General features: G+C 44.5%; 1 protein-coding gene and 1 long non-coding RNA gene across 4 annotated transcripts; both read left to right on the top strand.

The window, feature by feature from the left end:
- Positions 1 to 38,516: 38,516 nt before the first annotated feature.
- Positions 38,517 to 138,107, top strand: MFHAS1 (multifunctional ROCO family signaling regulator 1). 3 transcript variants are annotated; one of them, XR_014306747.1, is made up of 4 exons: positions 38,537 to 41,680; positions 124,906 to 125,032; positions 130,845 to 130,955; positions 135,410 to 138,107. XR_014306747.1 is itself a non-coding variant. In XM_082715534.1 (3 exons), the coding sequence occupies exons 1-3, from the start codon at positions 38,683 to 38,685 to the stop codon at positions 135,441 to 135,443; spliced, it is 3,159 nt and encodes a 1,052-aa protein (XP_082571660.1). In that variant the 5' UTR covers positions 38,517 to 38,682; the 3' UTR covers positions 135,444 to 138,107. The 3 variants fall into 3 exon arrangements, 2 of the variants coding, with proteins under 2 accessions (XP_082571660.1, XP_082571661.1); XM_082715534.1 differs by lacking the exon at positions 130,845 to 130,955 and having other exon boundaries at positions 38,517 to 41,680; XM_082715535.1 differs by lacking the exons at positions 124,906 to 125,032; positions 130,845 to 130,955; positions 135,410 to 138,107 and adding an exon at positions 60,679 to 61,696.
- Positions 50,865 to 54,368, top strand: LOC309855352. Its single transcript, XR_014306748.1, has 2 exons — positions 50,865 to 52,879; positions 53,099 to 54,368. It is a non-coding gene; the product is annotated as an uncharacterized lncRNA (long non-coding RNA).
- Positions 138,108 to 143,701: the final 5,594 nt, after the last annotated feature.

Here is a 143,701-nt window from a genome sequence, read left to right as displayed (position 1 = left end):
CGCCTTCCCTTATGGTTCTCCACTCAGTGAGAACTTTGGAAAAGAAAATGGAAGATCAGGCTTGAAAAATGAGATGTCAACTTGGCCACATTCCATTGGCTAGAACTCGGTCATGTGGCCACACATGACTGGAAGGGAGCTAGGAAATGTTATTGCGCTGTATGGCCAGAAAAAATGGTGAATGTTTAACTAGTTCTTGCCGGCTGCAGTGGGAGCTAAATGTTCTGTAGTTCGTATCCAATGAGAAAACAGAGCAGCTCAGCCCCTGTCTTACAAGCATAAGACTGAGATTCACTTTGCTTGGCTTGCTGAGTCACAGGCACATCCCTGAGCAGATGAACTGACCGAAGGATTGCCACGGGCTGGTGGCCTTCAGCCCACCTGAGCCCACCTCTTGAGCTGTGAGTCAGGTCCACTTTCCTGAAATTTCAGGACTTCACAGAAAATAGGAAATATCAGAAAGACAATATAAGACAATATAAGTACTATTAGGAAATGAGAATAAGTTGGTGCTTCCACCAATGCCCACCAAGGGTCCTAGCTCCAGGAAAACTGGGAATATCAAAAGGAGATGCCCAGAGAGTTCAAGGATCTAGAGAAAGCTATGGGAGAGATGTGTGACCTGAGGACCAAATCTGTGCTTGGGGGGCACCTGGGTGGCTCAGTGGGTTAAAGCCTCTGCCTTTGACTCAGGTCATGATCCCAGGGTCCTGGGATTGAGCCCCCACATCAGGCTCTCTGCTCAGCAGGGAGCCTGCTTCCCCCTCCTCTCTGCCTGCCTCTGCCTAATTGTGATCTCTGTTGGTCAAATGAATAAAGTCTTAAAAAAAAAAAAAAAAGAAAGAAATCTGTGTGACTCCATAGGGAAGGGTGATTCCCACATGGCTGGAAATGAGAAAGCGGATGGTGGAAAATATGCCATGCCACTATCTTTCATGAATCGCATAGGGATTTATTCAAGGAAATGGGTTTACCAATTTTTTTGCACTACCACCACCAAAACTCTACACATTATTTGGGGTTGATAGATTTTAAACCTGTGGTTTCTTCTGCTGGTACTTTCAGTCTGTTTATTATTTCTAGAGAATGTCTCTAAAAACAAATGAACTAATTATGCATTTGAACCCCTCTAAACGCAACATATTCACTATCCATTCTACCACGTACGGATAGAAACAGAACCTTATTTCTAGAGCCCCATGCTCCTTGATCTTGTGAAATTTCTATTCACTTTTAATATTCTTTGTTTTTCAAATTCACCACAGCTTAGTGTACTCAAGACCTTCAGATTGCCAGCCGTCTTTCAAGTTTTAGGTTTGGGACTTTGCCGTCCTTGATTCAGAGAATGAATGTCCAGGAAACTTCCCCCTCTTAAGTTAAAAAGTGCTTTGAAACCTAGAGCACATTCCTGAAAGACCAACTTGTGCTCTGGCCAAACCTGGTTAGTGAGGTTTGCCATCCTTCACTAAGAGCTAGGCCAGGTGTTGACAGCTGGGGGAAGTGGGAGGGAAGAAGGCTCTACAGGAGAAGGACCGGGGAGGAACCAAAGAGTGAGGCTTTGTTCTCTCTGGCACAACTCCAGCCAGGGCTATCTTCAAAGTAGAGATCACCATCTTTTAACTCTGTCAAATCGGGAGACTATGCAGCTCAGAACAATGCACCAATTCGACAAACATTCCTTTAGGGCTTATCATACTCTGGGCTCTGCTCTGTAAAGCGTCCCCCATTCAAAGTGTGGAAATGATTTAAATATCTTTCATTAAGAATATAATGAATATTGGGACAACCACAAAGTTGTTATTTTACAAGGTCAACTAGGATCATATGTATTGACAGGGAAGGGTACCCAAGTTACGCAGTTGAGTGGAAACAAGTTTGCAGAAGAGTCTGTAAATTACAGTCCCTGTTTATATTGTTTTTAAAAATATAAATAATGACCAGAGTTAGATTTACAGTGAAGCTAACAAAGTTTATGGCTCAGGAGCTCTCGCTTACACAAATCTCTTTCAAGACCCTGAAATTAATTTTTTATTTTTTGTAATCATGTTCTCCAAAACAACATAAGCGTGAGGTGCAAAACCTGAATAATTCCCTAATATTTATATACGACAAACATGGCCAACCATGGTTGTTTTGGACTGTTGGAGGGCGGAGACTCTATAATTTGCTATTATCCAAGAGAACCTACTAGTCCTTTATAGCCATCCTTTCCCTCACCCATAATCAGGGCAACCCCTGCATTTCTACACATTTTCTCTGACTGAGATTGTTCATGGGCTTTGTAAACAGAAATCCATTATTCAAGTAGTAGACTTTTATGCCAGCCAGCCGATAGGACACACTCTACCATTATCTTCCTCCAAGTTCTACTCTTCCCACTCTTCCTACTGACTAGGGTCATGATCTTTCAGTTCTTTCCCTTTACGTTATATTCCCTTAGTTACCATGCTCTGTTTCTCTCCTACTCTGCTAATTTTCCAACAATAAGCAAAGACGAAAAAATGTGTTTCTAGGACGAGACTTTATTTCTTACTAGTGATGAAAATTGTCTAGCACAATAAATGTGCTGTTTAAAACTTAAGACAAATAAAAATAGCTCATAAAATCTATAAAACCAATAGTGGTGCTTTTATCTTAAATAGATTATGGTGCTTTTTTGCCTAGCTTTTCCTTAGGAGTAATCTTTGGTGCCCAGAGAAGCTTAGGGCTATTGACTACTATCTAAAATTGACTTTCGATCAGCTATTTTTTTTAAAGGTTTTATTTACTTATTTGACAGAGATCACAAGTAGGTACAGAGGCAGGCACAGAGAGAGGAGGAAGTAGGCTCCCACCGAGCAGAGAGCCCAATGCAGGGCTTGATCCCAGGACCCTGAGATCATGACCTGAGTCGAATGTGAAGGCTTTAACCCACTGAGCCCCCTAGGTGCCCCTCAGCTACTCTTTCTTAAGCATCTTAACCTTTCTTTTATTCTTCACTATAAATCAAAATACAACATTTAGTCAGCAGTCCAGTATAATTAGTAGGCAATAAATTATTTGATAATAATGGAATCAGTGCATTACTTATCTGTGATTAAATCTCATGCATGTGAATTGAATATGAGAGAAACATAATTTGGGGCGCCTGGGTGGTGTAGATGGTCAAGCATCAAGCTTGGTTTCAGTGTCCTGACATCGAGCCTGCATGGGGCTCTGGGCTCAGTATGGCGTCTGCTTGAGATTCTCTCTCCCTGTCCCTCTGCCCCTCCACTCATGCTCTCTCTCTCTTTAAAATAAATAAATCTTGAAAGAGAGAAAGAAAAAAAAGGAAGGAAAGAAGGAAGGAGTGAGTATAATTTAATTATATCTTATATCAGTTCAAATTGGGTTCAGTTATGGGCACCTGGGTGACTCAGTTGGTTTAGCATCTGACCCTTGATTTCAGCTCAGGTCATGATCTCAGGTTTGTGAAATCAAGCCTTGCGTCAGGCTCACATGCTAAACATGGGGCCTGCTTAAGATTCTCTCCCTCTTCCTCTGCCCCTCCCCCTAAAAATGTTTTTAAAAATTAGGTTCAGCTAATGTAACAGTTTATATCTAGCATATAACAATGGCCACTTTCTCTTGCAAAGGGATTTTATAAGTAGGCAGTTTGGGGTTGGTGTAGCAAAGTGCTCCAAATTCATGAAGGACTTAGTCTCCTTCTGGCTGTCAGGTCTACTGTCTCTAAGGTGTGGCCCCTGTACTAATGGTCTAAAAAAGTAACTGCTGCTCCTGCCATCTCATCTGCATTCCAGGCTGGCAACAGATGAGGACAAATAAACACATTAACACTTTATTTATAAGGAGATTCCCTCAGAAGTACATCTCTATGGTAACTATCAGTCACCTGACACAGTCAACTACAAATGAGACTAGAAATTATCATTTTTTTTAACTGGACTTCAATGTACCAACTGTTACTGAAGAGAAAGGAGAGATTCGACTGGAGGAAGAAATTTATATTCTCTGCCATTTGTTAATAGAAATAACATCATGATGATGTAAGGATGCACTCTCTTTTCATGATATTTTGAATTCTATTTAAAGTTAAAGCACATAAAAATCTGATGAAGAAAAGAGTAAAACCTGTTTCGATCAGTATAGCATACCATAAGAGCTTAAATGGATTCATAGTATCAGCAGTGCACAGATGGGCTATATTTATGGAGAGGGTGCTTGGAAGAAGGATGCAGAATCTTCAAGAAGCAACCACTCTTCCCTGTCTGAACCATTTTGTGTACTGATATCTGAAAAATGCATATCAGCTCTGTGTGTCTGACTGCAGAATTCAGTGCCGGGGGATAGAGAGAACAGAAGGTTCTTGCCCCCCAAAGTCATTTCCATTTGGCCTTAGGAATAAGTTAAATAGATCCTTCAAATTTTCATGTATTCACTATATACAAGAATTCTCGATATAATGAAAGAAGACCATCCACAAGTCAGCGTGTGATTTTTTTTTTTTCACAACCAGTGGCACAGAACAGAAGTGTTATAACTGACCGCCTATGGTTTTAGTGATGGGCAGTAAGCGTGTAACTAAAGGAAGAAAGGGTTTCAAGAAGAGTGGGTAAGGAAATCCAGACGGCAGTTTGGGGAGCTAACATTTATTGAATGCTGCTATGGGTCAGGCGCTTTACCAAGTGCTTCCTATAAACTACAGGATAAATCCTGCTATCCCATTTTCAGATAAGGAAGGTGAAATTCTGATAAATACCTTCCCAGGGTTGAACAGGCAGCCAGGAGCGGGGAGCAGAATTTGAATGCAGGTCTGTCCCCAAATCTATGCCCGTTTCAGTACAGAATTGTCCATGAAGGGTGGTGTGACTGCTGCATTGCAATCCCAGCCTCACCAGCTGGGAGCTTCTGGACGAGGTCCCATTGATATATTCGGCTTTCACTAGCTCTAAGTCCCTACTACCCATCTAAACATTCTATCCTGTCAGTCTGCACTGCTGCCTTCTCTGGCCTTTTCCACCGGGGAAAACTCAACTCCACTGACCTTGACAGTGCTAGACAGACCCATCTTCCCCCTCCACCATGATCCCCTTAGTCCTGACAGTTCAGCAGCCTCCTTCACTGTCCGAAGACAGCTCCCCTCTTTCTAGATCATGCTCCGTTGGTCTAGGGCCACAGATTTGGAAGTGATCTGGTGACCTAGCAGGGTTGGTTGGTATATGTGTTTCATTAGCTCGAGTATTTATCGAGGGCCTCTGTAAGAAGGAGAGGGGAGCATGAGCTATGAACCTGGCTCTTACAGAGAAGGCACTGTTGGTTTAGTGAGAGGAGGCAGACAATAAGCATGATAATTGCTAATTGTGGCAAATGCTATTAAGAAAATTAAACCGAGCACTGTGATAGGAAATAATGACAGGTAATGGGAAAGGAGGTGGCTGGGATTTTTGCATTCAAGTGTTAGAACTTCTAATAAGATAGCTATTTCTTTTCACGAAAACAGCTTTTGGTTTTCTTTTTTTTTTTTTTTAAGCTCCCCAGAGCAATCACTCACATCAGCGTAGCTGGGCAGGTAGAAAGTGGAGGCGTAGTCATGATGCCTTCCCTGACACCATTATTCCCCTCTAATGGCCACACATGGAGTCCACTTTCATCTAGTCATTTCTCTCATCCCTCCAGATCAGTGGCTCTGAAACCACGTTATCAGGATCACTAGATTTTAAGAATGCACATGCCTCGCCCCTGCCTCTAAGGACTAGAGTGAATGGATTTGGGCTGGGTCTCAGTCATGGTTTTTTAAAGCTCTCAGATGTTTCTTGTATGGGGGTGGGGGCACATCTCGTTTCTCTAGAGCGGTGGTCCTCAAGCTTAAGCACGCACCAGAATTGTCTAGCAGGATTGGTCGTGGCTCTGCAGGCTGCTTCCCATTGCCTTGCCCAAGTAAGGGGCCCAAGTAAGAGGCCTGGTTGTTTCAGTAAACTCACTGTGGCTCCTGATTTTATTACCTATGCTTCTCCTATGTAGGGCTGCGCTGCTCAGACTTTAATGGGCATATGAATCATGCGGGGATCCTGTGAAAATGCAGATTCTGGGTGGTTGCCAGAGGGAAACAGGGAGATGTTGTTTTAATAGGTGTAGTGTTTTAGTTTTGCAAGAAGAAAAAAGAGTTTTGGAGATAGGTTGCATAACAACTTGAAGGCATTTAACACTACTGAAAGGCACAGTTAAAAATAGTGAAGATGGTTAAAAAAAAAAAAAGTGAAGATGGTAAATTTTGTGCTATGAGTATTTTAGCACCCCCCCCCCTTTTTTTAAATGTAGATTCAGTAGGTCTGGCAGGGCCTGAAGTTCTGCATTTCTTAAAAGTTTCCGAGTAATGCCAATGGTGCTTCCCAGGGCCTGCTTCCAAAGAAGCAAGGGTTCAAAGAGCATCAGGATCACCTGGAGAACTTGATTTAATGTCGCTTCTCCATGCCCATTTCAGAGATCTTGATTCAATGTGTCTGAGATGGGGCTCAGGGGTAGCTGTTCAGAATTCCCCACGTTAAGAGATAATGTAGAGATAACCCTCCATGGGCTTCACCTCCAAAACGAAGAAAGATAATGTACAGGTACAAAACTGATTCTGGCATTTTATTTCAGGTCCGAAACAAAAGTTTCTGTGTTTTACAGCTCTAGAAAATGCAGCGGCCTTTCCTAGTTCAGTGAGCTGGGAATGGAAAAGAGTTTCCTCTTCCACTGGAAGAGGGAGTGGAGCCTCCCGAATCATATCAGCCAGCATCCCCTTTGGCAGGCTGGTTGTCCTGGAGCTCTTGGAAAATGGCAGACCTCGCCAATCACAGCTCAGGATTCCGTGTTGTGCCATACCTGACCGAGGATCCCCCCGCCTCCTGTCCCATGCCTACAATCCCCCACCCAGCCCACACCATCTCCAGTTCAGAGCCAGACCCAGTAACCCTCCAATCCACACCCACTCCCATGAAGTGGAAGGGGCCCAGGAGGCATGCGCACACATAGAATAGTTACTACTTCTGTGCACCTGCTGTCCAACAGCCTTCAGCCCATCATTTCATTTAATGCTCTTACCAATTCCTGAGGACTCTGATGCTGTTATCACTATTTTATGAGTGAGAAAATAGAAGCTTGGGTAGTTTAACAACTTACTCCAAATCATAGAGCCAGGATGTGACAGAGCCAGGATTGAAAACTAGCTTTGTCTGGCAAGGATGCCCAGGCTCTTTACACTACAGAGGCTGGCTTTGCCTGGGCCAGGAATCGGGGCCAAGAGTGGTTTAATGCTCAAGGAGCACTAATTAGCATTGGAGCTGTGGCTCGGTTACCAGACAGGAGCCTTCCCATTCAAAGTGCGCTTCTCCACTGCTCTCTGTAAGAGGATTTTTATTTTGAGTAAATGGCACTTAGCCTCCCTAGCAAGTAACAAGGATTTTAAACAATAACTTGTTAACCTAAATGGGTCCACAGTTGATAGAAAGTACAAGAGAAATTCATGGAATAGGGTGTTGGGTGGGATGTTGAGGGAATTTCCTTAGATAAGATTTTGAGACTGAAAGGAATTCTGGATCATCTGGTCCCATTTTACAAACATGGTTTACTATAAATTCCTCCCTGTCAGTTTACAACACTTTTTTTGTTTGTTGGTTTTTTGTTTTTTTTTGTTTTTTCTTTTTCATTTAAAGCCCTCTTCCCCCACCATGTTCTAAACAGGAACTGAATATGAGGTTATTGAAACACAGGTCTAAGTATGTGTTCGGGATTTATTGAACACTCCTTTGCCGGATTCTGGGCTTGAAATAAATAAATAAATAAATATAAATAAAATGCATGACCCCAAGGAACCCAGTGTCCTGGGTATATTATTTTCTTGAGTGCTAGGCAGCTCTGAGGAGGAAGAAGTACAGAGCCCGGAAGAGACATTGTAGCTGATTCTTGAAGGATGGCAGGTGCACGCGTTTACCATGCCGACAGACAGGGCAAGAACCTTCTAGACAGAGAGAGCCAGGGAAGCGTAACTGCCGCCCACGGCAAATCATCTTCCAGGAGCTAAGGGTAGTGGGGGAAAGCAGCAGGATATACACTGAGAGCAGCAGGCAGGGTCAGAGAGGTTTTAGGGATGGACGAAAGCACGAGGGACTTGAGTGGAGGTGTGCTCACCAGACTAGCCAAGCTGCTTGGAGGGTTGACTGGGCCCCCCGGGCTGGGGCTGGGTCGGTGAGTGGCAGAGGAGGAGGGGTGGGAAGGGAAGGCCCGGTGGCTCTGAGGCTTGGGAGACCTGGCGCTGGCTTTCACTCACGCAGCTCTCACAGCAGTGCTTGGTAGGAGTTGATGCACCAGCCTGGGTCTCAGATTCAACAGCCAGTCTGGAGAAATACCGAAGGAAGACCTAAGTAACTGCTGGAATCTGAAAGGAATCTTAATGCCTTAACAGCAAGTGGAAGTATTGCAGTTAATTGTTTTTAAGTCTCAATGAAGGGGAAGCGAAGTTCACTTAAGTTAATGGGATTCTTGCCCTCCCTGAGTCATTCTACTGGCTCATCAAGGGATTTCTGAAAGCGCTAATACTGACCATAAGGCAGGTGTTAACTCGGCACCCCCTCGCCCCTTTACAGCTTTACCTCGCCCCTTTACTGCTCTGCTCTCTGCTCTGCCAAATGTGCTGTCTCAGCAGCCCTGGACGGACTTTGCAGGCTTCCTGGCAGTCTCTGTGGGACCACGAGGTCAGGGTGGCCTGATTCCTGTTTGCCCAAACACAGGAGAGCGTTGTGGGGTTTTTTTTTTGTTTTTTTTTTTTTTTTTTTTTTTTCAATCTGTTTTCAACTGCTGATGGGGAGAGAAGTGGAAATCTCTCTTCTCACCCACCCCTCCACCCATACCCACCCCCACACAAATGCAGTGCCCTAGAAGTAACACAAGATTTAGAAGCCTTTTCTTGGTCAGTTGGCCCCCCAAAAGATTACTGCGTCCGGTGAGGAAAGGCCTTTGCTCCATACAGAGCCACAAATTGTTCGTTAGATTGAACTTCTGAATTGAAGAAACTAAAGCTCAAACAGGGTAAGTAACTTAGATCTGGTCATACAGCTAGTTAGTGGCAAATCTGAAACCATAAATCAATTCTAACTCTTGGCCAGGACTTGTCTGATAGCAGAAAAGTCCCTCTCAGGTCATTAAAAAAAAAAAAAAAGAAATATCTAGAGAAACAAAATGAGCCCCGGAGAGCTAACCATTTAATGATCAATCACATTGGCCCCTTAATTAATGATGCAAGTATTCCCTTGCAACATCTCATAGGGAAAGTTTTTACTGAACTATATTAGTTTCATAGATATTTATTTCTCCTATGACTCTTACAGCCCTCCCTAAAGAAAGGGCCCAGAGGAAAGCAGAATTTCAATTCAAAAAAGAGTCTTTTAGGCAGAGAGAACTCTTGCCAATCTAAGCATTTAAGCCTCCAAAAATGGCATTGGATAATAGAGAGTAAAAGCATTTATATTCAGGAGTCTAGGAATCTGCATATACTTTATAAATATTAAGATAATATTTCCAGAAAATTAGAACAGAACCTGAAGTATATATTTTCATATTTTATATATGTACGGCACAGAATTCAGCTCCCTAACTTTAACCTAAAATCTGTGTAGCAAATCATCCTTTACCAAAATTATTTTGCTCTGAATCTGGAAAAAAAAAAAAAAAAGTAGAACTGGAATTTTTAAAAAAAGGTGCCTGAATTCTTGATGGGAAGAAATTTATCCTCGAAAAATGAGGTCTCTTGTAAACAGAGGCTGCTAAAACTGGACAAGAAGGTTCCCAGGTCACGGTCTTGGCATTTCATTCTTATCCTGCCACATTCCACAAAGGATTTGTAGCGACTGGAAGTCATGTTCCAGGATCGGAGGAAATTTAATTATTTGAAAATTATGCTGATGTGGTTTTATATGTGCTAAGTTGTTATTGTCGCCAGGATTAGATTTAGTTTTTTAATTCATCTGAATTGCGGTGCATCATAATTAACTTGTTTTTTGGTTTTGAAGTTGTTTTTTTTTTTTTTTTTCTGGACTAAGAAGATGTACATCATTTAAAGAAGAATGTTCCAACTACTTGGATCCAGTTATTCTGCTTCCAGGAATTCATCCTAAGGAAATATTTCAAAAGGGAAAAATGTTAATCATGCAGATATGTTTATAATCAACTTTATTTATGACGGCGAGGAAGCAAGAATGAGTAACAACTGGACAACGGTTAAATAAACTATGACAGTAATTCAGTGAGAATAGTATGTGGTCATTAAAACTGATACCCGGGAAAGCATATAAGAGGCAATCACATGTGAGCATTATATCCCATAACTTTATACTTCAGAGTTTACAAATTGTGTTACTGTTACATTACCTCATTTATTCTTCACAATAACCTTGTGAAATAGAAGCGATCCCCTCCATTTGCTGATAAGAAAACAGACGAATGAAACTGAAGTGGTTTGTCTGAGGTCACTCATGAAATATTCAACCTAACGAGCACAATGGCTTAAAAACTATACGTACATAGATCAAGACTGGAAAGACTTTAACAAGTTGCCAATAGTTGTTCTCTTTAAACACTGAATACTTCCAGGATTATTTATCCTAATCATTGAAGCTATGTTCTTCAGCTTCTTTATGAAACATCAAAATCTTGAGATTACCTCTGACATAGGGTCTCTGCTTTTTGCAAATATACACAAACCATATTTATGTCCCGCATTCCCATGTGCAGACAGGAAAATTCTCCAGGATGGCCAAACAGTTGTCTTTCACATCTGCTTGCCTATTATTCCTTCTTCCTTCTATTTCTTTCTTTCTTTCTTCCTTCCTTTCTTTCTTTCTTTCTTTCTTTCCTTCCTTCCTTCCTTCCTTCCTTCTTTCTTTCTTTCTTCCTTTCTTTCTTTCTTTCTTTCTTTCTTTCTTTCTTTCTTTCTTTCTTTCTTTCTTTCTCTTTCTTTCATTTTAAGTAGGCTCCAAACCCAGCATGGAGCCCCACACGGGACTTGAACTCATAACCCCATGATCAAGACCTGAGCTGAGATCAGGAGTCTCAGACACTTCGAGAACAGTCACCCAGGAGTCCCATAAGCCCACTATTTCAACACTGCTGTGGCCTCATGGGAGCCTTTCCCCACTCAGTCTGGCTTGAAGCATTTACTTATATACCCACTAAAGGGATTCCTCTCTGAAAATTAAGGCCTCAAGTCCTTCATGTTTCGAAGTTCTCAGAGGTGCTTTTGAAGAGAGGTGCCCTGTAGCAGCCAGAGCAATTTGATAGAAAATATGTGCTAAGCTTTCAGTCTGTGCTGCTTCTTTAATATGACAAGTATCTCATCCCCAATATTTTGTTCGCACTGTTTCTCTTTGTCCTCACAGTCTTTCCTAGAATATAAGCATTCTCCATTGGGAACATTCATTCTGATTCAAACATCTCCAAAGCTGGAATAAGCAGCCTATGGCTGGATCATGGGGCGCCTGGGTGGCTCAGTGGGTTAAGGCCACTGCCTTTGTCTCGGGTCATGATCCTGGTGTCCTGGGATTGAGCCCTGCTTCGGGCTTCCTGCTCAGCAGGGAGCCTGCTTTCTCCTCTCTCTCTGCCTGCCTCTCTGCCTACTTGTGATCTCTGCGGTCAAATAAATAAATAAATAAATAAACATCTTTAAAAAAAAAAAAAAAGACTGGATCATGACCCTCCTTGTCCACACAGAAACAGATGTTCACTGCCATGGACATCATCCCTTCTCTCATCAGGCACGAATACTTTCTGTTCAAAACGTATCTTTGAAGGGTTCCTGACTGGCTGCAACTTGGTTATGAACGCAGGTATCACCAGAGGAACTGAAATCCTCAAACAGTTTTCATTTATAATCGGGCATCCAGCGGATATGGTGTATGGGGGTTAATACTCTCAGATCTTAGGGACCAAGAGTACTCCCAGCAATCCCAGTTTGAAAAGCATTGCTCTAACTCCATAACTTTTTGGCTGGGGCCTTCTTTTTCTCCTCCCCTTCAGAATCAACCTTTTTGAAAGAATTGTCCACATGTATTGTCTTCCCTTCTTTCTCTGAAGCTTTCTGGTTTCAACCCCTAGCCCTCCATGAAGACCAGCAGTCCTTCCAGCAACATCTTGGGAGAAATCAGCGGGGCGGGGTTCAGTACCTACAGCAACACTGTGCCTCTTTTCGACTCTTTTGACCTTTCCTTGCTCCTCTCTAGTCTTCCTGACCTAATAGATAGTGCTCCTCCTAAAACCGCACGCCTTTGCATCCTCACGTACAGTGTCCCTGGACCAGTCTTCTGTCAATGACAGCTAGGAATTGGTGATAAAGACTAACTCCCCACATCTCAAGTGGGACTGCTCAAGTGCATACACTTCACCGTTGCTAAGAGTTCTCCCAACAGATTAAACCTCAGTTGTCCGTAAGGGTGACTTGCTTGATGGTACACCCTTCTGTCTGTTTTCTTCTCTTCCATGTTTCTCCCTCTCACTTCCATGCCACTATTTCTTGGGATCATCTTCCAAATAAATTACTTGCATTCAAGTCCTTTTTCAAGATGTGCTTTTGGAAGAACCCAGAAAAAGACACCATATTTCTTCTGGGAAGTAGTTATCTCTTTGGGATTCTGGAGATGTGGGGTCACTAGTCTTTCCGTTGGCTGAACATACCCAGTAGTCAGGGAACCGAGATGACACAGTACAAGGTATTTCACATAAGTGAAATCATACAATATTTGTCCTTCTGTGTTTGTGGTTTATTTTACTTAGTATAAGGTCTTTAAGGTTTATCCCTGTTGGAGCATGCATCAGAATTTCATCCCTCTTTAAGGCTGAATACTATTCTTTTTTTTATATATAGCACATTTGTTTGGCCATCATCTGCTAATGGACACTTCAGTTGTTCCAGCTTTTGGTTATTATGAATAATGCTGCTATGAACATTGGTGTACAAATATCTGAGTCCCTGTGAATTATTTTAAATATTTTAAAAGATTTTATTGATTTATTTATTTGAGAGAGAGAGGGAGGGAGGGAATGAGCATGTGTGAGCCGGGGGAGGAGCAGAGGGAGTGGAAGGGAAAGAATTTTTTTTTTTTAAGATTTTATTTATTAATTTGACAGAGAGAGACAGTGAGAGAGGGAACACAAGCAGAGGGAGTGGGAGAGGGAGAAGCAGGCTTCCCACTGAGCAGGAAGCCTGATGCGGGGCTGGATCCTAGGACCCTGGGCCAAAGGCAGATGTTTAGTGACTGAGCCACCCAGGTGCCCCAAGGAGAAAGAATCTTAAACAGGCTTCCACGCTGAGCATGGAACCCTGTGTGAGGCTTGATCCCACGATCTTGAGATCATGACCTGAGCCAAAACCAAGAGTCAGACTCTTAACAAACTATGCTACACAGGTACCCCAAATTTTATTTTATTTTATTTTTTAAGATTTATTTATTTGACAGACAGAGATCACAAGTAGGCAGAGAGGCAGGCAGAGAGAGAGGAGGACGCAGGCTCTCTGAGGAGCAGAGAGCCCAATGCGGGGTTTATTCCCAGAACCCTGGGATCATGACCTAAGCCGAAGGCAGAGGCTTTAACCCACTGAGCCACCCAGGTAACCCCCAAATTTTATTTTTAATAGAAATTTCATTTCTAGCCCATATACATGTGTGATGTGTATTTAAACTCTATTGAAAGGCTTTCCTTTTGAGAGGTTAGAACCCCAAAGATGCCACAGAGTAATCATACAGATGAATTATTTTTATGATTTTTGAAATATAGATAGAAAATAGGTATAAACAAGGGGAGGGGCTTAACACAAAGGAAATAAAGGTGCAGCTTAATGATAGAATATAATTATCAAATACCACCAGCCCTGACCTATAGCCTGCATTTCTGTTTTTATAGGTATTTGTCTTAGTTTTCTGGAACTGAACATAAATAGGTGAAAACTTGAAAGGCTAGGTTACAGTGTTCTTAGAATATGTAACAAAAAACTTCTAATTTAATACTGTTTAAACTCTTCAACCTTATTCTATAAGTTTAAGGAAACCCAATTTTCTTACTTAAAGGTGGACTTTTAAAATTTTATTGATTTATTTTTAATCTATGTCTTCACAGAGCTGCCATTCCTGGCATCTAGGAACTTTAAAGAGATTTTGTTTTGGCTTCAAATGCTGTCAGATGTTATTCACACCATGAGTGGTTTCCTATAAACACAGAAAGCACATTCACCCTGTCAGAAGGTGAGACAGGACAAATAAAACAGATGGTCCGTTGTGCACCAGCCCATGTTACCCCAAAAGCTGTTTCTTGTTTTGAAAACCATGTAGACACAATGTTTAGTGGAGCAAGTCTGTAACTCAGCGAAGTTTTCCACTCTAAGTCACTGGCACTACTCCTTTTAGCACTGGCTCTAGCTGTTGCTAGGTAACCATTCTGAAATGGACACCGAGCAAACTACTAACTGCCATCTTCCTTTTCTGATCCATCATTCTTTGAACAGGCTTATAGTTCCCAAATCCAGTGGAATATCAAAGTCCAAGGGAAAGAGGGGAGAGAGAGATCTTAGACTCTTACTGCCTAACCTTTCGTTTTTAAAGGTGACATTTCTTGGCATTTCTCCCCCAATTCAGGAAGTATGTACATTTGATATAAAGGAAACAAGAGCTCAATGTATACTGTTTGGCCATTTAAATAACTCTTTTGTGAGGATGACGAGTTAATACAAATTATGCTTCTGACGATTGTTATTATTCCATGCAAGGGCACAGACTTTTTGGGAGCAAGAGTCCACTTTAGGCATCCCTTTCGTCGGCTGGGACAGGCGCTTACTGATACTGCAGAATGGCTTACAAGGGAGTTATACCCTGAAAAGTTACGCATCCTCGTTTTTTTTTTTTTAGGGATCCAGGAATTGGTGAAATGTTAAAAGGCAGGGAGGAAAAAGTACAAGTAAAATCTATATTAGTTGGGATTAGATTCATCTGTGACAGAAAATTCAAATTAAGAATGAGTTGGACAGGAGCGCCTGGGTGGCTCAGTCGGTTAAGTGTCTGTCTTTGGCTGAGGTCATGATCCCAGGGTTCTGGAATCAAGCCCTGCGTCAGGCTCCTTGCTCACTGGGGAGCCTGCTTCTCCCTCTCTCCCTGGCATCCCGCTGCTCATGCTCTCTGTCTCTCAAATAAATAAAAAAGATCTTAAAAAAAAAAAAGAGTGTGTTAAACAAGGTGGAAGTTTCTTTTTCATTCTACATAAATTCAGCTGGCATGGTGACTCCATAATCATGAAAAAAAGATACGCTTCTTCTGTCTTCTTGTCCCTCCTCAACGCTTGTCTTCCACCTCATGTCCAAGACGGATGTTCCCCCTGGGCCACGAGGACTATTCTACCCAGTAGGAAAGGAAAAAAGAGAGGAGAAGGGCACTACAGGAAGTTTCGCATTTCGCTTCCATCTAGAGCGGAGTGTGAACATACACTTTCTTTTGCCTGTAGCCTGCCACACTCCATACATTTCCAGAGTTACTTAGGTTGATGCTTTTTCCCCTCACCTCCCACCCTGGGTGTGAGGTTGTTTCATACAAGTGTGAGACGGTTTTGTCTCATTCTGCATTCCATCCTGGGATCCCTCGACTTCCTAAAGGATTTGTAAATTTGCATGCATTAAGTTTCTCTCTTTGTGCTAAAAAATTCTACAGGGTTTGTCACACATCATTTTAAATATTAATAAAATACACCATTTTGATATTATTTTAAGGAATTATATTTAATATTTTATTATCATTTTAATATAAATGGCAGCAAATGATTTACTTAGGGTTGCACAGCTACTCTGTGGCAGAGCTAGGATTCAAACCCAGATGATCAAACCTCCAAAGCCCCATTCCTATGCGTCATTTTCTTTTTTCAAGAATCTTAATCTCTGAATCTTCGCATGTGATAGGGAAAACTTCAGATTTCCTTGTGTAGAGTTGCTTGTTCTTTCCCATATGTTGGCATAACAGTGCCTAGATATCAAGTCACGTTTGGAGAGTGGGTATGGAAGGGTTTGTTCTAGAACTGCCAACTGCCACTGGATGAAAATAGCACATTGACAACTAATTTTTTAAAAAATATTTTATTTATTTATTTGACAAGAGAGAGTCAAGGAGAGAGAGGGCACACAAGCAGGGGGAGTGGGAGAGGAAGAAGCAGGCTCCTAGCAGAGCAGGGAGCCCAACATGGGACTTGATCTCAGGACACCAGGATCACGATCTGAGTCGAAAGCAGTTGCTTAAGGACTGAGCCACCCAGGCGCCCCACAACAGACTTGATAATAGATCAATGAAGGGGCACAGCTTAGTCAAAGTTGTGGATGGGGCCTCACTAACCGTCATTTGGAAAAGCCATTCCATCACCTATATTTCTTTCTCCTTGTCATAGGGTCAGTCAGCACCCATTTGCAAACTCTGCTGCCTTTGCCACCGGGCAACCAGGGGATACTTCCATTTATCCATCCCTCACCATCCCATTGTCCCTGCTGTGCCCTTTTACATCTCCCTTTATAATGTGCTCAATAGGGTTGCTCTTCTTACATCTGTTAGCGATGGCTGATGGCCGTGGAAGCCGAAAGAAGATGGAGCTGGTGTTGTGGCCAAGGAAGGAAATGAGCATTGGGTCAAAAGGTTGCAGTCTGTAGAAGAAAACAATCGATTTTGTCATACAAACTCAGCCAAAATTCAACATAAGCCTGCTGTATTTTTCTCTTTTGTGACCTGTCACTTCAATGCATTGTATGGTGGAGACCATTGTGTTCCCTTATTGATTCTCCTGTTCTCCCCTAGTAACAGAACTGCTGTATGATACCAGGCCTATGGCCATCCAGAAAAATGTCTTCCAGACTCTGGAAAACTTGTATAATATCACTTGTATGATAAAGTTGCCTTCCAGACTCTCTGGAAAACTTGTTGATAAAGATACATGTTAACAATTTGGGTACTGCTGTACATGTGTACTGAAATTGAATAATTAAATAAATGGATGGGGGATGGTAGGAGTCCAGTGTCTCCCTGTTGGAGCAAAGGGAGGTGACTAGAGTGATCCATGTGGTAATAGATTGAAGTCGGAGACCGCTTTATGAACTCATGTTTGGCTTAATATAGATACAAATAGTTACATATAGAAATAGTCATGCAGGGGCGCCTGGGTGGCTCAGTGGGTTAAGCCTCTGCCTTCGGCTCAAGTCATGATCTCAGGGTCCTGGGATCAAGCCCCACATCAGGCTCTCTGCTCGGAGGGGAGCCTGCTTCTTCCTCTCTCTCTGCCTGCCTCTCTGCCTATTTGTGATCTCTCTCTGTCAAATAAATAAAATCTTAAAAAAAGAAAAAAGAAAGTCATGTATATGTGCAAATCTCTGGTTTAGTATATGCACATATAGTCCCTTTCCCTTTCACCGGAGAAACAAAGAAACTGCAATAACAATGAGCATACCTAGCATCCGGATCCTGATGTCTAATACCATTCTCTAGTAAAAGGAACCAGGGTTCCATAAGGAAATAATTGGTTCTAGGACTGGGATATGAAATATACAAGATGAACCGGGAACATCTTATAGACCCAGAAATTAAGGAAATGCTTCAAAAAACACAAACACACACACACGCACACACACATACACACCCCACAGTGAAGAAGCATGTTAAAGGGACGAGAAACCAAATAAAAGAGCTCCCCGTGGGCAAAGCTGGAAAAATTTGATCAAGAAAATAAATAAACAAGGATTTGGGGCACTATAACTCAAAGTAGTATTTTAAAAAGCCTTGAGTCCATTCTGATATAAATAAACGACTGAATTAATAGGAAGTTCAAATAATTTGTGCAGATACTCTGCCCTCAAACAGGTGGACCATAACTTTCTACTCTTTAAGTATAAGCCACGCTTAGTGACTTCCTTCCAAAGAATATAGAATAAAAGGGGGAAGAAGAAGAGTTACTTGAAAGTTACTTGAAAGGTGTGGTGGAGAAATCATGACTAATACTACCTTGGCCAGGTGATCAAAGTTAACATCAACAATATAAATCATGTAGATAGCATACACCCTTGACATCATGTTTTGCAAATGTCATTCTATCTCTATGGTCTTCCTCTCAAACACATTTAACCCCAATCTGATGAGAAGAAGATTAGACAAATCACAGTTAAGGGATGTTCAGCAAAATATCTGTCCAGTAATCCTCAAAACTGTTAAGTTTATTAGGGGAAAAAAAAAAAGGCTGAGAGTCTGTCATAGTCATGAAGAGCCTGAGAAGATATATGATCATTAAATGTAATGTTGCATTAGGGTTAGGATCTTGGAACGGAAAAAGGGCAATAGGTAAAAACTAAGGAAATAAAAATAAAGCAGAAATATTAGTTAATAATGTATCAGTTGATGAATCATTGATTTATTATCATCAATATATTATTATATTAATGTAACAAATATATCACACTTACATAAGATGCTAATAATAGGGAAGACTAGGTATGGGATATATGGAAATTCTACTGTCTGTAATTTTTCTGTAAACTGCCATTTTTTAAGAACCCTAAAATAAACCTTATTTTAGAACAACGATATGTAAAAAGGGCTCTGCATGGTAATATTCATTATGAGTGCGTTCACCTGAACTAGTTGTATTATCAGTACAATTTCCCCAAATGAGGGAGCAAATGGCTTCCCTGCCCTGGCAATTCTGCATAGTGAGCTAGCACTCTGGGAATTTCTCCAAATTCCTGTGGAGTTAGTTCCACTCCCGCGAGGGAGTATAGAACATGTTTTAAGAATGAAAACAAACAGACTTTTTTTTTTTTTTTTAAACATCTAGAGTCTGGAACAAATATAGACTTGAACATCAGAGGGTAGGGAGTGACATGGGAGCACAAAGCTCATGTTGAAACTGACTCACTTCACAGAAGATAGAGATGCAGTGAGCTGACTAATTAGTCACACCGCCCTGCTTTAATTGTGATTACAAAAGCCAAACTTTTTATGGGCAACACCCAATGAGCCAGACTAAACAGGAGGAATTAGGTGTGTGATTATACTGGGAGTGCTGAACGATGACATTGCTTCAGAGAACCTACACCAAACGGGAAAGCCAGACAGCCTGGAGCAAAGGAGGGAAAAACAACTCTTTAAAGGGCTTAACTAATGAAGTGACAGATCGTCAAAACCCCATAGCCTGTGAGGGAGGCAGGCAGGGGAACAAGGTTCCAGGAGTGCCCAATAAGAGGCCAACGGACAAGCCCCTGATCAAGGAAGGTTTCTACTTCTTGCTCTTACATAGCTGAGTTCCTGAGCTTTTTCCTGCTGATTTTTCCCCATTTTTTTTTTTTTAAAGTAGGCTCCAAACCCATCATGGAGCTCTATGTGGTGCTTGAACTCATGACCCTAAGATCAAGACCTGAGCTGAGACCAAGTCAGATGCTTAACTCGCTGACCTGTCCAGTCACCCCTCTTGCTGATTTAAAATAAATAAATAAATAAATAAATAAATAAATTCTTTTTCAGTAATTCTTTCCTCATTTGTTGCTATTTTTTCTATGTCACCTTTGCTACCAATCACAACTAAGCAAGCAAGCAAACCACAGAAGTTCCAAGGGTAAGAACTTGATGGAAAACAAATGAAAACCATCTATGGGTCTGACTCTTCATAATGGTTTTGCTGTGGTTACGGGAAAGTAGTGGGTTACAACAGGGTTCTGGTTTCCTTTACGCTATAGGTTTTAGAGTTGGTAAAACTTCCAGACAGGCATAAAATACTAAATTCACTATCTTCTAAGTGCAAGTAATTGATGATGAAGGCACAAAGTCTCCCCAATAAACATGGTTGAACATATTTTGAATGAATTTTGTTTATTACTAAGAACTATTTTGAAGGCATTTTATAATAGACACATTTATAATATATAAATGGCCTTTGGTTCTGTATGGCTTATGTAGTGTGTCAGCAGTTGGAAGAACATTAATTGTATCAAACATTTGTATAGCTTGCTATATTTTAATATTTTAAATTATTTTATTATATATTATATATTTTATTATATATTTCTTTTCTTTTTTTTTTTAAAAGATTTTATTTATTTATTTGACAGAGAGAAATCACAAGTAGATGGAGAGGCAGGCAGAGAGAGAGAGAGGGAAGCAGGCTCTCTGCCGAGCAGAGAGCCCGATGCGGGACCCGATCCCAGGACCCTGAGATCATGACCTCAGCGGAAGGCAGCGGCTTAAACCACTGAGCCACCCAGGCGCCCCTTATATATTTCTAAATATTTTAATATTTCAAGGAGTATTTTTAATATACATTATTCCAGTTGTTGTCATAAAATCCTTTTCATCTTAACCCAATTTAACTTAAGTCTTAGATAGTTGGGGAATAGGGTTGGTGCAGTCAGTTACGCAGCCAACTCTTGATTTTGGCTCAGGTCATGATCTCAGCATTGTGTGACTGAGGCTGTCATGGGGCTCCACAGTCAGCGTGGAGCCTGCTTGAAATTCTCTCTCCCTCTCCCTCAGCACCTCCCACTTATGCTCTCTCTCTCTGTAAAAATACCTAAATCTTTAAAAAAACATATATCTTAGTAAAACCAGATCCAAGAAATAACCTCAGAGTGAAGAATGCAATAAGATACTAAAGATAATACAATAGTTTAAAATATCTGGAATTATAGACAAATCTAGAAAGCGTTATATTCACAGTTCTCTAGCTTTGCTTCTTTCCTGGATTTCATTCTTGGGTCATGTCAGGAAATCCACAAAAGTCTCCATCTTGGCTATACTTCAGAAGCTTTTAAGAATCATAATGCCCAGATCGAGTAAATCAGTATCTCAGGGGGTGGAATCCAGGTATCAGTATTGGTAAATGTTTCAGATAATTTCAAAATGCAACCAAATTTGGGAACCACTGTCCCTATTTAAAAAGGGACTTCTGAATAAAAAAAAAACCAAAAAACAAAGTTTTGTGATCCTCTGGTATACTGAATTTTGGGGTCAAATCACCTGCAGTAATGTTTGAGGAATCAAAAGTAAAATTAGACTTGAGACAATCTTTTACTGATACCACATAGAGTTTCCCTAATGTTTGCAATAGATTTGGAGTGGTAGAATTCATTTAAAATTAAATGGGAGACAAGCACAATGAAACTAATTGGTTAATTACTTACAAACCATATGTTTCTGCTAAGACAGCACCCTACTTTGTGAATTACTTGATAGGGATTAAGGAACAAGTTCTTGAAAGAACATTTACAGTAACTGAGTCACTTGCTGTCACAACAAATCAGTTTCTTACCTGAGAGACTTTCAAATTCAGGAATAGTAAACGCTTTTAAATGAATTATAACAAGCACAAGCTATAGTTAAATGACTTTGGGAATCAGTTGTTCAAGACCAAATATCCAAAATTCTCTAAATCAAGCCCCCAAATTCTCTAAATCATGCATTGATCTTCAGGGATTTAATCTTCCCATCTATAAAACAGAGTACTTGCATCTATTTCATGGAGGAATTAAAAGGATTAATTCTTTATAAGGTGCAAGGAAAGTGAAAAATACATGTAATGAAATTCCGTAAGAGTTTCTATGGAGGTTGCTGAAGATATGACTGAAATTCATTGTTCTAGCTGCAAGTTATTCTCCGTAAGCATATGTTCATTTTCAACTCTTTGTCTATTCATTGATTCAACAAGTAGTCACTTGTGACCCAATATGTATCACCGCTAGATGATTAAAAAAAAAATTTCTTGTCCTCATGAAATTGTAGTCTTGTATGGGAAAGAGACAACAAACACACACACAAACAAACATATACCAGGTAGTGATAAGCGCTTAGGGAACAGATAGGAGGGGATAGGCAGAGGGATAGAGAGTTAAGCAGAGTGGTAGAGGGGATCCAGTTAAATGGGGGTGGTTATAGAGGGTCTCTAGGAGAGACTACAAGAAAAAGGGGAGAAGTTGTTCATGCAAACATTTTATTTTATAGATTTTATCTATTTATTTGACAGAGAAAGGCATAGCAAGAGGGGGAACACAAGCAGGGGGAGTGGGAGAGGGAGAAGGAGTCTTCCTGCATCGAGAGTCTGATGCCCTATTTGGGGCTCGATTCCAGGATCCTGGGACCATGACCCACACCGAAGGCAGATGCTTAACAACTGAGCCATCCAGGCACCCCTCATACAAACATTTTAGAAGAAAGATTTCTTTTTCCCTTCTCTGTTTCCCTTTCTTTCTTTCTTTCTCATGCCCTCTTTCTTTCTTTCCTTCTTTCTTTTCTTTCTTTCTTTCTTAGAAGAGAGATTTCTAAACAGAGGGAACCATAAGTGGAATGTGTTTAGGATCTTCAAGAAGAATACAAAGGCTACTGTATCTAGGTGAGGAGTGAGGTGGATTATTTTCAATTAATATTAGTATTAACCTGTCTAAGACCAAAATACCTAGATCAAAGGACCTACTATTCCAAGTAGAGGGTGATGGTTTCTAGGTCAGCACAGCAATTCCAAAAAGGGAGCCTTGAGCATTCCTAATCAAATATTTAATAGTTTCCATTATATTCTAGATTTTAAAAACCTGCAAATGTTGTTCTCTGAAAAGTATATACTTTTGAGAATATATGTATAATTTCACCCTCAGTTTGGATGAGCAAATTCAACCACGTTAATATTAAAATTGCATTTGGATTTAGGCAAATCTATGGTGATGCTACATCATTTATTTTTAAACTAGCAAAGTTACAAAGGAAAAATGACTCCTAAAAAATAATGACACTGCAATGAGACTCTAAAGAAATAATTTTTATTTTCTATATGCTCTCAAACATGTCACTACATTTATTGATTAAGCTGAAAGATCACTCAAAATAACACTGAATTCTTTCTAGAAGCTTAAATCTTACAAACTATCATACTGAAAAAAGAAAACATATTATGATATTTACAATCAAACTAGGAAGGAAAATTTTTAAACGTATTCAATATGGAAGGTAAACCAAAAAGTACAGAAAATAGTATAGTGGACAATGCACTTTGATAAAAAAATATAATCTACATTTTTATCTCATTTAGCAGATTAACAGCAATGCCTGCTTATAGCTTTGCTCTTTTCCTCCTCTTTCTTTTTAAATTTAATCAACACATGGCCAAAATTGTTTCATCTATGTCCAAATGACAGGTGACACACCATTTTATCTGTAAATATTTTATTATGTATCTTTAAAAGGTTATCCTTAGGGGCACCTGGTTGGCTTAGTGGGTTAAGCCTCTGCCTTCAACTTGGGTCATGATCTCAGGGTCCTGGGATCGAGCCCCGTATTGGGCTCTCTGCTCAGCGGGGAGCCTGCTTCCCCCCCCCCTCTCTGCCTGCCTCTCTGCCTACTTCAAATAAGTAAAATCTTTAAAAAAAAAGTTTGTCTTTAAAAAAAACCCGAATACTTCCTTTACTCAGTCAGAGTTCAGATACATAAAACATAAAAGTTTTAATTTTAATACCATTTTAATCATTTTCAAGTAGACAGCTCAGTGGCACATTCACACTGCAGTGCAACCATTTCCAGAACTTTCTCATTTTCCTAAATGGAAATTTTATACTCATTAAACAATAACCCCCAATGATTCCCCCTGTTCTTCCCCAGGAATATGACAACCCCCATTCTACTTCCTGTCTCTACGAATGTGACTACTCTGGACCCCTCCTAGAAGAAGACCCACGCAATATCTGTCTTTTGTGACTGGCTTCTTTCACTTAGCATGTCTTCAAGCTTCATCCATGCCGTAGCGTGTGTCAGAATCTCCTTCCTTTTGAAGGCTGAACGATATTTCATTGTATGTGTATGCCACATTTGTGTATTCAATTGTCTCATAATTCTTAACTGGTTGATTTCAGTCTTCATTTGCAAATTCACTGAATTTTTATGTGAAGCTCAAGTCATGAGCTTCACATAAAACGTGGCAGTGATATTTTTCGAAACCCAAAGAGACAAGAAATCTAAGAATCAAATGACAGAATTTAAACCTTTATAACACCTTCAAAGGAGGCGAGCTTGGGTGGCTCTGTTGGTTGGGCATCTGCCCCGTCGGCTCAGGTCATGGTCATGGAGTCCTGGGATCCAGCCCCGCATCAAGATCTCCGCTTGGTGGGGAGTGTGCTTCTCCCTCTCCCTCTGCCTGTCACTCGCCCTGCTTGGGCTCTCTTTTCTCTCTCTCTGTCAAATAAATAAATAAAATCTTTAAAAATAAAAAGAACTTCATAGGAGTTCAGGCAATTTCAAAGTTAACTACTTTGAAAATAAAAGTACTTTGAAAATAGGGGCACCTGGGTGGCTCAGTGGGTTAAAGCCTCTGCCTTCAGCTCAAGTTATGATCCCAGGGTCCTGGGATTGAGCCCCACATCAGGCATTCTGCTCAGCAGGGAGCCTGCTTCCCCCTCCTCTCTCTGCCTGCCTCTCTGCCTACTTGTGATCTCTGTCTGTCAGATAAATAAGATCTTAAAAAAAAAAAACCTACTTTGAAAATAAAACTCCACAGTTTGTGAAGCTGGCTACTTTTTTGTTTAGTGGGTATGATATCTGTCACATGATGAGACATCATTGCTGAGACTCCGCAACCAGCAAGGCTGGCTTTTCCTGCCCAGTTTGGTGGGTCGAGAAAAAGAACCAGGCTCTGGCATGTTGATTCAGCTCCCCTGGCAAAGATACAGCCTGTGTTCAATCCTAGACAGAATTTCCCAATACATCTGCGAGTCAGCTTGCTGAGCAAGGAGATGCCATGTGTCTGTACCACCACCAAGACACTTCCACTGTGGGCTCCTGAAAGAATAGAGAGCATCAGGGAAGCCGATGTGAATAGGTATTTTGCATTATTGATGTCAAGCAGGAAATTGAAACCTAGAGATCTGAATTCATTAACGTTAACTACATATTGATGGGCTTCGGGACTTAGAAATACAGTTCTATGACTTCTCCCAACTTTTTTCCAACCTATTCCTTAAAAATGTTATATATATATATATATATATATATATATATATATATATATATATATTTTAAAGATTTTATTTATTTATTTGATAGACAGATATCACAAGTAGGGAAAGAGGCAGGCAGAGAAAGAGGATGAAGCAGGCTCCCTGCTGAGCAAAGAGCCCAATGCGGGGCTCGATCCCAGCACTCTGGGATCATGACCTGAGCTGAAGGCAGAGGCTTTAACCCACTGAGCCACCCAGGAGCCCTTAAAAATGTTATATTAAGATTAGCATCAGGATTCTATAGAGATAATACAATATAAAATCGCTCTTAAGATCTATTAATTTTAGGGCGCCTGGGTGGCTCAGTGGGTTAAGCCGCTGCCTTCGGCTCAGGTCATGATCTCAGGGTCCTGGGATCGAGTCCCACATCGGGCTCTCTGCTCAGCGGGGAGCCTGCTTCCCGCTCTCTCTCTCTCTCTCTCTCTCTGCCTGCCTCTCCATCTACTTGTGATCTCTCTCTGTCAAATAAATAAATAAAATCTTTAAAAAAAAAAAAGATCTATTAATTTTAAAATATTTTAATTAATTAAACTACATTAGCAAATTGTGTCCAATTCCACGTAATTGCAGAGTTTCCGTCAGTGATGTGAAATATAATTGGTTAACTACTTTAATAAGTTTTTAACATTTTGTAGCTCTTAGCTCTGTGTACCTAAACAAATCTCTCCTGTAACAAAACTCCATGTACATGAGAGAGGAAAGAATAATATTTACCTTATATTCCAATATTTTAGTTGGAACACACGATAATATTCACCAACTTGAAGTGTCAGTAAACTGAACATAGTATAAAATACAGTTCTTTAATCACTAGTTAGTTCTCTAATGCCACTAAATAAAAGTGCTATCCAAAATATGCATAAATGGAGAATCATCAAATATAAACATTGAATGGAATTTTAAGATTATATAACTCAGGGGGCCATAATCACTTTGGATTCATGAAATGAGAATCTGAAAAAGTATGCATCTTTTCTCTCAAAAAATGCATATAGTTTTGCTTAAAATTTCATATGTTCCTGGACTGTCTGATGCCCTAATTAAGCATCTGAGTAATTCAATTCCTTCCTTTTATGGTTAATGGATCTGAGACTAGTTGCGGCTATGTGTCTCACTCACAGCTACAGAGTAAGGTAGGGTAGAGAACTCACTCTAGTTAAAAAGTGATTTTTTTTAAGTTTTTTTTTTTTAAGATTTTTATTTATTTATTTATTTAAAAAAATTTTTTAAAGATTTTATTTATTTATTTATTTGTCAGAGAGGAAGAGACGGAGAGACAGCACACAAACAGGCAGAGATGGAGGGAGAAGCAGGCTCCCTGCTGAGCAAGGAGCCCGATGTGGGACTCGATCCCAGGACCCTGGGATCATGACCTGAGCCGAAGGCAGCGGCTTAACCCACTGAGCCACCCAGGCATCCCTAAGATTTTTATTTATTTAATTGACAGAGATCATAAGCAGGCAGAGATGCAGGCAGAGAGAGAGAGAAGGAAGCAGAGAGCCTGATGTGGGGCTCGATCCCAGGACCTTGAGACCATGACCTGAGCCGAAGGCAGAGGCTTCAACCCACTGAGCCACCCAGGCGCCCCTACAAAGCGAATTTTGCTATCACTTGGTTATGAAATGTCTAAGCAAGAGTTCATCTAAACTTAAGCAATTGACAGGAGTGGCCCCATTGGCCTACAGGTCCTGACCTCGCCTCTGACAGGGCCTCTCACACGTGGTGTCTTCAGGTCGTGTGTTTGCATTACCATGGACATCGGGCACTGTCCTCAGTTCAAATGGCTGAAGGCAAATCTGATAAGGATCACTAGCCCAGACTCTCTTTCTCTCATGCTGAATTCATGCTTTGAGACTCTTGGCTTCCTTACAGGCTCCTGACCTTGCGTCTTGACATATTTGCCTACTTTGTCTGTGGAACAAGGAGGAGGCGCTGGAGAATGTACCTGTGGGGGGAGGCAGAAAACTCTTTTGGGGCGCCTGGGTGGCTCAGTGGGTTAAAGCCTCTGCCTTCGGCTCAGGTCATGATCCCAGGGTTCTGGGATCGAGTCCCGCATCGGGCGCTCTGCTCAGCAGGGAGCCTGCTTTCTCCCCTCTCTCTGCCTGCTTCTCTGCCTACTTGTGATCTCTGTCAAATGAATAGATGAAATCAAAAGAAAAAGAAAAAGAAAAAGAAAACTCTCTTTACCCAGATTAAAGTTAAGCAAGGGCAACATTTTCAAAAGCTTCCTGTGCTTCAGATATTATTTTGTAGCTAGAAGTGAGAGTTCTGGACATGTTTTATATTGTAATAGTGGGCAACCATATTCCCAATGCTATTGAAAGGTATTTTAAAATGCCCAGTTTTAAGAGTCGCACACAATTAACTTGGAGAAACTACACATGTTGCCTAACAGTTGTGTTAAGGCCAAGAAGGAAGCCTGGATTGATATTTCAGGTCAGAGGGGGATTTCCTTGTGAACATATTTGCTCTCAAATTATAAAATGAAATCTAGAAATATAACATAAACCCAACAAGTGCTTTTTCTGATTGCTTGAGCAAAACATATACTTTTTTGCATGACTTTCTTTTATTTTTATTTTTTGTTTAATTTTTTTAGAAAACTTTATTTGAGAGAGAGAGAGCAGGGGGGGGGAGGGGAGGGAGGAACAGAGGCAGAGGGACAAGCAGACTCCCCACTGAACCCAGTCTGCCAGGCTGATCCCGGGAACATGAGATCATGACCTGAGCCAAAGTCAGATGCCTCACAGACTGAGCCCCCCAGGCGCCCCTGCATGATTTTCTTTTAAAATATAACTTAATCTAATGCTACAGGTAATACCTGTTATAGGACATTTAGAAAACAGAAAAAGGAAGAAAATAAAGTTGTAATCCAGCAGGCGGAGATAACAGCTACTGAGAATTTGCTACATATATTTTAGGCCTTTTTCTATTAACATGTATTTACACACACATGTACATATTCATACATGTATGTACATCTGTTTACATCAAAGTCAGGTCATGCTTTAGATGAAGAACTTTATATCATTCTTTTCTTTTCTTTTGAAGGTTTTATTCATTTATTTGAGAGAGAGAACGTGTGCTGGAGAGAGGGAGAGCAGGAGCAGTGGGGAAGGGCGGAGCTGAGAGCGAGAAGCTGGAGAAGCAGGCTCCTGGCTGAGCAGGGAGCCAGGATTGATCGGCGACTCCATCCCAGGACACTAGGATGGGGAGCTGAGCTGAAGGCAGACCCTTAACCAACTGAGCCTCCCAGGCGCCCTATATCTTGGTATTTTCAACAAATGTAACAATGTAAGATTTTTAAAGTTGTTACATTTTCTTGGAGAACAATTTATTTCTTATTTCTTTATTTAGAGAGCGCCTGGGGTGAGTGAAAAGGATGGGGTAGAGGGAGAGAATCCTAAGCAGGCTCCGCGCCCAGGGCACAGTCCCATACTGCCTTGATCGAAGACCTTGAGAGATCATGACCTGAGTCAAATTAAAGAGTCAGTTGCTTAACCAGCTGAGCCACGCAGGCACCCCTTGGAAAACAATTTCTTTTTTTTGTTTTTAAGATTTTATTTTAATTTATTTATCAGAGAGAGAGGGGGGGAAAGAGCGAGCACAGGCAGACAGAATGGCAGGCAGAGGCAGAGGGAGAAGCAGGCTCCCTGCTGAGCAGGGAGCCCGATGTGGGACTCGATCCCAGGACGCTGGGATCATGACCTGAGCCACCTTAACCAACTGAGCCACCCACGCGTCCCTGGAAAACAATTTCTAATGGCTACATGGATTTTTATGAAATAGGCATACCAGCATTTACTTAATCATTTACTCTATTATTGGAAATCCAGGGTGTTTTCAATTTTCCTCACTGAATATTATTTTATGCGGATCTTTGGGTATATCTCTTTTAGAACAAATCCCAGGCAAAGAATATTTCTTTGGGATTTTGCTGCATATTATTACATACCCTACAAAAAGTTGTACCAATACACTCCCAGCTGTAAGTCAACCTGAGAAGTCTCTCTTCCCTTATTCTTTTATTTATATTGTTTGTTAAATTTTTTTCTTTTTATTGTATTTGTATGAGATGACAGATATTAACTAAACCTACAGCAATAATCACTTTATAATACATGTAAGTCAAGCCATTATGTAGTATACTTTAGGCTTACACAGTGATGTATGTAAATTATATCTCTAAAATATTGGGAAAAAATAAAGTTCAGTATATATATTAAAAAAATGTATGGCAGCTTGATAGGCTAAATATGGCCTTCTATTTTAATATTATTTTGATTGCAATCAAAATTAAACCATTTTTCCTATATTTGTTATCTATTTGTGTTTTCTCTAATGCAAGCTGTTTGTACTTTTAATTATGACATTTGTCATTTGCAAACTGATTTGTAAATTTGTAGGAATTCCCTATTTATCTTGAGTATAAACCCTATGTTTTATGTATTGAAAATATTTCCCATTTTTCATTTTCTTTAGCTTATGATGGCGCTTTTTTCCTCTAATGCGTCATGAAATGGCACCCGTAACTCCAGATTTGTTCGAGCTAAACTACTTTACAGTGGGGGCAGCCCTCATTGTATTTATCTGAGAGGACGAATGGAGGGGACACACGGAGGGTTTGAGGAGTTAAAGGTGAGGGTTTGGAAGTCTTCAGCACCTCTGGTTTCCCATGGCTATTTCCATACTAATTGCTGAGATTATACCTTTTTCTGGATCAACTCACAAATTATAGTTTCAAAAGCAATCATAACACAGAATCTGGTTGTATTGATCCATACATTGTCTGTGTAAGTGCTGTTCAGGCTGACGTTGAGCAGGCTAGGTGGCTGGCTACAGTAAGAAGGCCTTCTGGTTCATAATGGTATTCTTACTCTGCTTTGTTCCAGACGTCCTGGCCCAAAGCCTATCTCCTTGCTCTCATTGTACTTCCTTGAAAAGCTGCAAGAACTAAACACACTTTAACATATTCTCCTTGTTTCCAGACTATTCACTTCTTACTCCTTCAGCTTTGACATGACTATTTTCTTCAATGGTCTGTAACTGGCCCACTCACCTCCAGATACAAATTTCTAGGGTGAGACGAGAAAGCAATTCAAGGTGCTCTAGCACAAGCTGGGGATTTATTATAAATAAGCCTTTAAGGTAGGAAGGATAGCTAAGACTCATGAATACCAAGCAAGAAACCAAACTGTTGTTGGAAATTCAAGAAATTTTATCTTCTCTCTTGTATCTGCTATCATTTCGTGTCTGCCTTGTTCTTTCTTGACTGGCTTTTTTTTTCTAGACTGGCTTTCTTCTTCTCTCAAGTCCCTCCAATAGTCTAGGGATAGCTGCTCGTGGTTTCCAGTTTACGACAGGGGTCCATGAAAAGACTGACTTTCTTCCTTTCAGTCTTGAATATTTCACTCAAGCACAAGGTTTATTTTGAGCTGAAGGCAACTAAGAGGCAGATAGAAGAAAAGCTTGTATCTTCTCCCGTTTGCCTAAAAAGCAGGACTTGAATTTACAAAGGTATCCCACTCTACCAGACGTAATTGTTACTCCCCAGGGACAACTTTAGACCTTCGCCAATAGAGAAGGCTCACTGATTTAAATGTGCATATCCAATCCCACTGCCCCTCACTGGCCTTCCCCCACCTCTTTCTTTGCCTTCAGCTGAAGATGCGATCTAAACCATAATTCTAAGTCACCCCTTTGAATCACTCATTTCCCCCTGGGTATCTCCCATTTATACATGAGGTACACATGTTAATAAACTTCCGTTAGTTTTCTCTTGTCAATCAGTCTTTTTTTTTTTTTTAAGAATTTACTTATTTATTTGACACAGAGAGAGACAGCTAGAGAGAGAGAGAGAGAACACAAGCACAGGCAGAGGGAGAGGGAGAAGCAGGCCTCCCGCAGAGCAGGAAGCCCGAGGCGGAGCTCAATCCCAGGACCCTGGGATCATGACCTGAGTGGAAGGCAGACACTTAATGACTGAGCCCACCCAGGCACCCCCTCAATCTGTCTTTTACTACAGAGACCTCAGCCAATACCTCAGAAGGTTACAAGGAAAATTATTTTCCTCCCTTACAAGCCTAAACTCCTAGGATAAAGCTCCTCTAACTTTTCCAGTTAATCTTGAGCATGTATTATTATTTAATTTGTACATCATGTTAAACTTGTTTTTAAAAGGCTTTTTTAGAAAGTCAATGTAAAAAAAAAACAAACAGTAAATTTAATATTCTGTTCTAGAACAAACCCCAAACTCCTAACATATAAACTTCATATTCTTAGTTTTAAAAACGTAAATTAGATGTCAGTATCCTTGTACTCAAGAACCACAAAGACCAGGGAACAGTATTATCTTACAGAGGAAGGGAAAAGCTTCCTCAAATTGTTCTTTAACCTCTGAAGACTCACTGCTGTTTGGGAACAAAGGAACAAAAACTTAGGAGACTTCCCTCAAATCTGCTCTGAGAATTTTGAAAAGACACTAGCTTTTTAACTTCTCAGAGGACCACACTTTCGAAGGGTCTTGATCAACAGTAGACAATACTTGATTTTTTCCACCCTGATGAAGACAAGAGAGACCAAAGCCTTCTTAAGTGATCCTGTACTCAGGCACTCTGCACGGAGCCTTATGGAAATGTTTGTTGGGTGAATAATGAAGCCACAGCTAATGGCTTATGTTTGGACACACCGTAGTTCCTTATATTTACATGGCCCCATTCCAAGACCTTTCACCATCACCATTTCGTGGGATGAGGTACGGTAAGTAGGGAATCGACTTTCATTGTTCTATATTTTGGAAGAGGAAACAGAAACTCCTTTTTGCTACAGGAGTAATAAAATAGAAGAACATAAATGGTAACTTTGGCTTCCCTGTTTTTTAATAAATACATGGCTTTATTACAATAATCATCAAAACTCTAGTTCTCTGGGAAGACTTCCCATTTTTGATGGTGCGCTGTGCTGTATGAGACGTGTTCTACTGTGTCGTTGTAGATGACTCTGGACTGTATTTTTTTAGAAATAGAATGTTTCACAAGGAGGTTGCAAGAGTCCCATGCCATTTATTGAAAAGCTAGCAGTTAACTTCATCTGATTTAAAAACGAAAAATATTTTTCAGAACTATGGAGACAAAGGTGAAGTCTCAAACCATTTGTCTCACTGTCGCCAGATCCCATGAAGAAACTTCTTTCAGACTAGTAACTGAAACTCCACAGCCAGAGCTAGGCACACCACCCTTGGAGGGAGGGCCCGGAAGCTGAAACCATCTGTCACTCACCACGCTAGGGAGCTGCTAGGTCGGCGGGAGTGGTGCCTTGTTCTACCATTCACAAAGGCACCCAGATTATAGTGTAAAACTATATAAACACACTAGATAGTGTATATAGTGTATAGTGGCTCCCTGTTCATGGCTTAATTTTCAGCATTGGACACAGAAGGGGTGGGGGACCTCCTCTCTGCTCCACATGCGCCTCCTCCCCGACATGCTTCATCTCCAAGTGCCAAGTGTGCTCGAGTTAGGGCCATTTGTCATGACTAGTTCACAGATGTTTTTCATTTCTCTTTTTCTGGAATGACTTTCCTTCTTTTTCCCTGCAAGAGGATGTTTACAACAGGATTGGCATTGAGAATGATGGGTGGTAGGGTGAGGGGTTTAGGGGCACTGCTCCCTCTAGAGATCCCCAGGGCAAGTTCTAGAATTCTGGGTGACATTGTGATCAATCCTTTGGCCTTCGGTTAAATTGTCTGGATCCTGCAGAATATCTTCGGCTGAAAGTACTTCCAACGGGTGCTAAAAATACACGGCAGTTTATTTTCCTCAGTAGGGAGCATATGTGTTCCCACTTGACCTGGAAACACAAAAAGAGCCAATGTTAAATTGAATGTTGCCCATTCCAAGATAAATTTGTTTTCTGTAGCTCAGGGGAAAGAAAAAACAACAGACATATTGGTGCAATTTTGCCTTTGCTCTCTGGGGGAGTCAGGGTCTTGAACACATTTTTTTTAACGCTCTGTTGGTAGTTAAGTGACCACTCAGCCTTCTTAGCCAATGCTGATATAAACCGGCTTGCATTCAAATAAGATGGTGAGTCCAAAGATGGGTAAAACTTCAATTTTTTTTTAATGTAAACAAAAGATGTCAGATTCTTTGTATCTAACCTTAGCTTGATAATTTAGTTTTTTACCATTTTCGTTTTTAAAAAAAATGTTTAATGCTTTTCCTAAAAGACAGATTCTGAAATGTCTTCTATTTGAAGTATAGGTTTTATGGACACTTGTATTAAATCCTTTCTCTCCAAATAGACAAACAAATCAAACACAACTTATCTACAAATGGCAGAGAAGTTCTCTTTCTCGCTGGAACATTTAAGAACAGATGTTAAACCCATTTCTTGTAGTTTGGAGATACTGTTTGTTTCGAGCTTTCTGTTGTCCAGTATGACATTCTTCAATATTGTAAGAACAAAGTTCAATTTCTCCAGCTGGTACCACTTCTCTATAGCTAAAAATACACAGTCTGCTGACAGTGAACAAGACCCATTCCCCTCCCAAGAAATAGCACAGTGATTAAAACATGAGCTTTGGACTCTGCCTCCTTTGGAGTCTGGATTGTACCACTCAAGGGTTCTGTCTTCATTTTTCTCCATCTCTAAAATGAAGAGAAAAATGGAGCCTGCTCTTCAAGGCTATTGTGAAGATCAAATGAAATCCTGCACAAAAAGCTTACGGCACAGTGCCTGAGCACACAGACAACCTTTAATGCACATTAGCTACTGATATGGGTGATTCATCTTCAATCTTGGTTAGTCATGCCCAGTAGTGAAGACATGACATGACTTCCAAGCTTCTCTGTGGCTAGACTGTCCTATGCCAATTCTCCTGGCTTTATTTCTAATCCTCTTCTTCAGGATGAGCCTAAAATGTTCTTTGCCTCTTTGTTTTCCCCTTGATTTCCTCCACTTCTGTCTCCAACAAAGAAGACAGCTCGATTAAAATCATGGAGGTGACATTTTCTCTTACTTACCTTTATCCATGCACCAAGGAGCATTTTGTTGTTACTGGTTTTTTAAGGCAAAACATGAGCTGGATCTAAAATTATGAGGAAGGGCAGTGTGGGAAGCTCTTCCCTCTTTTTATGATAAGGGCTGCAAATACCACCCTTTCCAGACTTCAAGGAGAGAACTAAGCAAATGTTGTAACCCACTTCTCTAGGTCTCATTTGCACTGAAGGCTTAAGGGATAGCCAAAGTTCCTTTTAAGACTAGACAGATAGTTTCCATACTCCAAAGTCAGTTAGAACCTCAAGCTTGTGACTGTCCTCGCTGATAAGTTAGTGAGCATTTATTTACTAAGTAAATCAGAACTATTTTGAAAGTCTGAAGCAGTGAAAGGAAGTAGAATGCTGCATTTCTGGAAAGCTGTGCTTTTTGAACTCCGGAAGGGTCAAGAGAAAGCAGGAAAATGGGCTCTCTTGAAAGATCCAGTAGGTTAACTAATTGCGCTAGCTTCCTGGGATTGGCCTGGATCTAGGTGGGGAATGTCTCCCACCCTGGGAAACCCCTCAGTCTTGGGCACACTGGAACATTTGGTCACCCTAAAATAAAGACTCGATTACGCTGTGGTCGATAAAATTAAAATTCAGTGAAAGAGCTTATGTGACTTCCCAAATTAAGCATTTTTAATATAAATAGGATAGTATAAACATAAACAGGAAAAGCATAATGACTAAATATTTTCATAAGAAGTTGTCCGTAGCTCCGTAAGTCCTAGCAGTCTTGTCCTTGTAGTTGCTGTAGTGGTTCATTTCATAGCACTTACTCTAACTGCAAACTTAATTCCTACAGGAAATAATCAGCCTTTAGAAGGCTCTTTTTGAATACCCCAAACTTAACATGACACCAAATATCCCAAGGGACAAAGTTTCCAAAGGGAGTTGCACACCGTGTTTCACAATGGGAGGTCAAGGAAGGAGAAAGGGTGAGTTCAACTTTATGGAGCAATGTTGCTGGTGTAGAGGGGATGGAAGCCAGATTATGGGGCCCAAGAAGGGAACCAGTGGAGAGGAGCCTGACCACTGGCTCCAGACCACCTCTATAAGATATATGACATGGCAAAGAAGTAAAGCAATGAGGCAATTGCTAGGGGGTTAGCAAAGTAAGGGAAAAATCTGTCAAGATGGAGGAAAGTTGAGTATGTTGAAGACACAGTGAAAGAAACCAGAGCTTACCTGGAGTTTGTTTCTAGGCCACTGTCCCCAGGGCCACTTAGGCCATTATTGGCAGATATTTAAGTGGAAGACTCTTGCTTGAGTGCCCAGGATTCTCTCCTCTAGCCAGCCACCTCTTTCAGGCCTGGCTGAAGGCGGAGCCTCCTCAAGTGTGCCTTCCCATTCCCCCAGGTGATTGAAATGACTGGTACCCAAGCAGGGTCTGCACATAAGCCCATCTACATGGAATATTATTACAATCATGACAGACCTTAAAATGAAAACAACCTCAGAGTAAGAAAAATAGGGTCAATGAGAAGATTTGCAAATTTTATAGATTAGGTCCATGACATTAAATATTGAAGGCAAAAAATTTCGAAAAATCAGGACACCTCTTTTCCAAACTGAGATGATTACTTTTTGCTTTTAGGAAAACGCTAACGTGTAGGGCCATCCCTAACTTTTGCAGGACCTGGAGCAAGAGAATAAACGGAGGTCCATATAATATATGCCTAAATATCTAAATATGTTACATTGGGCTCACAAGGGTGGCCCACCCACGCCCCCTCTCATCCTAACCTGGGTCCCCTCCAGCACAGGGGAGAGACTGTGGCATGCGGGGTTGGCTTGGGATGTACATACACATCAGCAATTCTTGAATGACTGTGAAAGACTGCCCCCGCTTCCCGCAGCGAGCATGAGGCTGTTTGTACAAGGAATTTAGGGTCCTTCATACCAAGTGTATTCTAGAAGGTTGAGGGGGCATGTCCATCATTCTCCTTGGCCCATCAGGAACTTTTCCACAAGGCGTGGGTGGGGGTGGCAAGAGGAAGACAAGATATAGCAAGGTTGGATGCCCAGGGCAGGAATTTTCCTGCCTGGATTTTAGAGCCATACTAGACACAATTTATTTTCCTGGAGTTTTATTTGATCTCCTGATTTGACTTTCTAGAGCCTCACACAGAGTGTCAATAATTATGTGATCATAACTGGAGCTGAAAATCAAGAACTGGTTATTGGATGCTCAACTGACTGAACCACCAAGATGCCCCTGGAAGGATAATTTTCTGATAGCTTCTATCTATCTATTTAACAGAGAGACCCAGTGAGAGAGGGAACAAAAACAGGGGGAGTGAGAGAGGGAGAAGCAGGCTTCCCACTGAGCAGGGAACCGGATGCAGGGCTTGATCCCAGGACCCTGGGATCATTACCTGAGCAGAAGGCAGACGCTTAATGACTGAGCCACCCAGGCACCCCTTCTGATAGCTTCTAAAGAGGACCAGTTCAGCATAGTCATTTAGATCTAATCCAAACCACTTTAGAACTTCAGTTTAGACACTGAAAGTGGGGTAGGGAGCTGATGCCTTCTCCAATCTCTTTCCTCAGGTTGAGGGTCACATTTGGGTTGGAAGGAGCTAAAGGTAGAGAATTTAGGGTCTGACTTAAGCACACTACGAAGGTGAGGTACTCAAAGAAATAAGCCACATGGGGAGTTAGCACACCTGGGTCTGCCCTTTACCTGGCTGGCCAATTGAGGAGTCACTTACGTGGGGCCTGTTTACTCTGCAAAATTAAAAGTTCAGCATGAGTAATCTAGAACTTTTGTTGGGGTGGGAGCCTGGGGGAATCCTTGAGCAATGTGATCTCCTTCAGGACACAGCTCAACTCTTCCCATCAACCACCCACATTTCACCTGTGGTATGGTAGCTTCTGGGACCAGCTTAGCCCCAGGAGCATTCTCCAGTTACAAGGTGTAGGACCAAGGCTGGCTAACCATCCCTGGGGCAGATTTCCAGACCAAGACGTCCAGTAGCGCTCTTTGAAGAGACAAACTATTTCTACTGAAATAACTGGACCAAATATGGGTCCCGGGAGGACAACAACCTCATGTGAAGGGAGAGCAACAGTGCTTGGTGGTGCATTCAACAAATCACATCTACGCTCATGTCTCGGAAAGCTCTCTTCATTATTAACCAACTTAGAATCAGTGATGGAGGTGACATCCAGACACCTAATAGGCTTCCAGGTTCCAGTAAGTTCTGAAGACATTATTTATTTAGTGCGGATGTGAGATGAAGGAAACGTCCTAACAGAGAAAAAATAAATCTTAAAATTGAGCACCCTTTCCTAGAACGAACAGTAACAGAACTGTGCAATGGGGGTATGGGATTTGTTTCAGGGCGGTGTTGTGAAGATAAATGGGCTAGCCCACATCGGAAAGGCTTTGCAGGGCCTGGCCCCCACCCTTATCCCCCACAGTGAAGCCAGCAAGAAACCTGCTCAAAGCCTTCCCCAAGGGAGTTGAGAACGTCTGTCTCAGCCGGTCTGGCACAAAATAGGGCCTCAATAAATATTTACCAGATGAATGAATGGTTGCCTGCTTTAGTCCTTTTGTTTGGTCACACTCTGGATCTAAGCTCCTCCAGTGGAACCCAGGCCCCTCAGTTCTGCCCTTTCCATTTCGGTGTGGACGCAGGGAAAGTGGAACGAGGAGAAGGACTGTGAGGATGAGGAAGGGAAGCCCCCGGATCCGACACGGGAGGGAAGAGAAAGAAATGCTCAGAGGCAGGGGGCCGACAAAGAGCCCGATGCAGGCGAGCTCCACCGGGACCACGCCGAAGCTTCGCGCAGCAGCCCGCCCCCGCTCCCCGCGCGCGTCCAGCCCGCCGCGGTCCAAGGTCCCGCGCCCGCCCCCGCCCCGGGCGCACTCTGCCCCGCAGCCGGCGCTCGCCCGCCGCTCCCGCCCCCGGGGCGGTGCCGGGAACACGCGGCGCCTCCGCCGGTCACGTGGGGGCCGCTCCGCCGGGCGGCGCTGCCGCTTCCCGATCGCGCCCTCCCAGCGCCGGGGACGCGGCGCCCGCGCTCCCGCCCGAGCCCGGGGAAGCGGAGACAAGGAGGCGCCGCCGCCCCCTCCTCCCCGGCTGCGCCCCGGCCCTGCGCCCGCAACATGCCGGCCGCCGAGCCGAGCGCCGCCCTCCTCCCGGGGCTCACGGAGGCGACGAGGCTGCCGGCCGCGGGGCCGCGGCGGCGAGGGTAGCGGGGCCGGAGTGGGCACCGAGGCGCCGCCGCGAGGCGGGGAGAGCGAGAGGAGGAGCCGCAGGCATCCTCCGCGGCGCGGCGGGCGGCGGCCCTGCTGCTGCCCCGGCGCGCCCATGGCCCGGGAGCAAGGAGAATGCGAGCTGCACTGCCCGCCGGCCGCCGCCGCCGCCTCCCCCCGCGCCGCGCGCCCGGCGCCCCCCGGAGCTGCTCGCGTCGCCGCCGCCGCCGCCCCCCAGCTGCGGGCGCCCGGCCGCTGGCTGCGCTAGGACCCCCGGCCGCCGTTCGCCGAGGGCCGGTGCGGAGAGAGGAGCGAGAGGGCCCGGGAGCCTGGCGCCCGGCCGGGCGCAGCGCGGCATGTAGCTGCGGGCGTCCGCGTGAGGCTGCCGGCCCGGGGCCCCTGCCATGGCTGCGAAGGACAGCGGGAACCTGAAGACGGTGAGGCTGTGGCGGGACGCCGCCCTGCGCGCCAGGAAGCTGCGGAGCAACCTACGCCAGCTCACCCTCAGCGCGGCCGGGGGCTGCCCGGGGGCGGGCGCCGAGCAGCTCGACTCCCCCGACGTCCCCCAGCTCGTGCTGCCGGCCAACATCGGGGACATTGAGGTGCTGAACCTGGGCAACAACGGCCTGGAGGAGGTGCCCGACGGGCTGGGCTCGGCGCTGGGCAGCCTGCGCGTCCTGGTGCTGCGCAGAAACCGCTTCGCCCGGCTGCCCCCGGCCGTGGCCGAGCTGGGCCACCACCTCACCGAGCTGGACGTGAGCCACAACCGGCTGACCACCCTGGGCGCGGAGGTGCTGAGCGCCCTGCGGGAGCTGCGCAAGCTCAACCTCAGCCACAACCAGCTGCCCGCCCTGCCCGCCCAGCTGGGGACCCTGGCCCACCTGGAGGAGCTGGATGTCAGCTTCAACCGGCTGGCACACCTGCCCGACTCCCTCTCCTGCCTCTTGCGCCTGCGCACCCTCGACGTGGACCACAACCAGCTCACAGCTTTCCCCCGACAGCTGCTGCAGCTGGCGGCCCTGGAGGAGCTGGACGTGTCCAGCAACCGGCTGCGGGGCCTACCTGAGGATATCAGTGCCCTGCGCGCCCTCAAGATCCTCTGGCTGAGTGGGGCCGAGCTTGGCACCCTGCCCAGCGGCTTCTGCGAGCTGGCCGGCCTCGAGAGCCTCATGCTCGACAACAACGGGCTGCACGCTCTGCCCGCCCAGTTCAGCCGCCTGCAGCGGCTCAAAATGCTCAACCTCTCCTCCAACCTCTTCGAGGAGTTCCCTGCCGCGCTGCTGCCCCTGGCTGGGCTGGAGGAGCTCTACCTGAGCCGCAACCAGCTCACCTGCGTGCCGTCGCTCATCTCGGGCCTGGGCCGGCTTCTCACCCTCTGGCTGGATCATAACCGGATCCGCTACCTGCCTGACTCCATTGTGGAACTGACGGGTCTGGAGGAGCTCGTGCTGCAAGGGAACCAGATCGCCGTGCTGCCCGACAACTTCGGCCAGCTCTCCAGGGTGGGCCTGTGGAAGATCAAGGACAACCCGCTGATCCAGCCCCCCTACGAGGTCTGCATGAAGGGGATCCCCTACATCGCAGCCTACCAGAAGGAGCTAGCGCACTCCCAGCCCGCTGTGCAGCCCCGCCTCAAGCTGCTCCTGATGGGCCACAAGGCCGCGGGGAAGACCTTGCTCCGTCACTGTCTCACTGAGGACAGAGTGGAGGGAAACCAGGGAGGAGGGGACAAGGAAAAGAGCTGCCCCGCTGCAGCTCCTTCTGTGAGCAAAGGCATCGAGGTGACCAGCTGGACGGCGGACGCTTCCCGGGGGCTGCGGTTCATTGTGTATGACTTAGCGGGCGATGAAAGCTATGAGGTGATCCAGCCTTTCTTCCTCTCCCCGGGAGCCCTCTACGTGCTGGTGGTGAACCTGGCCACCTATGAGCCCCGCCGCTTTCCCGCCACCGTGGGTTCCTTCTTGCATCGGGTCGGGGCCCGGGTTCCCCATGCCGTGGTGTGCATTGTGGGCACGCATGCAGACTTGTGTGGGGAGCGGGAGCTGGAGGAGAAGTGCCTGGACATTCACCGCCAGATCGCCCTGCAGGAGAAGCACGACGCGGAGGGACTGAGCCGGTTGGCCCAGGTGGTGGACGAGGCCCTGACCCGGGACTTTGAGCTGCGCTCCGCCAGCCCCCACGCTGCCTACTACGGGGTTTCAGACAAGAACCTCCGGCGGCGCAAGGCCCATTTTCAGTACCTGCTCAACCACCGGCTGCAGATCCTGTCTCCGGTGTTGCCCGTCAGCTGCAGAGACCCTCGCCAGTTACAGCGCCTTCGGGACAAGCTGCTCTCCGTAGCTGAGCACCGGGAGATCTTCCCCAATTTACATAGAGTACTGCCTCGATCCTGGCAGGTGCTGGAGGAGCTGCATTTCCAGCCGCCCCAGGCACAGCGGCTGTGGCTCAGCTGGTGGGACTCGGCCCGCCTGGGCCTGCAGGCCGGTCTGACCGAGGACCGGCTACAGAGTGCTCTTTCGTACCTGCACGAGAGCGGCAAGCTGCTCTACTTCGAGGACAGCCCAGCCCTCAAGGAGCACATCTTCCACAACCTCACCCGCCTCATCGACATCCTCAATGTCTTTTTCCAGAGGGATCCTTCCCTGCTGCTGCACAAGCTGCTCCTGGGCACCAGCGGCGAGGGCGAGGGTGAGGGCGACAGCTCCCCGCTGATGGCGACGCCCACCCCAGGCCAGGAACTTTTGCGGGCCACCCAGCTCCATCATTACGTGGAGGGCTTTCTGCTTCACGGGCTCTTGCCAGCCCATGTCATCCGGTTGCTGCTGAAGCCTCACGTCCAGGCCCAGCAGGACTTGCAGCTGCTGTTGGAGCTGCTGGAGAAGATGGGACTCTGTTACTGCCTCAATAAGCCCAAAGGCAAGCCTCTGAATGGGTCCACGGCTTGGTACAAGTTCCCGTGCTATGTGCAGAACGAGGTACCCCATGCAGAGGCCTGGATTAACGGGACCAACCTGGCCGGGCAGTCTTTCGTGGCCGAGCAGTTGCAGATTGAATACAGTTTCCCCTTCACCTTTCCACCCGGCCTGTTCGCGCGCTACAGCGTCCAGATCAACAGCCACGTGGTGCACAGATCCGACGGGAAACTTCAGATCTTTGCGTATCGGGGGAAGGTTCCGGTGGTGGTCAGTTACAGACCGGCCAAGGGGCTCCTGCAGCCAGACACTCTGTCCATTGCCAGCCACGCGTCGTTACCAAACATATGGACGGCATGGCAAGCCATAACCCCCTTGGTAGAGGAACTGAATGTCCTGCTTCAGGAATGGCCTGGACTGCACTATACCGTGCACATTCTCTGTTCTAAGTGCCTTAAGAGAGGGTCGCCCAATCCACACGCTTTCCCAGGTAAGTGGAGGGAGGGACGTGGCTCTTCTGTGGCAGTGGTTTAAGGTGTGTTCTGTTTTTTTTTTTTTTTTTTTTTTTTTTTAAGGTTCTTGTGGTTCATTTAATTGATTATTTGTTTAACCTCACAGGTTCCCTGGGAAAGTTCTTAAGGGTAAATTCAAGGTGGCTGAGGGGATAAGCAAAAAGACAGTACATACATGAGCGAGATTAAATTGTCCCCAGGATCACACTCTCCTAATAAAAACCCAGACTCCAAAAGTGGTTTCCGGTCCCACTTTTGGATTTTGGATCTCTTTTTCCCCAGTGAGCCAACCTTTCATGGAAGGAATTTCAGCTGGTTGAACAGAAGATGGGTCGTGTCTGACATGAGCCTCATGCCAAGCCCTGAGGTACTGTGCCTCTTAGACACGTCTCCAAGGGGGGCTTTCGGCTGGAGATGTCATTTTCACCATCTTTTGTTTGGATTCAGTGTAATCGTAACGTAAAGATTATTGCTCATTTTTCTTAGGAAATTCTAGAGAAGAATGTTTTGTAATCAGGGTGAATGATGGATTAGGAAGGACCAGAATTTCAGTCTGAAATGCGTGACTAAGTGCTAAAATCACTGTTACCCAGCACACTGGCAGGCAGGGAGGACGGATTACTGAAATCTCTGAGGGGAGTTTTCTGGGTATTTCCTGCCAATTTCGTGCTTTATAGAGGTCTAAAGGTTTGCTTTTTTGCTGAGTCGTAGAGAGTGGAGCTCTTTGGTAATATTTGGTTGGAGATGGAAGGGACAAAAAGCTGACAAGAGAGGTGTGTGTGTGTGTGTGTGTGTGTGTGTTTTCCTTTTTCTCTTTTGGGGAATGTTTTGCCACAGACTTTTTTTCTGTTTTACTTTCTTAAACCATTATAGGTGAGTGGAAGAACTCCAGGACTTGTGGTCTGGGATTTTCGGAGCTTGGTTAATTGATATCCTGAGTCTTTAGTTGGGAATGTGTCCATTTTTCACACTGGAGCATTCTTTAAACAACTCTGATTTTGTGGGTGTAGGCATCGTTAACAACATTCCAAGTGACCTGAGGACAAACCCGCATGATAGCATCATAGCCAGTTTCTCCCCTCGGTTCCCACCCTCAAGGAGCAGAGCCGTGCTGAAATGCAAGACTGCAGGCCATTCAGATCTTTGTCCTAGTCTGAATGCAACTCGTAATAGTATCAGGAAGCAACTGGACACCTGTATTTCCAAGGGTAACATCTTCCTGTTGCCCTAGATCTAGACGGGGTTTAATTCTCCAGCTTGAAAAAAGCCACCTTATTCAGTTACCAGTCCATTGAGCTGTCCTTTGTGAGTGATTATCTGGTGTCTTGTCATTGTCCCTGACAGGGTAGACTCTTTAGTCTGTCTTATATTTGCCTTTGTATCTTTCTCACAGAAGCAAATACTTCTTTATTGTGTTACTAGATTGAATAAAGTGGTGAAGAGTTACATAGTCACAGAGTTGCTTAGTGAAGGAGCTACCTAAAGCTGATTCCTAATCTAAAGATGGAGCATTAATAAATCTGCTATTATCAACAAAGGGAAAGACCCAGATTATTGGACAAGTGAAGATCTGTGTAGGGGAATTCCAGGAACTTTGAGGAGTTAATCATGGGGCCGAATTTTTTTTCCCCTCTAAACTCATCTCTTTATTTTTTATTTTTAACAGTCATGAGTTCCACCAACAAGCATGTGCCATGCTATGGACCCTGAGAGTCCATTATCTTGCTATTGTTTTGCCTGTTTGCCTTTCAAAGGAGGCACACCTGGTTTGCAATCTAGGCTATAAGGAAAGGATGATTTTTCTCAATGTAAAAAAAAAACAAACAAACCATAAATGGTTGAAAATTATTGAATTATCTTGTCTATTGAGTAAGAATAAGTTATTAGGTGTTTTGGTAACAAAGATTGTGCATTTCTGTCTTATTTGTGGTCGGAGAACCAAGTTATCTTTTTTTTTTTTTTTGCTTTGTTTAGGATTATATTTCTTTGAAAAGTAGCAAAGGGCACAGAGTAGTGGGAAAAAGATGATATGGTACATTATGGTACATTCATGACATTAAGAAGACAGGGAGGTAGCTGTATGGTGACAGATGTTAACTAGACTTAGCATCGCAATCATTTTGCGATAGACACAGATCCTTATGTTATTTATCTGAAACTAATATTATATGTTAAAAACACTTCAATTTAAAAAAATGAGTAACAGAAGATGGGAAAAAAACACATTTTCCTCTTTCAGATTGTTCTGTAGCAGCCATCATTTGATAGTATTTATCACAATTCTGAAAAACTTGGGAAGAGCTAAAATAATAAACTAGAAGGCAATGTACAAACAGAATTATAATGTTGAGTGTTCCGTTAGGGCATCCATGTAAAAATACATTTGAGTCCCAGGGTCACTAAAATAGATTTTCAGTCAGCAGAAACCTTTGAATCTATTGGTAGACTTTTTGTCTTCTTAAGAGGTCATTTTGTATTTTAGAGACATTGAAACAATTTGTTACTTAGTCTTACATTCAATTAAAGTATCAAGATCCTTTGTAAACTATTTTTTTAAGGATTTTATTTATTTGTTTGAAAGAGAGAGAGCACATGGCCACAGGGGGAGGGGCAGAGGGAAAGGGACAAGCAGGCTCCCTGCTGAGCAGAGTTCCCAATGTGGGACTCAATCCCAGGACCCGGAGGTCATGACCTGAGCTGAAGTCCAGTGCTGAACTGACTGAGCCACCCCTGTAGACTCAATAATTTTAGATATGATGACATAAAATCGAAGGAGAATGTTTTGTGGACCATTTATTTTGTGTATGTGTGGCAATTTTAAGTTATTAGTTTTTAAAATAGGTGCTTTTTCATAGAAATGACTTGAGCAGACAACTGTCAGAGAAATTTGAGATCCATTAAAATAAAGTTTACTGGCGGAAAAATTCATTTATTTTTTCCCAGTGGTGAAAAAGTGGATTTTTAATTTTTTCACCTTTAAGACATTAAAATAAGAATCAATAGCAAATTACTGTCTCCCTTGATTTTATACAGAAGAAATGGAAAATTGCATTACTATCTTTTAAAGGTGTTTTAGGGGGTGGGAGGGTGAAGGGCCTGATTGGTCCTGTTCAGTATTGAAACTAAAAGGAAACAGAAGGATAGTTGACACTATCCTTTCTGGCCTGAGCTGCGCTCATGCATTTGGCCTAGAGAGACATAATGCTGGATTTCTTTTTCCTGATTTCAGTTTACAATGTGATGTTTTAAAAACTCCTCAGCCAACGACCACTTGGTTTTAAAAGTTCTAGTGAGAGGCGCTTTCGGCTCAGATCACGATCCCAGGGTCCTGGGATGGAGCCCCTGAGTCAGGCTCCCTGCTCAGCGAGGAGTCTGCTTCTCTCTCTCCCTCTGCCCCTCCCGCCCCGCTCTTGCTCTCTCTTGTCTCTCAAATAAATAGGTAAGTAAGTAAGTAAATAAATAATCTTAAAAAAAAAAAGTTCTAGTGAAAAAAAGATCTCCTCATGTTGTTAGAGAGATGACCTCCTTAATCTGGTTTAAGCCGGAAGGGTTGTGCAACAGAGATGCTTTTGGAAACTCGGAAGAGGTTAGAGTGTCGGTGTGTGTTTGCCTGCTTTCTTCAGGTACGGACCTCCTGTTAGCTTCTGCCAGCCAGGTGTCCTCCTCCGTACTTGGTAGGGTACATTTCTTTCGGTGGTGTATTTATTTATGCTTTTGTTCTTTTCTGCCAATAGGGCATCTAGAGCAGGAGAGCTGAATACCCCTGAGGTTGCATGATGTGTGGCATACTGAGTCCGATGCGGAAGCTAGGATATAGGTCCTAGCAAGACACCTGTCTTTCGAAAATTCCATTCAAGGGGTAGAATGGAGGAGGGGTGTGTGTGTGTGTGTGTGTGTGTGTGTTGTGTGTGTGTATGTGTGTGTGTGTTTAAGATTTTATTTGTTTATTTGACAGACAGAGATCACAAGTAGTCAGAGAGGCAGACAGAGAGGAGGAAGCAGGCTTCCCACTGAGCAGAGAGCCCGATGCGGGGCTCAATCCCAGGACCCTGGGATCATGACCTGAGCTGAAGGCAGAGGCTTTAACCCACTGAGCCACCCAGGCGCCCCAAGGAGGTGTATTTTTCAATTGGAAGAGTGGGTCTTAGTGAGTTGAACTTGGCTTGCATGTGATTTTTCACTAAATATCCTACTCTCCGAATCTTTAAAGGTCATTTTTAGGAACAATTAGGAAAAGCCGCCCAAAACAGTAGACAGATAATTAGCATACGGTTGCTGTTATATTTGGTCTCTTTCCTTCACTCAGTGACTCCTGAGTGCCTTTCGCCCTTGTTCCATTTCTTGTGCACTGTGTATACCTCTGAGGCATTCAGCATCCTTGCCTTGCTCTGTTGGGGGTTTCTGGATGTCACACTATCTCTTTGATTAGGTTGTTCGCTGGCTTCCTCAGAGCAGGAGGCCTGCCTGAGGCTTTGTGGCTTTTGTAAGAGCTCAGATGTTTGCTGAATGATTGTTTGGTCTTTTATGAGAAATACCTTTTTTTTTTCCTTTGTTATTCACATTCTCTGTCAAATTCCCAGGTGGCCCAGGAATGATCATCTCGCTTTGTCCTGTGTCCCAACTTCCCTCTTCCACCCTGCAAATGTCCCTCTGGTGTGCCCATTGTGTGTGTATTACTGGCCTTTCCCTTGAATGGGCCCTTCATTTTGACCACTGAAGCAAAGGAGAATTCTTGCCTTATTATAGCTCAGTTTTAGAGTTCCTGGAATTTGAGCATGACCTAGTTGTTTGGTTTGAATTAGTCATTGTTTTTAATTTCACAAAGGTTATTAAGTATCTTTTTTGGTTTAGCTTTATTAACACGGATGCCTCTTGGCTTTTATTTTGTGAGCAGTGCTCTTTGAACTCTCGTGGGCTTTGTTTCATATAAAAATCAAAACCTTCATCATGCTCTGGGAGAAAGAACTATGGGGCAAAATAGAATTCAAAGACTTGAAAAGCCTTTGGAGTATTTAAATTATTTTAAGTATTAGGTGCCTCTTCTTTAAACTCTCGAATAGAATCCCAAGCCCATCTCTGCACAAGGAGTTTAGAATTAACTTCAAGAAAGTAGTTCCTATTCGTCAGCCCGTGTTTCAGGTCCTGTTCTGATCCGCGCTCACCTTACCTCCCGTAAACCTCACTTGTTTTTGTTCTTAATCACATACTTCACTTTACCACCTAAAATGCTGTTTGGGGGATTAGGTGAGAAAATGTGTTGAGGAAAAGTGGTTTTCTGTGTCTTGGAAGAAGTGGGGCGGGGCCTGGGCCTTCTGCTCTACAATATAGGAGAGGGGTGCAAGGCTGCTATTGGGGTGAACATTTCTGGATGCTTTCTCCATTCACCCATGAACTTCCTTCTCTCCATGGGAGCCTGTTTTATTGGGGGGGGGGAGGGGTGCTTCTTTAGATGAAGGACATGGTCATCCATCATGGACAGTCCTTTAAAAAAAAAAAAAGGCCAGGACAGGTGTGGACCTCCTCTCTTGGGCTCACTCTCCTGCAGCCCTGCACTCCTGTGCCTTGGGGTGGAGAGAAGAGTTCTTTGTGTTTCCGGGCTCCGTGGAAAGGGCACTGGGTCGGGTCTGCTTGGGGCAGGCCCCACCAGCTCTCTGCTCTCCCTGGTTCAGCAGCTCTGATTACAAAACCAGGGGCTGGGCCATTAGATTTACAGTCCTCTGGGGGCTGGCTACCTTTGCATTAGTGGGTTAGCAGGACGGGGCCCCATTCTGACCCACATTCCCCAGTTCTGTTCTAGCATTAAAGAAGCTGCCCTCTGATCCCCGGTTGGCTTCTGATGTCTGCACAACTGTAGCACCCAGAGCCATCCACAGGCATCTCAGACCACCGCAGAGCACGCGTAGTGACATTTTCCACAAAGACTGTCCCACGTAAGGTATGGCGGTATGATTCTGTGGTTACATCCTTCCTCCGAGTCCGGACGTTCCCTGTGATGGCCCAGTACTCCTGGACAGTGCGTGGCACAGGGCTCAGAAGCTTGGATGGGGGAAGTGGGTGGGCTCAGTAGAGATTGGTTATTTTTAAAGAACTCAAGAAATTCTAGTGTTTCTTAATTGGTTCCTCGGCAAAGAGCTTTTTTGGGTTGTTTATAAGGTTCTCTTTACCTTAAAAGTGTGTATTTTAAGGTAAACGTATGTAAGTTGCTCATGTGATTTTCCTGGTACCTCCATTCCTGCCTCCTCTATGGGTCTCCTAGCTCTGAAAGACAGGGCAGAGGGGTGGGCAAAGGAGCAGCTGGCTGGGAAGTCAAGGTGAATGAAGGGGCAGGAGCTGCTGTTGAAAAGCCCTCTTCCCCTGATCTCACATTTGCTCTCCTCCAGGAGTCAGTCAGTGAGCTCTGCCATCGCCTTGCAGCCCCCCACTGCAGCCCCCCACTGCTCCACAGCTTTCTCCCCACCCCTCCTTGTCTCTGTCCCCCAGAGAGACCGAGTGTAGGTGAGGAGAGTGACGGGGCGCTGGTGGTGGTCTCGGGGAGAGGCTCTCCCTGGTTTGTACCAGCTGTTCTCCTGCTCCCCCATGCTGTCGCTTTCCAGAAGCTCCGCACGGAGTTGGGGTTGCAGGTTGGAGTTCATGGAAGCCGGGAGGAGTTACAGGCTGTCGCGAATGGAGACGCGTGTCCTGCCTGTGCCCTAGGTGACAGAGAACAGCCCCCAGACACCACGGCCAGCCAGCCTGACTTCTTTGAGGAGAGGCAGGAGGAACATTTTTTTAGTTATTTTTATTTTTGGCACTGGAGGCTTGAAGACATTTTCTCATTTTTCCTTTCTCAGCACGATCTCTTAGCTGACCATGCTGGCGCTTGGTTTCTTAAGGAGTGAATTAGTGAAAAGCCAGACAGAAGGAGAAGTAGATTCCCCGCTGAGCAAGGAGCCCGATGTAGGACTCGATCCCAGGACCCCAAGATCCCGACCCGAGCTGAAGGCAGCTGCTCGACCACCTGAGCCACCCAGACATCCCAGCCCTCCTCCTTTTTTAAATCAATATCCATATAACAGGAAATTAACTTTTTAAATAAACAATTCCTTTTTTTCCCAAGATTTTTATCAATTTTTTTTGTAACAGAGGGAGAGAGCCCACAAACAGGGGGAGCGGCAGGCTGAGGGAGAACCAGGCTCCCCACTGAGCAGGGAGCCCTATGATGTGATGTGGGACTCGATCCCAGGACTCTGGGATCATGACCAGAGCCGAAGGCAGATGCGTAACCCACTGAGCTGCCCAGACGCCCCTAAGTAAACGATTCCATGGCATTTAGTCATTGTCACTCATTGTCAGGGCCCCGACACCTCAAGTCAAGAGCATCTTGAGTCGAGCAGGGGAGGCTGCTGGCTTCCTTTCTGGGGCAAAAGGACTGGAAAAGTCTCTCACCAGGCTCTTTGTGGCAAACTTTCCTTCGGAAGCATGACTTGAGAAGAGTAGGGCTTTTTATGCTGGGCCTTGAGATACCATGTTGTTGAACATCTTTTAATATGGCTGCAGTGACCATCCTCTTACTTGGTGTCGATGAGAGGATAGAGAGAAGCTCGTGGGCCTTCCGGTCTGTTCTGTGGCATTTGTGATTTAATGGGGGGGGAGGGCTGACTGTGAAGACACATAGAAGAGAAGCACGTATAAGTATTGTGTAATCACTTGTCTTCTGTGCAGTGCTGTTTTTCTACTCTTTTTTTTTTTTTTTTTAAGATTTTATTTTTATTTATTTGACAGACAGAGATCACAAGTAGGCAGAGAGGCAGGCAGAGAGAGGAAGGGAAGCAGGCTCCCCGCTAAGCAGAGAGCCTGACATGGGGCTCGATCCCAGGACCGTGGGATCATGATCTGAGCCGAAGGCAGAGGCGCCACCCAGGCGCCCCTCTTTTTTAAATTAAATTAAATTAAATTAATTTATTTGAAAGAGCAGAGAGACATGGTAGAGGGAAAGGGCAGAGGGAAAGGGGGAAGCAGACTCCCTGCTGAGCTGGGAGCCTGATGCAGGGATCAATCCCAGGGTCCTGGGATCATGACCTGAGCCAAAGGCAGACACTTAACCAACTGAGCCACCCAGGTGCCCCGCAGTGCTGTTTTTCTACAAAAATGTTGAGTAGAGCTCTGGAATGATTGACAAGACCATAGGCAGGAGAGTTAAGGGGATGGACTTGCATTGAAACAAAATTAGGTTATTACCAGATTAGACAGACAAGTGTACCATAAGTTTATTAGCTGGATTCTGTCATTAATCACTGGAATGCCTGCTGTATGCAGAAGTCTGTACTGAACTAGGAGTTGGAAGAGAATAAAATAAAAAAAGATACATGCTCTAGGGAGCTGAATTGGGATTTGGGTTGATTTAATTTTTGATTTTTATATATAGGGAATCTGACTACATATGGAGAAATTCATTTGCAGGTTTGAATCATTACTCAAAAAGAAAATGTGGCTTTTGATTTTTCCTGGAAAAAAAAAATGTGATTGTACTGAGAAAAGTCAGCTACCACTTCGAATTTGCTTGATGTAGAGTAGTAGGTGCAAAGTGGTGCCCAAGCCATTCTCTTCCATTGATTTTCAGTCTGGATCATTTGTTTGCAAGAAATCTCAGGCAGATCTTGGTGAGAAATCTTGAAGAAAATGCACTGGAGGTGAGGCTTTCTAAAAACTTTGAAAACAAATCTGTTTTTCTGAGGAGGAAAGTGCCTTCTGCTCAGGAGACTTTACGTTTCTTAGAACCCTTTATGGGGTTCAATCCCTCTCAGGAGGGATTGAAGTGATCAGTCATTTCTGACACCAAAGATTTATGAACACCACGTCCAAAGACAGTACAAATTAAATTGGATGCTGTTGTAATAAAAAATATATGGCTGCTGCTTATAGGTTTCTTTGTTGAAGGAAGTGTTGCGGAGTTGGCGTTCTGTTCTTAGCATGTTAAACGTTGAGAGAATGAAAGAGTTAATTTTCTTAGATCCTCCCCACCCTGGAAATGAGGAGTTTGTCTCAGTACAGCGTTGGCGTCACCGTAGTCGTGAATTTGAGTGTCCCAGAACAAGCCTCTTTCTTGACTTTCTTTCTTTTTTTTCCTTCCTTTTTTTTTTTGAAAAGAGAGTTTTAAAAAAAAAGTAATAGGGAGAGAAAATAATAAAATCAGGGAAAAAAAGGTATTTTCCCACAATCTGTTGTTGGACTTAGCAAGTTTTTTGTAGTTTTAGTATGATTTTTATTTTTCATGCCATAAAGGCTGTGATTGTATTAATCATCACGCCAGGCTTTCTAAGGGTGTAGGCTTGGGAAGACTCTGGGAGTCAGGAACACTGTTGAGTTCTCACCGTGGTGGAGAGACAGTGCTAAGTGCTTCTTAGGGATGATCTCGTTTAATCCTCCGAGCAATGCTGGGGAGGTATTATCACTGTCCTCCTGTGCAGGTGGAGAAACTGAGCTTTAGAAAGTTAAGGGACTGTCCCTGAGTGACAGCGCCCTGAGATTGCAGCCCTGACCCTCTGCTCCTACCCACTGTCCTGCTCTGTCCCTGCTTCCTACGTGTGCGACTCCCTCCATGTTCATTTTGTAGCACTGAATGCTGGGCCTGGGGGCGGGGGGTCTGCTAATGCAGGGGACCCACCCACTTGGAGATCAGCAAGGTCCCAGTCAGGTGCTGGGGGGGAATGGGGTCTCAGAGAGGTTCCTGGAAGGACCACAGTGCAGCTGAGCATTAAAGGGTGATTTCCAGTTAACCACCTGAAGGAGGTGGAAAGGATATTTCAAATTAAAGTGGGATTTAAAAAGTTAGGGTTGGAGAGTGATACAGCTGGTTCAGTGGGCCGTGCCTGGGGGTGGGCGTGTGCATGAAAGCATTAAGCAATCGTATTAAGAAAAAGGCTTCTTCATTTACGTTACCCTTATGACCTGGTAAAAGTTTACCAGGGATCACTGCCGGCCCATACCCTAGAGTTGGAAGCAGCATCCTGGTCCATTCCTGTTCCATCCAGCAGTGCTGTGTTGAGACCACAGAAGAGATTTATGGCTCTGAGAACGGAAGGGCAGTTTCCAGTGATTTGCTCAGACTTATAATCAAGTTGTTGCTGGGCAGACAGAACACCTGCCCCCTAGATCCATGTCTAAACCTGCCACCGGCCACTTTCTCCATGTCTGAGAGCGGGGAGAAAGGCGAGTTGGTTATTCTAACAGCTGGATGGCTGCATGCCTCCGTAATCCCTGCGAATGTATCCGAGAACATTGATTTTCCTTCCTCTAAATCTTACCATAACAGATCTTGCAAATAGAGCTGAGTTTGGACGTAACACAATTAGCGTTTGATTGTGGACTAAATCTCAGCGTCTTATCTTTGTGCTTTTGGTGGCACTGACCGAAAAAGCTTTTTTTTTTTTTTTTAAATTAATTTTGCAGTAATGGGAAGCTGTATTTCAAGCGTCTCATGTGTTCTGATGCTGCTGCCCACACTCTGACAGGCTTGCGCACATTGTTAGTTACAGTGTTCTACTTCCTCTTTCCTCGCCCCTTCGTTGATCAAAGTTACATTGTCACTGAAATCCTAGGAAGTGCACGAAGTTTTAACTGTTTATTTTCTATTTTGTTCAGATTTCCTTTCTATTTTGAGTTGCTTGAAACACGTGGAATTTCGTGGGGCATTTTAAAACGGACGCAGTACAATATGGTGGTCAGCTGCAGGGGCTCCGGAGTGGAGGGCTGGGCTGGGTTCCCTGTTCCCCCTGCTTGTTAGCGGTGTGACTTGGGGCATCATAATCGTTTCTGTGTCACAGGGTGGTCCCAAGGCCTGGGTTTGTATGTGTGAAATGCTTTGAACAATGCTTGACATATTGCAGGAGCTCAGTAGATGTTAGGAAGATTTCAGAAAGCACAAGTCTAAACATAACACTTGAAAATCTAATAAGCTTATGGGTAAAACTCCTCTTATTTTGTGGAAGGAGTGTAAGTACAGTGTGATCTCTAGTCATTAACACCTTAGGCTCTTTTAAAAGTGGTTTTTTCCCCCTTTATTAAAACATACATAAATTTGAAGGGTAAAGGGAAAAAAATTACTCATGACTGTTATCTAATGTCATAAATTAACACAGATTACTCAAATTTTTTCAGCTTTTCCCCCTTTAATCTCGAATTTATTAAAATAAGTAGCTGTGATCTTACCGTATAAATAATTTATTTTATTTTATTTTTTAAAAGATTTATTTATTTATTTCACAGACAGAAATCACAAGGAGGCAGAGAGGCAGGCAGAGAGAGAGGAGGAAGCAGGCTCCCCGCTGAGCAGAGAGCCCGATGCGGGGCTCGATCCCAGGACCCTGGGATCATGACCTGAGCCGAAAGCAGAGGCTTTAACCCACTGAGCCACCCAGGCGTCCCTACCGTATAAATAATTTAAATAGTTTTTTTCACTTAAGTGGGCTATCATGAATACGGTTTCATGTTATTGGTATCTACACATAATTATAAATATTCACATAATATTCACATCAAGGGGATTTTTACCTTTACTTATTTTACCATAGGACTCTTAAGTTGTTTCAGGTTTTCGTTGTTATGCGTAATTCTCTGATGGCTGTATTTCTTTACAAAAGCTCTTTCTTATTTGTTATTAATCCCTAAAGTATTATTTGCACTAATCCCCAAAGTGGAATCACTGGGTCAAAGGCAAGGATGTCTATGGTCCAATAGGGTCATGTCTCCATTGCTCTCCATGATGGATCCCAATTCATATTCTTATCTGTTGAGGACACTAGATTGGTTTCACTGTACTTCCTCAATATTGGGTATCATCTCAAAAATCCACTAACATTTGATGGAAAACAATATTTCACTGATGATTAAAACTTTTAATTAATGAATGTGAGTGTTTTCCTCTATGAGTGTTGCCCGGTTTTATTGCTTTTGTGAATTGCTTGATACCTTTTGGCATCATCTTCATGGTACTTTTCTTTTTTCTGTTTTTAATCACAGTGATTTCTTACCTCTTAAAACCACAGACTTCAATTTATATTAACTCTTTGCCAGTATTCAAGATAATAACCTTTTGTGTCTTACATATAAGGTGTTTATTTTCTAGTGTGCTTCCCCTTTCAAGGTTAAAAAAGTTTTGATATCTTGAATTTTATTCAATATAAAACATTGATCATTTACTCATGATCAAATAAAATACCATTGTTATTTTTCTAAATTCAGAGAAGTAACAGAAGGACTCATAATCTCTCTACCCATACAACCTCTACTTATAATAAAAAAAAACTAACATTTGTATGTGGATGGTATATTCAAAAGCAAAAATCCCATCTCTCATAACCCTCACCCTGAGTTTTCTTTCTCCTCTGTAAAACGTTTCTTTTGATTTCTTCCAAGAAAGCATGTATTTGCCTATATTTTAAACTGAAAGAGATAATGCTACTCTAACAGTTTTGCACCTTACATGTGGCCACTTAAACATATATTTTGGAGACGTGCCTGGGTGGCTCAGTAGGTTGGGCCTCTGCTTTTGGCTCAAGTCATGATCTTAGGGTCCTGGGCTCGAACCCTGCATCGGGTTCTCTGCTCAGTGGGGAGTCTACTTCCCCTCCTCTTTCTGCTTGTCTCTCTGGGTGCTTGTGATCTCTCTCTCTGTGTCAAATAAATAAATAGATTCTTTAAAAAAAATATATATATATATATATACACACACATATATATATAGGAGATGCTCTCACATAAGTAGTTACAGACCTATGTTCGTATTTCAGCTATATTCTACCAATGGCAGTCCTGTTTGGTTGGTCATATACCGAAAAACCTTTGATTCTCTCAAGGTTGTTTTATAAACTTTACAGTAAGTAAATTCTCCAGTTTCCAGAATTTTGAGAAATACTCAACTTTTTAAAAAGATTTATTTATTTGTTTACTTATTTAAGAGTGAGAGCAGGGGGAGGGGCAGAGGGAGAGAGAGAGAATCCTCAAGCAGACTCACCCCTCAGCGCCATTGTGCTCATACCGCAGAGGCCATTGCGGGCCCCTATCCCAGGACCTTGAGATCATGACCTGAGCTGAAACCATGAGTCCAATGCTGGACTCACATTTATTATGTGACAGAGGGAGCCACGCGGGTGCCTAGAGAAATACTCAATTTTATTTCCTTTGGGGTTGGTAACCCAGTTTCATGCTTAGAACAGTGTAGAGATACAATTAGAAAAAGGCAAATATATGAGTCAAGATGGAGGGACTTAAAAAGGGGCCTGGGAGTTCTGAAAGTTTAACTTTGTGATTTAAAATAAGGGCAGTCTTTTAAATTGGCTTTTGTGATGCCTATTGGAATACCATTGTTTTCAGGGTGATTATGCATTTCACACCCATTTTGTTACTATTTTTTTAAGATTTTATTTTTTTAAGTCATCTCTCCACGTAACATTGCTCGAACTTACACCTGCAAGATCTAGAGTCACGTGATCTACCACCTGGGCCAGCCAGGTGCCCCCCATTCATGCATTTTAACGTGATGTCATGTTTAGACAGCCATACCAACAAACCTTGCGTATCTGCAAATAAATATGCCACAGGTCAGAATAAGACAGTGACAAGAATAATGCTATGCCCCGTGTGCAATTAGAAAAGAATTGATCATGATTAATAATCTCATTAATCCCAAACATTGCTCCTCCTTTTACCCCAGCTGTCACCTAAAGAAAAATCTGTCTGTGCTAGTGGGACAATCTTCATTTCTGTCCCATAACCTTGTCCTAGCATTCCATAATGTATTTTCTAGACCTCAGCTTGGTTGTAATGCACAGGAGATGTGCCCTGGGTGTTTTATTCTGGTACCAGTAAGGGTTCAGAAATTAAGAGATAATCTGAGCTGTTGGCTCTTCTGTGTGTGGAGAATAAAGGATGGGTCCAGCCCAGCACACTAAAATGTCTGACCTGTAAAAATAGTAAAGAATTCAATCCTGTTGCTTTTGTGTTTATTATTATTATTTTTAAAGATTTGGTTTTTTTTATTTTGGAGGGGGAAGGGCAGAGGCAGAGGGAAAGAATCTCCCGCAGGCTCCCCACGGAGCACAGAACTGGATGCTGGGCTCTGAGCTCAAGACCCTGAGATCACGATCTGAGCCAAAATCAAGAGTTGGAGGCTTAACCAACTGATTCATCAAGGTATCTGGTGTGTTGAGAAGATACTTAACTGATGGAGCACCTGGGTGGTTCAGTGTGTTTAAGCCTCTGCCTTTGGCTTAGGGCTTAGGTCATGATCTTAGGGTTGTGGGATCGAGGCCAGCATTGGGCTCTCTGCTTAGTGGGGAGCCTGCTTTCCGCCCACCCCTCCACCCCCACCTCTGCCTGCTTCTCTGCCTGTGATCTCTCTCTGTCAAATATGTAAATAAAATCTTTAAAAAATTGAAAAGATACTTAATTGTGTATTTTGTTTAATGCTAACAAAATTTCCATTTTCTTAGAGGAAGATTTTTTAAAAAAAGATTTTATTTATTTATGTGACAGAGGGAGACAGAGTGCAAAGCAGGGTGAGTGGTAGGCAGAGGGAAAGGGAGAAACAGACTCCCTGCTAAGCAGGGAGCCTGGTTCAGGACTTGATCCCCGGACCCTGGAATCATAACCTGAACTGAAGGCAGACGCTTCACCAACTGAGCCAACCAGGCACCCCTAGAGAAAGATTTTTTAACAGGGCTCCTTGAAAGGTTTGGTCTTTAAAATTTGCCATCTCATATTAAATGTCCGAATCAACGCAGGCAGTATGAGGAAAAGAGTATACCACATTTTCTGAATATGTTATTAAATATATATATTTATAGATATATATACATATATATCTCTCTATATATTCGTTGGAATGCTCTTGTCCTACCTTGGCTGCACATTGGCCTGGCATTGCCGTGGTGCTCTTCATTAGGGGGACTCGTTGCTCATGAATTGCATAGGGAAGAACTAAAAAGAGAGATAGGAGTTTTCCAGAAGATCACTGTAATGCTCCAACAGCTCACAGGTCTGCTGAGAGCTGGGCCATTTTGTGCCCAGGGCACAGTAACAAGAAAAAAAAAATGGGATGCAAAGCCCGTGTAAGGATGCATCTGTCCCTGTTTCTGATATTGCTAACCCCAGCTGGCGGGTTTGCAGCCCAGCCCTCTCCAGATTAGGGCAGGTGTTCTTTTGAGGTTATTTCTTTCATTAAGCCTCTGTGACTATGTAGGCCTTTTCCCTTCCTGGAGAAAAACATATGCATGCCGTCTGGTTACTATGTAACCTAACTTGCATTCTCCCTGATTACTACATTGTTTCCATCTCTTTTTTTCCTTGGCATAGAGAAAGGGAAAATTGGCTTGTTTTCTGCTTGGTCATTTCAGGAATTTGCCTTGGAGGCTGTGGGGCCAGGCTTTGCTGCAGGCGGACAGAGTTTATCAGATCTGTTAGCCTGCTGCTATTTCTTGAAACCCGTCTGGCCTCAGAGTTACAAGCTTACCCAAAGAGCAGGGAGGGCTGCAGCTCACTGATTACCAGGGCAATTCAAATTCTCCCACCGAGCCAAAGGGACAAACAGAAAACCAAACAACAACCGGATGCCTGTTGCCAGTCCAGAGAAACTGCTGGATACCTGGCCCCAGGTAGTCCCCAGGCAGACTGGAATACTCAGGCCATCCCTATTCACCGTCTGTAGATCTTCTGCTTTATTGTGCCCTTTGTGATTCAAGACACGGTTATTCATGGGGGGATTTCCATTGAAATCAGAGCCCACTGTGAACCCGGGGCAGGAATCAGGAATTAGAATGACACGCGTTGTCCTTTGTTAGAAAAGAACGCTGGTTCTTCGGTTGCAGACAAATATTTGCTTTTGAAGAATCTGGTGGTGTGTAGGTGGCTTTGTTCACACCCAGGCAGAAACCCCGCGCTCCCTCTCCCTGCAAGGGGGCAGGCGCACGCATCAGGCAGATAATAGTACGGTGCTTGGAATCTCGGTGTGAGCTACTGAAAGTCAGAACAGCTTCTCACTCCTTTCACTCCCCCCTTCTCCTCCAGCGCATCCTGTTTCCGGAATGGACAGGTCTTCACCCCAAGGAGTCTGCATAGTGTCCTGGGGAGGGTGACCTAGGACAAATGTCTCGTTAACTCCAGGTGGAGATGAGCATGGCCTTCCCGCTTTCTTGCCCTATGCTAAGGCCGCATCAGAGAGAAAGAGAGAGAGGCCTTACATCTTTTATTTTTCAAAGCCAGTGGATTAAGGAGCAGAGAAGCCCGCACCTCTGGGGAGATTGCCCTGAGCCTCAGTTTCTCCATGGGAACCTGAGGAGAAATCATTGTAACCTTTATCTAGCACTTGTTCTTGCTCTCACAGCCTCCCTTGATGTTGTGGGGATTAAACGAACTAATGGGTGCCCGGTATCCATTAATCCATACAGTAAGCGCTTAATACATGTTGGCTCATGAGCCCTGTTTGTGGGTGAGGAACACTGAGGTGTAGGTTGGCTGAGTAACAGCCAGGTGACAGACTACGTCCCAGGGCCCGGGCTCCCCTCGTCCGGAGCATATGGCCTCTGTCACCCCGCCCATACTGCCTTTCAGGAGAATGCTAGCTTCCCCCCTCAGACATGGGTGGTTGGTTGAATGAAACACAGAGTAACATGTGGGGAAATCACGAGCGTTCCACCTGTCGTGCTGGCCCGAAAGCATAAGCTGGCCGTCTGCAGTGACACCTCGGGCCGGCGACAGGGAGTCAGCGGTGAAGAAGGCTCTGATCCCAGGAAGCAGCAGTGCCGGCGGGTGGTGCCTGTGCAGTAAGGGCAGAGATGAGCCTGTCTCTGGGGGCCGGGAGGGGGCTGAGGCGGGGACCTGTCTGGAGGCAGGTGGGTGGGGTTGGATGCCTGAGGACAGATCTCTGCGGAGCAGAGGTGGTGCCTGGGGACTTGCTGCCACCACCAGGGCTACAGACACTGCAGCCCGGGTTGGGGGGAGAAGGTGGGACAGATTATCAGGAGTCTGCTCTGTCCACTGCACAGTGCCAATGCCTGTCTACCCAATTAGCTAAGATTCTTGGCACAATTCTTGGCAGATCAATATAAAGCTGAAATATTTTGATTTGATTTGATTATTCCCCTCCTCTCCCCCCAGGGTGAGAGGGAAATCCTGAAGGGCCAAGTGGCCCTTTTCTAAGACGGGTCAGGGCAGCACGGAAGATCGCTTGGGTGGAGGGAGTAAGAAAGGAGTGGGGTGGGGAAAAGTGCTCTGAGGTCAATCCCACACAGTAAATGTTGCAGGTCTTGGGAGTGAGGGCAGGGGATGCAGGAAACTGTCCAGGATGTTAACGACTAGAGTCCTAACCCTCTCTGCCCGGCTTGAGGGCTCAGGTAGGTCAAGTAACCTTCCTGGGCTTCCGTTTCCTGTCTGTGAGGTGCACAGCCTCTCTCCTTGATCTGAGGGGATGGGGTGGGGTGAACTGGAACCACACTGGGGCGTCTGCTTGTGAAACACAGAGCCAAAGTGATCGGAGTAGGTGAGCTTCAACAGGACCCATGCATGTTGCTTGCTCACTGAATTGGTTTATGAGGGTTGCTAACCCACCCTCCTGCGATGGATACCTCGTGAGTCCTAGAAGAACTTACAGTCTTCGGTTGGTCAGTAACGACATTTGCAGAAAAATAAAGTTCCCCATTTGTTCGTGACTTTGGAGGGGTCTTGTAGAAATCAGAGACTTTCTGAATATCTAGTAACCTTTCACTACTTTAAACGATGGCGAGGATAAATGACGCTGACGGCCGCTTCCTCTGCATCATGAATTATGTATGCAGCGAGCCCTGGAGTTCTTGATGGCTGCGCAGGGCGAATCATCTTTTGTTCTAGCTTATTTCCAGTGGTGGTGCTTGCAAATGAAGAGGTCAACGCAGATGCATTATGGAGCTCTGTTTGGTGCTGGGTGATTGCCTTTTGCCGTCCTCTTCTGTTAGTTGCTTTTGTTTGTGCTTTGCTTATTCTCTATGGACTGGGTCTGCAGTAGGGTGGGATGTGGGAGAGTGGGAGAGGAAGCCTCCCACCCCCGGTGGTGAGAGCTGTAGGTCGGCTCATGGCAGAGCTCAGCGCGGGCACACCTCTTCTGGGCTCCCTGGGCTTCTAAAGTGGATCTCGTCTCTCCCCGACCTCCCCTTCCTCCTTGCTGTGCCCTCTTCCAGTTTGTCAGGACAGTGAGTCCCACCAAGATCTTCATGCTCTGTGTAAGAGCAGGTTGGATCTTTAATAATAAATAAATAATAAATAACCCAATAATAAATAAAATAAAGTGGAATAAATTATGAAGAACACACCCAGGATCTGTTCTCCCACGAATTTGCTCTAGACTTTTGCAAGTAGAGAGGATTTAAAACCACGAAAACACAGCAGAGAATTAGGCTGTGCCTGTTCTCGCCTCCCGCCCCTCCCCCCAGCAAAGATTTCTTTGGGATCTGAGAAAGGTATCAAAGGTACTGTTTAAATTTCACGCATGAAGTAATGATGACTAAAAGCAGAAGCCTGTTATAACATTGCTTATTTTAGTCATTCACAACTTCTTTCTGTAGTGAAAGCCGCTCCCTACTTTACGAGGGGGAGCCTCCCAGACCTTCCCCACCTGGAGCTAATTAGAAAGGGCCTGCCCTTGTATTTCATGGTGGGTGGGTGAGCTGTCTCCCCTTCCCTAAGATGATCCCCTCGTGGGGATGATCCAAGGCAAACATCTGAATCCTTGGGAGAGGCTCCACATTGAAGCAAGCTCGAGGCCCCTGGCCACGCCTCGAAGTTCACGTCTACTGAGGACGGATTCTGCTGTACACGTCTACTGAGGACTGATCGTGCTGTACTAGTCCGTTTAGTTTACTGTCAGTTGAAAAATGTTGCGGCTGGTCATCTCCGTGATTAATTATGGTTCTAGCTCATACTAAATTAAAAAAAATCTTTCCAAGGAAAATCATTTTTTTTTTTTTTAAAGATTTTGTGTATTTCTTTGGCAGAGAGAGAGAGCGAGAGCGAGCGCACAAGCAGGGGGAGCAGCAGGCAGAAGGAGAGGGAGAGGCAGCTTCCTGCTGAGCAGGAACGCAATGTGGGACTCGATCCCAGGACCCTGCGATCATGACCTGAGCTGAAGACAGACGCTTAGCCCACTGAGCTACCCAGGCGCCCCTCCAAGAAAAATCATTTAACTCTGTTCGTCAACATTATTAACCCAAAGCTACAACGCTGTGTTCACGCAATATAGAGAAATGAGATAACACCTACTGTTAACATGTAGGTAGACATTTGTCAGGATGTTTGTTCGCTTAATCCTGCATTCACTCAGGAGGAAGTCACTGTGGCCTTCCCGCATTGTACAGGCACCGGGAGGATCTAGTAGGAAGCCCGCTAAGAGATGTCCTCCAGGACCTTGCTCTGGAAAGGGAGATGAGGCTCGTGTATAACTCGGGTAGATTCTAGAGTGAGTCTAGACAAAGGGACCTAGGAATCACGCATCTCTGGAAGAGACTCTTTCCAGCTGATCAGGTCATGGAGAAACTAGAATTCCACTTAGTGGTGAGAAAGGTGTGTTGTGAATAAAGAAGTTATGCGTGGTCTTTTTTCTTTTAGAGAGATCAGCAGATTCCTGGGCTTTAACTCATAATTTTTGAATGACTGTTAGCTCATTCTCATTGAGTTATAGTTTGCCTTGCTTTTAAAATCCTAGGGATAAATTAATAATGCAGGATGAGAAACATTGGTTATTTAAACATTTTTTTCTATATGATACATGTAAGGTACACATGTACCTCCTTTTATTTTTATGCTATTTTAGGAAACTCTTGAGTTTGGTTTGTTTTTGTTTTTGCTATCTTAGGAACAGCTAAAGGCATACTTCCAGTAGTGTGAGATTAATTTTTAATTTGTGCCATAATAATGTAACAAAGCTTATATGGTGAAGAATTCAGTTGGGTCTACCTAAACTATTAACCATTGTGATTTTAATAAAACCATCGCCTTTGTTTAATTGCATACTTTGCCAGTACAGACTTGAAGAGCTACATCTATCTGCTTTATTATCATGTTTCCTTCAATCTGAAGTCCTGTTTTGTTTCCCTTTCTCTCTTATACTAATGCTTCTTAGCAATGAACACAGTGTGACTATGATGTGTAGCTGAACTGTATACTGAAGAGAGTCCTCTCTGGCTCGGTGTCACCTTCTAAATTTTTAGTTATTTGCAGACGATGGGATTCTACTTTAAAAATGGTCTGGTGTCAGATAAATACCTCCCTGTTCTCTATAGAAGGCTAATTATGCAAGTAAACTCATATCAAATTTCACAATCATGATTTTATTTTAGGATTCCTCGAGGTAATTGTTCCGTAGGGCAGTTCACAAGACCAGAGACATCCAAAGAGGGACATGAACATTTTCCATCACATTCATGTCCTCTGCAGAAGACAAATGAAGCAGTTATGGTGTGTGAGACCATGTAGGAGATTGGAGGAGAATCAGTGGCCCCTTTGTATCACCAATCCTTCCTACCAGCTCTCAGAGTGATCTTTACTAGGTAACCGTACATAGATTCCTCTTCTAAATCCCCATTTGTAACACTGGAGTTCTACCTTCTGCAAAAACAGTGTTCAGTTAGAGTGCTTGGGGCAGGTAAAGTGGCTAGGTCAGTGCAGGTAAGTGCAGGTAAAGAGGCTGGTACTCAGTGTGTAATCTTTCCCCCAAATTGCCCAGCCAGGTCTTAAGAGACCCAGGCATGGAGCCTCTTTGTCATCCATCGCCTCCTTTTGACATTGTTTTGGGGCTTTTGTGTGCCGCATTATCAGGGCAGCATCTGGAGCAAAGTGAGTCAAGAGCAGGTGTGGACGGAGGACCTCTCTTCTGTTGGGGGAAGAATACCTGTCCTCGTGCTTCTGCCTTCCCGAGTGAAATGATAGGACACCAACCGTTACACAAACCAGGCTTCTGACCTTTTTTTTTTTTTTAGATTTTATTTATTTATTTGACAGAGAGAGATCACAAGTAGGCAGAGAGGCAGGCAGAGAGAGAGGGGGAAGCAGGCTCCCTGCTGAGCAGAGAGCCCGATGTGGGGCTCGATCCCAGGACCCTGGGATCATGACCTGAGCCGAAGGCAGAGGCTTAACCCACTGAGCCACCCAGGCGCCCCGAGCTTCTGACCTTTTGGATTCTGAAAGTTACATGCTTCTGAGATCCTGAACGTCAGATTTGGGAACAAATAGGAGTGTGGCTAGGGGACTGTCGGTTTAATGTTGGAAAGTGGATTTCTATAACATTTACCAGCAATTCCCGAGAAGCTGCAGGCCACTCACCCTGAGTAGCCTGAGATTTGACAGTTGAGTGATAAAAAATTGTACTCGCCAGCCACGTTCTGAAATGAAGAGCAGTCATCCAGAGAGGAATGAAGGTCATGTGTCACGTGCTGTTTCTCAGCGTGACCCTCAGCCTTTCCTGGGTCGGGTCTGGTGAGCTAGTGTGGCACCTGACTGTGGGTAACTCGTAATCTCCTTCTCTGTCTCCCTTCCGGCTGTGAACTGTCGGACCCAGGAGCCGCCCAGCTTTTTTTTTTCTGCCTTTGGAGTTTTGTTTCTTGAACAAATGGAGCTAGGAACAAACAGCCTCCAATCTTCTCATTTTGAGGGTGAAGCTTTTTTTTTTTTTTTATTAACCTTAGGTGGACCCCTCATTGATTAGTTTGGAAACTAGATATCCTTTTGTAGTAGCTGATCTGTGATTCATACATAAGCCAAAAGAAATCAAGTTATCTTTAGGATGAGGAAACTTCAGGGCTCTGTAATAGAACTTCATATCTCACTTCCTACTTTTCTCTTTCTTTTCCTTCTTTCCTTCATTCCGTCTATCTGCCCGCCTTTCTTTTTTTAAGCAGAACCTAAAGTGCACAGGTGAGTTTAAAGGTAAAATGACTCACAGATCCTACAGGTTTTATCCTGGGATGCAGCTGGGAAAATTCGTTTTACATAATAAAGTAAATAAATTGCAAAACCATCTGGTAAAAAGCTGGTATACATCACAGGAAGGGAAGAGCTAATTTCATGCTTATCGTGGTTCTTATGAGGTAAGGTAAAAATATATCTGAGTATTTTAGGAAAAAGGGATTTGGAAGTGATTTACCAAACCAGTTACTTCAACGGTTCCGCATTTTTGCCCTGCCTGGAACATATCAAAGTTAACATGAGAATATTTAGGGTATGAACTTGGCCCGAGGGACATTAAATGTATTTTTACTTGGCAATTTTTAATATGAAGACATTGTATCTAATGTGAGTGAGGAGGGGAGCAGAGTTGGCGGAGTGGGGTCAGGGCTGTTGTGTTGCGCAAATCCATTGCATCAGTAGAAACCATGTACCTAGAGTCGGGCAACGCACAGCCCTCAAGGCCATTAGCAGCAGGCCTGTTAGGAATGCAAGTGGAAGGACTTTGTTCATTGATTCATTCATCTGTAAGTTATGGCTGCTTAGGGGTAAAGTACAAATTCAGAGTGAATCAGCTCCCAGTCTGGATTTAGAACCAACACCCCGGGACGTGAGCCTCTGAGATAGGCCAAAGTTGTAGGAATCAGATGATCAATACAGAGGTTAAGAACTTTTTGGTAATATGATCTGAAAAAATCTAAAGAGTGGAAACCAAGAGTCGAGGAGGTCCTGGGTGGTAGAACAAGAAAAGAGCTTTGGCGGTAACAGCATAGTGGAGAGCCCATTCTTGGTAAGGTCGACGGGGTTGGAATTCTTTATGCCCGGTCTTAGTAGGAAGTAGATGAAGGGCTTTGAAGCCCCACTGATATGAATGGAAGGAACCACTGTTAATTTAAACAAAATTGGGGGTGGGGGTGGTGATAGGAAGAGCAATAGCTTCAGTTAGAGGTCTTAGGATATGTCCATCAGGAGTGAACTGTCCTAGGGAGAATCAGTCACAAGTTATTAAATTATTTAAACAAAGGTATTCTGGGGCACCTGGGTGGTTCATTGGGTTAAGCCTCTGTCTTTAGCTCGTGTCGTGATCCCAGGGTCCTGAGATCGAACCCCACATTGGGCTCTCTGCTCAGCGGGGAGCCTGCTTCCCCCTCTTTCTCTGCCTGCCTCTCTGCCTACTTGTGATCTCTCTCTCTGTCAAATAAAAAAAAATAACATCTTAAAAAAAAAAAAAAACACTTGGAGATACTGCTACATATCACCTAGAATAGCTAAGATTAAAAAGACAGACTATATCAAGTATTGGTGAGAATGTGTAACAGCTCAGGCTCTCCGGTATTGCTGTTGGGGAGGCAAAATGATATAATCACTTTGTGAACCTGTGGTTGTTTCTTAAAAAGCTAAACGTCCATTTACCCATACAGCACAGCAACTACATACCTGCGTATTCACTCTAAGGGAGATGAAAATCTATGTTTAAAAAAAAGACTTAAATGCAAATGTTCATATCGGCTTTTTTTTTTTTTTCATTATGGCCAAATACTGGGAACAACTTGTGGGTAATGAATAAACACATTGAATGAGTAAACAAATTGTGGGTTATTACTTAGGAATAAAAAGAAATGAACTACTAGTAAAACAAGAGAGTTGAGTCTCAGAAGCTTTGTGCTAAGTGAAGGGAGCCGGACACAAAAGATCACACACTAGGGGGGCCCGGGTGGCTCAGTTGGTTGAGAGTCTGACTCTTGGTTTGGACTGGGGCACGATCTCAGGGTCAGGGGGCCTCTCAGGGTCATGTTGCCCCCCCTCCCCACCCCCCGGGCTCCATGCTCAGCAGGGAGTCTACTTGAGACTTTCTCTCTCAAATAAATATCTTTAAGGAAAAAAAAGAGCACCTACTATATGAGTCTATTTGTAAGAAATTTTTGTAGAAAAGGCAGAATACTACATTGACAGGAAGCTAGTGATGTGGGGAGGAGATGTGCTACAAGGGAACCTTTGTTGGGTGATACAAATATGACACACCATGGTTGTGGTGGAGGTCACGAGGGTGGATTTGTCAAAACACATCAAATTCTACACTTAAAATCAATGAATTTCGTTACATGGAAATTAGACCTCATTAAAGCTTCTTAAAAAATGATTTCCTTAGGGGCACCTGGGTGGCTCAGTGGGTTAAGCTGCTGCCTTCGGCTTGGGTCATGATCTCAGGGTCCTGTGATCGAGCCCCGCATCGGGCTCTCTGCTCAGCCGGGAGCCTGCTTCCTTCTCTCTCTCTCTCTCTGCCTGCCTCTTTGCCTGCTTCTGATCTCTCTCTGTCAAATAAAAAAAATAAAAGAAAAATGATTTCCTTAGATCTCTAGAAACATACCCCCTTTTCACATGAACGCAGATATATGGTGTGTGATCATATCCTTTTTAGATGAAAAGTTTGGTAAGTGAAACATGTTACTGAAGATATATCAGATTTTTCTACCTTAGCTTGTGTGGTTGATTAATACTTTATTAGATTGAACCACAGGAAGTTGTTGATATCCAGTAATTTTTGACCTACAAAACAGCAGCAATTTCATATGGTTCAACTAATAGAAGACATTTTGTTTGCTTTCCGATTCATCAGAAAGACTTTGGGCACAGGTTACAGCTCAAGACTATGTGCGGTAGTTAAATTCCAAGGGTTTTGTAGGACAAAAAGCCTCCATTTTTCATTCTAAGTTATGCATTTTATTTTACTTCATTGTACTTTAATTCAGCTCAGTAGATACTTTATAGATCTCTGCCATTTTCAGGGCCTTTTGCTTGGAATTAGAGTGGATGGATATACAGATGAGTTTACCACTCCTGCCCAAAGGAATTTAGGTGATGAAATTAAAAGTCAGGTGTGGACTTTGTCATAGTCATAGACAAGAGACTGAAATACAGTGCTTGATTGTCATTGTCTCCATTGTAGCAACTATAAGAAGGTATTTGGGTTTTCTTACTGAAGAAATAAGGGGTTGTGGATTTGCGAACATAAACATACGCATATATGAACCTGAAGAAAAAGTGGAAATAAGACCAACAATTCAGTTTGCTTGACCACTCTGCCAAGAGCAAGCCTCTCTTATGTTTTCAAGTGGAGTCGGTATAGTTTGCCCTCACTTGGTGCATGACCTCCTACTGACTCAGTTATTGGTTGAGTGTATTGGGCCATTGTCTTGAGTGAGATGATGAATGCTTGAGACTTGCTTCTGGGTATCATCATGGTCTTTCATCTGGAGTGCAGAAGATGTTGGACAAGTAGCTGCCACTTCATTCTATGATTGAACTTCATTGTTTGCTAAGATGGTGACAGGGCCCACACTCCATGGAGAACCCTGGGAGACTCACTCCTAAAGGCATGTTCTAGAGAACTCAGTGCAGCAGTGATTAGTGTCTGGTCAACTCGAGGCCCAGTTTTCTTAGGTTTCTAAGTGGAGACCCATTCAAGCAAAATGGAAAAGAAGAGCAGAGTGTATGCTCTTCATAGTTAGGGAACGTGTTTCCTAACTATGTTTTATTTTTTCCTCTTTCTAATAATGGAGTGCAGAGGATGGGGAGGGCAGGTGGTTCTTCTTTTGATGTGGAATGGAGTTATCCTAGCAATTAGGGATTAGATTGTTGACACATAGGCTCTTGTTTTTGGACATCTGCCACAGAAGAGAATGTACCCAAGAAACGATGTTATGGAAATGGGATGGGTTTCCATGTTTTGTTCTTGTGCTCTCTTTATGGAATCTCAGGTCTCTGTGTGTGTGTTCCCTCGGACAATAGCCTTTTGATTAAGGATTTGCAACTATGAAAAGGGGCAGGCATAGCCAAATGAAGCACTTAGGTAGTTTTTTTGGTGGTTATTATGGAACAGTAGAAGAGAGTACAGGCTTTGGAGCCAGACAAATATGGTTTCAAACCCTACATCCTCTGTGTAAGAAGTTTTAATTCTGAGCAAGTTATTTAATTTCAAGTTGCCATTTTCCTTATCGGAAAAATGGGATTAATATCAGACGTCACTTAAAGTTGTTGGAAAATACACACCAAGTGCTAATATTCTTTTTTAAATATTCCTTTTATTTTTTTTTTTAAAGATTTATTTGTTTATTTGAGAGAGAAGGAGAGCCAGCTCTTGAGCAGGGGGAGGGGCAGAGAAAAAAAGGGAGTAGAGAGAATCTCAAGCAGATTCCATGCTGAGCCCAGAGCCGGACACTGGGCTCGACCTCACAAACTTGAGACCATGACCTGGGCTGAAACCAAGAGTTGGACACACAACCCACTCTACCACCCAAGCATCCCCATTAAATATTCTTTTTAAAATTATCATGCAGCAAAATTAACTCTTCTGGGCATACAGTTCTATGAACTATAACTCCTATGTAGATTCATATAATCACCACCGCCATCAAGATACAGAAAAAATGGGGCACCTGGGTGGCTCAGTCGTTGGGTGTCTGCCTTCGGCTCGGGTCATGATCCCAGAGTCCTGGGATTGAGCCCCGCATTGAGCCCTCTGCTCTGTGGGAAGCCTGCTTCTCCCTCTCCTACTCCCTATGCTTGTGTTCCCTCTCTCATGGTCTCTCTCTCTTTAATACATAAATAAAATCTTAAAAAAAAAAAAAAGATACAGAAAAATTCCATTACTCCCCAGAAAACTTCTCCTGCTGCCCCTTTATAACCCTCCCTCTGTCACAAAGCCTTCTTCCTGAAAAGGGTCTTGGGGTACAAATTATGTTTAATTTCTATTTTATATCACCCCAAATTTAGGAAAATCTTCGGCTATGATAAAATACAGCTATCTGTTAGGAATTACTTTTCTAGGTTATGGCTAGAAGGTTGGCGGAGGGGGGCAATATGGAATTTTTTTCTTTTTTTTCTTCTCCCTTTCCCCCTTTCTCAGGATCTACTTCCATATTCCTGTGCATTGGAGATGCCAAACTGCAGAAAGTCTAATTCTAAAACTACTTCCTTTGCTTTGAGAGAATCTTTTTAATGGAATCATGCATTGACATGAAATTTAACAAAACTGTGTTTTGTGCCACATTTCGCATTAGCCCTACCAAATTTGTAAAATATGTGCTTTGCGTATAAAATCTCTCCATCATTAGAGGCAGGCGGAGTTCTTTGAAAACGGCTCTCTGCCCTTAGGTTATCTGCGTTCTAATTTAGGAGACCAAACTAAGATAAAGAAGCCTTGCTGTCTGTTATAGCTTAAATTGTGCCTCCTTCCCCCAAGATATGCTTTCGTTAACCCCCAGGACCTCAGAATGTGACCTTATCTGAAGACAGGGTCATTACAGAGGGAAGTAAGTCAAAATGAAAACGTTACGATCTGTCCTAATCCAGCGTGACTTGTGTCCTTATAAAAAGGGGCAGTGTAGACTCGGACATGCGCGCGGGAGAACACTGTGTGGACAGGAACCGGGGGTGCAGTGGAAGCCAGGGCACACCTGGGATTGCCAGCAGCCACCAGAAGCTTGGGGGAGCCTGGGTCAGCCCTCAGAGTTGGGACCAGCCAGCCAGCCCCTGGGTCTCAGCTTTCCAGCCCCCAGAAATGAGACAATGACACCGTCTTCCACTTGCACACCCTGTCTGTTCACCTCGGTTCCCTCAGCCCCGCTTCCTCGTCACACTGATGAAGTTCTTGAACCTAGGTGAGGTTCGGTGGGGTGAGGTTCGGAGCCGACCACTAAGAAAGAATTCTTAAGACGTCTTTGGTGCAAAAAGGTGGTTTATTAGAGCACGGGGACAGGACCCGTGGGCAGACGGAGATGCTGCTGCCCCGGGCCTGTGAGGAGTGGCTGGTTATATACACAGGAGTTGGGTAGGTGAGGACAAGGGGGTGTTCAGAAGGGCTATTGGGGTAAAGAAGACTGACAGGATATTGAAGGCCTGGTAACTATCAAGCCAAGGCCACTTTCCCTCTAATGAGGCACTAACAGAAAGACAATTAGGAGTCTCCTGGTGGAATGTCACATTCCTGCTATCAAGCGTCCTTGTCAGTGAGATTTAGGTTTAGAAGAAATTTAACTTTCTTTACTTTTCCTTCTACCTCAGCCTCCTTCAGTTTTTATGGAGGGGAGGGTGACATTAGGGCTTGAGGAATTGAGTTCTGTGCCTTTGGAAATTGGGCTATTGATAAGGTAACTTCTTTGTGGTAAATCTCAAGGACATTTGTAAACCAAGGGAGGCTCCTGCCTTGCAGGATTGTGATCTCTGCAAGTTAACTATTTGTTTTCCTTCTAGGGTAGTCAGGGGTGCCTGAGAAATGTGACACATATTACTGAGGGGAGCGGGTGGAGAGGGGGTGCAAGGTGCCAGCTTTTGCTTTGTCCTCAGCCAGCCTCCTGCTCCCTCATCAACACGATCTTTTTGGTGTTCAGTATTTGAATGTAGCCGAAGGCAAACAGCCACGCGGCGTGGTTTCCCCTTCAGCATACAACCTCACCACTCTCAGTGTCCCCTGAGAATGCGAGGCCGCCCTCGGTGGCGTGCCTTCTCCCTCATCTGGGGTGACAGTTTCTCCTCTCTGTGAGTGTGCAGCAGCCTTCGTCCCCCTGTCTGCACATGTCTTTTGTTTTTTATTTTACTGGGAGAAAAGGAGTAGGATGAGAATGTCCTCGTCTGCCTGACACTACCTCTGTCCGCTGAGTGTATCCGTCCCCATATCCTGTCTTCGCCTTGCCTGTCCCCTAGACGAGCCACTTATTCAGGGACACCTGCACTTGTGTCTTCTGGAGCATTCAGTTCTTACACGGAGTGTTTTCCCGCTCTGCTGCGCATCACTTTCCCCTCCACCCGCTTATTCCCATCCGTCTGTAAGATCTTTCTGGAACAACCAAAGCATGTTTTACCTGATGGCCCTCTCTTGCTCTCTCCACCTTGTTTATGGTCAGTTTCCTCAGAAACATTGTTCATCCTCTGTATTTACTTCCTTGCTTCTTTCTCTGAAGCCTCCCAGCCTTTTGCTTTAAAGGATTTTATTTACTTATTTGAGAGAGAGTGTACACACAAGCGATAGGGCACAAGCAGGGGGAGCAGCAGAAGGTGAGGGAGAAGCAGGTTTTCTGCTGAGCTGAGAGCCCGATGCAGGGCTGGATCCCAGGATCCTGAGATCATGCCCTGAGCTGAATTCAGTTGCTTAACCGACTGGGCCACCCAGGTGACTCTCTCTGAAGCTCTGTCAGTCAGACTGTCCCCACCATTTCTCCAGGGCTTCCCTGGTGATGCCTGTGTGGTCAGTGGCCTTGTCTCCCACTGTTGTTCCCTCCATCCTTCTGGAGACACTGCCTTGCCCTGGCTTCCTGTTCCTTTGCTGCTTTGGGGAATATTCCTACATGGGGTGGTCTTCTTGCCGCATGGCCTGCTTTGCCCAGTCACCTTTGCTGGGGCTGCTTCCTCACCCCAGTGTCCCCGTGTTGCAGGCCACCGGGGATATGTCTGTGAAGGGCCACATAATGAGTCTTTCGGGCTTTGTGGACCGTTCCGTCCGGCTGTAGCTACTCTACTCGGGCACCATAGCACAAAAGCCCTTGGAATTACATACATTTGAGTGAGTGTAGCTGTGTCCCAGGAAGACTATTAGGGACCCTGATATTTTAATTTCAGATTTTTTTTTTTTAGTTTTTCAAGCCATCTCAAAAATGTTGATACTACTCTTAGCTCACAGATCATACACAAGAAGAGCTGGCCTGTTTGGCTGAACTGGTTTGCGGACAAGCGTCCTGTATCAGGGAGCAAGGTCACCCCCTCCTTGGTCTTCATACACTGTACGTGTGCTGATGACAGAAACTTGGGTCTCCAGCTCTACTCCTTCTATCTGAAGCTACCATATTTAGCTTCCTATTTCGTACCTCCCCTTGAATATCTCCCAGGCATCCTGTGTCTAAAATAGAGCTCTTGATTTCCCCCCCCTTCTCAAGACAACTTCTTTCCCTGCCGACTGAGTTAGACCTTGGTAACAGTGTAGGGAGAATGCGGCTGCCCCAGATTTAGAACTGGAGTGTGGTGGCGAGAACGAGTGGGGACTCTGGAGCCAGACTTGGATCCACAGCCCGACTTTCGGCTCCTTGCTAGCCGCATGACCTTGGGAAAGTTACCGGACCCACCACTCTCTCTTTAAATGTGAAAAATACTGACTTTAATGGGACGTGAGGATGACGAATAATGTGCCTGACGTACGGGGTGGGCTCGGGAGATCATTAACAGAAACCATAGTAAAAGCTACCCAAAACGTTGATATCAGATGAAGGAAAGCTTTTTTCTAGTCTATTTCTATAACAATAAAGATAGCTTACCAGACCGGAGTATCAGTGAGTGCATCGGGGAATGCAGAAGGCTGTTCAGAGAGAGAACGCCATCCGGCAGGTTGCAAGTTCCACAGGTAGGGCGCATTTGTGAGCTGGAAGCCTCACCAATTTCCCGCCCGATGAGAACCACAATGAAGGGTGTTCTGCGTTGCCTGTGTCCCTTCAGATTCCTGTGTTGAAGTCCTAAGTCCTGGTACTCCGAATATGACCTTATTTGGAGACCGTCTTGAAGGAGGTAATTAAGTTCGGGGCGCCTGGGTGGCTCAGTGGGTTAAGCCGCTGCCTTTGGCTCAGGTCATGATCTCAGGGTCCTGGGATCGAGTCCCACGTCGGGCTCTCTGCTCAGCGGGGAGCCTGCTTCCCTCTCTCTCTCTCTGCCTGCCTCTCTGCCTCCTTGTGATCTCTCTCTGTCAAATAAATAAATAAAATCTTAGAAAGAAAGAAAGGTAATCAGGTTCAAATGAATTCATTAGAGGGACTCAATCCACCTGGGCTGGTGTCCTCAGAAAAAGTGAGAACTTGGGGACAGACAAGCAGGGAGAACACAGCCATCTACAAGCTAAGGGGGGAGAGAGAGGCTTGGGATAAGGTTTTCCCTGACAGCCCTCAGAGGGAACCGGCCTTGCACACTCTTGGATTTGGGGCTTCTGGCTTCCAGAACCATGAGATGGCGCATTCCTGTTTCAGTGTCTGGTACTTTGTCACAGCAGCCCTCATACACTCATTTAGACACGATCAGGAGGACTTCTGCGGCAGGACCTGATTTAGGGATCTTGGCTCACACCTTCCTTGTCCTCTGTTGCCTCTGAGTTGTGCTTACTGTCCCCTGTTGCTGGAAGGAAGCAGGAATTCGTGAGCAAATGAGAGCCGCAGTTACACTTGGGGCTGAGATCGGAGAAGCCCAGCCTCACTGCTCTCTAAACTCTCAGCCTGTCCGACCCCAGGAGCCCGTGAATGAGAGCAGCATTTCCCACAGTGTGTTGTGTGGATTAGCAATCCCAGGAGATCCTCTGAAAAAAAGGTTTCTGGTCAAATTGTTTTGGAAAAGCTATATTTTTGCAGAGCTGTTTTTTTGAAAAGCACCAGGTATCTCAGGATGCGAGAACGCCTCTGAGAAGTTCCACAGTTAACAAACATGGTGAGCCTTGTCTAGACAAGCATTTCTCAAACTTAGGTGACCCCAGAACCTGTACGTGTATGTGTGTGTGTGTGTGTGTGTGTGTGTGTACATGCATGTATGCATGTGTGTGTAACACTTGCTAACATTTCTTAGGGCTGGTGTTATATGGTATATACTTTGAGAAATGCTGGTAGAGAAATCTTGCTTATATTCATTGTATAGCTTTTTTTTTTTTTCATTGTATAGCTTTTTTGACTCAGAATACCAGTTATGAATACCAGAATATCAATTATGGATATTTTCACTTTCCTTATATCTACTTAGCTCTGATTCATTGCATAAACTTTCTTTTTATAGTTTTATTGAAGTGCAATTGACCTATAATAAACTGCATATATTTTAAGTGTACAATTTGATACTTTTTTTTAAAAATTATACTCTGTACTTAACGTGGAGCTCGAACCTAACAACGCCAAGGTCAGGAGTTGCATGATCTGCCAAAGGGGCCAACCAGGGGCCCCAATATAAGGGGTTTTTTGTTTGTTTTGGTTTTCGGTTTTGTTCTTTTTGTTTAATCTATTAAGTGAAGATACAGAAAACTCTTGCAAGAGTGAGGGGGGTCTTGGGGTGCCTGGGTGACTCAGTGGGTTAAGCCTCTGCCTTCGGCTCAGGTCATGACATCAGGATCCTGGGATCGAGCCCCATATCAGACTCTCTGCTCGGCAGGGAGCCTGCTTCCCCCTCTCTCCCTGCCTGCCTCTCTGCCTACTTGTGATATCTTTCTCTCTTTCAAATAAATAAATAAATAAATAAATAAATAAAATATTTATAAAAAAAAAAGAAAAAAGAAAAAAGAGTGAGAGGGATCCCAACAGTGTTGCCCCCGATACAAGTTTTGATGTGTGTGTATACCCATGAAACCATCACCACAATCAAGATAATGAACATGTTTATCACCCCAAAAGGCATAATTATTTTAATACAGTAATTTTGGTATCACATCCTCAATTTAAGTAGAATAGACCTCGTCTGTAGCTCTAGTCCCAATAAATAGTTCAATATTGAATCTTTCTTCGTCTCCAAAACTGGATGGGCCATTTAGAATTTTCTTATATCTCAAAGGGTAATAAAAAATGGGGTGAAGAAAAGCACTTTGATTTATTTATGTTTAAATGACCCAGAGACATCAGAGTCTTTTCCTTCAGTGTATATGAGCTAAATCTCTTGCATAGAGCTGTTGTACACAGCAAAGAGGAGAATGTGTGTGAAAGTGCATCACCATGCCTGGCCTGTTGTAGGCACTCACTAGACCATTGCCTTCTTTCCCTTCCTGGTTCCTTAGTCACCGCCTGTCTCCCTTCCAGTTGGTGTCCAGGTGGGTCAAAGGTTGGATCAAAGGTTGTTGGGCTTGGGGGGAGGGAACTGACCCAGAGCAGAGTCAGGCATTTTGCTTGGTGCAGCTCAAGTATCTGGGTCATCTTGGTTTTTCTCAATCTGTTTAAAGAAAGTTTTACCAAAAGTTGGTGTTGCTGGATTATTGGTAACGTCGTGCACATATCAGTAAGTGGAGCAGAGGAGCAGATGGTACTGGCTAACTAGAGAGCAGCACTTGCTTTAGGTTTTAGGCAGCTTTTAAAATTACTTTGTAAATGTCACACTTTGTTAGGTTAACAGAGTTGAAAGTCATATATATTTATCAAGGTCACAAAACAGAAGACCAATTAATTTTGAACTCATTTTTTTAAAAGATTTTATTTTAATTTTTATTTTTTTAAAAGATTTTATTTATTTATTGGACAGAGAGAGAGACAGCAAGAGAGGGAACACAAGCAGGGGGAGTGGGAGAGGGAGAAGCAGGCTTCCCGCCCGATGCATGGCTCAATCCCAAGACCCTGGGATCACGATTTGAGTCAAAAGCAGATGCTTAACGACTTAGCCACCCCTAAGAGATTTTATTTTTAAATAATCTCTGCACCTGATGTGGGACTCGAACCTACCACCCCAAGATCCAGAGTAGCATGCTCTACTGATTGAGCCAGCCAGGGCCCCTGAATTCATTTTTAATTAAAATTATTCTTAGAATTAATTTCATTATTTTAATTAATTTCACTTGTCAGTTATTCGTACTCATTTTTGTTTTTAATTTACATGCATGTTACTTGTGTTATCTGTATACTACTTATGTATATATATGTTATATACAAACTTTTTTTTTTTTAAAAGATTTTATTTATTTATTTGACAGACAAAGATCTCAATTTGGGGGAGAGGCAGGCAGAGAGAGAGAAAGAGAAAGAGGAGGAAGCAGGCTCCTCACTGAGCAGAGAGCCTGATTCGGGGCTCCATCCTTGGACCCTGGGATCATGACCTGAGCCGAAGGCAGAGGCTTTAACCCACTGAGCACCCCAAACATGTATATGTTTTTATTTGAACATTACTTATTGAATGTGGTTGAGATGACTAGATTATTTGTAGCTAAAAAGAGGAAGAAGAAAGTACCCTTAGGTACTAGAAAGTTCCCTTAGGTACCCTAGAAAACTGACTTGTTTATTTCAAGTCAGAAAAAGTTGGCATATTTTGGCTTGCAAGGAATCTCATCATGGAGTCAGAGATTTGAAAGGGATATTAAATTAGAAGTAAACCTATCCTAACCAATGAACGTTAAGTTGACTGTTTAATAGTTAATTAGTGAGGCCACATCTGGAATCAAATCTTTCACAAACTTTCTGTTTAAATTTGAATTTAATGCAGTCTGCCCCCCCCCACTTTGTTTAATGGCCTTTGTTTAATTTGTTTTTGGCTTTAAAAAAAAAATTTTTTTTTTTTTTTAAAGAATTTGGCAGTCCTTTCCAAAATGTTTCCTTCTGCACTGCCTCCAAAACAAAATTACAAACAGGTTGACTTTTTTTGGTGGGGGAATGCATTATGAAATCGTGTTTTTACTCTCCTGACTTGTAAATGTGTGTGGTTTGAGTGAGTTCTAAGGTTGGACCTTGAAAGCTGAGACTTTGAATATACTTCTTTTTCTTCACCGCCGAGAGAGTGATGCCAGTTGTTAGGAAAGTGTAGCAACAGAACCTGCAGAGCCGCCCGCGTGCAGTACCCAGGGAGTGCCCACGAGAGGGGCCTGGCCGCTAGGGTTGCAACCTCGAGGGCCTCATCCAGGAGCTCATCAGTTTCCTGGACATCATGGCATCTCTGCTATGCGCCGTGACAACGCCACATGCTGGGCATGCACAGATGAATGGGCTGGGGACAAAAGGCCAGTTTTATTTTTTAAAGTGTTAGTATTTTTTAACACCGAGACATGAGACCTTGTGAGTAACATGGCATTAAGCTAATTACCCAGTTGTGTTTGAACTATTGTCTTAGGTTTTCCACCAGTGGACCCCAAAGCCTTACCTAATGCATCTGGCAGCCGTCATATCTTCTTTTCCGTAGTCCAAGGCAATTCCAGCAGGAAATAGGTACACACCACCTGTTTCTTAGCTTTTATGCTTTCTTTTCACCTTCTTGTTGCTTTTTCTCAAGGGGAAATGAAGTAGCCCTTTATAAGTAGGTTCAGGGGCCTGAAGGCTGGAGGCATGTCTGTGCCAGGCTGGGCAGGGGCCGCCTACCAGAGCACCATTAAGAGAGAATCACGTGGCCAGGTCATTCCAGCACTGTCCTTGCTTGACCCCACCTGACCTGTCCACTCTCTCCCTTGCCCAACTCCCTTGGCTGCTGGCACCAAAAAAAGACCTCAAGATATAAAAGGGAGAGTTAATTTTCCCAATATGGGCCCCCAAATCTTACTTCCAGAGCTGTGTACATGAGTTGTGTGGGGGGAGTCCCTCATTTCAGCAGAGGTGGCGAAGACCATCCTCTAAATTGTACCTAAAACAGGCAAACCGTGCTAACTCTCAAAGCATACGAGTCATGACGATTATTTGGCATTGTAAATAACTCGGTTTATTTGTTTATCTTTCTTTCTCAGATACCATGGCCAGTATGCTCTGAGTCCTTTTAGATTAGCTCCACACTAACCTGCTTCAGATGCAAGGAATGGCAGAAAGCCTAACGAATGTTCTTCACAATCGTTGAGGTTTTTGGTTTACACATGAAGATGATGTGGCATTGGTACAGTTCTTTTCCTTATCCAGATGACCCTTACTGAGCACCTGCTGTATGCAGGCCCCTTCCCCCATGCTTTCATATGGGTTCCTTTGAAGTTACCAACACAGCTCTCTGAGTTTTAAGCAATTCCTGGAAGTTTCCGAAATTTCAGCCAGCTTGGGGATTACTTCTTAACGCTGTAGGTAATAATCCTGAAGGAGGAATGCTGGGTGATGTCCCACTGCAGGGGAAGAACACTTGGAACGCTTAAGCAAGTTCCTGAATCAGGATGATAGAGTCTATAGAATATAGAGAATTCTAGAATAAAACAATTCCATAGTATTTCTTTTTATTAGGAAGGGTAGATAATTAATTGGTGTGCTGCATTAGGATTTAGTGGCTCCTTTACCTGTGTTTTTCAAAGTACCTGGTAAGTGCCTGTAATCCTTCATCCTAACCTTGTTCTTGTTCAGGTCTGGTTCTCACCGGACAGTGAGCTCCTGGAGGACAGATACCGTATCTTTTTTTTTTTTTTTTTTAAGATTTTATTTATTTATTTGACAGAGAGATCACAAGTAGGCAGAGAGGGAGAGAGAGAGGAGGAAGCAGGCTCCCCGCTGAGCAGAGAGCCCGACGCGGGACTCGATCCCAGGACCCTGAGATCATGACCTGAGCTGAAGGCAGCGGCTTAACCCACTGAGCCACCCAGGCGCCCCCAGATACCATATCTTACTCATCATTGTTCTCCAGAGCCTAGTGCAATGGTAGGACTGTCAGATAGTATAAGGATGGGCAGTTGAATTTGATTTTCAGATAAATAACAGCTAGTTTGATTCTGAATATGTCCCATATATTCACATATCAATAAACTTGAGTTTTATATAAACAACAAATAATTTTTTAAGATAACTATGTCCCTGGCCATATTCAGATTTAACTGGTAATCCTGTATTTTTATTTGCTACATCTGACAGCCCTCTATAATGTCCATTACTTAGAAACTATTTTTTTTTTTTAATCTAAACGGTAAAATTCTACAATGTCCACAGCTAAGGCAAATCAAGGTGTTCAGGGGTACTGGTCATGTCCATGAAAAGTAGGATGGAAATTGCAAATAAGAGTAATTACCCCCTTCACAAGTTGTTTTAGTGCAGATGGACCATTTCACCTGCAACAACTAGATAGCCTTGATTATAGAAATATGTAGCGAGGACCCGAATTAAAGGATTGGCTCGTGTTCCTTGCCTTCCGTGAGCCAGGCACTCTCAATCCAAGTTTCTTATGTTCCCAAGCCGCCATCTTGGGAGATCATGCCTGTGGCCAGATGAAGTAGTTGTCTGGGATTATGGAACCGGGGCTGCGTCAGGGACTGTTCCCCTTCTCCCTTTCTGCTTTTCTGTTCCTCTCATTGCTGGTCTCCAGCACCCAGCTTCCTTCCTGAGAGGTGGGCAGGGACAGGCAGGAAGGGAGATGGTCATCTCTTGAGCTAGAGGAGATCAGAGCAGAGTATGACGGTGCTGGGTATTTTAAACCTCCAGATTTTTGTGGCGTGTGTGTGAGTATGTGTGTATGGGTCAGTGCATATACAGAGTGTGCATAAGCTTTCACGTAAGCATGCATGAATGATAATCTCCTCATTTTCCTGGTAGAGAAATGGAGCAGGTAGGCGTGAAATCAGGGGCTTCAGAGCAGAGACACAGGCTGATTCGAATGTGGTTGCTGCTGAGACTAGAATCAGGAGCTCCTGCCTCCTTTGGGGAATACTTTTTTTTTTTAGGCCATCTTCCCATCCACAAAGGAAGACTCTGAAATAGGTCTGGGTATTAATGGTTTTTTGTGGAAATGTAAACAGTCCTGACCTTAAATATTTGGAAGTGAGGACTCATGCCCTTCTCTCAGAATATAAATTTGACTCAGTTAAGTCTAAAAACAATTGCAGCCTAATATAAGAAACCATTTAGCCGACTTTGTCCGGATGTCAGCCAAATTAGAGCTTTGCAGGGTGGGGTGTATTCTGTTGGCTGCACTCTGTTAGGGAAAGCAAAAATAGAAAGCTTTTTCTCTAGACTTGAGAACCAAATCAATGTATGGGCATTAAGAGCATCAGTGGCAAATGGCCATGGAAGTCGGAATCTCAGCCTTAAGAGAGGGCATGCTGGTGTCCTGAGAACACAGAATTTGCAAAGCAACAAAGTGCCACCATTGGTTCTGAAGCTGTCGAAAGCAGCAGATACTGGATAGAATCCCTAGTCGGGCTAATCACACGTGTAATGTGCCAGGCGAGTGAGGCCACCTCAGCTCTCTGGAGGAGGATTCCTGGTAGGGGGCTGGCTCCCTTGAGAGGAAGCTGGCATGCCACCCCCAATACAGCCCTTTGTAGGGATGCACTCGATGCCTGGGAATTTATACTCCAGCTTCAGTTGTGCCCAGAGAAAATATTTATTCTCCATCTCCGAGGCCTTACTGAGCATGGAGGGCACGGTGATTGTTCTTGAAGTCTTACCCATGCCAGAAAACCTTGTTCACTGGAGGCATCAAAACTTCCTCTTTTCCATGTGCCTTAGTTTAACATCATTGGTAGTGTTTTGCTCAGATTAACTTCCCGTGTTTGTTTTTATTTTAAGCCTATTCTTTGGTTAAAGGGTTACTTAGTGAATGGAAGGAGAAAAATAAAGCAGGGGAAGGGGTATAATATGGAAGAATAGAGTTTCTCGTTTCTGTTCCTGTTCTGCAACTACAGATAAGTACTGTAAGCTTGTTATTCCCTGGTTGTTGAACAAGACACTGAAACTGCATTTTATAGTACTACATGGTGTATTTAACTTGGTTAAACAGCCAAGCAAATCAGTCGTTTAGCCTAGACTGCAACTCCACAGGCACTTTGAGAGCCTGTCTTGCGGCATCCAGACCTTCCTTCCTGCGGCCGTCTGCACCGATCCGTGCACTCACGGAGCAGGAGTTTTGCTAACTGTTCATCGTGTGTTGTCTGAGGCCCAGTGTCCTCCTCACCTGCCAGGGTTCTTTTCATTGCAATGACAGAAACTTTGCAAATATTAAGGACCAGAAATACTAAGGATACTAAGCATCAGTGTTTGGGATCAGACGATAAACTGAGTTCCTATGCCTCACACCCAAATCTCAGTCATTGCACAAATGCAACGGGCAGCTTCTTTGGGAATCCCTAAAATAAGCAGAGCTTAATTGGGAAAACACACTTTGTTTTTTTGTTTGTTTGTTTGTTTGTTTTTAAAGATTTTATTTATTTATTTGACAGAGAGAAATCACAAGTAGACGGAGAGGCAGGCAGAGAGAGAGAGAGGGAAGCGGACTCCCTGCTGAGCAGAGAGCCCAATGCGGGACTCGATCCCAGGACCCCGAGATAATGACCTGAGCTGAAGGCAGCGGCTTAACCCACTGAGCCACCCAGGTGCCCACACACTTTGGATGTGTAATTTTTGTAATTCATCTGGCTCTGGATTTTTCTCCTAAGCCCTTGAGGCAGATTTCATTCAGTTCATAGCCCTAGGTGAGTTTCTGTATTATGAAGCTTTTCCAAGGAGAAGCTGATGGGCTAAACAGGCCACGAGTTCCCAGAGCAGTAAAACCATCCACGGAGCTGTTGGAGTGTATCTAGGACTTGCTAGAAGAGGGAGTTGCTAGGTGGGAAGTGGAACAAAGAACAGTTCTGCTGAGGGGCGCCTGGGTGGTGCAGTCAGTTCATCACCTGATCTTGATTTCAGCACGGGTCATAATCTCAGGGTCATGAGATCGAGCCCCAGTGCGGGCTCCACACTCAGTGGGGAGTCTGCTCCCACTCATGTTCGCTCTTTCAAGTGAATAAATAAATCTTTAAAAAATCATAATAAAAAAAAGAAAAGTTCTGTTGAGATTATACTAGCAGTGAAGGGTTAGGTGGGTTAATGGATGGTGTGGTGGCCTGGGAATTCAGGGACCTCAGGTATTATTTCTACATATAAACTCTGATTTTGGACATTTCCATGCTCAGGTCCTGCCAGTTAATCTTCAATCTAAGCTGCTGGATTAAGTGACCTCTCAAGTCTCTTCCGGTTTAAAATTCTGCTCTCACATGGAAACACACTATCAGGAAAATGTCAGTGCCAAAGTCTCTAATACGGGAAGTATTTTCAGGTTCTAGCTCAGTGAGAGTTACTTTTGCTATCAACATTTTATAAAAGTTACTTTTGCTCTTAACATTTTTATAAAAGTTACTTTTGCTATTAACATTTTTTATAAATGTTACTTTTGCTATCAACATTTTCTAAAAGTTACTTTGCTATTAACATTTTTATAAAAGTTTACTTTTACTGTTAACATTTTATAAAAAGTTGGAAATTATTAGTGTGTGTGGTCACACCCATGTTAAAGTTGTTTGTATTTCAGTTAATGAAAGAGAACTTGAAGTGACTATTAACATTTACTAAGGGGTGTAGCTGAGGGTTGGTGGTTTATAAGGGCAAACTCGTGTAATAGTGAGCCATGGCCACTGGGTTGAAAAGTTTACAATTGGATTTTTTTTGTTTTTGTAGCCTCAAACCTGATCAAAGGTAGATGATTCTTATAAAATTATCTTCATTAGAACAGGCATAATATTGGCCATCACTGTTGCTCAGGGTGAAGATTTCAAAGTGTTAGGTTTCTGTATTTTAAATTCCTTTGATTTTCTAAAAGTTTCTACCTAATCCTGAGAAAGTCTAGTGGCCTGACTGCTTTCTGTCTCAGAGTATTTAAGGAAAGTACATTTTCTCAAAATGGAATTTTCCCTGGGTCATACCAGGCAACTAGGGCTTTGAGCCATAAATTATCTCCCAGGGTTTGGTTCCCTTTGAGAGAAAGGGAAAGGAGATAACTTTTGCTCTTGCTGGAAAGTAAAGCTTATCTACCCCTACCTATTTGTGATTTAAAGAAAAGAGTAGTGTATTTATACAAAAGCATAGGTCCCTTGACCACAGTAAAGCAGCTATTTAGGCTGTACATTTTGTGTCCAAGAGACAGAATGTATTTTCAGGCCCCAGGAGGCTCTTTTGGTGCCAGACCCAGGCTGAGGATACAAATGTGCAACTGAGTATACACCTTTATAATAACCTCACATTCTTCTCATTGACATAGTATGTGTGTGTATATACATAGATATGTGTGTGTACATATGTATATGTATTACATATATGTGTATGTGTGTATATATAATATACATACTAACATACATATATACACCGTATGTATATTGCTAATATAACACAATATATATGATGTTACTATGTAGTTTTATATGTTACTAAATATTGTATTGCTATTTAGTAAAGTATCTTACTATTCTTTTTTTTTTTTTTTAAGATTTTATTTATTTGACAGAGATCACAAGTAGGCAGAGAGGCAGGCAGAGAGAGGGGGAGAAGCAGGCTCCCTGCTGAGCAGAGAGCCCCATGTGGGGCTCGATCCCAGGACCCTGAGATCGTGACCTGAGCTGAAGGCAGAGGCTTAAACCACTGAGGCACCCAGGTGCCCCGTATCTTACTATTTTTATATTATTTTGTCATTTTTTTAAAAAGATTCCTTATTTATTCATTTGAGAGCCCTCTCAAATGAATAAATTTGACAGAGAAAAAAATGAGAGAGAGAGTACAAGCAGGGGGAGCAGCAGAGGGAGAAGGAGAAGCAGACTCCCACTGAGGTGGGAGCCTGACACGGGGCTTGATCCCAGAACCCAGAGATCATGACCTGAGCCGAAGGCAGACGCTTAACTGACTGAGCCACCCAGGCGCCCCTATATTACTTTGTCATTATGGTACTATATGTTACCAACATAGAATATACCTACGCATGTGTATGTAGAGATACAACCTACGCATATACGTACGTGGCTGGCTCGGTGAAGGAATGAAAGTCTGTGACCTGCCCACTTTCACAGTGTTTTCAGAGAGCTCTACTTCCTTGTGTACTTTTACCCATGGTGTGTGGGGCGGCGTAGTAAGTGCGATAAGCAATTTAAGAGGAAAGTAGGTTTAATGGATGTTTGGAATCAGAGGTAAACCTCCTTCCCACCCTTCAGGGAAAAAAGAGAAGTTGTTTGATTTAACCACTTTTTTGCAGACCAATCTTGTGTGTGGAAGCCAACATTCCATTGTGTTTGCTTGAAGGAGCTGTGTGGACATTTAATTCTTTGCGTTAGGTGGCCTGTGGGCTAGTAGCTTGCTATAGTCGGCTGTGTTTTTCAGTCATTTGGGGTTTTGTTGTTGTTGTGTTTGTTTTTTTAACCTAAAACAAAAATCCTTATGTAAGGGCAGAAAAGCTTTTCCAGTTTTCTCCTGAATGGTTTGCTTGCTGTTTAGAAATGATTATCCAGCTCTGCTGCAAGTCAGACCGCTGGCCTTGATCTCATGGAGTATTTTAATATTTCAGTTTCAAGTTTAATAATGGGAGGATTTTGAGTTCCCCATGAGTTCTGTTTGCTGATATATTTGTGTCTCGAGATCGAGAAGGAAGTGAAATTGGATGACTCTTATTTTTAAGCCTGACTGGCTCTTTAGAAAATGACAGGGGAGTCACTCCCTCAAAATGGCTAACATGTTGAGCTGTGCAAATTGGGGTCATAATCCTTTCTTTGAAGAAGGGGAGGAATGCTATTAGGATAAATGTGCTGGAAATCATTAAAGATGAGAGTACAGTGGGACACAAGTGGCCATCCCAGGCCATTTGCCGTCGGGTGGGACACCCTCTGTGTCCCTCTGCATGGAAAGACCCAGAAGTGGAGGGATTAGCCGTTGCCCTGCTGGGCCGCCTGTGTGTGAAACCACAGACCCTGGGTGAGTTTCCAAGGTGCAGTTACCTTGGTGTCTAGCTGATGCTTTGTCTTTTCTCACCTCTGATCACAGCAGGGCAGAAGACAGGCCAAAATCCGGGGCGGGGGGTGGGGGGTGGGGGGGTGGCTTGCGTACCCGTTTGTGCCTACTCACGCTGTACCAAATATACTCCCCCTCCCAGTGGCTGCCGATTTTTTTTCTTAAGCATGAATGTGGTGGGAAATTGCGGATATGCAGCTATACGGGGTGGACCAAGTATCAGTAATACGAAGCAGAGTGATGTGCCTTTAGATGACTGCTATCTGACGTGGTTGAGAATGGAAATATTCCTTTCATCCTTTATGATAAGGTAGAATTTGAGTCAATTCATGATTTCTGAAGGCCTGGAATGTGTAGGGAATTTTCAGCAAAGTTGTCTTATATACATGCAATGAGATGTCTTCGTTCAGGTAGTTAATACATGATGATTTTAAACCTGGGTGGTTTTTATTTCTTAGTATGTAACTGCTGCTTGCTTATCAACAATGAATTTCTGTTCTATTTCATATTTCTATATTTTAAGTAAATCCTTTCTACTTCTGAGAATCTTTATCTCTCAAGACTAGTTTATTGGAAACAGAAACTGAAAATCCTGTGGCTGCCCCTTCCAGGGACAATAAAATATATTTATTGTCCATGCATAAGTAGGAAGGAGAAAATAAAAGACCTTTGTAATCTCACCAACTCCGTGAGAGTTGAGAGGCCAGTGGCAGGTTTTGAGCTGAGACTATTTTATTTTATTTTTTTTTTTAAAGATTTTATTTATTTATTTGACAGAGAGAAATCACAAGTAGGCAGAGAGGCAGGCAGAGAGAGAGGAGGAAGCAGGCTCCCCGCTGAGCAGAGAGCCCGATGCGGGACTCGATCCCAGGACCCTGAGATCATCACCTGAGCCGAAGGCAGCGGTTTAACCACTGAGCCACCCAGGCGCCCCGAGCTGAGACTATTTTAAATTAAATATTTTTAAAAGACCCTAGAGGTTGTATGGGGATAGGCAACGGTAAATGCAAGGAGGTGAGGTAGGACTCTTGCAGTAGTCCAGGCAAGAGTCAGTGGTACCTTGGTCTACATACTAGCCAACGAGCTGGTAAGATGTGGTCGTAGTCTAGCTCTGTTTGGGAAATAGAGTGAAAGGGTTTGTTGATGGTTTGGCCCTGGGTTATGAGAGAAAGCAGCAAAGAGAGTCAAAGGTGGGTGCCTGGGTGGCTCAGTGGCTTAAGCCGCTGCCTTCGGCTCAGGTCATGATCTCAGGGTCCTGGGATCGAGTCCCGCATCAGGCTCTCTGCTCAGCAGGGAGCCGGCTTCCTCCTTTCTCTCTCTCTGCCTGCCTCTCTGCCTACTTGTGATCTCTCTCTGTCAAATAAATAAATAAAATCTTTAAAAAAAAAAAAAGAGAGAGAGAGAGAGACAAAGGTTTTTGGCCTGAGCGACTAGAATGATGGAGTTGCCATTTATCAAGGCGGGAAAGACAGGGAGGAGAGGAAAGTCTGAGGGGAAAAAATAAAAAGTTGAGTGTGGAACTTATTTATTTTTTATTATGGTAGTTACTAAAAGCTATTATTGGCTCATTTAATCTTCCCAGTGCTTTTCTATAGGCATAAGTGTACTTTTACTCATAAATCTCAAGGCAGTGCTAAGCTTAAGCTATGTAAACACTGACTCAAGGAAAGAAAAATTTAGGCTAAAGATCAGAAAAGGCCAGTTAGGAGAAAGCACCCTCGGGAGCACGATATGAGCCCCAGCGAGAGAGTCTCCTAAAATGCAATTTAATTAAACCAGGGGCTTCTAATTGAGAATCTTTTTCCAGAAGGCAAAGGGTTCCTGTGTCTGGCTCTAACTGGGTCTGCAGCAGGTTTGGACTTTGCCACCCAGTGTGCTTTGTGACGGGGCTAATACTACTAAAAAGGAATATGGATTTTCTGATACATCATAGATGGATCAATTGCAATCTTGCCAGTATTGGTTTTCACTGTGAAAATAGCTCCGCTCCTTTCTCCCTTCCTCCCCCCTCCTCCTCCCTTCCTTCCTTTCAGAACTGTTTCTCATTTTTATGCGAACTAATCTAGGAAACTCCATTATTTGTTTAGCTGACAAAGAATCACAATATTGGGGCGCCTGGGTGGCTCAGTGGTTAAGCCGCTGCTCAGGTCATGATCTCAGGGTCCTGGGATCGAGGCCCGCATCGGGCTCTCTGCTCAGCAGGGAGCCTGCTTCCTCCTCTCTCTCTCTCTCTGCCTGCCTCTCTGCCTACTTGTGATTTCTCTCTGTTAAATAAATAAATAAATAAATCTTTAAAAAAAAAAAAAAAAGAATCACAATATTGAAGGTAGAGTATTTTTATTTTTAATCTACTTTGTTGTCTTTGTACATGGATGAAAGCAAACCAGTTTAAATCTCTGTCCCTAGCTTTAAGGGAAAAAGAAGTATCTGCATTTATGTCCCTAGAGTTAAGGGAAAAAGAAACATATCTGCATTTACTTATTTTTTTTTTAAAGTTTATTTATTTATTTGACAGAGAGAGAGAATACAAGCAGGGGGAATGGGAGAGGGAGAAGCCGGCTCCCCGCTGAGCAGGGAGCCCCATACGGGCCTGATCCCAGGACCCTGGGATGATGACCTGAGCTGAAGGCAGACGCTTAACCACTGAGCCACCCAGGCGCCCCTATGTCTGCATTTAAAATGCTGAAGGAGGTTATAGCTTAGTCCATTCTGAATGTCCTCTTATTCCTCCTCTTACTACAACTGAAATGAGTTCTCATTTTCTTCCCTTTTCATCTTTTGCCGTTGTTCATAACTTCATCCAAGAGTTGCTTTGTGATGCTGACAATATTTGGACCTTCTTTTTTTTAAAAAAAGATTTTATTTATTTATGTGACAGAGAGAGAGAGAGAGACAGTGAGAGAGAGAGAGAACACAAGCAGGGAGAGTGGGAGAGGGAGAAGCAGGCTTCCCATTGAGCAGGGAGCCGGATGCGGGGCTCGATCCCAGGACCCCGAGATCATGACCGGAGCTGAAGGCAGATGCTGAACAACTGAGCCACCCAGGCGCCCCTTGGGCCTTCTTAAAAAAAAAAAAAAAAAAAAAAAGTGACTAAGTTCTAAGTATTAGAACTTAAATGAGCTGATTTAGCAGTGTTTGCAGAGCACCCCTGTGTGCTAGGCACTGTGTGACGGCTGGGGGTGCAGCAGTGACAGCCAGTACCCCTGCACCCAGGAGCTGGAAATCTAGTGGGGGGTGGGTACTAGTCCAGTATGCAAATATGTGACTTCGTTTGGAGAATAAATACAGAGAGCCAGGTGTAGTGAGGGGTGGCAGTGCATGGGATGGGCTGAGAAGGGAGCATCTGAAATCAAGATCTGACCCTGCATGGCCTCCTGGCTTACGGTCAGCTTCAGGATGGAAGCCAGCTTGCCTCTGCAAAACTCGAGGCTCTTCGGGCTCCTGGGTGGCTCAGTCAGTTAAGTGTCTGCCTTCAGCTCAGGTCATGATCCCAGGGTCCTGGGATCGAGCCCCGTATCAGGCTTCTTGCTTAGGGGAGCCTGCTTCTCCCTCTCCCTCTGCCCTTCCCTTGCTTGTGCTCTCTCTCTGTCAGATAAGTAAATAAAATCTTAAAGAAAAAAAAAAAAAAGAACACAAAAATAACAAAAACAAAAACTTCCAGCATCTTAATTGTGTAGCTTGAGATCTTCTCAGATTAGAACCCAGTACAAGAGTCATGCTAATTTGAAACAATGTCAGGAGTGATGTATGTCCCCATGCATGTTTTATTTGTATTTTTGTAAAGAAACCTGCTCAAGTGTGAATAGAGTCGTATTTTGAAGAAGGTTCTACTGTTTTCCAAAGCGAACGAATAACACATTTGAAGCCTGCATCTGGTGAGAACATCTGTGGGTTGTTTTTCCCATTTTTACAAGATGTAGTAATGTTGGAACCATGATTATATGACTTAGAATCTTACTGGTTTGGGGCTGAAAGGGACGAACTTTTGGGGACTGTCTGGTTTGATTTCTCTCATTCCTTGGAATGACTAAGCTGATGGCAGATGGACCGGCTGTCCGAGGCTCTCCTTCTCGTGGGCGGAGGGGCCGAGACTGCAGAGAAGGCTCCCTGCTCTCCATCCCTCATGCTCTTCTGAGTGATTAGAATTTGTGTCTCCATGTCTTTCAGCATGACGCCCGAACAGAGCCCTAGAGAAGAGCAGATTTTTTAACTCTATTAAACTGATCCTACAATCATTCATAAAAATATGGTTTTACTATTTATAGTTTATCCTTTTAGGCAAGTAATTCTGGTCCAGATAATGATAAAAAGAGAGATAACTCTTCAGTTTCTTTCTTTCCGTTTTTGGTTCCTTATCACTGACATTAGGGTAAAAGGCTAAATTTAAGATTAATGTCAGTCTTGTGTTTCTAGTTTGTGAGATACGGCTGAGTTTCCTAGTGCTTGTGGGGAGGGGGCACAAGGTGAAGTGCAGGGTGGAAATAATCACACTCGTCCCCTCCCTCCTCTCCTCTTCCTTTTCATGGCCTCGGCCATCCACCCGGAGCCTATCTTTCGCTCTCTTTCTCTCTCATTTTCTTGCATGCAAACCGGATGCCTACTTTCTTATTTTCCTGTTGGCTAGAGCCAGACCCGTTGGCAAACCAAAATTGCTAGAACATAAGAGAGAAAACTAAGAGATGGTAAGGAATGTCGTGAGCATCCTTATGTCTTAACATGCCAGCTGGGGAGAAATTCAAGGCAGCATCCTGGGATTTCTTTGGGGCAATGCAGGTGGTTACCAGGATGAGGCAGTGCTTCTCAAACTTGAACATGCACACAAGTCACCTGGGCACCTCGTTCAAATGGATGATAGTGATCTAGGAGGTCTGGGTCAAGGCCCGAGGTCCTGCATTCCTCACCAGCACCCAGGTGCTGCTGGGCCAGACCACACTTGTCCGTGTGCTATGAGGTATGGACTTTTTAGCAGTGTTTATATGTTCCTTGCAAATCATTTAAAAGTTGAGTGATATACTGTGTACTGAGGGAGCATTACAGTGCCTAAATTAGTCACTGGAAATTATGGTCTCTCACAAATGTGTGGAGGACTGGACGTGCTTCTTCCTGAGCTTCCCTTTAAAATCTGCTTCAGGAAGTCGATGACTTAGATCAGGTTATTAAAAAAGGAAAAGCCTGTGTATACGTTCCCTCTCATTGCTGCTCTTACTGTGGAATCATGCCCTGATTATTTTTAACTGCATGCCTCGCTGACACTGAGGAAGCCTCTTTATTTCTAGTACGAAGACGGAACACATACCCCTCTTTCTTTAAATTCAGAAAAATCTTACATAAAGTTGCCAAAACAGGATGGCATATTTCCCAAAATCGTGCAGCAACAGAAGGGATGACATATTCTGGGATTAGAGTAGTAAGATCAGGGTTTTTGTATGATCAACACAGAACAAGTACGGAGTGGTGTGGTGTCGTGGGGGTCGGAGAGACGTGGAGCAGTGAAGGACAGGGGAGAGTGGCCTCCTTATTGCTAATCCGTCTCTAACCTAGCCTGAGCTCCTTAAGACCCTACAGGTCTGAGTGTTGCCATTTCTGAGATAAGGATCCTCTGCTTGGTTTTTGAAAAGGTCTTGGCGAACTCCTGCTGCCTCTTGCATGAAGTGCGCTTGCTTATTTGGAGCTAGTGTTTTGTGTGTGCTGGTTTCATTCCCACAAGACAACAAAAAGAAGTGTCTTTGTACAGTCTGCTGTCAATATTTTTAGCAAGTATCCTTTTTTTTTAGATTTTATTTATTGAGAGAGAGAGAGAGAGTGTGTGTGTGTGTGTGTGTGTGTGTGCGCACGCACATGTGTGTGCACACAACTGGTGGGAGGGAAGAGGCAGAAGGAAAGAGAATCTCAAGCGGACTCTGCTCTGAGCACGGAGCCCGACACAGGACTTGATCCAACGACCATGAGATCATGACCTGAGCGGAAATCAAGAGTCAGACACTTAACTGACTGAGCCACCCAGATGCCCCTTAGCAAGTATCTTTAAGGAGATGTTGCATTTGAAGCTTGATTTTTATTGGGGAGCTTTGCTTTATAATTGCCCTGTATTTTATTATTTTCTTTAGTTATTTAGGGTTAAATGAAGGTATTTAAAATATTACATACAAATAAGCTTTTTTTTTTTTTTTTTTAAGATTCTATTTATTTATTTGACAGACAGAGATCACAAGCAGGCAGACAGTCAGGCAGAGAGAGGTAGAGGAGGAAACAGGCTCCCTGCAGAGCAGAGAGCCCGATGCGGGACTCGATCCCAGGACCCTGAGATCATGGCCTGAGCCGACGGCAGCGGCTTAACCCACTGAGCCACCCAGGCGCCCTGCAAATAAGCTTTTAATGCTTAGCTTTACCCATAATGTTAAACCAACCCAGTGGGTGAGTATACTTTTGTATAAGAAGTGGATGAGTTTACAAAAGGATTTATAATAGGTGCGATATACATTATCAGCAATTTCCTTTAGGAATTTTTTCTTAAGTGTTCCCTTTCATACAGTCATTTTTGGAGCACACTTACAACCCAAAGCAAAGCACATCACTAAATTCTAATTTAGTTCCAGGCAGATAGAATGACAGTAGAAGGGCAGTGATGTGGGGTTTGGGGGGAGCAGGGATTCTAAGTCTCCGTAGCATCCAACTCATGGAATAGTCCCTGCAAGAAAGTTTAAGAAATGATCGTCCATTCAAAAAGACTGTGCCTTACAGCAAGTGGAGGACACTTTGCTCTCATGTGTAGTCCGATATGTTCGGAGGTAGTCTTGTGACCAGGGATTTCATGGCTGCCTCTCCCTTGAGGTTTGGGCAGGGCAGTGTGGATGGTAAGGAGCCGTCCTGTTACATCCTTGGAGCCACCCAGGCGCCCCTTATTTATTTTTTGTATATAATCTTCCTCCCCTCCCATTATTGGTCCTGTTTTTCTGGAGAATCTGACGACTACACCATATTAAAGCAGACCATCCAAATAAATAAATAAAATCTTAAAAAAAAAAAAAAACTAACTCTCTCTCTGCCTGTCTCTCTGTCAAATAAATAAATAAATAAAATCTTGGGGTGCCTAGGTGGCTCAATGGGTAAAAGCCTCTGCCTTCGCCTCAGGTCATGATCTCAGGGTCCTGGGATCGAGCCCTGCATTGGGCTCTCTGCTCAGCAGGGAACCTGCTTCCTCCTCTTTCTCTCTGCCTGCCTCTCTGCCTACTGTGATCTCTGTTTGTCAAATAAATAAATAAAATCTTTAAAATAATTAATTAATTAACTTTTTTAAAAGGAGGGGGGCACCTGGGTGGCTCAGTGGGTTAAAGCCTCTGCCTTTGGCTCAGGTCATGATCTCAGGGTCCTGGGATCGAGTCCCGCATCGGGCTCTCTGCTCTGCAGGGAGCCTGCTTTCCCCTCTCTCTCTCTGTCTGCCTCTCTGCCTACTTGTGATCTCTGTCTGTCAAATAAATAAATAAAATCGTAAAAAAAAAAAAAAAGGCAGACTGTCTGGCTCATGATGGTAGCTTTGAAATGTGTAGCACTTTACAGTTTGACAAGTCTTTCACATTCACACAAATACCGTCTTTTCTTCACAAGTTGAATGATAAAGTTATCTTTAAATGACTTAATGGCTGTTGAGTCTTGAGAAGAACCAGTTTTATTTCATTTTCTTTTTTCAGTTAATTATTGCATAAAATCTAAACTTAAAATCCTTATTTCTTATTGTCTTTATTTTGTTCTTTCTATTCATTTTACTTATTTATTTTTATTTTTATTCTTTTTATTCCTTCCCCAGGCGTGATTTTCTTGATAAGAAGAACTACTTATAACAGGAACTACTATCCAGAACAAATAGCTCCTGTAGAAAATGTGCTTACTGATCTCATAAAATTTAGGGCTCTAGTTTGTCAATATTATTCTCATTTCTTAATTGCATTTATGTTTTAAAGCAGCAACTTGTGACTGAAGTTCAAGTCTCTCTTTAACATGCAGAGAGTTAAGCATCAGACAAGTCCTGTGTGTATCACTATGTATTCCTTTGCTTAATTTTCGTTGTGTTAGAGCAAAGAGAGAGTCCTCTAAAATAATGTCATGATGGGTACTCAGGAAGGGAAAAGAGAAAGTTGAGGATATCATATGGATTTTGTGTGTGAGGTCTTTTAGAAAGATGAGGGTACTCAGAGAAGAAGGACAGGCCATTTACTTTGCTTTTAAAACTTTTTTGATTCGAAAGCCCAACAGAATAACTTAAAAAAATTATTAATGCGTAATTTATGTAAAATAAAATATACCATTTTAAATTTACCATTCAGTAAGTTGTGGCAAATTGATACACATGTATCATCATTGCTATACTCAAGGTGATACAGACTCCTAAACATTCCCCCTTTCCAGTCAGTTGTTTCTTGTTCCAGTCTTACCGACCACCAGTGTGTTTTTTGTTACTATAAACGAGATTTGCATTTTCTCGAGTTTCGTGTAAATGGAATCATAACAGATTTTTTTTTGTCTGGATTTTGTATTTAGTGTGATGTTTCTGGGATTCATCCAGAATCAGTATCAGTAGCTGGTCCTGTTCATTGCTGAGTACATTTCATTTGGGATTTTACTACAGTGTGTTTGTTCATGCATCTGCTGATAGACATTTAGGTTATTATAAGTTAAGTTTTTATGAGCATTCAGTTACAAGTCTGTGTGTGTCAGGCGTATGTTTTCACTTCTCTTGGGTAAACATCTAGGAGTGGAATCACTAGGTCACGTAGTAAGCATGTATTTAACGTATTATAAGAAACTGTCAAACTTTTTTCGAAATGGATTGCATCATTTTATTTTCCCAGTAGGACTGTAGAGTGTGCTTAGGTACATTGGGCATGATCTTTATCTTAAGCCATTCCAGTGGATATGTGATTTTAATTTGCATTTTCTTGACTAAGGGTCTTGAGCAGTTTTTAATGTGTATTGTCTACTCACATGTTGTCTTCTGTGAAGTGTTCATTAAAACCTTAAGCATATTTTCTGTTGGATAGTTTGTGTTCTTATTGAATTCTAAGGGTTCTTTTTTTTTAAAGATTTTATTTATTTATTTGAAAGACGGAGATCACAAGTAGGCAGAGAGGCAGGCAGAGAGAGAGAGAGAGGGAAGCAGGCTTCCTGCGGAGCAGGGAGCCTGATGCGGGGCTCGATCCCAGGACCCTGAGATCATGACCCGAGCCAAAGGCAGCAGCCCAAACCACTGAGCCACCCAGGTGCCCCTAAGGGTTCTTTATATACTATGAATGCAAGACCTTTCTTGCATTACTCTCCCCCCCCCTTTTTTTTGTTGTGGTAAGATACACATAACATAATATTTATAAATTTAGCCATTTTTTTAAGTGTTCAGTTCAGTGGCATTAAGTACATTCATGTTATTGTGCAACAATTACCACCATCCATTTCCAGAACTTCATCTCACAAAACTGAAACTCTGTACCCACGAAATAACAGCTCCCCATTCTTCCTGTTCCCCAGCCCCTGGCAACCACCTTTCCGCTTTCTGTCTCTATGTATTTAACTTCTCCAGGTCTTTCATATAAAGGGAATCATACAGTATTTACTTGGTTTATTTCACTTAGTATAATGTCCTCAAGGTTCATGCACAATATAGCATGTGTCAGATTTTCCTTTCTTTTTAAGGCTGAATACTATTCCATTGTGTGTGCACACCTCATTTGATTTATCCATTCCCTGTTAGTGGACACTTGGGTTGCTTCCATGTTTCAGCCAATGTGAATAATGTGGCTATGAATGTGGGTATAGCGGTGTCATTTTGAGACCCTGCTTTCAATTATTTTCTTTTTTTTTTAAGATTTTATTTATTTTTGCAAAAGAGAGAGCATGCATGTGCATGCACACACGGGGCAAAGGGAGAAGCAGACACCCTGCCGAGCAGGGAGCCCAGTGTGGGACTTGGTCCCAGGTTCCTGGGATGATGGCCTGAGTCAAAAGCAAAGGCTTACCTGACTGAGCCACCCAGGCACCCAACCCTGCTTTCAATTCTTTTGGGCATTTTGAGTATATTGCTGGGCCATATAGTAATTCTGTTTTTAATTTTTTAAGGAGCAGCCAATACTCTGGTTTCTCTTCAGATCATATAAATCTTTCATTTTTTAAGGAACAGCCATACTATTTTTCTCAGCAGCTGCCCTATCACACATTTCCACCAGCAGTGCACAAGGCTTCCAGTTTCTCGACATCCTCTGTAACACTATTTTCTGAGTTTGGTTTGGTTTGGTTTGGTTGATAGTAGCCGTCCCAGTGGGTATGAACCATTGTGGTTTCGATTTGCATATCTCTAATGATTACTCGTGTTGAGTGTATTTTCATGTGTTTTTTGTCTATTTATATATCTTCTTTGGAGAAAATCAAGCATTGCCTCATTGCTTTTAAAAATCTTTGTCCTAAAAGGCCAGCAGTATAACTTGTTTGGCCATCTGTTTAAGAAGAGCTTGTCCACCTTAGCAGAAAGTTTGTAAAACTTTCATTTAAAAACCACAGTGATATGAACATCTAGTTGCTGACCACATATGATAATAGTTCATATTTCAAATGCTAAATGAATATTTTTAGACATGGAACACAGTTACATTTTGTCAAAGTCACAGGGTCACCATTCCCCCATTCCTTTCCCTAACATAGTTAAACTTTTCTAAAAATATCTAAAGGGTTTTTTGTTTGTTTGTTTTGTTTTGTTTTGTTTTTAACATAAAATGTTTTCACATGGAACTATGTTTTAGTCCCTACATTTAGAGAGAAAATGAGTTTCATACACATGTAAAGAGCCTGTTTTTATTTTAAAGATTTTATTTATTTATTTGACAGATTACAAGTAGACAGAGAGGCAGGCAGAGAGAGAGAGAGAGAGAGAGAGAGAGAGAGGCAAGCAGGCTCCGTGCTGAACAGAGAACCTGATGCGGGACTTCATCCCAGGACGCTGAGATCATGACCTAAGCCAAAGGCAGCGGCTTAACCCACTGAGCCACCCAGGCGCCCATGTAAAGAGCCAGTTTAAATGAACAACAAGAGAACTGTTACTGTGGACAGAAAAGAGGAAAACAGAAAGTTTAGTTCACTTACAGAAAAATGATGAAATTCAAAGAGGAAAAAAAGAACCCGATTTTTCAGACCCATGTAAAGTGAAGGGGGACAAAGGAAAGCCATCTCCACGTCATTGTTCTTTCCTGAAATAATACTGTGCAGAAGACCTTGAGTTCATGGACATACAGATCCATCACCCAGGAAGTGTTTAGAATGGAAATCTGGGTACTCTTTCTACAAAGTTTAGAACCTGAAATTTGCATTTGAAATAACAAACTTCTCTCCTCAATCACCAATGTGCATGTCATCTTTCATTTCAGTGTTTGGTTTTCTCCTGTCTTGCATAGGTTTTAAGTCAGATATATCCCAGATCAGGGCTCAGCAAACTTTTATGTAAAGGGTAGATAGAATACTTTTAATTTTGCAGGCCATAGAGTTTCTGGCAACTACCCAACTCTGCTGTTGAAGCAGAGTTGAAAGCAGGGTTTTACCATCTTGCAAAGAAGCCACAGATAATATATAAAGGACTGACAATAAAACTTTATTTATAAGAACAGACAGGAGGCCTTACTTTGCTGATACCTGTTCTCTCAGGGGGTCATGCATAATTTAATCTCAACACATGGTTAATGAGAGCTGTCTGTAAATGTTGACCCTTCTACGTGGTATTTTTGGGATCCCAGAAGCCCTCGGAGGGTTAAGTGATTTTTGCAAAAATCTTAATTTGAACCTTTATTCAATGACTCAAATCCAGGGGGAGTAAGGGAGAAAAGCTTTATAAATATTTATAAATGCTAAAAATTAAATTGCTGAAATAAAAATTGGTTCTCATAAAAAGATAATTATATAACAAATTTGGAATTCAATTTCTGTTTCATTCATTTCCTTGTGGAAACATCTTCATTGTGAAGACAATTGGGAAATTAACGAACAAATGTTTTCCTGAGCATGAGGCGATACTTGACCGGGTGCTGAGCTGGCTACCAGGATGTTGAATGGCTGTCACACGGTTCCTGCTCTGAGGTGCTTACCATCTTGGAAAGAAAATCAGGGCCATGAGAGAGGATATTTTTGTGAATGTATGTTTTTAACTTTTGAAGGGCATTTTCCTTGAAGATGAACTTTTTTGAGGTATAGTTTGCATACAGTACAAGTGTAACTTTTTAAAGTGTATGACAGATTCCATGAGTTTTGACGTGCCACCGCCATCTCCATAAAGAGAAGGAGCATCTCCATCTTCCTAAAGGTGCGTCAGCCGTCTCCCTCACCAAACCCCAGACAGCCATTGGTCTGCTTTCCATCACTGTAGATTAGGGTTGCCCATTCTAAAATTCATATGACTGGAATCATACAGTGTGTATTCTCTTGTATCTGGCTCAGAGATTAATAACTTTCTTGGTTCATAATGTGCCCTTAGAGAATCAATAATTTTTTTTTTCATGGTAAGTCAAAAGCAATACCCTAAAAGTTCCATTAGGTCCAGAGAATTCAGTTGAAGTACTTGGCATGGTATTCAGTTGTTGCTATGTTTCCCTCCTAAATTTGAGGTATTCTGTGGTACACCCCTGAGTCCGCTATGGTGCCCTGGGTTGACTTTAGTCCACAGTTTGGGAACCACAGATCTGGCTTCTTCTTCTTCTTCTTCTTTTTTTTTTTTTTTTAAAGATTTTATTTACTCATTTTCAGAGAGAGATACACCCAGAGAGAGAATGAGTACAGGGCGAAGCAGGCTCCCCACTGAGCCAGGAGCCCGATATGGGGCTCGATCCCAGGACCCCGGGATCATGACCTGAGCTAAAGGCAGACTTTAATCATCTGAACCACCCAGGTGCCCCCAGATCTGGCTTCTTTTACTCAGCATCATGTTTCTGGGATTTATTCATGTTGTTAGATATATTAGTATTTCATTCCTTTTTCTGCCCCCTCTGAGTACTTTTCCATTTTCAGAAATATCACAGTAGATCCATTCATTTGGTGGGGGGGCATTTGGGTTGTTCCCATTTTTGGGCTATTATGACAAGGCCATATAAGCATTCATGTGTAAGCCCCCATGTGTAGGCCATATATTTTCATTTCTCTGAGATTAGAATTAGAATAACCCTTGTCTGACTTTATAAGATACTGCCAGACTTTTCTGAAGTGCTCATACCATTACTCCTACCAACAGTGTATGTAAATTCTTGTTGCTCCAATTCTCGTCAGAACTTGGTATTGTCAGCTTTTAAAATTTTAGCTATTCTACTACTGGGTATGTTGTATATCTTTGTATGGTTTCAAGTTGCGATTCCCTGATGAATAATGTTGAACATCTTTGCATATGCTTATTTTACCTGTGTGTGTGTGTGTGTGTGTGTGTGTGTGTGTGTGAAGTGTCTGTTCAAATCTTTTGTCCATTTTTTAATTGGGTTGTGTATCTTATTATTGAGTTATAAGAGTTTTTATATACTTTGAATGCAAGCCTTTTGTCAGATGTTATGTACGAAAAGGTTTTTCCCTTGGGGCGCTTGGGTGGCTCAGTGGGGTAAGCCTCTGCCTTCGGCTCAGATCGTGATCTCGGGGTCCTGGGATCGAGCCCCACATTGAGCTTTCTGCTCAGTGGAGAGCCTGCTTCCCTTCCTCTCTCTCTGCCCGCCTCTCTGCCTACTTGTGATCTTTGTCTGTCAAATAAACAAACAAATAAATAAATCTTGAAAAAAAAAAAAGGTTTTTCCCCAGTTGCTCTTACTTTTTCATTTCTTTAACCTAGTGTCCTTTGAAGAGCTAGTTTAAAATTTTACCTAACCAGGTTCTTTTCTGGCTAGTACTTTTTATTTGTTTCTTTATGCTCTCTCAAGATTAAGAAAAATTTCCCCTAGATTTTCCTCTAGAAGGAAATACCATGTTCTAATGTCACAGTGTTGACTTTTACACTTAGGTACAGGTTCCATTTCAAGTTATTTTTTGTGTACAGCATGAGATCAGGGTTGAGATTTTTTCCCATCGGATACGAGTTGTTTTGGCACCATTTGTTGAACAAACTGTGCTTTCCCTTCTGAACTAACTAAACCCTTTGTCAAGAATCGATTGACCATGGATGGGGTTTGTCTCTTTCTGAAGTCTCTTCTGTTCCATTGGTTTATCCGTCTGTTCACATTACCTTGACCGTTGGAGCTTTATGATCAGTTTAAAATCAGGCAGTATACTGGGGCACCTGGGTGGCTCAGTGGGTTAAAGCCTCTGCCTTCAGCTCAGGTCATGATCCCAGGGTCCTCTGCCTACCTTTCTTCCTACTTTGATCTGTCTGTCAAATAAATAAATAAAATCTTTGCAATCAGGCAGTATAATGGAGAAGGATGTATTTTTACCTTTGATTTCTTTTATACAACTGTTTTTTCAAATGTATTATTCAGTAACTGTACCTGTGAAAACTGAAATTAGCATATTTCTTTTCAGATTTGGATATTAAACTGCCTTTAAAGGCTGAGAAAGTATACTGAGCATAAGGAACAAGTGATACTTATGCTTCAATGTCAACTTTGATGACCTTGGGTCTCAGTTTCCTTGCTGGTGAAATGAGAAGGTTCTCAGCTTAGAGGATTCTAGAATAGTGCTCACCCATGTCCCAACTAACTGACTTGTAATTTTATATGGATCATAAACCATTTTATCTTTAATTTGCACACTATGGGGTGGTTAGTTTTAAAATAGCCAAGCAAAAACAGTGCTGAAAACCCAAAGAGTTTCATGGAAACGGTGGCTGGCACTTCATAACTTTGTATCCTTCTAGTGGTACTTTTCTGAAATGCTTCAGGAAATATCAAAGCGCAGCTAGACTCTTTATTTTAGGAGTTTTGATAGTTTTTCCTTCCTTTGGCCTAAATTCTAGCTTGGTGTTTCAACACATAACTCTTAAGTTATTAACTCAGTTAATGGCTCCCCGGGCCAGAGGCTGCGGGGCCGGCTACTTCTTATGTCAGGGTCCGTGGATAAATCTTCGAACTGGAGAAAATCAGAGGCCAGCTAGCCTCCTGTTCTACAAAGTGTTCTTTGGCCCAGCTGCTTTGGCATCACCTGGGAACTCATTAGAAGTGCAGATTCTCGGGCCACATCCCAAACCTACCGAATAGACATTCACAGGTGTGTGTATTAAAGGTTGAGAAGCTCAGTTCGAGTTGGACAGTAAGAATCATCTTCCTTAGCCTTCCCACCAGACCATCTGGATTCTAGACATTTCTGAAGGTAACCCCACAAAGAGACGGTCTGTTCCATGGGTGGATAGTTCTGTTCATGTTCCTTTTTTTTTTTTTTTAATTGATTTGTAGTCTGTGTTCCCAGTGTTGCCTGTGTGCCAGGCATGGAGAACACAGAGATCAGTAAGACACAGTCCCATTTTTTGAAGAACTCCATCTAGTATAGGAACAGGACCGTCCATTCGTGCCATGTATAACCTCCGTGAAGCTCATGGGTCGGGTGCACGGAGGAGGCAGGGACTGATTTCTGTCCAAATTGGGGCCTCCAGGTGAAGGGTTAAGTTGGAGTGTGCTGGGTGTGGGGAAGGGGTTCTGGAGAGAGACGAATGTGGGATGGCTCAGACAGAGAGTGGGGCTCTGCAGAGGCCATGGAGAGGGGTCAGGTGCTGGGGGGACAGGGAGAAGTTTGATACTGTTGTGTAGGGAGACTAGAGACGGGGACAGTGGCACCTCACAAAGGCCCCATCCGTGCAGTGCCCAAGGCGTTAACTTTATTTAATCTAGGACAGTGGGGGAGTTAGACGTGTGTTTTAGGAAGGTAAGTGCTAGCTGCGTGATGCGAGAGGAATCTGAGGGCAGTGAGTTGGAGGCAGGGGACACTCTCAACCTGTCGTTGACAGTCGGAAGGAAAGATGATGAGGACCGAATTGGAGGTGAGCAGCTAGGGCTTGGCCTTGAGGGCCATGATGGCTCTGCCTCAGAAGACCAAAGAGCAAATCCTTTCCCCTACGTTCCTCACATTGGTTCAATACCTAGTTATTACAGGCCAGTTCTTTCCAGAGACTTCACTCAGGCTGGGGGATATATAAATAAAGAAGGCATGGGCCTTGCCCCCCACCCCAGAGTTTCATTGTTTAGTGGGGCAGGAGGACATCTCAACTTGTTCCTTCTTCATGTGATACTGTTTTAATTTTTAATTTTTTTTGTCATTTAAAAACTTTTTTTTAATGTGATATTGTTTTAACTGAAACAATTTAAATTTATCATTTGCTTTCTTCTTCGTGGAGAGGATCTAATAAATATTCTCATTAGAGGGTGGCGTCCAGAGCAGAATTAAGTGCTTCAGATAATGTAGGCTACCTGAGCAGTCTGTTACCTCCTTTCTATTAAAATGGCCTAAGATATGGACCTGCTTCTTTTAGGATCATGTATCATCACTTTTACTTTTTAACAACCGTACATTCAAAGCTACTCACAAAATTCCAAAGAACACTTGACATGTCTTTGCTTCCATGTTACCTCCCATTCTGAATTTGGTGCTGTTAATTTCACTGCATCTATCTGTAGGCTCTAACTATATTTCTATCAAACATTATCTTAATACATGTTTCCTGTTGCTCCAGGCTTTTGAGTTTTGTTTTGTTTTTTTAATCTCTGGTTTCATCCTGTTAATTCATTGTCTTGGTTATAAGCTAACTGAATGATTTATGAGCTCCCTTGTATATTTTCACCAGCATCATTGAGATGCCTTTGAGGATAGGACCTGAATCTGAGTCCTGCCAGATGTCGCCTGCTTTGCACTGTGCCTTTCGGTGTGAACAACATGGCATTTCTAATCAGTGGGAGAAGCAAACTCATCACTGCAAGGTGTTTGGGACAGCTGAATACCTGTTGGAAAAAGAGAAAGCTAGAGTCTGTCCTCATACTTTAGATAAAATATGTAAAAATAAATTACAAATGGTTCTAAGGGTTAAACTTTAATAACAAAATCATAAAGACTACTAGAAGAAGCATGAGTAAATTTTAAATATAGCCTGCAATGGAGACAGAAGATGTTTTTCCCCCCAAAACATGTCCCAGAACACAAAAGCTGTAAAGGAAAGACAAACTTTCCACATTTCATATGAAAATTAAAAGGTTCTGTTTGGCAAAAATTCCATGAATGAAGTCAAATGACAAAGAATGTACTTGGAAAAACAATTGTGGCATGTATGTCAGAGGGCCAGTTCTTTTCATGTGGAAATTCTTAAAAATCAGTAAGAACAAAGATGGACAATGAGGAGGTTGAACTGATGTTGACAGAAATGAGCATATTAAAACATCCTAATCTTTACTCTGTTTAGAAGTTCAGTTTAAAACAACAAGATCTCACTTTTCTACCCGTGAGAGGACCATGACAAAATTTGGTAATATCCATTATTACTGAGGATACAAGGAAAGAGGCAGACGTATGTAGCTTATGAGTGTTTCTGAAGGTCATTTGAACAATATCTATCACAATTTAAAAGGTTGTTATCCTTAGACTCAGGAATTTCACTGACCCTGTAAATATTTTCCAGCAAGTATGCAAAAATAGCTACAGAGATATTTGATGTAACAGTGTTTGTAATAGGAAAAAATGAAAGCAAATCATGTCAGTTAGGCACACAGTGGGATGCTGTGTGATGATTACAATGTTGCAATTCGGGCTCAATGGGTTAAAGCCTGTGCTTTCAGCTTGGGTCATGATCCTAGAGTCCTGGGATTGAGCCCCATATCGGGTTCTCTGCTTGGCAGGGAGCCTGCTTCCCTTCCTCTCTCTCTGCCTGCCTCTCTGCCTACTTGTGATCGCTGTCTGTCAAATAAATAAATAAAATCTTAGATTTAAACAAACAAACAAACAATCAAAAAACAAATGTTGCAGTTCTCTGGGGCGACCCGCGACTTGATCTCAGGGTTGTAGGTTTGAGCCCCATGTTGGGTGTAGAGATTACTTAAAAATACAAAAAAAAAAAAAAAAATTGTTTTAAATTTTAAACGTTGCAATTCTCAATATCCTGACTGAGTCAAGATATTAAATGGAAAAACAAACCAGTGTGTATAGTCTGATGTCATGTGTTTTATAAAAAAAGATGAGTATCGGTCAGGAAGGTATTAACTACAAATCATAAAAAGCCCGAGTGGCTGTATTTATCTTATGCTGCAAGAAAGCTGCCTGTGATGGCCGTGCACGGTTGGTACAGGGACCCAAGTATGCCACCATCTGTGCCTCACGCATGCTCCATCTTTCATTTCCACGTTCCTAATTGCGTGGGCCTCTGTCCTCATATATTTTTTTCCCCTTCATCACAGCAAGATGGCTGTACTCTACCAAGCCCCATCTCTGGATTTCCAGGTGAGAAAAAGACAGAAGGAGAAAAGTAGGAGGAAGGGAAGGCGTCTTTATCACAAAAGCCAAAACATTTCAGCAGACTTCTGCTTACATTTTGTTGGTTAGAACTACCCCATGGCTCTCTAGATCTTTAAAGGAATCTGTGAAGGTAAGAATTTTAATTAGGCACATGTTTCTTCCTCTTGTGTAATCCAGGGTTCTGTGATTATGGAAGAAGAGGAGAAGGAATATTAGGTGGGCAGCTAGAAGTGTCTCACTCTCTTTCTTGTTTTCTCTCTCTCTCTCTCTCACACACACACACACACACACACACACACACAATATCTGTGTTTGCATACAGTATTTCTAGAAGGCACTAGAGAAATGGATAACAGTACAGTCTTCCTTGACCTACAATGGGGTTATGTCCTGATAAATCCATTATACGCCCTGATAAGCCATATCGTAAGTGGAAAATGCTTTCAATACACCTAACCTCCCGAACATCATAGCTTAGCTCAGCGACCTGAAGCAAGCTCAGAACTCTCGCATTAGCTTACAGTTGGGCAGACTCGAACACAATGCCTATTTTATAAGAAAGTGTTAGATACCTCATGTAACTGATGGGCTACCAAAAGTGGGAATCAAGGTGCATGCGTGGGTGCAGAACGGCTCAAGCGTATGGCTTGCTTACCCTCCTGATCACATGGCTCACCGGGAGCCACAGCTCACTGCCATGGTCACGCAAGAGGATCACACCACAGGTCGCCATCCTGGGGATAAGATCCAAATTCAAAATTCCAAGTATGGTTTCCGCCAGATTCATATCGCTTTCGCACCATTGTAAGTCCTGGACTATCTTTAGTTTCCACTGCGGGACCAACCAGCAGTCAGGAGAAAGAAGGATATTTATTTTTCACTTTATGTTGTTAATTCCCACTGAGTTTTTGGGCTAGGAGAGGTCAGGCACTGCCCTGTCTCCTCTCCACGTAGGTGCGCAGGTTCTCAGGGTCCTCCAGTCCTGTGTCCTCCTCGCCTGCCGCTGGGATGGACTGCACGGCAGGGGCTCCCACGGGCTCCCCGACAGCTGGGCTGGGGGGTGGCGGGCCCCCGACATCACAAGCCCCGCCCACTTCCGCTGCCTCCAGTTTCCTTCCCTGCTGGAGTGCTAGAGTGCTCGAGCTGCTGGTGGTGCCCCCAGCAGGTGCCTGTGGGGTCAAGCCCTGGGACATTTTTAAAAATAAAGAATAGGTATTAAATGTAAAGGAAGAAAGTTGAAGGGAAGGTGACATCAGTACATCATCAGAACCCCTTGGGTACAGCTGTCCTGCCAGTTGTTGGTATCTTGGACTCCTTCTGGGTCTGAGCCTCCTCAAAATATTCAAGTTATAATTTATGCTTCTCCAGGAACCGAAGAAGATTAAGAGTCGGCCTCTTTAGTAGCAAAAGAAACCTAGCATTTTGAAGATGTTCTGATTTAGTCGTCTTTGTTCTGGGCTGAATATGACCCCCTCCCCCAAATTCATATGTTGAAGTCCTAGCGTCCAGTACCCTAGAATGTGACTATATGTGGAGATAGGGTTTTTCTTTTTAAGATATTGATTGATTGATTGATTTAAACTGAACGTGGAGCCCAGTGCAGGGCTCAGTCTCTCCACCTTGAGATCACGACCTGAGCGGAAATCAAGAGTTGCCATCCAGGCATCCCAGGCATCCCAGAGATAGGGTCTTTAAAAAGGAGATTAAATGGGCGGCTGGGTGGCTCAGTGGGTTAAAGCCTCTGCCTTTGGGGCGCCTGGGTGGCTCAGTGGTTAAGCCGCTGCCTTCGGCTCAGGTCATGATCTCGGGGTCCTGGGATCGAGTCCCGCATCGGGCTCTCTGCTCGGCAGGGAGCCTGCTTCCCTCTCTCTCTCTCTGACTGCCTCTCCATCTACTTGTGATTTCTCTCTGTCAAATAAATAAATAAAATCTTTAAAAAAAAAAAATGCCTCTGCCTTTGGCTCAGATCATGGTCCCAGGGTCCTGGGATCGAGCCCCGCATCGGGCTCTCTGCTCAGCAGGGAACCTGCTTCCTCCTCTCTCTCTCTGCCTGCCTCTCTGCCTACTTGAGATCTCTGTCAAATAAATAAATAAAACCTTTTTTAAAAAGGAGATTAAAATTAAATGAGGTCATAAGGGAGAGCCCTAACCCAATATGACTGGTGTTCTCATAAGAAGATGAGATTAGGGAGCACCTGGGTGGCTCAGTGGGTTAAAGCCTCTGCTTTCGGCTCCAGGGTCCTGGGATCGAGCCCTGCATCAGGCTTTCTGCTCAGTGGGGAGCCTGCTTCTTCCTCTCTCTCTCTCTGCCTGCCTCTCTGCCTACTTGTGGTCTGTCAGATAAATAAATAAAAAACTTAAAAAAAAAAAAGCAATTAAAAAAAAAAAAAAAGAAGACGAGATTAGGGGCCCCTGGGTGGCTCAGTCAGTTAAGCGGCTCAGGTCATAATCTGGGGGTCCAGAGATTAAGCCCCTCATCAGGTTCCCCACTCAATAGGGCTGCTTCTCCCTCTCCCTTTGTGCACGCACCTCCCCAGACCCCCGCTCATGCTCGCTCTCTCTCTCAAATAAATAAATAAAATCTTAAAAAAAAAAAAAAGGATGAGATTAGGACCCAGACACAGACAGAGGGAAGACCACATGAGACCACAGGAAGAGCAGGGAGAGGACAAGATGGCCATCTGTGAGCCCAGGAAAGAATCTTCCAGAGAAGCCGACTCTGTTGACCCTTCCGTCTCAGACTTCTGGCCTCCGGCATTGTGAGAAAACCACTTTCAGTTCTTGAAGCTGCCGGTCTGTGATACTTGCTTATGGCAGCCTTAGCAAATGCATACATTCTTCTATCCCTTTAAACTTTGGTGGGAATAGGTCCGGGGTTTACAGAAACGTAGGATAGGGGCGCCTGAGTGGCTCAGTGGGTTAAAGCCTCTGCCTTCGGCTCAGGTCATGATCCCAGGGTCCTGGGATAGAGCCCCGCATCGGGCTCTCTGCTCAGCAGGGAGCCTGCTTCCTCCCTCTCTATCTGCCTGCCTCTCTGTCTACTTGTGATCGTTCTGTCAAATAAATAAATAAAATATTAAAAAAGAAAGAAAGAAAGAAACTTAGGATAGTCAAGAGTGCCCTAGGCGCAGCTACTCCTGTCTTCTTTTCCCTGGTGAAAGCTGGTCCCCAGGGAGTCTAGGCTGGGAACCTGGAAATCCTGAATGTGTGCTGGGACCGAATCTCTGACAGGCCCTACCAGAGGGCCTCCGTGCTGTGGGCGCACCATGCCCGGGTTGCTTGGAGCCCTGCCTCCAGCTTGCTTGCCTGGTCTCTCATCCCTTTTCTTTCCTTGAACTTTAGGACCAGTGGATGCTGTCCCTCACTCTGGCCTCTGATGGCTAAATCCATCTTGATCACACACAGTTTTGTCTCTTACAGATGATCTGCCCCTGATTGGTTGGGATCCCGTATTATATGCATCGCCTTAAAGTACATATTGACAGGAATTATATTCCACTTCTGATGGAGCGAGGATAGTTGTGTGTGTGTGTGTGTGTGTGTGTGTGTGTAAGATAGAGAGAACTCTTGACCTTGAAGTCTCAGTTTTGGGGTCTGCACACCTCCAGCTTCGTGCTCTCTGCCTGAGCCAGGACCTTGGCCTTTGCCAGGACCAGAAGACTCTCTGAAGTGGTTTGCAATGGTCCTTATTTAAGGGAGACTTGAATTTTGGGGAGGGGGGTCATGTTCCCTGCCCCAGTGGACAATGACTGCGGGGTTACCCTTGCGCCGTGTTTGGAGAGAGCCAGGCCTCTCTCCAGACATCCAGTAGATGTCAGTTTACAGAAGGTGAGCAGAGGTCAGCCTCATGGTCCCTGCTAAGCCTCTGGACAGGGAGGCCTCGTCTGTGGGGTCTGCTTGTCTGCCCGCCAGTCTCTTCGCAGGAAGTGTGTAGCCTGGGTAGGACCTGGCTGCCTCGTTGGTCAGCTGGTCTACCTTGCAGGCAGGCCGGTGTTAGAGCACAGAGCCAAACACGTGGACATATTTTGGTCTGGCTTGATGCGCACAGCTGTGAGCTCCTGAAAGCTACTGGTTTTTACTAAGTGGGGAATGAAAAGCACTTTTATTTATACAGAAAATTAAATCTTGCTCTTTTTGGACAGTTTGTGATTGTTTTTTTCACTCTGGGGAACTTGCCGTGTTAGAGAAGAGTAACAGACGTTTTCTGTGAGCACTCAAACTCCTATATAGAGAGGTGGCCAAGTTCTTTGAAGCCTAGGGAGACAGATGAATCTCTGAGAAGGCTTTACTGGCCATAGCATTTCTTTTCTCCGGGCCCTGACTGTTCTCTGTGCTGAATGTGAGACTGAGCCGTGGGTAGCTTCCTTCTGGGTACCAGTGGGATGCTGTCTCTTGTTTGGAAGCATGAGGGCCATAAAGTAGGGAAGCAATGAGAGGGTGGCTGGCAGGGGTTGGGGTGGGGGGTGGCTGGCGGGGGTGGGGGGGGCGGGCCATGTTCATTTGGCCTCTTTAAAAGATTGTTCTACTTCATGCTAAATTTGCGAGTGTAACTTGAGAAACCTAGAAAATTCAGTAGAAAATACATATTCACAGTATTTTAAGCTGGAATGGACTATTTTAAGCCTAACAGACTCTGAAGATAAACCAGTTCAGCTTCTTCCCTTTGCAGCGGATGGACCGGGGCCCAGAGGAGTCTGGGGTTGTCAGGAACTTGCAGGAAGTCAGTACGGCCCTGGGAGCAGAACCCCGGTCTCAGCGTCATCTCTCCTCTGTCTCCTTTGCAGCAGCGACGCTCACCGGGCTTCCCCGAAGCACCTTCCTAGATGCAGAGAAATACCTTGTTACTCATAAAGCCAAGTCTTCAAAGTGGTTTTTATAATAACTTCTGAGAGCTCTGTAATTCGTTGTAAATAATACCCTGTAGTTAATGAAAGAAATGGCTATGCTCAATAAGAGCCGTTTATTAATTATGATGTTCCAGTCAGCATTTGCGAGTTAATTTAAGGGAAGAAAAGCAGGATTATGTCACGCGTACAGCGATCCTCAGAATCCAAGGAAAGGAAACAAGTCGAAGTTTTCCTTACGTCGATTTGGAACTTGGGACTGGTTTGTGTCAGTCCGTCCCTCTGGACCAGTCTCTCTCAGTCCCCCTCCCACATCCCCTGTCTGATGTGCCCTCAGGTCCTGTCATTCAGCTTGTCAGTCACCGGACTCCCATCTCTGACCCCCTGACTAGATCCCCTGCCCCATCTCCGTCCCCTGCTTGGTTTCCCTTCCACCTTCTGTCCCTCTGCCTCTCCCTCAGGACTTGCCCCCATTTTTTCTCCCCTCAGACCAGCTTCCTCTGCAACTGACATGTGAGGCAGGTGACCGCCCCAGCCTTTGTCTGCTTCACTCACTAAATCTGTCGCTCACCCCAATTTCCAGTTCCCCACGGAGCCATCTGACCTGCCTCCTTCACCTCTTTTCACCGGGCTGCAAGTTGCTGCCACTCCTCGGAGGGGGCCGCCTGTGGTCGGGGGGCCAGCCCTGGGCAGAGGTTAGGGACCCCGGGGGGCTCAGGAGCCCTGGGAAAGGCATCTGGCCTCTAGCTGGACACCCGTGTGTATGACCTCATTCTGGCCTCACGACAGGCCTGTGTGGCGTGCAGTGTCCTCTGTGTGTGTGTGGGGGGGGGGTGGTATGTGGAGACCTGGGCTTAGTGTCCTTAAAGCCATTTGCTTAGGGACCTGTGGCCAGTAGTTGGTCCAGATGGGAGCCAGCTCCTGGGGTCAGCACCGCACCCTCCTCCTCCTCATGCTGGGCTCCTCTGGAAGCAAATCCATGCCCTCCCCAGAAGTTGCTGTGCCCTGACGCTAGGTAGACCCAGCTGTCTTCTGCATGTGTTTAAGAAGTTATTGTTAAAGCCCCTGGGCTGTCAGTAGACTTGAGATCAGTAGGATTTTCTGAAAACCTTGCTGGAGACCCTGCGTGATATCTGCTAACATCTTCACACACTTGGGGTCCAAGGAGGTTTTCTTGGATCTAGGTCAAGTCCTTACAGAAATGCCAAACTGAGATTTCAACATGACAAGTGGGTTGTCGGGGTTTTTAAAAGCCCCACCCCACCTCTTTTAAGGAAGACGCAAAGCTCTGGCAGAAATCAAATTTTTAATCAATGGAGCTTGATTTATATTTTCATAGCCCCTGGCATCAGGAAAGATCTTACATGGACAGACCTGTAAGCGTATTTGGGAGGGAGGTGATCCTTTGTGCACTGTCCTCCTTGCTGAACAAGGATTGCTAAGTACTTCCTTGAATGCCGTGAAATTTGCTGCCATGAAATCTAAGAACTGGGAAGCAGAGGGTGGAAATGGGCTTATCAGTGAGCGAACCTCTGTTTCCACTCTCGCCTCGTTCTTTGACCTCCTGCCACAGGGACCTCAGAGGCACCGTGAACTCGGCGCAGAAGCCGCTAATCCCCCAGCCTTTCCTCCTGGCTCCTCCCGATCCATCCGGCAGCTGCTCCCTCTCGCCCCAAGGCCAGGCAGGGAGCCCCTGAGACGCGGCCAGGGGCCAGCTATGTCACCTAGACTGGACCTTCCCCTTCCTACTCACACGCTGGCTCATCTCTGCTGCCTTGTGAAGGAAGAGGGGTAGGGAAGGATACAGAAACCAGAAGCCTCTGATTGCTGGAGGAGCTTTTCTCTGGCACTTGTGCTGTTTTTTTCTTAGGTGTGTGATCTGGGTTTGTGAGAAGCTCCCAGGGGTTTCTTCTTTTAGATCGCTCTGTTCCATGATGCATGGGGCATCACCGCTGAGTCTGAAACCGTACTTCGCCAGAGCCCCGGCTTCTCTGCCTGGCCAGCTGGCTGCACTTTGCCCCAGGGCTCCCCTGTCTCCGAGAGGCCCCCAGCACAGGAGCCAGCCCCGGCCTTGAGGGTGGGGGGTGTTGGGGGTAGAGGCTCCCTGGGGAGGACCACAGGGTGGGGACCTGGGCATGCAAATTCACCCTCCAAGGGCATGCGACACTGTTCAGGAAATGGGTGGGAGTGGTGGCAAAAAGCAACCAAACCAAAGGGCTCCATTAAGAAATGATCGTGTGACATGAGTCTGCTTATGTAAAACTGTGTGAGCGTGGGCAGGGGAGGGTCAGGGAAGAGAAAGACATTGATATCAGACGAATGAAGAAGTGGGGAACAAATACAGCCCTCGCTCTGACACCGCCGTCAGGTAGTATGCAGTCAGAGGAAAGAAAAGAACATTGCATTGTGCTATGGTATGCCTCTGCCTGATGGAAAAGATGCCAAACAAACAAAAATCCCAGGTGTGTAGAGAGAAGCCCTCGGTATGTCTGAGCTGAGCAAGGAGAGAGGAAAGGAAGCAGACTGGATAGTTGCGAAGCGGGTAAGTAAGTAAGAAGGAAAGTGAATCTCACCTTTCTTTTATACATTTTATGTTCATTACTTGTTGAAACCAGCAAGTGTTAAGTTATTTATAATTGTGATAATAAATAGAGGGCACCTGGGTGGCTCAGTCCATTAAAGCATCTGCCTTCAGCTCGGGTCATGATCCCAGGGTCCTGGGATCGAGTCCTGTGTCACACTCTCTGCTCCGCGGAGAGCCTGCTTCTCCCTCTGCCCCTCTCCCTCTCCCTCTCTCTCATGTTCTCTCTGTCTCTCGAAGTAAATATAAATCAGTCTTTAAAAAAAAAAGAAGAAGAAAGCTATTCTAAAGAGAAAAAAGGAAAAAATTGAACTTATACTGGGGTAGATTATTTTAAGTTTTATCTTTATTTTTTTATTTTAAATAGTCTTTTTTCTTTTTTTCTTATCCTCTTCTCTTTTCATTTCATTTCTTTTCTTTTCAAGTCATCTCTGTGCCTGACATGGCGCCCAAACTCACAACCCCGAGATCCTGTAGAGTGCGCCCTCCTGACTGAGCCAGTCAGACTTGACTTAAGTTTTATGTGTACTTGGTCGTCTGTGTAAGTGGTAGGGACCTTTCAAAAGGTGCAAAAGGCTCTGTGGGGAGAAGAACGTCTTCTCTCTTGTCCGTGGCCATCCATTTCCCCCGCTGGAGACAGCCAGGATTCCTGGGTATCCTTGCTCAGATGCTCTGTGTTTTTACAAATAGATATTTGCCTATATAAATAGGGGCAGAGGGAGGTTACCCCTTCAGCCCCTGCCAAATGGTAGCAAAATAGACACACTGCTTTGGGGCTTCTTTTTTTTTTTTTTTTTTAAGGTTAAAAATACACTCAGGGCATACTAATACATATAGGGCTATCTGGTTCTTTTTTTAATTATTATTATTGGTTACATGATATTCTGTTATCTAAGCTCTTTTCATTTAACCAGGCTTCTCTCAGTGAGCATTTAAGTTGTTTTCAGCCCTTAAAGTAGGAAACCATACTGAAGAAATACTTGGGACTCTATCCTTTGACCTTTGTGGGTATCTCTGTAGAATAAATACCTTGAAATGGAATACAAAATTTCTCTCCAAAGAAGGGGTACACATTGACTCTTCCTCCAGAAATGTACGAAAGTGCTAGCTGTCCTTTAGAGGACCCGTGCTGCCTTAGAGGAGAGTCAGGCCTTTTCAGTTGCTCCTGTTATAGGCCCATCTCTTTCCAGAAGTTATTTTTGGATGAATCTTGGTTTCAGATGAACAAGGATATGAGGAAGAAATGAACATTTAGTGAGCTGCTACTGTGTGCCAGGTAGAGGGGGTCAGGTCAGTTTAATTCTTAGGGCACTCCTGTGAGGTGTATGCTTGACATTTCTTATCCACACTTCAGACATGAAAACAGTGAGGTTCAGAGAGGCTAGGTAATTTCCCCAAGGCCACACAGTGGTAAGTGGCAAATCCACTTTTCAGACTTTGTCAGTGCACTCATGCTCATGTTGATCCTTCTCCCCTATCTCTTAGAATAAAATTAGAAATCTCTGTAGCTCTTATGTTGCAGAAAATCTGGGGGTGCACCAGAGCAATGAGCGAGTTATAAAAGACCAATGTCACCTATGGTTGACCTCTAGACATGTGATATTGCTTGTGCCTAAGAAATCCCTTTATATGGGTCTGTGGTATGGAAGGACAAAGTTTATTGTTGGTTTATGTAGATCGTCCACAACCTACAAAGGGCTGTGTTCCAAAAATTCTTTTTCGTCTGCCGACTCTAAAGGGGAAGACACAACCCTGTAGGAACACTGTTCTAAATGCTGGTTTGGCGTCCAGGCCGAACCACAAAGCCCATATGACCTACAAAGTTATAAAAGAACATTTGTGGCCATATGTCTTGGCACTGTCAGTCCATAGTGGAGTGTGTGGCTGAGGATGTGAAAACGTAGGGATAGATACGGGCGAGAGCCCACAGTGAGGATGAAGATCGGAAAGGCCAGAGCTCCCACATCTGAGGGCTGGGCTGGGCTTCAGGGCCATGGCTGGCTGCACTGAGGCTGGGGCTGGGACCCAGGAGACAGGGCGGTAGAAGGCTTGCTGCTTGGAATTGTTAAAACCATCACTGCTGAGAGCAATGAGGCCACTCATTATTTTCATAAAAGTCAAATATTTGTAGGTTGGCAACCGCCCACACTTTTTTGGTCTCAAATGGCTTTATTAGACTAATAAACCCAAATGCAAATTTGGCTTCAGTATGGGGCATACTTTCTCAGCTTAAGAAATAAAGGAGATTTTCCCCCCCATAAAAAGCAGGGCAAATTTTCTTATAGATGCTAGAGATTATTATGGTCGCTTTTTCTGGTGTACTTTCCAGTCTAAGTGGAGAGACAGTAGTGGTCTCTTGAGTTGACTTTGTGGGTCAGCCCCTGGACTACTCCTGTGCTTCAAGACTGAAAGGAGCCAGTGTCTTTACCCTTAGCCTTGTCTTCTAGAAGTTTGGAATAGCGTTGGATGAACTAAAGTGTATGTCTCACTTTGTGTGATAAATACTCTTAACCTTGTAAAAGGCAGAGAGTAATTTTCTGAAGTGGAAGAGGAGAGGAGAAAGAAACCAAGCTTCCATGCCTCTAGGTGTTTACAGGTGTGTGATTCAAGGTGTGACGCCCCTGACTTACCTTGTAGGTCAGCTCTTGCATGTGTGTCCTCTAGAAGCTGCCATTGGTTATTGCCATATTATTGCTGTTCCTCAGAAGTTGACAACCATCAATTCCCTTTAACTACTTTGACCTGCTAATCCTATAGCCATTGGTGGGAGGCATCACCTACCAATTATTATTAGGTATTAGATGGTATGTTGTTTCTTTAAAAAAATATGTATTTATTTGAGAGCAAGAGAACACAGGGGGAGTGGTAGGCAGAGGGAGAGAGAGAAGCAGACTCCCAATGTGGGGCTTGATCCCAGGACCCTGGGATCATGACCTGAGCCAAAGGCAGTCACTTAACTGACTGAATGACCCAGGTGCCCCTATTTAATTTAATTGATTTATTTATTGCCCATTTTTAAAATTGGGTTGTTCATATTCTTAGTGAGTTTTGAGTTCTGTTCTTTATATAATCTAGATACAAATCCTTTATCAGATATATCCTTTGCAAATACTTTCTCCCCATCCATGACTTGTCTTGCGATTCAGTGTCTTTAGAAGCATTGGCGTTTTTAACCTCAATGACAGGCTAACCATTTAGAAAGAAACGACTTCATTCAGGATGTAGGAAGTACTTCAAACCCAGTAGCCACACTTCCGCCTTCAGCTGGGACAGAGTAACAGAGGTCGTATTGACCCTCGCACCTGAGAAAAACAAAACAAAGCAGCAACATATAAAATGATGATTTTCAAGACCCCGAGCAGCAGGCAGCAGAGGACCGTGAGCTTGAGAGATGGGGAACAAAGGACGTGAGCCCCGTCACTTCCCCAGCTTAGCGCCCTGTGCCGCAGGGCAGGGAGGGCACAGGACCTGCTGGCAGCTCAGAGGAACCAGAGCTGTAGAATTAGCAGCACAGAGGAGAGGGGGAGAGAGGCAACTCCAGGGATCCGCGGGAACATCCCCTCGGAAAGCCCAGCATGATACGCCCATGAGAGGAAACGAGGCGACTGGGAAAGGAAGGGGCTCTAAGAACTTATTCCCGCTGAAGTCTCCCCTACCCCACATCCAGAGCACTAAATTAATTTGTGATACCTCTGCTCCCTCCTGTCTCCCCCGCTCACCCCTACTACTCTCAAACAAACCCATTTTCAGCTATAGTTCAGAAGAAGACGTTTTATGCTACACTTAGAGGTTTCCATAATGTATCTCTGAACTATGCCATCATTTAGAAAATACTCTAAGATGTTGGCCTTAGACTCCTCCCAAATGGATTTTGACTTTGTCTTGGCTTTTTTTTTTTTTTTTTTTTTTTCAGTTTGAAAATATGGCAGGATCAAGTAAGACAGAAAAGCAGGGTGAATTCCTGGAGCCCTACGGGTGATTGCCTCCGGCCATGGTGCTTGGAGGAGGCCGCATGTGGGGGGATGTTTGGAAATGGCCCTTGGCTGGGTGACTTGTATACCCTTCCGAAGAAGAGGCTATAGACTTGGGCCCTGAGGGCGTGACTGTGCCCTGACCAGTGTCAGATTTGGAACCACAGACCTGAGGGAACTTGCGAGGCTGCCATGTATGTGCCCTCTGTCTGTGGATTCCGCCATTGCTGAGGGCCTACTGTGTGCTGGGTACTGTTCTGGGAGCTTGAGATCCAATATGAGCAAGAAAAATCTCCATAATTGTGGAGCTTACGAGCTATAACAAGAGACACACCATCAACCCTTCTATGTCAAGTGGACACAAGTCCTGTGAAGAAAAATAAATCAGGAAATGGAATATGGAGGGACTGGGAGAGTGGGGATGCTATTTTGTACAAGAGACCTGAATGAAATATATATGGGGGACGAGGGCAGGGTGCAGATCAAAGTCAGGCCAGGGAGCCGGATGAAGGTGCTTAGGCAGGAAGTAAACAAGAGCAGATCACATGGGACCTTGGAGACCTTTGTGAGGACTTGGGCTTTGTTCCCAGTGACACAGGAGGCGTTGGAGGGTTCTGAGCAGAGTGGCATGACCCGATCTGCGCTCTAAAAGAACCCGTCTGGCTTCAGCAGGGAAGTGGACCAGCGAGGCCAGACGTGGGCTAGAACAGCACCATGATAGTCCCGTTGATGGTGGTGTGGGCAAGGGAGCTGAGCAGGTGGTCTGATGGGCTGGCTGGGATTGAGTTGGAGCAACAGGACGTGCCGATGCTGTGGGCTTGGTGTGGGACGTTAGGGGAAAGGAGGGTCAGGGCTGGCTCTGTGTTTTTTGTCCAGAGTCACTGGAAGAACACAGTGGACATTTATGGACATGGGGAAGCCTTGGAAAGGAGTAACTTTGGGGAAGTAGGGCTAATGGAATCAAGAGTTTGATTTTGGACGTGTCAGTGTCCAAGTGACCGTGTTTAAGAGGTCGTCAGATCTTAGTCCCATATTCAGTGAAAAGCTCAAGACAAGATAAATGGAGGCCCAGGGAAGGCAAATTGGCCTAGTTGAGTGGCAGGTTCTACACAGACCGAGCTGCTCGGAGAACTGGCTTCTCCCTGGCACTACCCTTTCCCCATGGGAAGCCAAGCCCATTTGGGCAATCCCATACTTCCTAATTGGTTTTAATGCTTTCATGATTATCTTCCTTCCTTCCTTTCTTTCTTTCTTTCTTTCTTTTTTTTAAATATGGAACCCTTCACAAATTTGCGTGTCATCCTTGCGCAGGGGCCATGCTAATCTCTGTATTGTTCCAATTTTAGTGTATGTGCTGCCGAAGCGAGTACTGTGTTCTCTTCTTTCTATCTGTATTTAGCCTTCAGTCTGGAAGCCAGCTGTATCTACGTCAAGATGAGGTGCCATTGAAATATGAAGAATTCTTTCTTGTTCATAACTGCAACTTGTAAGAGGTTAGAGTGGCCAAGGAGTTCTGGGTTTCCACCATTAGGGCCATTTAATACTTTTCAGATCATCACGGACGCTTGTTGTTTGCTTCTAATGGCCCCAAGTCCAGTCTGGATCTTCTGGGAATGAGACTTGGGCAGGGGTGGGGTAGGTAAAGGGACTCTCGTGTTGGGGAGGGGGCAGTCCTCCCCCCCGCCCGCGCCCGCGCTATAGGTTCTCCTGTAGTGTTTGTTTATGCGCGTGGGAGATAACAGCCGTGTGCACAATAAGCAAGAGGGACCATCTCAGTGCTCCTCCCGGCCCTCCTTTTCTCTGGTCTCCCAGGCCCCTGCACAGCCTCCTTGGCTCCCTCCACCTCCCCCAACCCAGCCTGACATTCACTCCTTTTCCCCCCAAGAAAAATGAATTTGTGGGAATCTTGTCATCTTCGCTATGAGGAGACAAGCAAATCTATGGCTTCTGATCATCCCATCCCTTCCAGATCAGGTCGGTTTTGATAAGGCTGTTGGGCCTTTCCTGTTTCAGTTCAGTCCTAAAAGTTCCTTCCATGTTCAGCGGACAGGAAAGCTGTGGCTGGAGAGAGAGTTCTAGTCGGAATGCTTTCGTGTTGTCCGCGATCACTTCTCTGAGCCTGGAACCGTTTCCAGTAAGAAGTAGGTGACAGGCTATCCAAATAAAGAATAGCCTTTCGAAAGCACTTCTGTCCAGCAGTGTGGGCTTTTTGGAATCCTCGCTTGCCTTTTGAGAGAGGGAAGGCCGGTTGGGTTTGGGCCCTGCTTCCCCCCCCTCCGCCCCCCTCCCCCGCCACCGTCCCCCCTACACACTTTGATCTGTGAAGCATGTCTAATCCTTAGCCAAGTCTCTTGGAACTTTATCCAGAGCAGGAAAAAGGGAAATATTTTTCCTTTCTTGGGTGGATTTGTATTTATATAAACCCTTAGCAGTGAAAATGGAGCCAAGTGGCGGGCGCGTCGTCTGAGGAGAGGCGAGTTGAGTCTGTGGTGGAAGAGTCAGGGGCAGTCAGGCCCTCAGCCCCGGGCCAGCTTTGATTTGGGTCAGACCCTGGCAGACCTTCTAAGGGTCAGTGAGGACATAAGTCCTTATGGGCGCTTTCTGAGGGACGCGGGGCCATCGCCGAACAGCACGCCTGAGCCAGCAGCCGACCGGCTAACTTCAGATCGCAGCTCGGGTGGGATGTGTGTGCCCACGGAGGGGATTCATTCGCTTCATGTTTGTTGTTGTTTGTTGTCCTCTGTAGCTTCAGCTCTGGATGCCTCACCTTCCCACAGTGTGTCCGTGATTGATTTCCTCACATGAGTTTGTCGGCGCTTTCTGGACCAGCCCTTGGCCCTCCCTGTGGGTAGTGAGTGTTTACCCTGTGCTTGCCGTGGTCCGAAAGCTTTCCTGTCAGAAGCCTGCCTCATCCAAGCTTCAGGGGGTGCCTCTGGTTCTGCCTTTTCAGGATGCAGGGTGCTTTATTTTTAGACACTCGAGAGAAATCTTGTATATAATCCAAAGATAGGGTGTCTTGTTTTCGTGTTGTTGCAATTTGTGTGTTTTCTGGGCTAATCTGGGACTGATAACAGCTCTGAGACCAGAAAGGGTAAAGAACTTTGATACAATCTTTTATTTTGCTCATGTTCATTCTTCTAGATCCAAAGGCAGAGTCTTTGGAGCTTGGGAGCCCTTGGGAGGAGGCTCCCGAGCTCCCCGCAACTTGGCTGGAGTCATTTCTCATCCGTGTAGTAAAGGCCACCACGGCCAGGTTCGCCTGCTGTTCCAGCCCCAGGAATGTTTATCTTGTGTCTTCTGGAACCTCACTTGAGAGGGGAATCCTCATGGAGCTTCTACCTGGCTTCTTGTCCCAGTGCTGGGGTGAACACTTGGGGGAAGGAGACTGTAAGTTCGGAGACACTGAGGCTTTTCCAGCAGGTGCGGAGTCTAGGCAGAGCAGCAGCCCGGAGGAGAGGGGGTGATGGGGCTCGGATTCCACGGCCGGTGATGGAAACAGGGGCTGAAGGAAAGGCGACTGCATCGAGCCAAGCATGAGGAAGTGAGTGGTAGGAAAGAAGCGTACCGAGGATTGGATGTGTGTGAGTAAAAAAAAACAAAAAAGGAAAACAGACTTGACGACAAGGAAGTATGAGTTTATAATGTGAAGAAAGTGACAAAATTCAGGCAGAGATTTGAAAAGAAATCATGTTAGCCTTTTTTGTTTTTGTTTTTGTTTTTCTTTTCTCCTGGTTCAACTCCAGTCAGACGCTTTGGAAGGGGTGCTGTGATCTTAGGTCACAACTGTTTAGATCCAGAAGAGACCAGAGTCCTTCTCCATCAGGGAGGGTCTGAATGCAGCCCCGCTTGGCATAGCCTGCCCGAGATGCTAGTCACCTCCTCCTGTCCCTCAACAAACAAGCAAACAAAGCTTTATGTAGTTAGTAAGCAGACATTACTCTTAGGACACTCGTCTTTTGGGAATTGGGCCAAACAAGGAAAAGCTGAGCGTGTTCACTCCAGACAGAGCATCTTCCATAAAAGGCAGAATTAAAGGTATCAATCGTTTGTGCCCAGTGTGGGGCTCCTGCTTGGCTTGGCTTCTGTTACTCATTAGGACAATCTGAGGACTCCGCAGGTCAGAATCATTGTGTGAGTCACAGAAGTCATCAAGAGCGTGATCTCTGTTTCTCCTTCTGCCTCTGTCACCGCCACCACCACCTTGGAGGATGTTGGGCAGAAATGGAAGCAAAAGTGTTGAAGTTGACTTTGTTTAGTGCAGTCTGATGAGCAGGCCCTGAAAACTCACTGAATGTGGGATCTGACTTGCACCTTTAGTTCAAGGGCATGTTCAAGAACCTCAGTTGACCTGCTTCTGTTTGGCTCGTAGGTTGTGCTCTCTTACTGATAAGATTTTACAAATTGTCCCCGAAGCATCGAGGCACATAAGGGCATTTGCATTTTTTCTTTCTTTCCTTTTTTTTTTTTTTTTTTTAATAAGAAATCCCGGCTTTCAGCATCAAAACTGGTCTTGAGAATTCAGCAAATGGCTGGAGACAGAGATGTCTTCACCTTGTTAAATTGCTCAGAACTCGGTAGATTTCCACATTTTGAAGAATCACAGGGCTGTTTGGTGAAAATGGAAACACAATTTACAAGAAGCTCATCCTTTCTGATGGTGTGAGTTTCTGTGGCTGCCTTTGGAATTCATCCCTCAAGAGGGATCCGGTTATTAAGTGGTCTTATCATCCATTGACTCATTTCCAAGAGGTACTAATTGAGCCAAAAGCAGACTCTGCTCCCAGGAAGAGTGGAGCTTCCCCGCAGTTTGGGGGAGCCTTCTCAGAGTCCCAGAACTCTCTACAAGTTCATGTAGCCAAGGGCTGAACGATGTGTCCAGGCATCGCTGCTGACTTCTGGAGACCCAGCCGGAAGATGCCCACTGAATCTCCGGGGACCCAGCCACTTTCCTAGCAGGCTCAGTGGGCAGCTTCAGGGGAGTTTTGAGGCTGTCCCAGCTGGCTTTCCCATGAATTCAGCAGACCATGGAGGTAGCTTTCCAAGGACTCCAGCCGGTGCCCCCCCCCCCCCAGCTTCTGAGTGAGCTTGACAGCTTGCTCCCCAGCCCCTAGACAGCTTCCAGAACCCAGAGGATAGGTGCCACAGCCTACCGGCTTCCGCCAGCCAACCGTGGACTCGTCTGACCTGTGGTTCCAGGGTAGATCCTACCCTGTTCTAAAAAAGATGACGGTGAGAAAGATGACTGCCAAAGATGAACACAATTCTGGACTCCGAAACAGAAGACCCAGCTCCATTTCTGCTCTTTACAAAGACTCGTTACCCTCCTTCCTGTGCGTCACTTTCTCCCCGCCCAAAAAAAAAAAAAAAAAAAAAGAGTTTATAATCAAAGGGCTGAGACCAAAGCTGCTTAAGAAAATGGAATTTCTTTTAAAGACTACCAAAACACACAGCCAGGTCTATTTCTATTATTTCTTTGGAGCAGCAGCCAGTCAGGAGCCGCCCAGCCATGATCCTGAGGGAGGCACCGGTTGGAGGGGGTACAGGCACGGGGGACCTTCCTCTCAAATGCAGCCGAGTCTACAAATGGTTATGTTGGAACCAGCAGGTACCAGGAGATCTCTTCTGCCTTTTCTCACACTCAGAAGTGTGCACGATGTCATGTTTTTAAGCTGAACGTTTGGATGTTGAAGGTTTACTTCTCTCGTGTATATACTTTCTGGGCTTTATTTCGTCTTAAGACAAGGTTACCCCTCTCTGGTTCTCCTCTTCCATATGAAGTGACCATGGAGTTCTCTGGTCTTTGCTGTCTCTGACAACTCAGTAGGCTTGCCAAGCGGGGAACCTTCTTGCTCATGGTTTCAGACGATGCTGCCTTTGCCCTATGGAGATATGGGAAACAGGCATTCATGTATCTCACAGCCACTACTCAAGAGTTACACTTCATTACAATACAGCAGTGGACTTGGGGGCAAGGGGTGTGAATTTCAGAAAGTAGAGCTCAAGACGCTCCGAAGACTTCCAGATCATTCCTTCCTTAGTAGAAACTTTATCATTGTTTGTTTTACTATCTAGACCTCTTTGGCTGTTTTGAGGGATATTCATAATTTAGATCTTTATCCTGGATCAGGAAGTGGGTTTCATTTGCACTGAAATGTGCAGGGCGTTTAATATTATGATTTGAGTCATTAGTATAATCACTTTGTAGTATTTTGAGTAATGTGCCCCACATTTGAGAATCCTGATGCTTAGTAGAAAAAGATGGAGAAGAGTTCGTTCCCCTCACCTTCTGTTGATTTTTTTTTTTTTTAAGAATCATAATAAAACTTAGTGTTCTGTTCTTGTATGGCAGGGGTGGGAGGGGAAACAGTTGATGTGGTAGCTTTTTAATGCCAGAAATCTTGAGCCAGAGTCATTAAGAACAGTTCTTCATAACTTAGTGGCCTAATACTGCTTCAGAGAATGCAGTGTTCTGTGCGTCAGGCCAAATTTCTGCTCCTTCGATGGCTCTGTGTGCTTACTGCCCACGGACAGAAGATCTCCAACAGAAGAGAAAGCATTAGCATTTACAGCTGGCCTGGCTCTTCAGTTGTGAAACATGCTTACCATCCTGCTTTGCTACAGACTCAAACATAAAAATAAATAACCTCCAGGCCATTTCGTCTTGAATGACCCGTTTCACTTGAAGCTCGTTTGTGAGTTTCATATACTCTAATCAGAGGGTACTTTTCAGTTGACACTGTCACCCAGAAAGGTCAGTCTCATAATTTTTAATGACCTCAGAGGAAGGATCCCCTCTTAATAGCGTGTCATAGTTTTTCATCACGTCCCCATTGTTGGACACTTGAGAAGGTTACCAAGTTTTCACTGTTTTATAAATACTGTGGCCATGCAATCATTGCATAATTTTTGTCAGAGAGGAAAGGGCTTGAAGCAAGATCCTGAAAATGGGAACATGCCAGGTGACATGTATATCTGTCCTCACTTTACTAGCATATTTTCTATAAATGTAGCTTTTTTGTTGTTTGTTTTTTTACAACTCCTACCAACTTTGGAATTTATTTCTTATTTGCTTTTGCTAGTGATGACAGATGTGTAATAAATCTAATTTTTCTTTTTTTATTTGAAGTTTTCAAATCTCTGGGGACGTGGTGTTTTGCAGGCAGATAACTTATGGTCTGATCCTTGCGTATTACTTTACTATAGAGAATCTGGTTACTGATCATATATTTGTAAATGAATTTTTTATATAGTTGGAAAAGTGAGCTTTTCAAAAAAAAAATTTCATCACGATAGTAAGAGTGTCAGGAACTTACTAGATGCCAGATACAACATTTAGTACTTCTTATGTTGTCTAATTTAATTATCACGATATCCCTGCCCAGGACAGTAGTGTGTGGTGGTTAAGAGTGGAGTCAGATAGTCCTGGGTCCAAATGTTGGCCCTGCCACTGCTTCCTTGTGTATGTTGGTGAGTAGTTAACCCCTCTGAGACTCTCTCTCCTGAAGATAAAAATTGTACCTACCTTCGTAGGGCTGTATCCGAACTAAGTGACATAATGCATTTATAGCATTAGCACATAATAAATGCTCAATCAGTGTTGGCTGCAACTGTGATCATCGCTTTTCCTTCTGGGATCAATGGGTGTCATTCACCTTGATGTATATAAGCATGATGATAAGGTAGAACACATGGTCATGAGCGTTACTGGGCTTCTGAGGTGGTGTCCTCCAGTCTTTGAGGTTTTTTCTAGTCCTGCAAATCAGCGTTAGTCTGTCCTTCTCATTGCTCTTCTAACATTTCATAACTTTGCGTGGGGGTCCCTATCACAGGGACTGTAGTTCTTTGTACGGATGTTTGACTTTCTCGGATGGGGGGGGACCCTTTGTATCAGAGGCCTTGACTTAGACTCCTGTGTTCCCTGCGTCTCCTCACACACACTGTAAGATCTCCCTATTTAGATACTCAGTGAATCTTAATTCAGTAATTTCAGTATTTTAGGGTTTTTTAAAAAAAGTATTTTATTTATTCATTTGAGACAGAGAGCATAAGTAGGGGGAGAGACAAAGGGAGAGGGAGAAGCAGACTCCCTGCCCAGCCAGGAGCCAGATGTGGGACTCGATCCCAGGGCCCAGAGATCCTGACCTGCGCCCAAGGCATGGCACCCTTTAGTTTGAAAATCAAGTTTGTTTAAAGCAATTTGAGACTATGAGCTTCTATTTCAGTAGACAACACGAGTTATGTACCACTTTTTGTATTTGTGGTACATTTTTTGAGAAGAACAAGCTACTTGCCTTATTTTCTCAGTGTAGCAACAGCAATCTTAGCCAAATCTCCCATCCTAGGAATGCCGGCAGCATGCGGTAGCCTGTGGGAGAGCACAGACAGGCTGGAGACCCGTGCGGCCCCACGGCTCCATGTTCTGGAGCATTGCATGGATTTTGTGTATGCGTGAGCCCTCTTGGTGCCTCCAACTTTCATGCCGCCTCTGTGGCTGGCGGTGCTGCTGGGAGGAGGGGGACCCAAACAGAGCCGCTAACCTGGTTCTGTCTGATACTAGGAATCTGGGAAGGGGAACACTAAAGCTGTTGGTTTAATAAAAATTGATAACGGATGCTTAGTACTAAGTCTACTACAGATTATTTCAGCTCTGGCAAATGGGTCTGCTCTCGGAAACCCGCAGCAGAGCCAGCAAGGGAGCCCCTGTGAGGGGGGTGGGCGCCTGAGTGGGGGGCTGGGCACCCACAGCTGGATCCTGGGCTCTCGGGCCACTGAGAGGCTGCGTGAACTTCCAAGCAGGAGTGTTTTCAGGAGAAGCTTCTGGCCTTGGCGGTAGTCTTGGGACAGAAAGTGCAAAATGAAAATATTCCTTAAGGATCCGGGGAGAACGGTCCAGGACCAGCATGTTACCAGGCCTGCGGTGTTCGGGGCACCCTCTTGTGGTCCTGGTTGCGTGGCAGCTGGGTTGGGTCAAAGACGCGCTGGTCACTGTGGGACTTGGAACAAATGCGTTAAACTCAGAGAGTTTCTGACTCTCTGAGAGTTTCTGAGAACATAGTGTTCGGGCCAGACGACTTCCAACTTTGCATCCAGCTCTAACGTGCTATTACTTTGGTTCGTTTTATTGCTTTGATAGCATTTAGTGCTTGCATTCTTAACTTGCATTTTTATATTTTGGACTCTTTTCCTAGTTGGTGTCAGAGCTTAGCTCTGATATCCATGAATCCATGACATAAGCTAGTCATGCTAAATTAACTTTGCAGTAATTGGGTGTTGACAGTAGTTTGGTTAAGGAACTTCGAATTATATTCAGTTCATATCATCCAAAACCATGTAAAAATGCTCAAAGCAGGAAACGAATGCCTTATCATAAAAGTACAAATATGTCAATGCTTAGTTCATTATTTAAAAATAGTTGTTTTAAAAGTACTCTTCTAGGAGACGTGCTCTGGCAAGAAGAAGCAGTTCCCACTCTGTCTCGGAGGGTGAGGGCGAAGAGTAAGCTCCCCAGAGAGGACTTGCCAAGGTCACATCCCGAGTCTGCCTGCTTGCTAGCCCTTGACTCAGGGTACACCATATAACGTCCTGACCATTAGCTTCCTTATCTGTAAAATGAGGGTAACCCTTATAGAGACATCACACAGATGAAACGAGATGTACATTTAAAGCTCTCAGTTTGGGAAGCCTGGGTGGCTCAGTGGATTAACTGTCTGCCTTTGGCTCAGGTCGTGATCCCAGGGTCCTGGGATCATACCCGCATCCCAGAGTCCTGGGATCATACCCCGCATCATACTCCTCAGTGGGGAGCCTGCTTCTCCCTCAGCCTACCACTTCCCCTGCTTGTGCTGTCTCTCTGACAAATAAATAAATAAAATCTAAAAAAAAAAAAAAAATCAAATTAAATTTAAAAATAAATAAATAACATTTAAAGCTCAAGGTTCAAAGTTCAAGGGTCAGCACATGGCCATGCTTTTATTACTGTGGGTTCTGCTGAAGGTGGGGCCTTTAGAAATAGGATATTTTGAGGCAAAGGATTTTTTTTTAATTATCCTTTGTTGGCTTAACTTGGGGATCGCTAGAATCTCAGATCCATTCTATAAGTGATGGCTGCCAAAGAATTGACGTCTTATTTTCAGTAGTATCTTTGCCTAGTTGACATACACTTTTGTGTCCTTGGTTTGGTTTATTTAACGTCCCGGTTTAAGTAGGGGGACTTGGGCAGTAACAGCTCCCATCCTCAGCTAGGAGCTGGTTATTGCGTCTTCTCTGAGTGAGAGCACTGGGGTAGCCAGAAGAAGAGAGAGAGAGGGCAGGCAGCTGCCCAGTAAGTGGAGGAGAGAGGGGAAACTAAGGAAGGGAAGTCTTAGGGATTTAATGATCTAGTCGAAGAGAGATTATATCCCTGGCATGCAGAGCCCCGGGGCTATTGTGGTGATCCATTAAGTTAATTGTCTGTTTTTACTAGACCCCTTTACTCATCACACAGTATTTAAGCTGGTGCTTTCAAATCCGCACCTATGGAAGAAATCCTCTTGCCTTCTTGCCGGTGTGGAGCTGGGCTGTTTACCTTTATAGCATTTCCAGTGGGCTGCATTTCGAGACCATTTCTGCAGGTCTTTGTCAAAAGGCTGCTGCGGTCTGCCCCAGTCCCATCTGTCCCGAATGCTAATTACAGGAAGCTCCTTGGCAGACCTTGCTTGCCGGGGCTCTAGGGATCCTGGCTCCGTTCTTGGCTGTGACATCTAGATAAAGATCTCCGGCGCCAGTCTGTGAAAAAGAAGGTGAGGGAAATGGTGGGAGAGGCTGTCTTTGTTTGGAACGATGGCCCTTTTGCCACAACCACAAGAACATTCTCCATGGTGACGCAGATGAGAATTTAGGCAGCAGCGGAGTGAGAGTGGGGCCAGTTTTGTGATCCCCAGGGGCATATTTGTTCTCGGACCCTTTGCTTCCTCTGTACCTGCCCTCCTCCCTGCTTCCCCACCCCCCAGCGCTGTAACGGTGAAATGGTCCCATTCCTAAGGTACATCTCACGGATGCATTTTCTCTCTCTTCCTGCAGGGGAGCTGCTGAGTCAGCCCAGACCGGAAGGAGTGGCAGAGATCATTTGCCCTAAGAACGGCAGCGAGCGAGTGAATGTTGCCTTGGTTTACCCACCTACACCGACTGTGATCAGCCCCTGTTCTAAGTGAGTTCCAGATGTGGTACCCCCGTCCCTCACTCCCCATCCTGCCTCAGTGGTTGTGACAACAGAAAGCCAAGTTCAAGTATGTGTTGGCAAAGCCTGACCACTCACCCCCCCCCCCCCGCAGACCTAGATCTCTAGGTGATAGAGACACTATGGCTTGCTTATTCCTAGCAAACTAGGAGGGTTTTTTTGTTTGTTTGTTTTTGTTTTTTAAAGATTTTATTTATTTATTTGACAGAGAACACAAGTAGGCAGAGAGGCAGGCAGAGAGAGAGAGAGAGAGAGAGAAGCAGGCTCTGCACTGAGCAGAGCACCCGATGCGGGGCTAGATTCCAGGACCCTGGGATCATGACCTGAGCCGAAAGCAGAGGCTTTAACCCACTGAGCCACCCAGGCGCCCCGGAGGGGTTTTTTTTTCTTGTTTGTGGGGTTTTGGTTTTGTTTTTGTTTTTTTGCTTTGCTTGATAAAAGAGTGTTTCGCAGCTTTATTGAGCTATCTGTCATTCACATACAAGACAATTCACTCATTTAAAGCATGCAGTTAATTGACTTTTAGTATATTTGCAGGTATATGAATCCAAAAAGAGGTTCTTGGGTTGTTTTTTTTTTAATGGATAGTGAGAACAGTGAGGGCTCATTAAATAAGAAAAGCCTACAGAAAATCTGTAGTAAATTATTTTTCTCTGTGGGTCTCTGATTCTCAGTCCTTAATAATCAGGGGTTGTGCAGAAGGAAGCTTCCACCTTTCCCCAGACAGACTTAAACACGGAGAACGTACACATATGAGCTAACTCGGACACAGGGTTAGCTTAGTAATTATACATCAGACTCATCCTGGGTTCAGTTTTTATTTGTCTCTTTTTGTAGTATTAGGAAGCAAACAGGGTACTGCTAAACTGAGGTGAAATACCTTTTCACTGCAGATCTTAGAAAGTGGCAGCCACAGGCTTCTTGGAGCAGATCTCATTATCTGGGGGCCGGCAGCGACATGATTTGTCCCGCGAAGTAGTCAGACAGCAGACTTTCCTTTTTTCTTTCCAGTTGACACATAGAATTTTTTTTCTGCGTATATATAAGCTTTTCAAAGTGCTTCCAAAGTTTGCGTTTGAAAACAGTGACCCGTCCTCCTCATTTTGAGAAACTTGCTGTGAAGCTGCGTTCCAGAGAGCCTTGGGTGGAGTGGGCTCGTGCTTCTGCCCCAAAGTGTCCCTTTTCCTCACTCTGGTGTGTCGTCTGCAGAGCCAGGGGTCAGTGGGCACTCATTCCTTCGCAGCTGTGGAAGAGGCACCCCTTTCTCTAAACGGGGTGACTCATTCGAACACCCATAATTCATCTTTGCTGGAAAACATCACTGAGTGCCCGAGGGGGCCACTTAGCTAAGGCTGGGTGTGCAGAACGCTGCTTCAGCAAACCTGCTACACACGGTCTCCTTTGTCACTAAGGGGCCCCCGAGACCCTGTGCCATCGCGAGGCGCTTCTTAGGATTACACAGTAGCTTCATACTAACCAGAGCATCCCCTGCCCCGAACCCGTCAAACGACAGCAATGGAATTGCCCCTTTCTGTCAGACACACGTGGGGAAAGGGTAAGGGCATCGCAGCTCTGACCTGGAGGGCAGTAGTTTGCACTACGCTTTGTGCTGGCGGAGATCTTCCTGAACTCAGCGAAGTCTTGTTTTGCCATAGCCGCATGGCATTAAAGAGGCGAGAGAGATAGAGGTAGAAGTTAACACGTCCATTTGCACAAAAACCGCCGCGGCACTGAGCCTGCTGATCGAAGTTCTCCCCAGGGCTGCTCGCTGTCCTGCCGCAGAAAGACATTTAGGCCGGCCATAGGCTGGCCGGGAGAAAGCACTCTCATCCCGTCCGTCTTGCACACTTTGTTGTACCTACATGAATAAGCAGCTTGAAGGTCTTGGGTCATCAGAGCCATGTAGCCTCCAATGTCTGCAGAGAATACCTATAGGGATCAAGCTACTTTTGACCTAGCTATGGGAGTAGTTTTATTTCAAAATAGATTTTTTTTTTAAAGTCTCATACAGTGGACGGCAGGGTTGACGTGGAGTCTCAGTTCTACACAAAGGAATATCCATGGAAACCAACATACAAGCAAGCCTGGCCCTGCCCAGCAGAGGTCTGATGTACACACAGATGACAGGGCATGGAAAGTAGGAGATTGGGGGTACTGAGGAGGAAAGCTGCCACAGGAGACAGTTATCGTGGGGTCACCGCTTGGGTCTGACCCCTGACAGTTAGACTTGGGGCTACCAGCAGGCAGGAGAACTTGGGAGGCTGGGCTGTTGCTGCACTGCCTTTGGAACTCCAGCCAGGTTAACTTGAGCAAGTCGTGGCAGAGAGATCTTTTACTTCTCCGTCATCCCAGAAAACGCAGGTGGATGGTGGAGAGCTGTCTTTCTGAATCAGGCCTATGGATAAGAACTTCCAGGAGGAAGGGCCAGGCGCGGGTCTGAAAAATGGTAGTCCCCCTGCTGATCACAAATATATGCACGCTGCGCTTTCTGGTCGCTGGGGTCCCCTCCCTGACTCAAAGGGGGTGCTCCCTCGCCAGTGGTCTTTATCCTTGGCTACAGATGCTCTCTCTGGTCCGTAACCAGTTGTCAGCACCAAGGCAACGCTGATCCGTGCTACATGGGTCAGTATTTTACTGCTCAAATCAGGAAAGGGTTGAGGGTGACAGGAGCATTCTTAGTAATTCCGCCAGCACAGCAGGCCTCAGCTCGAAAAGTCTTCCAGAAGCCCATCAGAATCATCTCCCTCTCCTCCAGCACCCTCGATCTCCATCTCATGGTGGTTTCTGAGAAGACAGTCCAAGCTCTTTAACCAACTTACTCCTCTCCTTTACCGGTCAGAACAGAGACTTGCCATCGAACTTGGAGCCTGCCTCTGACCATGAATAAAATAATGGGGCTACCGTGTGCTAGAAAAATCATCGACCACTGTTCTTTGATGGGCTCTTTCTTAAAAATTCCAAGCTTTTCTATTTCTCATTTTGAGATTTTTCTGTGTGTTATTTACCTGTGGGAAGAGACAGAGAATAAAAGAGTAGGTTAGTGGGTTTTTTAATGTCCTTTTCCCTTTTGCCTTGGTGATTGGCGAGCCAGCTTTCCATTGGGAAAAGGTCCGTGAATGAGATGCCTCTCTTCTCCCTCATCCTCCCGGGGGATAACCGAGGAGCTCAGTGGCTTCTTGTGCTCTTCGCCGATTACTGATAGAAATGTGAGTCACCTTCAGACTTTGGCTCTTCGGGGCTGATTTTCAAGGATATTTGCCCTTGAGATGAGGGGAAAGATCACCTCGTAGCACATTGGCTGAAAAATTCTGTCCTCCTTAAGGTTATATGGATTCTGTCTGGTGTGTTTTTTAAAATAATGTGGTGGCTATTGACACATTATTTTGTGGTACACAGCCACCACCACGGTCTAGAGGTAGGACGTTATTATCACTCCTGAAGGAAACGTGTGCCCGTTGGCAGCCACTACCGTCTCCTGCAACACCTAGTTCCGCGCAGTCAAGAAATGTCTCGTGTCACTTTCAGGAATGGCTTTGCCGCCTGGTGTGTTGGTATGAAGCAGATTTATGAGCTTCAAAGCAATTCTTAGAAAGTGTTCTTCTTGGCCTAGTTCAGTCTTTCGTCCACCCTGCTTCCAGCCCCCCATTTGTTGGACATCAGCGGTGAAGTGGGGGACGTCCGCCTTCTTCAGATCGTTTTTTTCTTTTTCTTTTTTTGTAGTATAGATGACATTTTTTTTTTTTTCAAAACACAAACTTTATTTTGTAGAGCAGTTTTAGGTTCACAATTAAACTGAGCAGATGGTACAGAGAGATCCAATGTCCCCCTACCCCCACACACCGCGGCTTCCCCCGCATAGATGTCCCCCAGCAGAGGGGCACACTTGTGACAGTGAACGACCCTGCACGGACACATCGTCATCGCCCAGAGACCACAGTTTACATCCGGCTCCACACTCGGTGCTCTCCGTCCCGGGGGTTTACGGAGCCTCCATTATCGTGCCCAAACTGTTATTTCCAGTGCCCCGAAAGTCAGAGGATGCCTCTCCCTCCCTCCGTAATCGCTGGCAGCCACTGATCTTTTGGGTTTTTTCAGCGTTAGTGAAGTCTAATTGACAGTGAAATTGTAAGATATTTGAAACGTTCATCGCGGTGATTTGATACACGGTACGTTGTGAACAGTTTTTCGCCATCTCATTTGTCAGCCCCTCCAACACCTCACACACTCGTCCTCCAGGAATTCTGAATGGTCAGCCTGATCGATGCTGAGACAGGGATACTGAGTGTTGGACGTTACACGTCTCACAAGAGGCGAAAATATCCTTTCAGTGGGGAAAGTAAGGAGAAAGTCAGTTCATTTAAGTTTATGTTTAAAAATTTTATTTGTAAATTCGTACCTTTATCCCGCCTGCCTACACGTTGAGACGCATTAAAATTCCAGTTCAGAAGGGGCGCGTGAACTTCTTCAGGCGAATGGCAGCTCACTGTTCGTTTTTTATTTTTAGGTGCCTATAGAATGTTCCTCTCTTTCATTTCCAGAGAGGTTTAGACCAACCCACCGCTAGCAAGTGAAGTATAGACTCCAGTAAATGTCCAGATGACCCAGTATCTCCTGAGTTTCATTTAAGAGACAGAATTCAGTAGGTCAGTGTATAAAAACGTGTTACCTTAAGGCATCCTAAAATGCAATCTACATTCTTCCATGTGGTTGGTTGGTTGGTTGGTTTCTTTCTTTCTTCCTTCCTTCCTTCTTTTTTTTAGATTTTATTTATTTATTTTCCAGAGGGAGACAGAGAGAGAGAGGGAACACAAGCAGGGGGCGTGGGAGAGGGAGGAGCAGGCTTCCCACTGAGCAGAGAGCCCAAAGCGGGGCTCGATCCCAATCAGGACCTGAGCCGAAGGCAGACGCTTAACAACTGAGCCACCCAGGCATCCCTCCCATGTGGTTTCTTAATGGACTTACCCTTGAACATACAAGAAATGGGACCAGATCATTTTTATCTCCTGCCAGCTGCCATTTCTCTGGTGGAAACACAACCATGGAAGTCAGTCGGGATCGGGGCAGTTCGTGTGTGGCCGGATTGGAAAACACTGGCTGGCTTGAAGATTGTTGAGCTAATAAGCTTTCTCCTTTGCCAGAAAGTATGACCGAGGATGAAAGGCAGGGCCAAGACCCTGCCTTTCAGAGCCACTTTTGAAACTTGGGCCATTGCGTACATACTGTAGCGTTCCCATTCAAGCAAGACCCCAGTAAATTCCAGCTTCTTACTGTTTATAAGTAGTCCCAAAGATATAGTGATGACCTCGCATAGGAATTTTGGCATTCTCCTTGTTATGACATAAGGATATTTAAGACCAATGGAAACAGCCTTTTATAAAAAATAGGAGAAAGACTCTGTGGCCTTTATTTCATCCGATAAACAGGCAAAAATGTTAGACTGCCCTCAGATTAGTTAGTAGGGACTTGATCATTTTCTTTCTTTTCTTTTTTTTTTTTTTTCAAATCAGTAGAGCAACATGACTTTGGCTTTATAACGATGGAGAATCTTTCACTGACCACAGAGCAGTAAAACACAACAGGTGGGGATGGTATTTCGGAAGGAAGGGAGCTAAATGTGGAGGTGGCCTGGGGAGCGTATCACGCGGATGTGCTGTGTTTTCTGTAAGGAGTAAGACAGCTCATTGCCTCGCTGTGCTCACAGGCCAGGAGAAATAGTGTCTCTCGGGTGATTTAGTGCCCCGCCAGCCACACTGATACTAGAATTTGTTCCCTCTCTGCTTAGGTATCTCCATACTTTCTTGGAAAATTAAGTGGAAAAGATAGTGCTTCTCTCCCCTTTGTCATCATTTTTACTGTATCCAATCTGTGACTTTAAGAGCGCCAGTTTTTAAGGGTAAGTCTCTGGGAAGCAGAGAGGGTTTCTTAAATAGATAAGGGCTTCCGGAGGACTCAAGAACTTAGGGGGAAAACAGGGGTGGGTAGGGTTTGGGATGAAGAGATGTCGTACAGCGGTGCGTTTCAAGATGACCGACCCTTTGCTTATCCAGAATCAAGAAGCCTCTGGGAATTACGAATAAAGAAACTTCTTGATTCTTTTGCCTGAAACGATGCTATTGCATGCATGAGTCATCTTCGTTCCTTGCTGGAAAAAAGAAGTCATTTAAAAAAAGTCATGATGCATGGATGTAACATCAGGAAAATCTCAAGCAGATCACACTGCAAATAGCTTTTTATTTTTATTTTTATTTTTTTTTGCAAATAGCTTTTTAAAAGGAGTGTTCACGTTTCGTTTCTCAAGGCTGTTTGGGCTCTGGACTTAACGCTGCCCGAGTTTGAATCTTCGCGATTTCTTGGTGCCGTGACTGTAGACCCTGTCAGCTGCAGGGTCCAGAAGCGTTGTCTTGGGGGGCTGTTGGGAGCATCGAAAGAGACCATTGCGAGGGGAGCAGTTGGCACGGCCAACAGAGTGCACAGCGCTCAGTAAACTCGGCTGCTGCTTTTCCTGCCAGGAATGTTGGTGGTGTGCCCTGTGGGTAGCATATCAAGGTACTCCTAAAAGACAGAATTTCGAAATGCAGATCTAGATCCTAGAATGAAATGTGCTCACTGACTTACCTAGCAGCACTTAGTCCTTGCCCGGGGAAGGTAAACATGAGTGCTGGGTAGGTAGGGAAGAAGGTTGGCTTCCCTTCCCCTTCACCCCTTGAGGGTCTGTGTCTAAGGGCCCCTGCGGTATCCTAACCCCGTCTTCATGGGAGAAAGAGGAGAGGAGTGGTATCATTTCTTTCATATCATCATCATCAATGCCTGCGGTGCCCGATGGACCCTCAGAGCAAAGCCCCCTAACCCATAATGCTCCCAACAACCCTTTACGTTCTATCGGGTGGGGAAGCTCTGGGCGCCAGACCGAGCCACATTCTGACAGTCACGGGTACCAAACGGCGCAGCTGGGCCTAAAACCCATGTCGTGGCTCCGAGGTCGGTGCTGTTTTCACACCAAGTTCTTACACGGTTGTTGGAAAATGTAGTGTCATAACAGAGTGCCATGGACAAGATAGCTTGTGATGGACAGTGCCCTGGGGAAGCGCCGGGGTCGGGCCTGAGGCAGAGCGGGAGGAACTGGGCAGGAGCCTGTATTGTGTTTTCTGTGGGAAGGTGCTGGCCGGGTGTGGCCAGGCAGAGTCGTTTCAATGGGCTGTGGGGCACGGCAGTAGTCGCTAGGTGTCTGGTACGTGGCCCCAGAGTGAGGAAGGCAGATAGACAGGGGCCTGTGCTGCTGCAGCCTGATAAAGGAAGTGGTCCCAGGGTGTGGGCTCTGCGGGGTTGGCCTGTATTGAGAGGCACACTCACACTGGAGTTGTTCGCTATCTCAGTCCCTCCAGGGTCAGCCAGGGCCCAGATGTCAAAGCATCAGAAAACAAGAGACCTGTTGATATGACACGGGAGAGCTGCAGTTTCAGCCTAAGCGTCTCACTGCCTTGAAGAATTGTGCTGTGTTCCAGGGAAAGCTGGTTCGATCACCTGGGAGGTGTGTGGGGCTGAGCCTCTGGGCAGACCTCCCTTTCCGGCGGGCCCCTGCAGCTCCCTGGGAGGCCCCATAGGCTTTGCAGGTGTGAATTACGGCCTTCGCCCTCCGTGTTCTCCATCAGCCTGTCCTTCCCGCCTCGCGAGTGGCGCTGCTTTGCCCCCGTCTGCTGTACTAAGAGTCGGTCGGCTGCAACGCCTCCCTCTCCCACTTCCCCCCATGCGGCCGTCTGCCGAGGCCTGTCCTCCCTTCTCTTCAGTGTGCCTTGACACGAGGCCAGGTGACTTTCTCTTTGGTCCTAATGCTCCTGTTCCTACCAGGATATCTGTGTTTAAGTCCCAACTTGCCTCCATCTCTCTCATCTTTCTTTCCTTCAAACCAATATTCTCTTTCAATGTCAGATCCTGCCATTTCTCTGTCTAAAAGCCTTACATGGCCTCCTGGTGATTACAGACCCCCATTTAAACCCCCAGGCACGACTCACAGCCCCCAGTGACCCTGCTGACACACGCGACACTCCCTTACCGTGGGAAGGGTCCACCATAGGGCACGCCTGGCTGGCTCTCAGCTCTTGGTGGGCTGCCACCCCTCCTCGCCTACCTGGTGAAGGCCCATCGTCCTGAGGGCCAAGGTCATGTGTCCTCTCCTTGGAGACACCATCTTTCACCCTTCTGCCTGGCATCAGTGACACCTCGCCTCACGTCTTACGTGCCACCATGACAGTAATGGTCTCGTGTCTGAGCTGTTTCTCACCCGTGACTTTCTCATCACATCTTATTCATTATTCATTCAGCAACACTTTGTTAAGGATTTACCCTCCAGGCATCGAGCCAGGTACGGAGGCTGCGGAAATAACCAGCCAGACCCCGCCCTCACGAATCCAGTCGCCTCTGGGGAGAAGGGGAATCAGAGACATAACCAGACAAACTCAGGAGGCTCTAATTACAACCAGAATGTGCTCCCTGCCACAGCGGGCGTATCAACAAAGTCCTGTGGGCACCGAGAGCAAAGAACGCTGCCAGGAAGGATTGAGAAAAGTTCCGGGAAGTAGCGTTGGCGGCGGGTCTTTTGGGATGGAGAAGCCGTGTGAGGGGGGGAGGGGGGGAGAGGGGACGGCTCTTTCCTTTCCTCGAGGGCCTGAGCATGAAAAGTGGTATCAGTGGGGAAGTACACTCAAACTGGTCTTCCTTTTCTTTTCCCCCCTCTCTTGAAGAGTGGACTATTTCCCTCTGGGCAGCCTTGCTTAGACATTCTTGTGTTTCTGTCCTACATGTGGCTCAGGGGAACAGACAGCCGGACCCAGCTGTCTGCGTTGCTGAAGGCTCATTCGAGTCCGCGGGAAAGCGTTTGCCCAGCACACACACACACACCCGCCCCCCCCACACACACACAGCGCTCCGGGGACCAAAGGCAAACTGCTTGGCGGAGGCCTGAGTTTCCACACTGCCAGCCTCTTTAGAATTAGATGTATTGTATTATGACTTGAATTTGCGTCCGTTTTCAAAACTTTTCCTACTGGGACGTTTACTATAATGATAGGCCTTCACAAGTCCTCAGGGCCACGTGCCAGAGAAACAGGAAACTCTCCGGAGGGCCCCAAACATCCCCACCTTGCTTTGAGCTGTCCGGCGCTCTCGGGAGTCCAGAAACCCTCGTTAAAGGCTGCCCCGCCGCACACTGTTACGTCCCCGCAGGCAAGTTCTTGACCCTCTTGGAACCTTAATTTCCTTCTTGGTGAACGCAGACGGGATGGGGTTTACCTCATGGGCTTGTTACAGGATCGAGGAGTCATCAAATACGGCTCCGCAGGGAGTGGTGTGAGTCCTAGCATGGAGTAAGCAGTCCGCAAACGGAAGGTGCAGACTTTGGGTAATGTTGCTAATATTAGACTCAGTCTCCTTAAAATCAAGCAGCCCTGAGAGAGGGGGAGCATGGAGGGTCTGCGAGTCATTGTAGGAAAGCCGATATAAGGGATGGGGGCCTAGGACATTTTCCCCTCTAACCATTTGGTCTGAATTGAATGCCACTCGGTTTAATTAGGTGGCGGTGCAGGCATTTCTTCATTTTCTGTTCATCTGTCTCTGCCTTTTGGTTTGACAGCCTTGCCTCTGACGCTTTAAGGGTGCCTTTTAGGTGAGATAGACATCCTAAACCAAGAGTTCTCCCTTTTCAGGATAGATGCCTACTCCTAGCGGGTTATTACATGCGCGCGCGCGTGTGTGTGTGTGTGTGTGTGTGTGTGTGTGTCCCCGTCCATCCGTCCGTGGATGTTTCTCGAAAGGACCCAGGGTTAGAGTTTGGGCCTCTTGATTAGAAGTCTAGTTCAGCTGTGAAATGACAATGGATTAGGTGATTATTACTGATTAGTAGAGTTCGCCTTTATGTCTGAACTTCAGGTTATAAACGGAAGCCTTTGCCTAGCTTTCTAGGAAAAATGTTTTCCTTTGAAGAATCATGAGTTGCCTGACATTTACATTTTTTAAAAGATTTTATTTATTTATTTGACAGAGACAGAGATCACAAGTAGGCAGAGAGGCAGGCAGAGGGGGAGGGGGAAGCAGGCTCCCTGCTGAGTAGAGAGCCCGATGCGGGGCTCGATCCCAGGACCTTGAGACTGACCATGACCTGAGCCGAAGTCAGAGGCTTAACCCACTGAGCCACCCAGGTGCCCCTGACCTTTACATTTTTATAAGGAATTCCAGAAGTAGAAATTAAAATCTGCAAAAAACCTAAGTCCTATGATTGCTTCCAGTTCTTATCATTGAGACGCTCCTCTGTCACCTTTTGTCATTGCTCTGCCTTCTTCTCATCTACCCATATAGGAAGAACGTTGGTGAAAAGCACAGAAACCAGTGACTTCTATGGCTGTGGAATTTCCGTGAAGAAAAGACAGCATCCGAACTCACCTGGACCATCTTTCACACCTGGCAGACCCTCCACGCTCCCGCGCGCGTGTCCCATGAACTCCAGCCAGTCGACGCGTGGGGTGCTTGCTGAGGAGGGCACAGACCTGGCCTGTAGAGGGAGCGGGGAAGGCAGGGGGGAGGCTAGGGGAGAACATGGAGCAAATGTTTTACAACCTGAACCTCAGAACTGTGATCCTCCGAGGAGAGCGCTACTTGAAGAAAAGAAAAAAAAAAAAAGTCGAATGGCTTCTCAGGGATTTTGTTTTCTGTCCACATAAAAGCCATAGTTCGTTTAGGTGGCCGTATTTTGAGCACTCAGATTTCAGTTCTGTTAAATGTGAAAGAGGGATCGACTGACCGTTCATTGCTGTTCCGTGACTAGTGTAAAATATGTATATGTTTATCTTTATTTTTATAATATGCAAATACATTTAAATTTATACAGTTTGATGCTTCTAGCGTTAGTTCACACTGGGTGCGATATTCTGCATGAGAACTGTGCCAAGATGGGGCTGGTTTCTTATTTTAGCATAAGACCTTTTTGTTCATTCTTTATTCTTTAATCCTTCTGAGATTACAAAAAAAAATATCTCTCTGTCCACGGATTAAGTGTGGGGGTCCTAGAGGTGACCAGGAATCAGCAAGAACCTTAAATGTGGTTCTTGGCAGGCAGTGTCTCCTCCCCTTGTTTTAAATCAGGGTCCCCTGCCTGTAAGCCGGTTTGTTGGAGGGCCTGGTGGGATTCTGGGGTCGCTCTGCCCACCTGTCTGCCAGCGCTGGGCCAAGTGGTCATTGCTCCGGGCTGGGTTTCCTCTCGACAGTGAGTTGTCACAGGCTGGTGTGCTGATGGAGGCCCGGTGCTGGCGTTCTTCAGGGGACAGGGACAGTCCATGGGAAACCTTAATCTTTCAATAGCGCAAGGTAATCGGGAGTGAGTTGTGAATTGTGCAGAGAGCTTTGCTAACGAGTCCTTTTCTCTGTCTCTCTGCAACAGTCTGTGAAACTTAGCATAGCGCCCTGATAGCCCTCCATGTCTGGCTGGCAGACCTTAAGACAGTGAGTTGCCTCCAACAGGATGGTCACCTGCCAGGAACTAGTAAAACCTTTGGTGTTCAGTCTCCACAGAGTAGAACATGAAGAGCAGAGCAAATTGCTCTCTCTTCCATTCCAAATCGGGGCCAAACGTATCAGCCACAATAGTAACACGTTCTTTGACGAAGGGAGAGGACTCTGTTTGCAGCTGTCTCCTCTGCGTGTGGATGGAAAAAGGTGTAAAACAAACTGTTAATCTGCAGTGTAAGGCATGAAAAGTGAGTCAGCTGATGTTTTTCTTTTCCTTCTTCTATAAAGTATTGACTCTTGCAATGCCAGTATACGAGGTCTCGACGTATTTTTAAAAAGAATAACCAGCTAGCAAGTGGCTGCCCTGGGAAAGTTCCCTAGCTGACGTCCGTAGATTGGGTGCTCCAGGAGTCGACTTGACTAATGCCAGAACCTCGGTTAAACGAGTGTGATTTCTCACGGTCATAAAATCAAATGGGATCTCAGACTATTTCTGCATTTTTGGATACTTGAATATGCCACCTCGATTTTGAGATCTCATGTCCTGTTAGAACACAGTCACAAGTTCACCTGCTTAATCCCTTGGTCACAGTTCTTGTGTGTGCGTGTGCGTGCGTGCGCCTCTGTGTGCGCGTGTGTGTACGCGCGCGTGTGTGCGTGTAAGCCAAATGGTAACATTTAATTGCTTTAGGGACCATCGAGTTGTTGGGCATAGGAGTTTTGTAATTGGCACGAGAGGGTTCCGAAACTGTCAAATGAACTGACTTTGACCAGTCTTTTGCAAGGACTCTGAAGGATGTGACTTTGGGCTAACTCCCCCAGGGGACCATTTTAAATGGGAAAAAAAAAATGTTCCTTTGGGTGACATACCCTGCAAAATGTGTGTTATTCTTATGAACTTAAATGCCCACATTCTTAATAACTGCTATTTTTGGACAAGTGATGTTTTGTGCTGTCATCTGAACCTTAGAGAAGCGGTATAATGAGAAATCTCGGTGTCACACGTGACCAGAAGCAACTCCAGAAAAGCCGGAGACCTTGCTTCAGGGTCGGGGGAGGGTTGGAGATGACGGAAAACGCTCTGCTCTGCTGGAACGGTCAGGCTCGATGCAGGTGGTTGCGTACCTGGGATGACACAGCCAGCCAAGGCCTAGCACAAGGGGAGACTTTGCAGATCGAGTTGTCCCTTGCCTCGCAAACACCCTACACATTAGTTACAGTTTCTATTCCTGCAATCTGTGGTATCAAAACCACTTCCTAGAATTGTAACAGTCCTGCCAGGATAAATGTTTTTCCCCCCTTCCAAAAGAAAGAAAAAAATGACAGTGCTCATGTTTGACATTTGTGCATTTGGGCTCTTTTGAATGAATAAAAAGGAAAGGGTTTGGTATAATTCCCGATGGGGTGTGTGTGTGTGTGTGTGTTCTTTTTCATACCACAGTTTGTAAATTGTAATTGTGGTTTCTCCTTGAATTGTCTTGACTGGGCAGAAATTTAAAAAAAAAAAAAAAGTCAAAAAATTCAATAAAAATGCAAAGAAATGGTGAAACAATTCTATTTGCAGAGTTTAGTTATTTGGGTTTTTTTGGTGGTTGTTGTTTTCTTTTGTTTCAGTTCTAGGAATAACTTCTATATTTTTTTAGTCGCTTTTGAACCGATGGGAGATGGATGGTGGCCGTGCTACCGGGGGATGAAGCCCCCACAAGGAACACTGACAGGTCCCTGTTTAAAACTCTGCCTCTTTCCAGAGCGCAGATTCAGTGCTTGAATATGGGCTCTCTCTTCAATCAGACCTTTTATCAGCAACTCGCGGTACTCTTCAGTCTAACTTGGGAATTGAGCACACATTTGCAAGTTCCCTTTGCAGACCTTGCTTTCCAGAGAGTTCTTAACAGAAGGCCTTGCCACCACTGAGCACATTGCCGGGGCCGCAGGGAGGGGTCTGTAGTCCCCAGACCTGCAGGTACTGGCTCAGAGGCAAGGGAAAGTGTCTGCTTCCACAGGAGCCCAGCCTCCGGGGAGGGACTGAGAGCAGAGAAGCCCACTCTGGGCCCCTCCACCTGAGAAGGCAGGTGGAGCCTCTGGGGGCCGGGGACGCACCTTCTCCCCGCTGGAAAGCTATGCCCAGGTGTGGCCATCAGAATTTTCCAAAGGCTGGGGAAGCTGGCCCTGGGCCCTCACAGCCCTTGGGCGGGGTGGGGGTGGGGGTCGGGGAGGGGGAGCAGCGAATCCTCTGTCCTACTGCTGCCCCTTCTGCTGAAGAGAGTAGTACAGGGAAATAACTCCTCATTTGGGAACCTCGTTGTGTATTTTTGGTTTTCTTTTAAACCAAGAAACTCAGAGTTCTTTAAACTTGCCGAGCACATAAATTAACAATGACAGCACAAAAATGCATGGGAGAAATGGAGTTATGTAGGAATAAAGTTTCTGTGTTTCCTTGGAACTAAGCTAATAGGAATCTGAAGTAGATTCTGGTAAGTGAAGACATATGTTGGAAGATTAAGAACACCCCTTAAGAAAGTAACTTAAAAATATATTCAAGAAGTTAATGGAATTAAAATGTTGCACTAGAAAATACCCACTTAATGCAAAGGTAGGCACTAAAGGATGAATAGAGGAATAAGAAAGTGAGATATAGAGAGGATAACAATCAATATGACAGATGTGAATCTAACCATATCATTAATATCAGGAGATTATTTCTTTTTAAGATCTATTTACTACAGAGAGAGAAAGAGATTGAGTGAGGAGGGTGGAGAGGCAGAGGGTGAGGTAGAGAATCCTCGAGCAGACTCCCTGCCGAGCACAGAGCCTGATGCAGGGCTTCATCCCATGACCCCGAGTCAGCCGCTTCACAAACTGAGCCCCCCAGGTACCCTAATGAGATTAAACAACTTAATTAAAAGACAAAGACTGCCTATGTGGATTAAAAATTTATTTTCTGCACAGGAGGCAGATTTTAATGTGAAGATACAAATAAGTGGAAAGTAACAGGATGGAAAAAAAATACACCAGGCAAAAAACAGCCAGGAAGAGCTGGCTCTGCCAATACCAGACAAAATAGACATTGAAGCTCACCCACATTTCAAGACACTACTAGAGACAAAAGGGACATTTCATGGTGCAAAAGTCAATCTGTCAGGAAGGAAAGGAAATTTGGGACATGAACAAAAATATAATGACACAGGGGTTGATAACCAATGGGTTAAAGAAGAAAATGAAGAAAATGAAAACACAACACACCAAAACTTGTAGGCCACAGCTAAGGGAATCTGCATATAGACAGGCCTGTAAAAGGAAATTCTCAAATCAATAACTGATAACGGAGAGGCACCCGGATGGCTCAGTCTGTTCAGCATCCCACTCTCAATTTTAGCTCAGGTTGTGAGAGGAGAAATAAGCAATGACGACTACTGGGGTAATGGGTTTCTTTTAGGGCAGTGTGGTAGTCAGGGTACACCAGAGAATTAGAAACAATAATATATATTAGAAAGGGACTCGTGATAAAGAATTGGCTAACACAATTACGGAGGCTGGCAAGCACCAAATATGCCAATGTCTCAGTCTGAAGGCCATCTGGAGGGAGAATTCTCTCTTACTCAGGGGAGGGTCAGGCTTTTGATCTGTTCTGGCCTTCAACTGATTAGACAAGGCCCACTCATGGTGGGCAATCTGCTGAGGGTACAGACATATATGAGAAAGACTCCGAGAACAAAGGGAGTGATGGAGCCAAATTGAGGATGGAGTGATAAGGTTTTCAAGTGAAGACAGTACTGAAATAAAGGAATATATTATACAGCAAAGAGTTGTTAAACTGCTGGCCCACAGCATGATAGAGTCTGAGGATTCAAAAGGATATGGAGTCAGCAGGCTGTGCTGATAAAAGCCTTCAACAACAGTGTGCCTACTAAACACAGTTCACATTCCTTGGACAATTGGGGTAAACCTAACTCAATTCTATTTCCTCCGCCCGTGTCCTTAAGACTCTCAGCGCAACCATGCCCTAATTCTAAGGGAGGCACATTTGCCTGCAGCTCTTGCTGGCCCTCTGCCAGCCCGGCATTGCTGATTGAAGTAGGCAGGGGTGTCTGGCGTGCTGGTGTGCAAAAATCGTCCAGGCCAGCAAGTGTCCCGCTCTTAGCACTTTACATGGAGGAGACCAAGCCAACCAACAGTAGGAGCAGAGGTGATGCTATGACACGGAAAGAGGGGTCAGATCAGAGACTGGAACCACTTCTGCACCGAGACTGGGCTGAAACGGAGGACACTGGCTGGAGGAGAGGAGAGCCGACCAATCCGAAAAGCATTCCAAGGACCGCACTTGCTGGGAGTGGGTCTGGAGACAGTCTGGGGTCCCTAGAGTTGTCTCCATTGTTGCAGTCCAAATACGTTATTAAAATGAGCCACCCATTGCTAGAAGTAACTTGAATGGATCTCTGTATATGCACCAAAAATACCCGGCAGGAGCAGGACCTCTTTCCCAGGAATTCCCCCACTTTGTTTCTCGGCATAGACCTGATCTTGTGGTCAGAGATGATAATATGCACGCTCACGCTGAATTCTTCAGCCCCAGCCCCGTGCCCTGCCCTTGCACTCCCTGGGCCGTGTGCCTTTGACTCCTCCTACTGTTCACAGTGGTTCCTCTTCATAGAATTCCCTTCCCCTGCTAAATGCTACCCCTTTCCATGTAGCCTTCCAGAATCTCTCAAGCAAAATTAATTTCCCTCTTTGTTGTGCTATGTAGCATTTCCGTAGCCATCATGACACTCCGGCCATTCTGCCTTGAGTTAGAGTTGTTTTGTTTCGTTTTGTTTTAAAGATTTTATTTATTTATTTGACAGACAGAGATCACAAGTAGGCAGAGAAGCAGGCAGAGAGAGAGAGGAGGAAGCAGGCTCCCTGCTGAGCAGAGAGCCCAATGCGGGGCTCGATCCCAGGACCCTGAGATCATGACCTGAGCTGAAGGCAGAGGCTTAACCCACTGAGCCACCCAGGCGCCCCGAGTTAGAGTTTGTTAATATGCCTCCCTCGTCTACAGGAACTTGAACTCCTTGAGAACGGGAAGTGGGCCTGATTCCTCCTCCTGCCCCGGCCTACCATTGAACCTTCCACCCAGGATTCCTTCAATGCAAATTGGTTCAATTGAATTAAATTCAACTTAGAGGAACAAGGGAGCGGGGAAAAAGGAGGACATTCACACTTTTCCCTTTTTCCCAGCTTCCATACCCAAGCAGATGGCTGCAGAATGGTGGCGAGTATCTGAAGGCTTGTGCAGCTGCCTTCCTACAAATCCAAATCATCACTAACTGGGATGAGCTAGTTATTTTATTTCTTTTTTTTTTTTTTTTTTTTTTTTTTTTAGCCTGGGCATGTGGTCAGTATTGCCTAGCTATGAAGAAGGCATAATGAAATACTTCCAAGTGCTTTGAACCGGCAAACCTGTGTTTATACAATTACACAACAACAAGCTAATGGGATGGCCTTGCTGAGGTTTAATGATGTCGAGGGCAGGAAATTACAGTCCCCTGACTACATGTTTCACTGCAGATCAGTTTGCATCTCATCGGAAAAGAATCTTGATTTCGAGCTATCCCCTCACGTAGAGGGGGTTTGCTATAAATAAGGGGCCAGAGAACTGAATTCTCAAGTGCGTTTTATTTCTTCCTGAGAATGCACATGAGGATAAGTGGACGACTGTTAGCTTCGGGGCTGCACCAGAAAATTCCACTATTTTCAGGTGACAGCAACATAAATAATAAGGGAGGTCTTCTCACGAGTCCAGGCTTCCCTCTCAACCCGTTCTGCCAAGCTCCTCTGACACTGATAAGACTTCGTGGATGTAAGCCAGAGAGGCAGCCAAGGTTGTACTGGAAGGGGTACTTAGCTTACAATCAGAAGACCTAGTTAAAGACCCAGAGAGCCACCAACTAGCCATGGGATCTTGGGCATGTCTCTGACTTCTTAAGATTGCTTATCTGCATACTCAATAATTCTTCAAGTTCCCTTCCATGGTTTGAGTCACATCTATGGGAGTACATGAGACCGTTGTCCCACCACTACAAAATTACTGGAGGTGACTCCTCAACTTCAGGGTCATTTTTCTAATTGCCGTGAACCACACACAGGTTCTGGCCTGGTTCTCCTTGTGACTAACTGCCTCGGTCACACAGGGACCTAAGGAAATGGGATTTGGTGGGGCCGTGACACTTTTCCTCTTACCCATCCATGGTCTGAAGGAACCAGCCTCTCAGACTCATGTCTCCTCAGCAGCAGAGTCTTAACAGCTAATGAATCAACTCACGTGGTCACTGGCCTTCAAGGATTTTAACCTAGTGTTATTTTTAAACTCAAGCGAAAAGAACTAAATGTTCAAGTTCTTAAGTGGACGGGTTGGAGGAGTGATACATTTTCTGTGCGAGGGTGATGTCTTGTAAAAATTCAATGTAGTTAAAGGAAAGCAGCAAATCTGGCTTCATCAGTAATATTTACACCCAGGGACGTCTGTAGAATGCTGTGCTTGAAACCCGTGTTTTTGAACATGGGCTGAAACAGACTATAATGTGAGCCATTTCTGAGGCTAAACTCCCCAAATGGAATCTAAAAGAGATTCGTGTTGCTTTGTTTGGATTGTAGAATGTAGATGCTAAGAGGGACCATGTCAGTAAACCCACCCGAGTTTTGACATCTTGTACCATCTAGTGCTGTGAACATTCTGGAACAGTGCACCTTTCATGCTTGATTCTTTTGCACTCATACACTGAGGCCATGGTGGTGGTGGAAGTTGGACCATTCTGGAAAGCAATTAGGAATATCTATCAAAGCCATCAGTGTATCCAAATTTTATCCCATTCTGAGGAATCTACCCCAGCTTTGCAGAAATATGGCCAAAGCTATATATGTAAGAATATTTAGCAAAAAAAAAAAAAAATTGGTAAAGAAAAACTAAAATGTTCACTATTTGCAGATGACATGATATTATATCCAGAAAACCCAAGACTCCACCCAAAAACTTCTAGAACTGGTAAATAAATTCAGCAAAATCGCAGGATACAAAATCAATCTACAGAAATCTGTTGCATTTCTATACACCAATAATGAAGCAGCAAAAAGAGAAATTGAGAAAATGGTCCCATTTACAATTGCACC

Source organism: Mustela nivalis (genome assembly GCF_964662115.1).
Source record: "Mustela nivalis genome assembly, chromosome: 20".
NCBI lineage: Eukaryota > Metazoa > Chordata > Mammalia > Carnivora > Mustelidae > Mustela > Mustela nivalis.
This window is presented reverse-complemented; position numbering and strand designations above follow the sequence as displayed.

What these genes read in the sequence shown, in the direction of transcription:
- MFHAS1 (XM_082715534.1), top strand. Translation starts at nt 38,683, where the DNA reads ATGGCTGCGAAGGACAGCGGGAACCTGAAGACGGTGAGGCTGTGGCGG. An exon ending in CAATCCACACGCTTTCCCAG is followed by an intron (nt 41,681 to 124,905) that starts GTAAGTGGAGGG and finishes CTCTTCCTGCAG; the next exon opens with GGGAGCTGCTGAGTCAGCCC. An exon ending in GTGATCAGCCCCTGTTCTAA is followed by an intron (nt 125,033 to 135,409) that starts GTGAGTTCCAGA and finishes CTACCCATATAG; the next exon opens with GAAGAACGTTGGTGAAAAGC.